This window comes from Stegodyphus dumicola, chromosome 1 (genome assembly GCF_044657685.1).
Source record: "Stegodyphus dumicola isolate Sdum_Otavi_A_Nest chromosome 1, ASM4465768v1".
Taxonomy (NCBI): domain Eukaryota; kingdom Metazoa; phylum Arthropoda; class Arachnida; order Araneae; family Eresidae; genus Stegodyphus; species Stegodyphus dumicola.
In genome coordinates, this window is record NC_140768.1 from 278,287,253 (window position 1) to 278,426,283 (window position 139,031).

At 32.7% G+C, this 139,031-nt stretch overlaps 3 protein-coding genes across 8 annotated transcripts in view; all 3 read left to right on the forward strand.

Annotated features, from left to right (window-relative positions):
• Positions 1-4,277: 4,277 nt before the first annotated feature.
• LOC118198216 (uncharacterized) lies at positions 4,278-61,598 on the forward strand. 6 transcript variants are annotated; one of them, XM_035369848.2, is made up of 6 exons: positions 4,289-4,616; positions 25,816-25,950; positions 37,278-37,513; positions 43,987-46,696; positions 55,821-56,240; positions 60,654-60,829. In XM_035369848.2, exons 1-6 carry the CDS (start codon positions 4,586-4,588, stop codon positions 60,680-60,682), a joined length of 3,561 nt encoding a protein of 1,186 aa, XP_035225739.1. In that variant the 5' UTR covers positions 4,289-4,585; the 3' UTR covers positions 60,683-60,829. The 6 variants fall into 6 exon arrangements, with proteins under 6 accessions (XP_085663581.1, XP_085663580.1, XP_085663575.1 ...); XM_035369841.2 differs by having other exon boundaries at positions 4,294-4,616; positions 55,821-56,404; positions 60,654-61,598; XM_085807455.1 differs by lacking the exon at positions 55,821-56,240 and having other exon boundaries at positions 4,278-4,616; positions 43,987-46,752; positions 60,654-60,790.
• Positions 61,599-93,260: 31,662 nt separating this feature from the next.
• LOC118198207 (tubulin alpha chain, testis-specific-like) lies at positions 93,261-103,239 on the forward strand. Its single transcript, XM_035369832.2, has 4 exons — positions 93,261-93,416; positions 98,879-99,428; positions 101,883-102,410; positions 102,845-103,239. Exons 2-4 carry the CDS (start codon positions 98,901-98,903, stop codon positions 103,142-103,144), a joined length of 1,356 nt encoding a protein of 451 aa, XP_035225723.1. The 5' UTR covers positions 93,261-93,416; positions 98,879-98,900; the 3' UTR covers positions 103,145-103,239.
• An 18,573-nt stretch (positions 103,240-121,812) lies between these two features.
• Positions 121,813-139,031, forward strand: part of ND-MLRQ (NADH dehydrogenase (ubiquinone) MLRQ subunit) — a 17,344-nt gene continuing 125 nt past the window's right edge. The window contains exons 1-4 of the mRNA XM_085807469.1: positions 121,813-121,971; positions 130,402-130,490; positions 134,433-134,490; positions 138,966-139,031. The exon at positions 138,966-139,031 is cut by the window's right edge and continues 125 nt beyond it. Of these exons, the coding sequence (XP_085663595.1) occupies positions 121,927-121,971; positions 130,402-130,490; positions 134,433-134,490; positions 138,966-139,028 (255 nt within the window). The 5' untranslated portion in view covers positions 121,813-121,926 and the 3' untranslated portion in view covers positions 139,029-139,031. The remainder of the gene's footprint in view (positions 121,972-130,401; positions 130,491-134,432; positions 134,491-138,965) is intronic.

Genomic DNA, 139,031 nt, shown 5'->3' on the forward strand with positions numbered 1-139,031 from the left:
ATTTCGTAGTTTACCCTACTATGAGTTACAGCCGAAAACATCGCGGACGGAAACTTCGCGGAGAAAACAACGCAAAGCGAAAACGTTATGGTACAAAATATCGTGGGAGAAAATAAAGCAAAGAGAAAACATCGCAGTTCTAAGACATCATGGTACAAAATATCGTGGTCGAAAATAAAGCGGTTAAAAAATTTCGCAGTTTAAAAATATCTTCGTCGAAAATATCGAGGTAAAAATTAAAGTACTTACAAATGATCGCATGACGATAGTATCGTACACATGCGTTTTTCAAATCCCATACTGACATATAGCGTAACAGACTTTCATCTTAACTAGACATCCACAAAATTGATTGCCCGCCATACGTGAAAATGTTAACGACACTTAAAGAATAAATGGACACAAAGATATAATCTTCACTAAAACAGTATTAGATTAACAAATGTAAAAGAAAATAATTTCATAATTAACTAAGCAATTTTTATAGAGGAAACCTTATGCAGTTATTTACTTTCCTTGTACTAAGCATTTTTAGACTGCATTTTTCATGAAAATTATCAAAACAACTTTATAAAGAAAGGTTAATTTTTTATTGACTTTGTTAATTAACTATGCAAATTTCATATTCTATTAAGTTCTATAATTTGCGTTAATTTTCTATTTTTAAATGCTTAAGTTTATCTTATTTTTCCGCAGTAATTGATTAGTTCATACAAAAATATGAAATATGGAAGTAAAAGAATCGCTCTTTCCTTCTCGAGCTCCCAAATCATTAAGCGAACATGCATTTACAACTTTTAAAACTTGAAAACGCATGTGTGCGATGTTATCATCATGCGATGATTTGTAGATACTTTTTTTTTTTACTGTGATATTTTCAACGACGATGTTTTTAAACTGCGATGTTTTTGAACCGCTTTATTTTCGACCACGATAAATACACTGCGGGGGGGGGGGGAAGAAATAGTTTCCGCTTTCCGACTGGGCCGATTGACGAAATTCAACTTGCGGTTTTCGTGTCTCGAAAGCGCAACGTAGAATATTTATTAGATTTATATATAGCATTGTTCTAATATAGGGATTCTGATACAAAATCGGGCTGTCTAAAATAACATATCCTTTTTTTTCTATATTTCGATTCTACGACTCGAATTACACCAAAGTACCAAGTTTTGTAAAAATCGCATGAGTAGTTTTTAAAATACTAGTTCTAAAACATTTAGCTCCTTAATGTTAATTGATTTTGGCATATATTTATTAATCTCTTTTTTTTTTTTATGAAACTTATTTGATCCTTCCTTTCACACTCGAAATTAAGGTTCATTCCAAATAGAATTCATACATTTTTATGATTTATTTTTAAAATTTGTAATTTTTAAATATATTTTATAATTTTTTAAAAAACATTTTTAATTACAATCTATAAAATTTTTACTATCATCTTAAAGTAGACGTATTTCTAAGCATATCTGAAAAAATTACAGTTTTTTAATCAAAATTTCCTAAGATCTACGTGAATTTATATACTGGCGCGTTTTAAAATTTGGCATATTTGTTGAAAGCGATAAAACATCAAATGTGGTTTGGACACTTTGCTAAATCTATTTGGAAGTAGAAACGCTGTTATTTTTTTCCGCTCATGCACAATGTAAAAAGGTAGAAACGAGGTGCCTTTTTTTAGGCTCCTGTATAATGGAAGGGAAAGGAAAATTGGTTGCCACATGTTAAGAAGTTCGCCAAGTGCATTATTCTTGGCTCAAACTGAAAAAATTCCGCCAAAATAAATTTTTGAATTTCTCCGTAAATCTGGCTCCAAATTTTACAAAATTTAATATGTAAGCATAATTTGAGTTGTAGAATCGAATACGAAAAAAAATTGGTATGGTTTTTAAAAAACGTCCGATTTTGTGTCAAAATACCTATGTTAGAACAATGCTATCTATAAATGTAATATATATCTAAGTCGTGCTTTAGAGACATGAAAAACGCAATATGAATTTTGTCAATCAGCCCAGTAGAAAGGGAGATATAGAACTGTCCCCCCTTTTTTTTCGCAGTGTACCACGTACCACGGACTAAGATGTTTTAGAGCTGCGATGTTTTCTCTTTGCTTTCTCTTCTCCCACGATGTTTTGTATGACGACGTTTTCGCCTTGTGTTGTTTTCCCTGCGACGTTTTCGTCCGCGATGTTTTCGGCAGATACTCCCTATATGTCAGGATAGATAAATATCTCAGAAAAAGTAAGCATTGATGTAGGAAGCAACCTCTTTTAGTGTGTTTGGCTACTCCAGAAATGAGATCCTGCAACCTGTACAAATTTCACGATCATCTCTTCAGCTTTAATATTAAACTCATACTTGTTTAATAATTTGTACTTTCAGTTGTCGTTCCTGTTAAAGCAACTGACACATTTTTTGTGTGTGTACTTCTAATCAGATCTCACACGGTTTCTCAAGATCATAAAGAAATGATAGGATTCTCTCACTAAGTTGAGCTGTTCAGCAAGATTCAAAACATAAAATCATGTATTAAAATGAGCTGTTTAAAAAAGCGATAACAAAATTGCTATGATATATGTAAATTATTATCACTATTTTTTTTTCTTCTTATGTAATTGCTTGCGCATAAAGCTGGAAAAAAAACCCACCTTATAGGAACAATTGACACTTTGCCAGGAAATGAAATTCATGTAATAAAAACATGCTATTAAAGCCACAGTTGAAGAAAGATTTAAGGTGAACAAACTCAATTTTATTAGTAGCAATTTAAGTTAGTTATAAAACCTTTTTCTGCTATCCGAAAATCTGATATAGCTTGCTAATCATAAACCGAGAAAATTACAGGGTGTTTATAAAGTCCCGGACCCATTTTGATGTTTAATAACTCATAAAATAATAAAGATAGATTAAAATTAATAACATAAATGGTTAGATAGACTCAAAACGTTTCATGCCCTTTGTCAATGAACTTCCACGTGTGCCCCTTTCGTCGCACGGAAAATATCAAGTCGATATTCAATTTCACGCCAGATACCGGCAAGCATGTCGGCATCCAATTAATCTGATTGGAAATTCTTGTTTTAGTGATTGCGGGCTACGTGATTTGTTAGAATTTTAATTGCCGTTAACTGACCTTTGATTTTCGTTAGCTGTTGATTCTAATTAATCATTGTCCCGTCCTTTACAGAAAGAAATATGTTTGGTAAGATAAATACTCGTCCTCCCCCCCTGATTTAGAGCGAAAGGGTAACTGACTGGTGCATAAATGAAGATTTAATTAGTTGTCGCTATGAATGTTTAAGTCTGTACGAAAGATATGCATCTGGTCAAGCTTAGGGATTAATTGAACGGCTACGAGAGAGTTTGTCACGAGAAAGGCACTCAAAACTGGCGCTCATACCAATACCATTGAGGTATTGGTCGCCAATACCGGGGTCAGGAGAAGGAGGATCAGTTCCGGGATTACATGATTTGCATATAATGTATGCGCAGCAATCATCCGAAGCTGACGGTCAGAAGTAGCCAAGAACACACGAGGTTAGTACTTTTGATCGCCAAAAATATCAAGGGGCACCCTATTGTAAACTTTAACCCCATCGTTAGCGGTAACATCAGAATCTATTATTCAGTAAGACGAAGTGAAAAAATTGGAGAAGAAGAAAGAAGGGGAAATAGCAAAAATGTGTGTGGAGTGGATGTACTCAACTAATTAAGAAGTTTATGCTTACAAGGAATGTTTTCGAAAATGAGAGTAATTAAAATAATCTGAGAGAGATCATCGGATAGTCAAAAAAATTTAATTCTTTCTGAGCAATCGGCAAGAGTTAACATCAGTATTAACACATCACAAAAATTATCTGAGACAGATCCCTGGGGATTGCAAACAAGGGTTGAACGTTGGACAGGATACAAGTACGTTGATTAGTCGTTTTGTTTTGAAGCATTACTTGATTCTTTAGAGATCGGGAAATTACTAGTTTAGTATAACGTTGTAAATATGATTGAAATACGCTTTTTCTTGCGATCGACTAAACACAATAAAGTTTTTTTTCACCTAAAATTTTAAAAATATGAACTGTATGTACATGCTGTTATTCCCGTTTACATCGGATATCAAAACAGTAAAACGTCTCAAAAGGACTTCATTAAAATACAATACATGATCTCACTTCGAGCGAACGTAGATCATCAGCCTAGAGATAAATGTATTTATGATTACGTGATTTCAACACTTTTAAAAGATAACGCTTCGTTTTTAGTTTGATTATCGGAAGCTTCTCTCCCCTCCCCCCATCCATACAACTAGCATTTCCCGTTCTTCTTAGCGGAAACAGAGGAGAGATTGAATGTGAAACTATCTGATCCAACGTAATTACCTGATATTCAAAGTGAGAAACAATAAATACGAGAAGTTAGTTTGCGTTAATTCAGTGAATAAGTTGCTACTATTCTAACATGTTTTATAAGATTATCAAATGGCTAATACATTAATGCTGCTATTCTTGAATACTATCCTCCTTTGGCATTCTATTCGTCTGTAAAAGCACATCAAATACTGAAAAGGAATTTGTTTCGGTCATGAAGTATGGCATCCAGTAAGAAACCGACTTATAAAGGTAAATAACAGTTTATTAATATGAAATATCTTGCATATATCATTTTCCATATAATAAAATAAAGTTAAATCAAATTGCAAGAGAAAAGTGTAAAAAACTTAACGATGTAAACGAAAATGATGTATATCAAACTTAACTTCATTAATTCAAATTAGAATATCAATATTATAACTTCAAGTGATTTAACAGTTAATTTTCTACCAAGAGGGGAAAAAACAGTTTTGTAGCTGTGATGTTAAAAAGCATTAAATATCCAAATTAATGAATGAATTAATTATCTAGGAAGGAGTTATCAAAAATCTGTTGTTTATTCAACGAGAAGATAAGTGCTGATTAGTATTTATCACTACGTAAAGTATTAAGAGAAATAGACTTTATTTTATTAGTGAATGTATATTTTTAATACATTCACTAATAAAATAAAGTTCATGTATAAAATGCAGGAAGATAAAAACACAGTAGCTGAAAGGTAGTAAGAAATATTTCCCATCCAAATAAAACTTCAGTAATAGATGAAGAATTTTAAACGTAATTGCCGGAATATTTTCATAATATTTTTTATCTTTGAAATAATTGAGAAAAATATGAATACTGCCTTTAAGATCTGAAAGATGTTACGTTTCATGTGATAAGATATAAAATGATATTATTGATTTTCATTACTAACAAAATTTCATATCGACATAGCATATGAAATTCTTTCTTTAACTTGAAGTTATGGATAAAAGTTAAAACAAATTGCTGTAAAATCATAACATATGTACTGATCTCTCTTCCATTCAGAAAAAAATAATTTTTTTTATTTTGTAAACCCAGTAAAATTTTACTGTAAATGTACGTTCTCGTTCGAAAGTATTTTATGATATGTTTATTGCTAAGACAATTTTAAGAATTTGTATACATATAGACCAAGTATTGTTTTTTCCCTACAGATGTATATCGAAAAAAATAAAAAAACAAAAATTATTAAAAATTAAATATCGCAATATTTGTATTTCTTATTAGATTTGCTTCATGTTGCCTTAGCAACGCAGACGATTTTTGAAAAGACAGCTGCTTTGGAAGGTTAAAAATAGAACAGCGCGTGCATTTAATACCTAATAAATAAATATCTCGTAATTGCTGTTGCCATCCACAAAAATCCAGATATTTATAGATGTTTCCAGTATATTCGAGAAATTAATTATAAAGCTTATAAAAGCCGAGAACAAACAACTCATCTCAGTAGTAGCTGTAGTTCTAGCGAACTGTTTGTTTACTTAATGCTGTGATTGATTTGTAGCGATTTCGCTGTGAGATAGAATTAGTTTCTCTGTTTTTAATTGATTTTTGCGAAACGTTTGACATTTTGTGATATTGTTGGAATATTTTTGAAGAAATATTTCAGCATTTTGATATATCTCTTGTGGAAAGAATAAATTTTTGTTAACTTTTTAACGTTAACCGTGTTTATTTCAGCCCTTTGTATTCAGTATGTCTATATCAAAACCAAGTGGTAGTAAAATTAAACGAAAAATCGCTGACGAACATAGAATATTCCAAGTAAAATGGGAATTAGAATATTTTTACTGTGAAATAAAAGATAAAATAATCTGCTTGATATGTAATAATACTATTAATGTACCAAAGTTATATAATCTTAAACGTCATTACGAACAACACAAATCGAAATATAACAATTACGAAGGATTAATGAGAGAAGAAAAGTTGAAAGAGCTCAAGTTAGGAGTGAAAAAGCAACAGTCCATGTTTAGTAAAGTATTGCAAGAAAGTGAAGCGGCGGTACATGCAAGCTACGTCTTGTCCGAGTTGATAGCTAAACATTCGAAGCCTTTTACTGACGGTGATTTCATCAAGGAATGCCTAATGAAAGTTGGAGAAATTGTTTGTCCTGGAAATGTGAAGGCTTTTCAATCAATTTCATTGTCTCGAAATACAGTTGCGGAAAGAGTTACTGATTTAGTCGCGAATTTAAGTGATCAGATCAAAGCAAAATCATCTACGTAGTTTCGAAAGTTTCTCCATTGCCCTGTGACGAGAGCACGGACATTAGTGGTAAAGCTCAATTAGCAGTGTTTCTTCGTTCTTGTGACAAGAATTTTAACATTTTTGAGGAATTACTGGAACTAATACCGATGCCTGGTACTACCACAGGAGAAGATATATTTACTTGTGTTTTTGGACTTCTGCAGAAATGCAATCCACCTTTGGCAAAATTAAATTCTGTAGCTACAGATGGCGCTCCATCAATGATCGGGAAAAACAAGGGCTTCGTAGCATTACTAAGAAAAAAACTTAGTGAAATTCAACGGTTCCAAACATTCATCATATGCATTGTATTATACATCAAGAAGTTCTATGCACGAAAGTAATAAATATGGAGAATGTTTTGTCATATATAAAAAAAAGTTATAAATTTTATAAGATCTCGAGGTTTAAATCAGCGTCAATTCACTGCTTTCTTAAGTGAGTTAGTGAATATTCGGGTTTGTCCTACTATACCGAGGTACGTTGGTTATCTTGCTCCAAGATTCTTAAACAATTCTAGGATTCGAAAGAAGAACTATGTCAGTTTTTAAGAACGAAAAATCAAGACGTAAGTTTGTTTTACGATCCAATATGAATACAAGATTTATCTTTCTTGATTGATATAACCAAACACTTAACCGATTTAAATTTATCGTTACAAGGAAAAGATCATATCCTTACGAACATGTTTGACATAATTAAAGCATTCAAATGTCAACTAGTTCTTTGGGAAAAACAACTTAAAAATGAAGATTTGACGCACTTCCCGACGTGCAGCATGAGAAAATCAAGTTTAGATGATACTTGTTCGTATCAAAAATACGCAGAAAAAATTGCAAATTTAACAACTGAATTTGAAACGAGGTTTAATGATTTTAGTTCCCTCGAAGACAATTTTTTTTTTCCTTCGATTTTCTCAATATGTATTGACTCAGTACCCAGCCATATGCAAATGGAGGTCATCGAGATTCAATGCAACTCAAATTTGAAAGCAAAATTCATTGAAGTGGGCGTGCCTGAATTTTACAAATATTTACCAGCCAGATTTGAAAATACTCGAAAATTATTTCCATGTTTGGTAGCACTTATCGGTGCGAGCAGTTATTTTCAGTCATGAAAGGTAATAAGTCTCCTATTAGAAACCGTATTAATGATGCTCACCTTGGGTCAGCGTTGAAAGTTATCACTGCAAACAAAATTTCTCCCGAAATAGGAAAGATAATAGCAGAGAAGAGATGTCAAGTATCAGGACGTAAACATTAAATTTTTCTTGTTCTTTTCTATATAAATATATATATATATGTTTGTTATTGTATTATTCGACATAAATCTACGTTTCTATAAATATTGATTTTTTTTTTTTTTTTTTTTTTTTTTCGGCCCGCCTAAAGTTAAACCTTGTTTGTTTGGCCCAAGTGTACCTATGAGTTTGACATCCCTGCTCAGTTTGACATACTTTTTAAAGTTTTACATTTCTAAGTATCAAACATTTTAAAAATAATCCTTAGAAAGAAACAAATGAACACAACATTATTAAAGAATACTCACCATAGCCAGAACATTTCAAAACGCAAAACTTTCATTATTAATGGACTCTATAATCATTTATAAGTAAATAACAGCAATGTTGCCAATACTAAAAACTAAATTATAAACTATTACCGTCAAGTTCCCATATAAACTTATTTAGTATATGGAAACTGTAACCACAAACTGTAAATTTTCTGTTGTAATTTGTATTTCTTCATAAAAGTGTAATAGGTGCTTATTTAGCTGGAGAAATTTTTTATCAGTTTTTATTTATAAAAAACAGAAGATTTTATAACTAAATTTGTGAATGTGATATTTAAATATATAGACAATCTGCCTCTAGAATGAAATTATGTAAAACGTTATGGTTGTTTCTTATTAGACAGGAAACGAACTAAATAGTGTATAAGAACAAACAATGTAGGAGGCTGTTACTTACCTAAAAGTGTAAAGATTTAAAGTTATGTCTTTCTACGTTAGGAGTTTACTTTATAACTTTTCTTGTAAATTATTTTCAAAAAATAAATTCCATAGAGAATAAAAGTTTGAAAATCTGTGGCCAAGAAAGTAGAAAACTGTCAACCAGACGTTTCTTTTATGGCAACTAGAAAACAAAAATTTACTTTGCATTAAAAAAAAAGTATTACTCCTTCTTGGTGTAACTAAGCAATTTTGTACCAGTGAGGTAATATATGGCGTCAGAATTATCTTTCAGTAGTAGCAAAGCTGCATATGTTCACAAAAATTAATAGATGGTTTGCGTTGCAAATTAGATGTCTACTTGATATATTTTCAAAGAAATAAACGAAAGATTGGCATTATTAAAAAAGTCTTTATCCCTTTTAAATTACTTAGCTTATTAAAAAGTTACAGACATTAAATTAGAAAGGTAACATAAAGGTATTACTTTTTGGCTAGTGATAACACTCTGAAAACTGTTAATACTAGTAGAAGGAAAACGTTTTATGTTTCGCTCTAACACTTGCGGATACATAACGTAATTCAAATATACGTAACGTAGTGCATATGTCCGTAAATACGGGAAAGACGCTGCTCAAGGCATGTTTAACGTCAAAAAATGATTCTGTTCCGAAAACCTGGCATGTAACGTTAGAAAATACCTTCTTAATTAATTAATTAATTAATTAATAATTAATTCTTCTTAAATAGTACTTCATATGTTTATAATTATCAAAGACATGTATTCATGGCCAAGGCTCTCGAAATATACAATAACTCACCAACACTTAGCAAAACTTAAAAAAATCAATATATAATATATGATATAAACCGTTGAAAGAATATCAAATGAATGAATCATGTAAACGAATTTTCAAACTGTTATACTTGGAAGGATGTATTTATTAAATGATGAAATTATGTTTCATAATTAGAACAGAACTTTTAGAAATACTTCTTGATACCGAAATGCCATTTGCTATTGCTAGTCGGAATCCATTTTATTTATAAATGGTTTGACACACTTGTTTGTCCCTGGTAAGATTTGACTTTGCTCCTGTCTTCGGATAAGGAATAGTTTAATCCAAATAACAAATCTGAAATAAGTTCTATTATTATTCTCAAATTCCTCACAAAAAAATAAATATACATAGCCTTTTTCTCATCCTTATTGCTAACTGGCCAAAACTCAGTGTTCAATAATTAATAGCATCGCTATTAATTAATTAGCTCATAAAGTTTTTCTAGATTAATAAGTGTTAATATTTTAAACATTTGGTAATGTAGACTCAAGTAAATTTTCTTTCAAATTCTCAAAATGTTGGTACTAGAATTTGGCGTAACAGATATATTAAAAATCAAATTTATTTTTAATTGCATGAATTAAATTCGTGATGATTAAAAAATAAAATAAGCTTTTGCTAATTGTCAGTGCTTGTCGAATCAAGTGGAGGATAAATGCTTGTTATGTAACATAATGCAAAGTTTTTGGAAGATTACGTTAAGGAAGTTAACTCCACAAATTTGACAACGCTCTAAATATCACTCAATTTCACATATGTTCGTAATATTTTTTTCTAGTTTCATAATAATCTGTAACTCAGATTTCGATCATTAATCTCATGAGAGTCAAATATATGAGAGTCGAGAATAATCTTTATATTTTATTAGATATAATCTTTATATTAATTTAATATTTATCTCATGAGAGTCGAGAATAATCTTTATAGACTAAATTTTCGAGTAAATTTTTAATTTTACGATTGCAAACGAGTATAGTTATGCAACTTCTATTGCATACTTGGTTTAAAACTTGGGCAATTATTTTATTGATGAACTTTTACCTGATGCTTAAACAATTGTCATTTATTGAGTCATTTCAAGATCTTATCTAGACATTATTCATCTGACGTCGAAATCTATAGCTTGAAAATATTGCCTAACATTTTATTGCGTATGTGGAGTTTCATATGTTAGTCTAGTATTTCTTTGACAGAAAGTTAAGGTTGATGAACAAAATATTTTATGATCACCTAATGCTCGCTGATGTGTATGGTTTTGCTTTCAATCTCCTATGATTACATTTTACAAAATTATTTGTTATTGTTTTCTATCCCTCTTAAAATTTATTCTGTTAGTTCTGAAACGCTTGTATATGTATTTAAGTAAATGCAATTGACTTTCGTTAATTTAATTAGAGACTAACAAAATTCTTCGTCGTCGTTAACAAAATTCTTCCAGCCCTTCGAATTAAAAAGTATGTGGTAAAATCAGTTTCAGTGAGAGGCTGAAAAATAATTCCATTAGATTTGCTAGTTCATTTGCTTTATTTACGAATAAAGGTTCCCTTATCAGCAATTTTCTTGTTTTTGCCTTCTTTTTGTGTTATTAAACTTGCTTTGAATCCTCGAGCACTGATATTCTCATAAGTAGTCGTTCTTTGGCAACGTTTCCTTCAATCTGCGATTCTAGTATAGAAACGAGGTTTTCAGATATGTAAGCAAAACATCTTGCTTTATTTCATATTTAAAAGGTATTCTGACGTTGGATCGGTCTCGTAAATTACACTTTGAGTCTGATGAGATGATTCTGGATGGTATGATGGCTCACACTGCATTGTTCTCCAGTATCGAACTTGCCAGTGATCTACTGAACTACGGCTTGAATTAAGACACAATAACACGCCGAATAAATACTAATTCAGAAGTCAAACAACAAAAATCAGCGTTATGCTTACAAAATTTTCACGGGACTAGTTTCGATGGTTTTACCGAACCACCATCCTCAGCTTCAAAACCGCAAATGAACAAGATAGGAAATAATGATTAGATAAGATAAGAAAGGCCTGGACAAGAATAAGCAAGTGGCGCCATCTGTTGGTGAAACCAAAACTAAAACATAATTTCTTTAAAGGCCGAAGGCAAATTTGGATTGGAATTAGGATCGTTAACTAGAACAGAAAGGTTTTTATGAATGTGAAATGCCTCTAGAAAATCCAGTTCACCAATGGAAGATGTTTTTTGAATAATTTTGGCAGCAGAAAAATTGAAAGTGTGATTTTCGGACCAACAATGTTGAGCAACAGAAGACTTCTGTGTTTCCTTTTTTCTAACATATGCCTCATGTTCTTTGACGCGAAATTTTAAGGCTCTCTTAGTTTGGCCAATGTAAATTAAACCGCACTGGCAAGGAATCCTATAAATACCCCAGAAATTCATATCCGGAATGGGGTCCTTGAGTATAGAAGTTGGAATTTTATTGATGGGAGAGTAAACAACCCGAAAGTTAAATTTCTGCAAAATATGTGCAACTTTATAGCTAATTGATGGAAAGAAGGGAATGACAACAAAATTTTTATAATCTCCTAAAATAAGAGTGTGGCTTTTAGTGTGTTGAGATGAGAATTTTTTAACTGCTTGATTAATAATGTTGGGTGAAAAGCCCCTGTCAATAGCTATTGCTTTTAAATAATTTAGTTCTTCATCAAGGGCTAGTTTGGAGGAGCAAACTTGAAGAGCACGGAAAACATAGGAATAAAATGAAGCTAACTTTTGTTTAGTCGGATGACATGATTTAAAGTGTGGTGGAAGGCAAACCGATGAAGGTTTACGGTAAACTGTAGTACTGAAGTTGGATGTGTTACGTGTGACCAGAATGTCGAGAAACGGAAGAGAATTGCAAGTCTCAAGTTCAAAAGTGAACTGAATAGCAGGATCAATAGAATTCATTGTTGAAAGAACTTTATTTAAATCATCTTTATTACCTTCAAACAGGGTAAAAGTATCGTCTACGTAGCGGAACCATGCCGGGAAGTTTAAAGTTTCAAACAATTTTGATTCATAATAATGCATGTAGATATCAGCCAGGATGGGACTGAGGGGGCTTCCCATGGCTACCATGGCTACCATGAATAAAATTAGAAATTTCATGGAAGTTATTATTTTACTAAGCAAAATAAAACATAATTTTTTTAATTGAAATTTCATGATTAAATTCTAAAATTTTAGCTATTTGAATGAACAATATGAGTAAAAGAAATGAAGTCAAACTATAATAATTTTAATTTTAATAGCTAGAAGATTTGGTATAACATTCAGTTTTATTAATTACCTTGATGTGTCCAAGATTATAATGTAAAATTACATATGAAATTAAACACGCCTAGAAAGCTTTAATTAAAGCAGTAGTAGTTGTGGTAGTAATGAATTTATTGGTTCATAATCTGAAACGTTATACGCGCCAAACACAAATTTGTCATTTGTAACATAGCATATATCTGTTAGACCGGGTAGCTTTGAAACTGTTAATGTACTAATATCGGGATTATATCCTATGATGTATTCAGAGGCACTATCAATTTTATAGCATGAAATTATGTCCTAAAATGCAGTTTTCAGGGAGAAATCCTTTGATACTTTTATTAACATTTATTTATTTTCAAAACATAAACTTTCAATATTTTTTAATGCATTAAACAAACCAAGGCACAATAAGAAGTTTGCAGTTTCATTTCCTTGCACATGTGTACAAGTTCAAAACCGGAAGGAAATACAATTTTATTTATTTATTTTCTCGTTATTAAAAACAAAGTCATTTTCACTTTCACCATGTGTATTAAAATCTAACTAGCAAACCTCTTTTTTTAAAGAGATCTATTCAACTATTGCATTATAATACAATATTATCAAAATTCAAAATTCCTTCACAATTTATATTTGTATTATCTTAAAGCAACTGATTAAAAAAAAGTTGAATACTTTTAAAAGGCCACCAACGTCATAGTTGTCAGCACATAAAATACCATAGCCGATGTCATAAGAAGTTTCTTAAAGGAAATGAATGTTTCCGAAGCATTTAAGAACTGCAAGATGCGCACTTTTTTCAAAGGCTTTGTTATCTACATTATGGCATTTAAAATATTTAGACATAGCAACTTCATTTGAGGATTTGCATTCCTCGTACCCCTGTTTTACAGCATGGAGTAATTTAACTTGAATGCCTGACTTTAATCAGTAAGTTGTAAATATAATGCCTCATTGGCTAGAAAAGAAATTTCTTACATTGGGCAGGAGATAGGAAGTGAGGCTAATTAATTGCTGTTTACACCCAACATACAATCATGTCTATTTACAAGCTTCACCCATTCCTTACCTGTCATTCAATCTTTGCTACAGGCATACCAAATCAAGAGAAATCGACTTCTCTCATTGCAGTACAGGCAAATAAAACGGTTACTCTCTTCTTCAAAAACTTTTTTTTGCTGTCCTTACTATTAATTATCACCAAAATTTTTCTGGGATTGAATCAATCCAATTCTGATATGAAACTCGTTAAACCTTTGTTAAAAGTGTCTCCTCTTTCGACATGACAACATTTTATTCATTTACCATTCCAAGATTTCTGTAGAATATTGATTTGTTTGAATAAGATTTGACAATTTTATTTGAATATTTATTTGTTTGAGAAACATCGAACAAGATTTCTCTTTAAACATTTTGAAAGATTTGAAGGCCTTTATTTTTCTAATAGTTATTTTTAATTTGGAACAAATTAAAAATAATTAAATTTGTTCCAAATTAAACAACCTCTAGTTTCGTACCAAGTTTACCTGAACCCTCTAGTTTCGTACCACGTTTACCTGCCAGAATGAGTTTTCAGGATTATGAGTTATGCAAATAAGGTAAAAACGAGTATTTAAGGTGTATTCTCTTCAGTTAGAAGAGCGTGTTCTGCCTGTCAACCAAATTGTTGCTATTAGTTTAAGCTTGCTGTTCTACGGCCGAACCTAATACGTGCCTGTTAGTATACGCCGGTGATTCTTAAAGGCCAACTATGCGAATTGATTCTGTACAGCTTCGGCTGATTAATTTTATTCAGTGTTAGTTAGTTTTATATTTTTTTATTTTTAGTTAAAGCCCAAGTGGAGGTTCCTTGGTACGCTCCAGAAGGGCTACCTGTTAATTGTTAATTCATCTTGAGTTGGTAATTTAATCTATCTCCGGAGTTTTTACTTACACTATCAACCGCTACATAGTTCTTCAGTAATCTAGATTTCAAGGAACTCTAGTGAAGTTAGGATATTACAGATTAAAGCCGTCTATTTAGAACTATTACATCCTCTACTTTTCATTAGCTGAGATTATGTTGATTCTTGTAGCACCTAAAACCAGGGCCCGCTTAAGATAATCTTGGAACTTAGCCACTGAGTCGTTTCAGATGCTCTCAGGAACCATTTCTTGGTTTTTATGATAGAAAATTAGGTTATCTGAAGTTATTGATGACTCAGAAATAACTCAAAATCTATATCCATTGTCCGAGACCTTGTAGGCCCAGGCGGTGCCTAAAATGCATATCTGTAATACCTGCTTACATTTAAAACATTCAAATGTAGCTTGGTTTGCATCAAAATTATTTGTCCTGTATTTTATTTTCATTTTCGTTCTTTGTTGATCTGCAAACTTTCAGTTGCTAATATTATTTTTATTTGTTATAAAGTTTTCTATCGCTAACTTACGTTTTCAAAACTTCAATACTAACAATTAATGTCGTTTTTCAAAAACAGTTTTTGATAGTTTAGATGACCAAGCTTTCATTGTTTAAACAGAAGGAAATTTAATTTTAACATGCAACAGCTTTAAATAAGGTGTCAGGGCTATTGTTCCCTCTAATTGACTTGGGAATCAGTGCAATCCTGTGTGGGAACAGGAAGCTTACCCAAGCTATGTTCGTGTGTGCGTGGAATAAACAAAAAAGTTAAGAAGGGTTAACTTGACCCTTTATTTCGCACAGCGTACAGCCGCTTCTGCACTTCGGGATACAGAGACCAACACTTTTGGTCTAAGCGTAAATAATAAGAAATGTTCACTTCACAATTAACTAAATAAGAATTAAACTTAAATGCTTCACAGAGACCAAAACCTCGAAGATTGGCATTTTAACACTGCGTATGTATAGTGAGCTGGAAGCAAATACTACAATATGCCTATTATGTCAGCAAGGAACTAAGTTCTGGCCTTAAAAGCAGACACGAACCGACTGAAAAGCATGCGCGTAGCAGGACAGCATAAAGACTGTCTCTCTCGCTTGGCTAGAAGCCACTTCTTAGTAAATAACTTTTATAGTTTGCAAAACTCATTAGAATAAAAATCCTACTCGCGCTTATTCTGGCCAGAAGTGGAAAATAAGAGAGGATAACAAAGTTTAAAATAAAATAAACGTTAGTAAAAACTTAAAATCCTTATAAAGGAAGCTGTAAGAACTATTATTTAAATTAACTAGTTATTTAGAATTTCAACCTTTACCATAACATTTCCTTACCGTTTCACCACCAGAATGTAAACTGAGTTAAAGAATATTTAAGCTGAGTTTTCTGGATTGTAAGAAGGAGCATGTTTCTGCCTCTCATAGGCAAGTTACGTAGTTCCTGCCGGCTCGGATAAATTTGTAATAATTCGGCTTTAGGTTATTGCTTCCGGTATTTGAATTTCTTTAGACATTAGAGTTTTTGAGCTAGCTTAGATTTAAATTTAATTGTATACTCTTTGATTATCTGCGTTTTAGATTTGAATTTGACTGTTACTTTAGTTACATCGCCACAAGTGGTGGTTGATTCTGTAAGCACAAGAAGTGCAGTTATGATCAAAGTTCTTTTTTAATAAAATTTTTGTGGGATTCCAACCTTTATCTAGCAGCTAAGTATATAGGAACCTCTTGAAAAGGTAAGCGAATATTCGCTTTAGTTCAGGAACAGGTACGTAAACTCAAGAAGGGTTAATTACCCTTTATTTCTCAGAATAAAAGTTTAACAGTCGTCTCCTTTCTCAGAACGTATACAAAAAGCCTCCACTTGGACTTAAGCTCAAATAAAAAGAAATAAAACTTAAAAAATACTTACTACAAAGGTATAGCCAAAGCTATCAAAATTCTAAGTAGTTGGGCCCTAAATATTACCTAGCCTGGCGGAAGCTATCAAGGGCCTGAAATACGGCCGAGCCTAGTAATAGAGTGTAGAGAGTGTAGCGAAAAGGCAAACGCCCGCTAGTCAGTATCTCTGAGCTCTCTAATGAAGTCAGTGGAACTTCAACCTATATACCGCTCGTCCGCCAAAATCATTCGGAATTGTAGAAGGTCTTCTTTAAGCTCTTTCATTGTAATTCAGTTTCGGAAAGCGTTTATTCTGAGAAATAAAGGATAATTAACCCTTCTTGAGTTTACGTATCTGTTCCTGAACTAAAGCGAATATTCGCTTACCTGTTCATGAGGTTCCTATACACTGTTTGCTCTTCATCATTGTGTTTGAAATTTCGAATCTCTCATCCAAAACATGTTAGTTTCCTTAAGAAAAGTGACAGGGGATCATTCACTGACAAATACCATTCCTATCTGAATAGCATTAATTGTTTAGATTCAAAAGAAGGCATTTTAAAACTTCAGAGGAAGATTCAGATGACGGTAACAGAAAAATTGCAAAAAGACGGAGAAAAAAAGCATTTTTATTATATTCACAGAATTGAAATAACGTAATGTTAATGTAGTAAATTAATATCCACTTAGCACCAATAGGCAAATGACCACTTCAGTGAGAATTTTTCTATTCATTTCTTACGGGCTATAATAAGACTTCTAAAATATAGCCATTGTACGTAATTTTCCTGTGTTTCACTGTATGTGTGAATGTGACAGACATTAATAAATGTTTTTGGCAGTTCACTATATAAAAAATTTATTTCACGTGATCGGGCATTGAGAAAAATGTAACATTGTGTAAAGTGAAAGCTAGCTGCACTTAGTATCTTAGATGTGTTTGTTCACTTGATGACATTTGGTTTTGGAAGTTCCATGAAATTTCGGATAAAAGCCAAATGTATGTTGTAGTTCTGTTCATGCTAAATGGCTCTCGCACATTATGAATTAACAGCAAAAAAGGCCTTCAAGTAGTTATGCTATCAGTCCTTATGATACTAAAAGTATTAATTAGTCTTAATTCAGATTCTGCAAGATTCTCTATTTTTTTTTATTCTGTAAATTTCCGATTTTTATGTATAATGAAATCTCCAAGACACGGCAATCATTATTCCAGATGAGTTTGGTGTTCTGTTGACCTGGTAACCTTAAAGAGATATAGTTCGACCGTCTCAAACGCAACCTTGGCTGGCATTCTGCCAAAACACATAGACTCGTCCAAAAGGGGCGTTATTACTTGCTGCGAAGTGAAAGGTCACGTGAACACTCCGGAAAGAGAGAATCTATATGCTCAAGTGAAAGAAAGTCCACAGTCTTCCACCCTATTTTCAAAATAACTCGGCCCGAATGGCGCATGCATGTTTGCGCTCATGGTCGCGGATGAGGCGGTCGAACTATAGTGGTCAATGCCAAAATTTATTTATAGTCTTCAAGAAATACTTTTTAATTATGATGATATTTTTAATATCAAATAAACAAGATTTTTCAAACTCTAATTTTTTTCAGTCTCTGACATTGAATCCTTCCTCCCCTTCTTTTGTCCTTCCCTCCGTAATTCATACATCTAAAATTTTTGCTGCTGATTATTTGAAAGTACGTGAAAGAAACTGAACGGTTCTAGGTAACATATACTATTAAAGTTTTCCCTGCTACTCTGCAGCCCTATCTAATGCCGCGTGGTTAAGACAGCTGAATATGGTCGTTCGATCCCGGTTCAAATCTGGGCGAGTAGACTGCCTGCATGGTTAGCATTTCCCAAATGGTTAGCAAGTGTACGTAAATGCTAACCAGTGTTTTCTAGAAAGTCCTCTGAGAAGACATTCCTCTCTTTAGGTAGACAGCTCTCACGTGATTTGTTACATTTAGATAACACAAGGGTAATGTTATCTAAATTTTGCATCATCAAAATTCATTTCCGAAAGCTCTTTAAAGTGAATGGAGAAATGTCACTTTGTATAACCCTCTGTAAATATGACCATGATATTTTATCTGTCCATGAAATTAGAAGTACAAACTTCTTTATTCGAGAATATTTGGTATCTAAATTCCCGAAAAATAAATAAATTTATTTATTAGTTAATTAATTTTAAACTTAATTAATCATTGCATAAGTTGTATTTAATGAAAACTATTGCTCTTCATGAAATTTTACTTCCTTGTAAGAAGTAAAGGAAGTGTTGTTATCACGAAAAATTTCGGCTATCACATTTCAACGAATATATCCCTTTTGACCGTTCTCGAAACTATTTGAATGAGCTTTTTGTGTCACATCTGTACGTACGGACAGAGTAGGACCTTTTTTTTTCCCAAACGGATTGTAAAATGGATTTAAAATGGATTCAGAAGAGATTTTTTTTCGTGACGTCTGTACGTACATACGTATGTATCTAGCATAACTATAAGCGAGTAAACGTAGAACATTGAAATTTTGCAAATGGAAAAGCTATTACACGTAGTTGTGCACTTTTTTATTTTAATCGGCCGCATCAAACGTGTATATATATATATATATATATATACGTTTGATGATATATATATATATATATATATATATATGCACTCTCCCCCTTCTCTCTCTCTCTATATATATATACTATACACCCACTCTGTTACCCGGCTTCGGGAGTTCAGTTTTTATTCTTATATGTTGATAAAGTGTGCATTTTTTGCTTTAAAAATTATCAAAGTATGTTGTTCTTATGTTTCGGTTAAGGGTTTTCTGCCTTTAATTAATCTGCATGCGACAGAATTATTAACAACTGGTGCACCAACGTCAATGTCTTTTTGTCCAGTGGGACCAAAAATTAACTTTCAATTTTCTACACCGATTTTTTTTTTTCTTCCTGCCCTTTGGTCGAATTGCTTGTTTTGAAGTAGAAACTCTAATTTTAATTATAAAAAAAAAATGTTAGGTCTTTTTAACTGCATTTGGTGTTAGGTTTTTCGTACTTTAATTCGGTATTTTCGGTAATTTTTTAATGAAGATGTTTTGAGTTTTTATGTATTATAAGGTACCAGAAGTGGGATGCAGCCTGATCCACCTAACCAAACAAATTAGCCTTATTGTCTTAACAGGCCACGCCCAATTCAACAAAGGAAAATAAGTAAAACATGAAGTAACTAAATGAAAATAATCATGTGTTAACAATAATTAAAAACATAAAAGTGAAAGAAAAGAACAAATACAAACATTTAGACAAAAGGAAACACCAAAGACAAAAAAAGCGAACAACAAACGCAAACAATGGTTACAAAAAATTAGTAAAAATAAATAGACCAAATAGTGATGGCGATAAAAAGCAAAAATCATCTACTGATTCTCGCTCACCGTTAATGTATTACAAGGTATTTTCTCCCTCTTTACAGGTCCGTGCTCGAGTTTGGCGAGGACATTCATTTTATAAGCCTTCTGCTCCAAAAAAAAACCCTAATATCTCTTCAGTGGCGCCCGAACTAAAAACGGTGGTGAACAGTTATTCATCACCACCAGGATCTGCTTCAAAATAATCTAATGACTCAACAGCGTTATTGTATGTTTTGAAATATATCTCTAATGAAATTTGGGGGAATAAGTTTAATAAAGTTGAGTAAAATAAAAATTTAACAGGCCATACAAGAAAGTCGTGCGATGATATTTTACATAGGCTTACACGTATTTAAAGCTGCAACAAAATGGAAAAAGAAATATTTTCAATTGCGAATTACTTTGAAAGTGTTAATTAAAATTCAGATTTTGACCTAATGTTATAAGGCATTTCTTCGGCCTTCTTAGCATGCCTTCGTGGTGTAGTGGTCAGTACGCTCGACGCGTAATCGAGCAGACAGTGGTTCGAGTCCCGGCGAGGGCACTGCTCATTTTTCATGTCTCCAGCTTTAAAATACCTAAATAAAATACTTTAAATACCTACAATGTTAAATACCGGAAAACATAATTGCTGTATAAATAAAAAAGTAACCCTTTGGGATCTTCCTAAAATTTAACAAAGGATTTAGCAAATAATTTTAAAGTACATTAAATAACGGTAGAATTTGAATGACGCAGTAAACAAAAGGATTACAAGAAGTCAAATTCCAGAAGTTTATGTTCAGTGATAGGATCAATCCATAACAATAAGAATTTTAATAATAGACAGGGGCCATGCATTCCATTAAAAGATGAGCACTTATCTTTCTCACGTCAAGAATTATGATAACCTTTCAACGTGTATCACTTATTTGCTGATAAGTTATCAAAACTGAAGTATCACATGAATTGGTAGCTTGTTATCACTTCCTTGTTGTGACCTCGTTGTTTGAAAACATATTTTTTTATTGATCAAATATAGACTAGTAGCAAAAGCTTTATCGGCTACGATAAATTCAAGTTTGAAATTTGGAGGAAGGAAACAATTAACATTTTAAATTTTTTCTTAGATTTAGCATGGAATACGAATACATGAATATTTATCCACATTTTCAGTAAAGGCTTTGGAACCAATGCTATGTACAGCAAAACAAATATCAATGATGAAGATTGAATACGTTTTGCCGATCCCGATTAGAATACAATCCAGTCATTATTTGCATATGCTGAAACGCTTTTTTTTCTCCCTCTTACTCTGAGTAAATATTCTGTAATGAATTATCTTTAAGAATTACATTCTTTGTATTAATGTGTGTTATTTATTGCTTTCCCTGAATTTTCATGTTAATTTTTGCCCTAACTATGCCTGTTGATTGTAGCTTGCGAAACAGCGAAAGTATTACATTATAGGGTTCCAACCTAGAATTTATAGCTATGTGTGTGGTACCTTGAGAACTAGTAAGCGAATAATCGCTTTAGCTCAGGAACGTAAACTCAAGAAGGATTAATTACCCTTTATTGCTCAAAATAAGGATTAACAGATGGCCCTTTTCTCAGGACGTTCAGAAAGCCTCCACTTGGGCTTGAACTCAAAAGTGCTAAGATTCAATCAAACTTAAACAATGCTTAACTAAAATGATATAGCCGAAGCTATCAAAATTCTACAGGAGTTGGCGCCTAAATGCTAACTAAACGGCGAAGCTATCAACGGTTTGAAATACAGCCGAGCGTAGCCAAAAAGCAAACGCTCGCTAGTCAGAATCTCTGTGGAACTTCGACTTGAGTACTGCTCTTCCTTCATTTGCATTTATCGTGATTCTAAAAGCACACTCTGGCAGGAAATTTGTAAGCTGAAATTAGAAGGGACAGGAAAGTAGCTTTAACTAAAGATAACTGTTAAAAACGTAGGATAAACCTTACAACATTGATAGCTTAAAAAGCCATTTTAAAGAAAAGAATATCAGGAATGTAATATTTGATATCATTGGTTTAATTATTGTTTTAACATATAGCTTGTTATACTCTAAAACATATAAGAGGCTATTGTTTCTATATATGATGGAACTAACAATTTAGTACAGTTGTCTTCAAACTGTATTTCAATTCCAGGATTCCAGAAATCAAACCCACAGATTCGCGAGTCAAATTAAAAATTCGATATACGATACATTTCAAACAGATTGAAGTTCCATGCTTTGCAAAGCTAAACAGTTTTCTAATGGAAAATGAATTGCATTTATACAACAGTATTAAAAATTATACAATGGATCACCTATTTCATTTATAGAAAACTACAAAAGAATATTTTCCAGAAAAGAAGAGAAAACTAAGTAATACGACTGATAAAACTTTGTTTGTTCAAGTACTTCGTTCGTACGTTAAATCAAAAGGCTTGCCAATGAAGGAAACGGGGAATGATTTAGCGACATAATGAACAGATTTGAAGTTCAAATCGAAATTTAAGTAAGACAAGCTCCTAAATTTTTGGTTCAAGATTTATGCAGAAGACCCAAATATTTCTCACACAGCTAAAAACATTTTCATGTCATTGGGGGAACTTATTTAAGGTAAAAAATCTGTCTCAATGTATTGCCTGTCTCAACAGAAATAAAGTATAGAATTAAGTACAGAAACAATGATTGGGATGATTAGTTAAATCATTAATATAAAACATTCATTATCCAGAATGAATTGTTTAAGCTTTATTATTCAAAATATGCTGGAAAAATAAAGTTTTAAGGTGCTCACTGAGTATTAAAATTCGTTTCTTGAATGCATGGTTAAATTGTTCCTAGAAAACTCTAAATATAGGAAGTGATAAAAAGCATGAATGTTTCCGTCAAAGAAAAAAAGGTCAGCGGAAGACTAATATTTGACAGGACTTTGCTCTTGCATGGAGCGTCGTGAAATCCGGATGTAGACTACAAATGTTTTTCTATTAAAATTTGGAGATCGGCTTATATACGAGTTCAAAATAATTTGTAAATAACTTCCTCACAAAAATGATATTAAGGTTAATTAATTTTAAAAATATTATTCTTATTTCATTTGACCCTAACACTCAATAATCACATTTCTTAATACAGTTTCCTCTCCTCTATTATCCCTGAAGGTATACGAATAATACGCCGAATAATACCCTGAATAACACGCCTAACAAATACTAATTCAGAAGTCAAACATCAAAAATCAGCGTTATATTTCAAATTTTCACAGGACTAGTTTCGATGGTTTTACCGAACCACGATCCTCAGATGCAAAAGCGCAATTGCGCTTGAATTAAAACTTAAGATGCTATTAAATGTAAAGAATCTTATTTTACATATTCTTTATTTTACATACATCTATATATATAAAGAAGAAGGTCTGTTTATTTGTCCTCTAATAACTCAGTCACTACTATAGCTATCGTCGTCAAACTTTCTACGATTCTTTTCTAGGGCCTGAAAAAAGGTCGACGTCCACTTAAAAAAAAAAAAAAAAAAAAAAAAAAAAATATTAGATGTATTAATTAAAAACTCGGGAAAACGATAAGTTTTTCCCTCATTTTTCCGAGTGGCAACAGTTTCTCAAGCTGGAGATGAAAATCTGCTTTATTTCGAAAGTTGTTGCCACTGCTCGCTTTCAAATCCTAATGTTTGTTAATAAAAAATTTCTAAGTTTTAGATGATATAAAAATAGCATTCCCAAACATTAAATATATTATACCCGATTCCGAAAATTCGTGGGAAGCCATTTCGACTGCGTACGACTTTATTCAGCCAAGATATTAATTAAAAACTCCGAAAACATTAATTTCCGCACTCATTTTTCCGAATGGCAACAGTCTCGCACGTTTGAGATAAAAATGTTGCTACTACTATAAAAAAACTACTACTATTATAGCTTTCACATCCTTAGACTTTGCTAATTAAAAATTTGTTAAGTTCAAAATCTATAGATATATATATATACATACATTGAACTGCGGTGCTTAACCACCAGGGTGCCTGGGCGCATAGCCCTACCCCTCATCGAATAACATGATAAAAGTTTCGAATTATAAGAAATATAACTGAATGTGCTAAATAATTAAATAAATACATATTTTTTCCCTAAGTACCTAATTACTAATCCATACATAATTAACTATTTTTTAACAACTATTTCACAGAAGAATACATGTACACACAAGAGAAACAAAATACGAAGTGCGACGCCTTAGTGCCACTAGTAAAAATAAAATGCAATCAGTAGGAAAAAAGAACAATATACAATAAAGAATCCGAGCAACAATTTGCATAAGACATATACAAAATTACATATTACTAACATTTAGGATCGCCCTTGGGCGTTTACTGAAATTGGGGTCCCTAGTATCATAACAATAGTTAACAACCACAGGATTGTCCAGAAGTTCCTGTTTATTATAAAATGCCCTAGATAGGCGGCAATAAAAATCACAAAGATCCTCTATTCTTAACTCTTTACGAATTTGGCTATTCCGAATGTACCAGGGGGCATTACATATCATACGCAATACCCCGTTTTGGGCAGCTTGTATAGATATATATAAGGACGAATGTCTGTTTATGTGTTTGTTAGCGTTATTCATTTCTGATGAATTATGATAAATTTTTTGCCTCATTTAATCGACTAAAATTGAACATAAGTGAAATATTAGATGGAACTTGAATTTTTACCACAATTTGATTAGAAAGACGAAATTAAAAATTGCATGCCATTGTTACTTATATAATGAAAGAGAAATAGTTTATTTTTCTATCGAATTTTTTTATGTGGGTTTTATATCGCATCAAACTGAAAAATGTATGACTATGAAACGTATTTTTTGCATCGTGATTACAGATGGATTACAGCTGTATCGTTCTCTTTGTTGTTAGATGCATTACTCTCAATCTAACTTTAACTGCCATTGGATACTTCTGCTAGCAAATAATAAAAATAAAAAAATAAATAAAATAAATAAATAAATAAAATTTAAATCTGAAATGTTTCAGATTTTAAACTACGTCCAAAGAGGCGTTTTTTTAACGTTTTGTGTGTTATCTTTATTTATTAAATATCATGTTCTTTGCACTTAAACCATAAAATTTAGTTCAATAGCAATGTCGCAAAATAATTTTAAAATGAGCCTATCTTTAGAATTTCCGATACACAGTTCGACGCGCTAGAAATAAAAAGGTTCCCGCCCCCGTAAAATGTTACCATTGATCGCTTTTAAATCGTTGAGTTTGTTACTCAAAAATTCGTTGAAGTTTTACAAAATATAAAATGGATAATAAAACAAATTCCAAATTTGGGATTTCAGATGCCTATATTCGCAGTAGGATTACGTCATTCAAAATTGAATGGCTCTAGATACCGTTATTTTATCACAATACGAGAAATATACATACATTTATGCAGATTTTTCATTATATAATTTCTTCAAGTATTATGCAGGACTCTAACATTTTGTGGCAACAGTTTGAAAAGTGAACCGACATTTATAGGAGTCCGACGCAAAATGCCAAAACAAAAGTAATAGGCCTTCGAGACTCAAATCCCTTTGAACTAAAAACATACGCATACTCAAATAAAAATAACAATAATAAATCAAATTTAAAAACAAAACAAAAAACAAAACAAATTTTTCAATCAAAAGATAGATTTCGAAATTCTTAGTTTCAAGATGTCGCGCTTTCGTATTATTTATTTGTTGAAAGCCTCTTTGGTAAAACTCTTCGGTGTAAAACGTTGACGAATTTTATTTTTATTGAGAATGAATTCAAAGTACTACAGCTACAGTAACCGAAGAAAAACTCTAGCAATTGGTAATTGTGATGCAATCAGCTCATTGAGTCTTACAATTTTTCTTTCGATTTTCTTCTGCAGTCGAAACGAAGCCTGCGTTGGAAAGGAAACGACGAAAATCGGACTTGGTTATAATGTGGCTATCCTTTTGGGATGTGACAGTGAACATCTTCCAAGAAATATATTTTACTTTCCTGCGATTATGGGAGATAACAAGTAAGTAAATTGTCCTTATTTCATATATAATGAAAAATAGTACTTGTTCTGTGCACTTTCGGGCTTTACGAACGGTATCTCAAACACGTATGATGAAAGAATTGAATTTGCTTCTAAACTGATAATACGCAGTTATGTCTATTAGACTCTAATACACTTAAAGTTTATCAAAAATGTTTTGGGTAAAATAATGAAATAGGAAATACATATGGAAAAGTGTCCGAAAATTTTGATGAAACCTTTTGTTTTTCAGTGTCTTATTTATTTCAGTACGTGATTTTTCGCTAAAGTTGCTTTTTAAGAAAAACTGAGTGGTTGAACATATAATTATTCAAAGCTTTAGAAAATAAAATATAGGAGTGAAACAGAGGGTATTTTTTGTTTCCACTTCAGGTAATCAGTTATGATGAATTATGTAACTTAATAATAAAAAAAATTAAGAACCATGTAATAGTTGTTTTTGGTGCAGCGATATTAAAATAACATAAATACATAGAAAAATTAATTTTTAATGAATTAATTATTTGAATAATTAATTTTATAAAATTTTATTTTTCATTAAAAGGGAAGTTTTTAGGATTCGTAGCAGGATAAAAATGTAGATTCTCTTTGTGTTTTCCAAGAAGGCTTATCGAAAATTGAACTTACATTAGATAAACTTAAATAGATTAACTTCTTTACCCTATGTCATAATTTTCTGAATTAATATTTAAGAAAAGCATATTATTATACTTTGTGAATGACAAAATTAGTTGAAAACCGGCTGAATGTATAAATTACAGAAAAATTTATTAGCAAAATATCACCGAAAAGTCTACGGATAATGATTTTCGCTGAGATATTTTTGACAGAATATTGACCAACGATATGATTACGAAGGTTGCTATTTATATTTCTGGCCTTGGCAGCAGTAAGCTTTGGTAGGCGACCGCAGACGATTCCAATCGAAAGTCTGAAATTTTTAACCATACCTTCTTCAGAACGTTTAGCCATTTTAGCGTGATTTGTGTTGTTTACAATAAATTGAAAAATTAATCTCAGACAAAAAATAGATTTGACTCGTGAACATTTTCGCGCGGTTATTTTTCGTAACTTTCGAAGTAGATTATCAAGACAAAAGTGCTTCGGTGACCTTCATTCTTTATAAAAAAAAAAAAGCGATAAAGCACCTTTCTACAGCATTGTAAAAAACTGGTATACCGAATTCAATCATGGTCGACGTTCGCTTCTCGAATTCCGTGAAGGTCCTCCAAAATCGGTTGTTGTGCCAGAAAATATCGTTGCTGTGCGTGAACTGATGAAGTAAGATCACCATGTGACACACCGCCAGATTGAGGCATCTTTGGACATTAGTATGATAAGCATCAATAAGATATTACATGAATATTTGTCCGTAAAAAATATTTGTTTGCGTTGGATTCCGCATAATCTGACAAACGCTCAAAAGAATCCTCGTGTCGATTGGCGCAAGGAAATATTGGAAAAAAACGTTCATGGTGCATCAAAGGCTGTGTATAACATCTAAATATGTGACGAATCATCGATCTATGCACATAAGTCCTAAACAAAACAACTGTCGGCTATATGAGTCTTCCAAGACAAGCCCAATCCAACAAAAGTTGTTTGCGGAAGAAGCCCATCGAAGCAAATGGTTGCCAGAAAAAGAACCGAATCATTTCTTCATCATGACAATGCAAGCTCTCACACATCGTCTCAAACAAAAGAATTTTTGACGGTTCAAAACATAGAACTGGTGGGTCATCCACCGTTCATCCCTGATTTGGCACCCAATGACTCTTTTTATTATTATTATTCCTGCACGTCAAAAATAAATTACGTGGTCAACGATTCGCTACACTCGAAGAAGCGATTGATGCATATTCAAAACGCATGTTTTGGAGTTACCTCAATCGGTGTGAAAAAGGTGCTTCGAAAATTGGTTCAAACACATTCAAAAATATATTTATTCTTCCTGGAGAATATTTTTAAAAATAAATAAAACTTATTTCGATCATTAACATTTATTTTTTCATTATTCGGCAAGAAATATAAATAGCAACCGTAGTAGATATATAAAGATGTGTGAAATAAACATTATTCGTTGACATTGTATAATCTAAATAATGCATCCATCATTCAACTTCTTTTTTTTCATTACATTAATTCCACTTATTGATGGAGTAGCTTTATACGTTCTTCCACAATACACCAAAAGTGAACATGTGGTCAACCACCCAGCAAAAATAAATTGCATTTTTGCAAGGAAAAAAAAGTATTAGAATAATACATTTATAGTTGTTTTTGTTTCATTCTTTTTAATGTATTTTATGATGATATAATTGCTGAAATCAACGCAAAACTGCTAAATTATTAATATACTAAGAAAAGAGTCAGGATTATAAAACTTGCGTTTTTAATTGATTATTTTTTCCTGTTTGCATGTAGATATTATAGTTATTTTACATGTAATTTCGTATATTATAGATATTTCATTTATTTAACAGGAAAATTACATTTATTCTTTCATAAAAAAAACTGATAATATTTATTTTTAGTAGATTTCACTTTTTAAATGTTTAATCTGCAGAAAAGAAGTTAGATTAGTGCTTAACGTCTGGGATCAACTAATGGAATTGAATGCTTTATCAAAATTACCTATTAATTTGAAGACGTCGTTAAAAACACAATATAGGTGGACAAATACAGATGTTGTTCGCACACTTTTTAGACGATTTTCATTTACTTACAGAAATATTTTATTTCAAATTTTTCTATTTTAAATGTTTTGCTTGATAATCCTTCACTATCTTTATTCACCGTAATTTCCAAGGCAATAAAGCCTTTTGTAGCATCGGAAAAAGCATTCTATCCCATTCCTCTTGAACAGCTTTCCAAAATCTAAGAAAGTTTAAGTTGAAATTTGGACAACCCGCTTTTTAAAAGTCCAAATGCGCAAAAATACATTGGTGATAGATCAGGAGATTTCTAAGGGATGTGATTGACGGGTATGGTTTTCATACCCGTTTCTTTTTCTAATTGTTTTAGGAAATTAACAGTAGATTTTTGACGTGTCTTTGCTTTCTTTATCTTGATGCAATTCTACTGATTAATCACACTGTTGTAAAGAGAAGGTATTTCATATTTGAAAATTGGGTATAAAATATGTTTCTGATAATACGTGCAGTTGATCTTGACATTTTTCCACACTCTTTTTATTTTAATTTGGCGTTATATGAAAAACCAACAACAATCATAAATCCCAAAGAAAAACTTTCGTTAGATTCCTTGAACCATATTTTAAGATTTTTTTCTCCTTTTGATAAGTCAATCTCTTTTTATTGAAGTCATTTAAATACACTCAAAATTCGTCTATGTGTATGTGACAACAATTTTCCATTTTGTCCGGATAAATGTTTCTCATAAAGAATTCTGCAGCGAGGCGATATGTCGTAGACAACGATGCACGTTTTGTTTTTTCGCCCTTTTAAGATTCAAATCAACATTAATGGCTTTGTTTACAATTGATACTGAGCATTTTAAGGATTTTGCAACTATCCTTTGAATTGGCGGATTTTCTTTTAATATTAAAGACCTTACTTTTGCAACATTTGAAACATTCCGTTTTTACCTTGGATACATATTTGGAACAATTTTTCCACTTGAAGCTAAATTTTGACGCCTTTTTTTTCCTTTGTTGTTGATAACATTATCTATTGTAGTTTTAGATATCGAAAACCATGGCTTTCACAACGTTTTTAATAACTAGAGATGAATAATTTTCTTCGGAAAGAATTCAAACATGGCCTTGCATCGATTGCTTCTAAAAGAGACATTTTTCGTGAAAACAAAACTGTCAAGGTGCAGACGATAATTTATACTTATGAAAAATATAACTGCAGTTAAAAAAAAGTTCCAAGCAGAAGATTTTTTTACAACAAAGCAAAATTGTCTAAAAAAGTGTGTGAACAGCCTCTTTATTTCATCTTATAGTGTTTTAATGTCTTCTGAAATTTCATTCTCATCTGAAGGCATTTGAAAAAAACTTCCATTCTCGTAACAGAATGCATATTTTCTATTTCTAAAAAATTGAAAGATGTTTGCTGAAGCTATATTTTCAATTAGTGTTATTTATAACAAGTTAAATTTCATAAATTATTTCACAATATTATTTTTCCTTTTATTTCTTATAAATGAAATTAAAAACCGAAGCGATTTTAACCAAATGTAGTATCTAAATTTAGATTTACTACTTAGGTTATTTTATTTATTGTTGCTACTCGGAAAGAACAAAATATTAGATGTGATGGTAAATGTGCTAAAACCATAAAAATTTATAAAAAGTATGAAATATTATACGAAAGTAATACTATCCAAGCTCATCTTACAGATGGATGATAATTAAATTAAAAATAATTTTCAAGTTGCATTAATTAATTTCGCCCCATAATTTTCATTGTCGAAAATGTTAAATATGAAGTTGAATACGAAAGCAAAAATGATACAGATTTTCGTTGATACTGGAATAGATAAATCTCACAAACAAATCTAAAATTGTGGCATTGAACTATCCAAAAATTCTAATTTTGATGGGAAAAAAATAAAATAAAGTTATTATTATAATATGTTAATGGAATTCTGTTTGTCATGATAATGGAATCATTCTGTTCCTCTGGTTTACATGGTAATGCAATCATTCTTTCCCTCTGGTTTACATGGTAATGCAATCATTCTGCTATGGCAAAAATAAATTACTAAGCGTATATGGTAATGGAATCAATCTGTATTAGCAAATAGAAAAAAAATGAAATAATTGCTAAGCATACATGGTAATGGAATCATTCTTCTTATCATGTTTTACATAGTAATGGAATCATTCTGTATTGGTAAATGAAAAACATAAAATAATTACTAAGCATACATGGTAATGGAATTATTCTGTATTGGTAAATGGAAAAAACAAAATAATAACTAAGTATGCATGGTAATGGAATCATTATGTATTGGTGGATGAGAAAATTAAAATAATTAGTAAGCATACAAGGTAATGGAATCATTCTGTTCACCATGGTATTGTAATATCTGAAAAAAAAATTAATCTAATTGTTAAGCATACATGGTAATGGGATCATTCTGTATTGATGAATGGGAAAAAGAAACTAATTACTAAGCATACATAGTAATGGAATTGTTCAATTTATTGTTAAGTAGCGAGAAGCGTTGTTCCTGACATTGACAGTTTGACACAGCCTATCTTTAAAAACGTTAGTTAATGTTTTAGTGATTAATACACAAAATATTTTTAGGTAAATTCTTTCTGAATGGCATAAAATGTATATTTTACATTGGAAAATTCATAAATACCTCTTTGTGGCAAATACATGCCAACTGACCGTTCTAAATTTAACCTAAAAAAGAGGTATTAGGTATTGCTTAGATGCTATAGTGTTTCAGTTCCAAATGCAAACTATATTTTGGTACAAAAGGAGCTAAAGATCTGCATTTTAATAATGCGGAATTTTTTATTATATTACAGGAAGTTAATATTATTATGAAAAATAAAGTAAAACGAACTCTTTGAATATCTGAAATTGCTTTTATTTCGAGTTTTCATTTGAAAATTTAATATCTCGTCATTTTTATGATTACGTAAAAGATTCATTTTTAACTTCATTAGTACAAATTGCAATAACTTACCTCTGTTTTCTAATTCAGGATCAATAATAATAACTTTGAAGAAATTTTCATACTCTCAGCACTTTTTTTATTTCTCATTAAAAAAATTTTAAAATGCGAAAATTCTGAGAAAACGGGATTCTGGGTGCCCTTCTGCTTTTTGTAATATCCAACGTTTTTCGAATACTAAAAGCAGAGTAAAATTTCTGCAGTTATGAAAGTTATAAACTTCTCTATTACTAAAAGTAAAATAAAATCTTTACTTTTAATAATGCATAAATTTTATTACTGAAGAAGAAATTTTAGTATTGTAGAAGCAATTTGAAGAAACTTCTTGAATAACCGCAGTAATTTAGGAAATAGAAATCATTCAAAATATATTGGCCTTAATTTCAATTTTTAAATTTGCAGTTAACTCCAACTCAAAGGAAGATTTACAGTTGACTCTTTATTTAATCAGCAGCCTGAAGGTATTACGCAATTTGTATAATAATAAAAACAAAACTCTGCAGCTTGCGGGAGAACAGAACAAATGTGAAAGTAAAATTTAAATACCTAATTTACACAGGAAAGGCACGCCTATAAACTTTGATTCAGACTTTCAGCTTTTGCGAACAGTTACGGCTAGCAAAGCTACAGCTGATTCGATTCAGTTGTTGGCAGAAGCAATAACGAAATTGCAAACGATAACTGCCAGAAGCTTTTTCTCAAACTCAAAAACTTTGCATCTTAAATACATTAACTAATCTGTGTTCTTTTGGAAGCCGACGAAAGCGGAACTGAAAGCAAAGCCCTCCACTGTTTCAGAGAGCAAGTATTTAAAACCCGAACAAAATTCAATCATAAATCAAAGTTAATTTTGATGAAAAAAGTGTTTTATGTATTTCATAAGAGTCGGACACAAGTCTTTCAGGAATTAAATTATTATGTGCTGTTGCCAAAATTTCAAGACTTAAATAAGCAGAAAAAATCAACATAAACAAATAATTAACGTAATAATTGTAGCTTCATATATTGCGTAAAACAAAGAGAAGAAAAAGCGTAGAACAAAATTTCTAAAATTTATAAATATTAAACAATTTCGTTGCATAGAACTGTAATTAAAATTTAATTGTAGCTGATAAATTTTTATGAATGAATAAATCTTCAAGCAAATCTTATTCTTAACGGAGAAAGTTTTTTTTTTTTTTTTTTGGAGGGGTGAATTTAGCAGAAAAATATTTGAAAAAGTAGTTGCACGACAAACAGTGACTAAATATAAAAACAAATTATGAATTTATCACTTTATTGAATTTTAAAGTTATGTGGTCGCAGCAATTTATTGAGGGCAGCTTTAAAAAGTAAATTAAAAATCATTAGTATAATAAATAACTGCATTGTACATTCAATTCAAAAATTAATTTTACTTCAAAATTACACTGTATATAAAAAAGTGGAAAAAACTGATTAATGGTATTTTATGTTTACTATTAAAATGTAAATAATTTGAAACGAAATAGGTTGCAGTAATGTAATCAAACTGAAACCTCTCACTCTGAAGTGATTTACTCAACGTATAATTTTTAACGATTGTTTCATTTTTAGTGGATTGCTTATATGTGTGTGAGTGAGGAAACAGAGATTTTGTTCGAAGTTCTTATTTCTTTCTAAATTTTGAGAAACGTGATTTGCTATACTATAATGTGCAAATTAATTAGGACAAAGAAATATTTTGATAACTTAGCTGCATACTTTTATATATAGAGATAGTAATAAAATTAATAGGAAACATAGCCTCTTATTCCCCAAATGACCTCTTTAATGCGCGCTTAGACATTGACTGATACATGTATTACATCTTTATCATGGAATCGTACTTTATAGCATTCTTAATCATGCGCTGTTTATCGTAAAATTTACTCTGAAGAAAGTTCCTTGAGAATGTGCTACAAGGTTTCGATCAGATTTAAGTCTGGTGAATTTCCAGACCAATCTAGCACAGCAATTTTATTTTCCAGCGTTAATCTTCTGACAGATTTTCAATTGTGGCCTGGAGCCAAGTCGTATTGAAATGTCCTTGCAAAGGATTTTGAGAATGGCACAATCCTATGTTTTAAAACTTTTATTTACTTCAATGAATTCATCATTCCGTCAATATGAAGTACATTTCCAATGCCTTCTGTAGTGAGGAAATCCCAAAATATTTGTTTTTGAGAGTATTTCATGGTTCGTCGGCTATGTTGAGGTCTTATTGATTCACCCTTCCTTCATCTAAGGACATTACATATGCACCCATGAACAAATAAATGAGCCTCATCGCTGAAAATGGCCTTTTTCCAGCCATTTGTGATCCAAGATCTGTAGTTTTTTTACTACAATAACCGCTTTGCTTCATTTTATGTGCCAAAAGTTATTGTTTAATAGGCTTTCTCGCCTTCCAGTCAGCAGTGAGAAATTTACGCTGCACGTTTGAAGGACCAATAGCTAATATATCTCTTTTAAGATCTTTGCTAGTTTTTATTGGATGAATAATGCCATTTCGAAACAGGAATCGATCAGATTTTGGAGTTGTTTCCCTTTTCCTTCCACATTTGGTCTTCCATTCTGGAGAAAATGATCCAGTTTCATTGTGTCTCCTCAGAATTCGAAAAATGCTCGATTTTCCAGTACGGACAACGGAAGCAATGTTTGTTACATTCAAGGATGTATGATTATTAAGTGAAATAATCTTTAGTCTTTTTCTAGATATTATATCCATTTTTATTTCACTAAAATGAACGAATGCAAAATGTACTTAAAAAGCAAGCTGAAGTAATTTCCTCTTCTCCCAGGAACAGGCTTAAAATAGCGCAATAATCCTAATTTATCGTCTAAACTAGTTCTACGCAGTTAAAATTGCTTTGAGAGACCTCTGGCAACCACGAAAAATCGCTTTGTCCCAATTAATTTGGACATTATATTATCATCATTTTGGCGTAATAAAGGTCTGGTGAAATTTACTATGTTTTTCTACGAATGTCAAGTTTACGTAGAATTTACAGATCAGGATGAGAATATGTAATTTAAAAAATTATAAACGCTGCAAAACGAACATTCTAAAAATTACATTAGCATTTTTTCGACTTATAATCATGTAATTAAGGCGGTCTATAAAAAGCTGAGAAATTCTTGGTTTAACCGATTGCGAGAATTCATATTAACTTATCAGTCAGTCTTGTGATTTTTCTTACAAGAAACACAATTCTACAGCGAATTTCACAAATTCGGAAACTGGTTACTTTCGTGTTTTCTTAAAAAATGTATTCTTTTAACTTTTTAACAAGTATGAGATGCTTGCATTACATGACTTTTCCCTAAATTATATATTACATCGGTTCTCAGCCGGTGGCACGCAAGAGAAAAATACGTGGTATGCAAAGAAGCAAGATAGTTTTAACTATTAAATTCAAAAATTAAAACCCCAACATCCTGATTGAGCTTTTTTCTCTAATACTCGTAAATTCATGCGATCTGAGCTTTGTTCAAGAGTGGTGGTAGTAGTAGTACTTTGTAGAGGTGGTATTAAAGGTTTCCAATTTTTGTTTATATGGAACGCGTTAGTCAAAAGGTTGAAAACCGCTGTTATATGACATTATTTTTTAAAATATGTATGGTAGCTATTTTTAATTTTTACGAAAAATATGTTTGCCACTTTAAATCAGAATACCGATGCATTTAAACATCTGAGTCAAAAATTAAGATTTCATTGAAGCACTTTATTCGTCAAAATCTATCAAGTTTAAATGGTAATTTGATTTTAAATTTCAAACTAACCTTTCAAAATTATTCAAACATTTTGTCACAGATTTCCCTTCCTCTTTTCTTCAACTTTTATTCAACACAAGCGATGATGGCATATTAAAAAACAATAATAATAAAATATATTATGACTGAAATGCCTTTTTGTTTAAATCAAAAAGATACTTTATTAGAAGGTTAAAAATATTTTTGAGAATTAAGTTTATTGCTTTTAAATCGCTTAGTTTGTTACTCAGTAACAGATATATTAAATTTGAAAAGTAAATTTAAGCGTACAAGGACTAGCGCATGTTCGAAATTTGTGACTTTAGGTTCTACCGTTTTTCCACAGTGCAACGCACCAACATAAATTTACTAATAGAGATTAGATACGTTGTTTACTAATCGAGACTAATAGATGCATTATTTACTTATAAAGATTTGTATTAGATTGACTGAATACTGATTAATTGATTGAATATCTACTAATTGAAAATGTCTATGAAATAATTTCTATTCAAAGCGCTGTGGAAGTTACTTCAACAAAAGTTAAACTATGGACAGGCTAATAAATTTCATTTATTTTAATTTAAAATCGTAAGCTAATGGAACCTTGGATGTATATTGTTATGTTCTCATTTAACTGTTAGTTTTAGCTTATGATTCTTTTAAGACTGTGGTTTTTATTACGGCATGATATTTTTCACTACCATGTACAAAATACTGGATAAAAAACCTATCATTATATAGTTCAATGCAGCAAATTTAAAAAAAAGCACTTTCAGTATCCTTAAGTAATTCTAATTTAAAGCAAACTTTTCTTTTCTGAATAATCTCATTCTATCGAGAAAAAGTATTATATTTAAAGTTACAATCTAATTTTATTAATCTGAACACACGGACAGTTTTTTAGACATCCAGACTATTCTTGTCTCGTCTTTAACATAGAATCTAATAATACAAAAATACAACAAGCGTAAAAATAACAGTACTTATTTGCACTTTGCTTTGAAGTTGCAAAATTTTAAATGCTTAACAGAAAACTTAACATTGGCTTCTATATTAATGCAATAATATTTCATTAATTTACGAAACAATATCAAATTAGAGACCTGGCTGCTATGCTAATTGTCTTTTAATGCAATTAAATTCAAATTCAGAAACCAAAACCCGACAATCAGCACAGATCTAAAGCAGGTAAAATCTCAGAGTTCATGCGCTTTTGGTAGAAGTTGCCAACATTTTCTCACTTAAATTAAATTTCTCATGTAGGAAAGATTTAACATAAAAATGATCTGTTAATAAACCTTGTATATGTAATATATTCAGGAACAGGAATTTTGATGGCGTAGAAGTGTTAATTCATAATGACCAGGAAATTGGAGGCAAAGGCAGATTAAATCTTCAGTTTTATTTTCAGCAACACGTTGCGGCTACACACAAGTCGGCACATTAAATGTGCCTGTTCCAAAGGGCTTACATTTTTGATAGATTTGCAACAAAAGAGAAGAAGCAGACAGACTGCAGTCCAGCTAAGGCAAAGCGTAGAGAGAAAGTGCGTAATGTTTAGGATAAAATCCCAAGTCAAACTGAGTTAGTTTTGGTTCTCAAAGCATTTTGATTGGATAGTTAATATTGCTGTAAAATTATTATTGGCTGCTTGAGTTTTAGTTATTGTATATTTACACCTTAAAATGCACAAAATAGTTCATTTCCACTAAACGGCAGAAGGAATGTATTCATTGATATTTCAATCCGAATCACAGATGTCCGTACATTTCAGCAGTGCCTAACCAACGTACATAGTTAAAACTTCAGATTTCATCAGCATTTCTTACTACATTTATAATTAAATTCTTACTGTAATATCATGCATATATATCTTATTTTGCTTTCAGAACTTTGGTTCAGTTCAAGCGAAAGCTTACAAGTGCAGACTTGGCTCGAACTATACCTACCTCGAATACCACAAGACTTTTCCGAAAGCTGGCGAGATGGAGTTGTACTCTGTACTTTGCTGAATAAATTAAAACCTGGCTGTTTTCCAGACGCGCAGAATTTGGATATTAATTATGGGCTGCGCAATGTTTATCGTGCCTTTGACGTACTAGAGCGTCATTTCGGCATTGTACCGGTAAGTCTCCCTTTGAATTATATGATAAAAGTTGTTAAAATAGTGCAAAGCTTGCAAAATTATTAACTTAAAGAATTTTCTGCTATTAAACGCAAAAATAATTATAAAAGTGGCGCTAATTCAGCAAAGACGAATTAAAATTTCACTGAGGAAAGCTATCGGATATCCGCATAAGAATCGAACTTTCAGAGGTGATTAAGCATGTGAGTTTAATGATAAGTGCAAAGCATGGCAGTTTCGCAGTCGCCCCTAATTCCCAGAATGTAGTGCAAAAGTAGTACGTGAGCCCGCAATACTTGCAGGCATAGATTGGCACACGTAATGTGTCTGTGAGACTTGAGGCATTCTATCATTTGCAGCAATCACTTATTCATTCCACGATGTGATAATGTGGAGAGAGAAGGCAGGGCTGAAAGCAGAGTTAATGCTTTCACAGCAATTATGTAGGCAATCATAGTACTAAACTCAGAGATAGAACTGTTACACATGTCTTTACAGTAACTTTAGTCCGGAACGGAAGAAGCGTTTGATATGCATAAGGAAATATTTACTGGATTTCACTTACCAGTAAATGGCGAGTCCTATGTCAAACACTTCGGAACACGATGCACAGATGCTGGCTGATTCATACCACTTGTATTCTAGTGTACCTCCCGCTTCAAGAGCTCTGATATTTTCCTCAGTGTTGTCGTGCGTTTGGGGGCAACTGATACTGAATACTCCTGTTGCTTCAAACAACTACAGCTCTTGTTCAGTGTATGTTGGATTTTTTTTTTCCTTTTTCCGTTTTTTTTTCCCCCGTGTGTACTGGTTCGTAACAAACTAAATGCACACAGATCCGATGATAGGTTAATAAAAATTTATTTTATAAAAATAAACACTTCCAAGTTTTAAAATTTTCCACAGAAATACTCATATGGGCAATTTCAATATCACAGAGTAGAATCAGAAGTTACGCATCAATCTACTAAGAACGTTAAACACAACGTAATGCAAAGTGCATCTAAAGAGAAAGCTAACTCGGATATCTCAGTTCACGAGGAGCTAACCATTTGCAACAATAACTAAGCAACTGATACCAGATGCTTTCTCTTCGGCCTTAAATAGTTTTCAACAGGCCTAGATATTTCTAATACTTTCTGCTCGAAATTACTGGAAAGCAATATGAAGGTAGAATTACGGTTACACCTAACATAGCGTTACATTTATTAGCGTAACATAGGTCAGTTACATTTATTCAATTTCAATACATATTATGGTGATACATTAACCGGACCAAAATGTCGCCAAGTTTGGCGACTTTTGACAATTTCTTGCAAATTTGGCAATAAAATAAATCGCCAAAACCGTTGGCGATATCTCTCCAAATTATCGAGATACCCATTTACTCAATGTTAAATGCACTTGCCCCTGTACTTTTACTTTTCCAGCATAGCATTCTCTTAAAATTTGTTTCGCGTTACATTACACGGAAAAATATAATTTCACATATAACTGCACTTAAACCACCTATCTATGTACAAAATTCGTAACAATATCATCTGTTGAGTAATTCTGAGCCACGTTCGTGAATGATATTTGTTTGAGGATGACAAGCTATTTTGCTAATCATGCAACATTTTTATTGTTTCACAACAGTATTCGTTAGCAATCGACATGCCTGTTTCTTATGCCACATTAGTTAAGCACTAGTCATCAATGCCATCTGCCAGGAATGCTCCTTATTACACAGTAACTTGTAATAATGGTTAGGTATGTTATATTCATTGCCTTCTTCTGGAAACTGAGGGCAAGTGCCAGGGGCTTAGCTAGAGGGGGCATCTGTCTCCGGGCGCAGAATACAAGGGGATCAAAACTGATGTTACGACATTTTAGAATTAAATGTTTTCCATCCTTGGCAAGCAGTAGGGGGCGCGAAATCTTCAGTTGTCCCTGGGCGCTGAAAACCCTAGCTACGACTCTGGCAAGTGCGGAATGCTATACATTGCACCTATTGCTTTTTTATATACTTGAACAACCTTGAAAATTTCATCGCAATTCTCACCTAAAACCCCATAGCATTTCTTATGAGTGTAATTATTTACGGTAATTACATACTAGTAAATATAAAAATCTACTGTTGTTTAGGTATTTACAAAAAAAAAAAAAAAAAGGCAAATTTAGGCGAATTAAAAAGACGAAAATTTAGAGAAAGGCGAGCGAAGCATAAATGGAAAAGCCTAAGTATCTAGGTGAAAGCGAAAGAATCATAAAATGAAAAATCTAGATATCGAAAACGCTCAACTTTATCGTTCTACTCTGGTGAATGAATACCTTCAGAACAAAACTTGTGTTAAATGATTTAGCCATTATACTCACCTGGTCTCAGTTCCATTGAACACGCATAGAATGTCCTAAGCCTGCACTCTAACGCGCAACAGTTTTCCTTTTCGAAAATTTCTTCGGAAAATCAGATCTGTCCTCTAAGCAGAATGGTGTTTGATTCCACAGGCTTCAATTAACAATTTTATTTATCATATGAAAAAATTTGAGAAGTGTACATATTCGCAAGAGTAAATCCCACACCCACTTGAATACTTGAATAATTATATCTTCAAAACGAAGATAATGCAATGCTCTAATTTTTAAATTTTGTGCATATTTGCGCAGCAATATTTTAGCATTACTCGACTTATAAAGAAAAAAGGTAATAATACGTCTTTTTTAAACATTTGTGTTCAATTTCTACATATCCTTTTGTCCTACAACAAATGATTGGAATGACTTTTAAAATCATTCCCTGTGATACGTTAATTTTGATAGTGCATAACAGGAGATACAACACTGATAGTCTAAGTTCATCGAAATTATCTTCTTTCTCCGCACATATTTTACTTTGACAATGGGTATATTTAAAAGTTTACTTTGACGATGGGCATATTTAAAAGTTTACTTTTTTTCTATTTTGATGACTTATGCCTTTTTCTAAAAGTACCTTTTTCTTATACCTTTTTCTAGTTTTAAAAGCACATTACAGACTATTTCCCCAAATCTAGAGATTTAGAAATTTCTCAATTATTAATTACCGTATAATTAATTCCGAATATATGCCGATCAAAGCATAAGCTGACAAATGAGATTTTACTGCAAAAATTCAGCTAAAGCTAAAAATCCATATATAAGACGAATTAAAAATTTCCTTGCGAATATAACGGTATATATCGCGATATAATACTGGTCATCTAATTTAGCTATGCCTACCAGAATGGCACTGACTTTTTTCCCGATATTTGAGTTTACGAGTAAAATGCAATCTTTTATTTCTGATATATATTTGAAAGTGTTTAGCATTCTTTTGTAACTGATAACGGGCAAGCAGATTTTGTACGTGTTTTGAAACACTGTAGGTAGCAGTACTTAACTATGACCAATAACTCTATTTCGCGCATACCTGCAGACTTTTGCACATGCTATAACAGTTACGCGGTCCTTGCTCTGCTTAAAACCTTTTGGATAGTTTTCCGAAGCACAGATTAAATACCCGAAATATCTTTACTCGTAAATTCCTTACTTTTCTTTAAATCGGCTGAAGTATCTAACGGAAAATTCACATTCGGTTTGCCTGTTTATTCTGCTCTGTAATTCCTTTGCTTTTTTTTACAGCATTCGTCCAGATATACAAGCTGCTTCTAATCTTTTGAAGGCAAACACCATCTAAATTTTCATATCGTGATTATAGCTTTGAATTTCTTCCATTAATTAATGCTGTATCCTCTCTCCATTTTCTCTCGCAATCCTAGTTTTAACTTAAAAGTGAGAACACTTCTGCTTTGCGAGGATAGCCATAGCAGCACCGCGTGGCCTAGAGTACATATTCCAATGCACCTTGATGATAGCACGAGTTCCGGGTTTCGTCTGTGCGACTTACGAAGCAAGCCACGTTATCTCCCTTAGCCAATGAGCCGGTAGGGAATACTAGAAGAGGGGGAGATACATTCTAAAGTCGCATGGGCATGAGCCATGGCTTGACAATGTTGACAGATTGTTATCTCATTACATTTTTTTTTTAATCTCATAGCCCAGAAGTATCCTTATTTTGATAGCCCCGTTTAATTAAATGCCTGTTACGAGAAATTTTACTAAGAATTTCACTAATAGCAGTATACTACTAAGGTACTTATGAGTGCTATGTTAGCTGATAAGAAAAAATGTAGCAAGAGAATGATGCATTATTGCGTATGGAACTCAAAGTCTAATAATACCTACATGGCCGTCCTTTCACTGTTGCCATAGTCTAAGCTTTCTTTGGTTTGTACACTGCTGGCCACCGTAAATGCAACACCCTGAAGGAAGCATGCAAATAACATGAAATTTACAACATGCATTAGCGGAGGTGAGCTATGCAAATGATTAGAATTTCAGCGCAAACGCACATCACGCGCGCCTGTGGCGACACTTCAAAGCCCTATTTAAGGCTTGGAGTTTCCGACGATTTTAAGTTCAGCAATTGTGTTTTTCTTGTGGTTTTTTTTCAAAAACACGAACAAAAAAATGCCTCGTAGTAAACAGCGAACATTGTTTGATCAAATATCCGAGTTCAACAGTGGAAGGATAGTGGCCTACCGAGAGTGTGGATTATCTTTCAGGGAAATCGGTAGTCGTGTTGGACGAAACCAAACAGCAATGCGGATATGTGACCGTTGCATGCAGGAGAGTACGACGGACCGACGTGTTCGATCGCATCCAACTCAGTGCACCACTTCACGTGATGACAGGAACATTGTGCGCATGGCAGTGACGGATCGCTCAGTCACATCACGAACCATAGCACAGCACATTCAGTCTGTAACGCATCATCCAGTGTCTGCGCGTACCATTCGACGCCGTTTAAAGCAGAGTGGTCTGTCCATAAGACGTCCATTGCTTCATCTACTCTTGACTCAGAGCCGCAGACGTCTCCCCCGCCAATGGTGCGATGAAAGAAGGGTGTGGACGGCAGAATGGAATGAAATTGTCTTTACTGACGAGTCACGCTTCTGTCTGTAATACCACGATGGTCCTATTCGAGTCTGGAGACACCGTGGAGAGAGGATGCTGAACAGCTGCGCTATGCACCGCCACACTAGTCCTGCACTGAGTATTATGATATGGGGCGGTATTGGATATCACTCTCGCACTCCTCTAGTACGCATTGCCGGTACTTTAAACAACCAGAGCTACATCTCCGAGGTGTTGGAGCCAGTTGTCTTTCCTTACCTTCACGGCTTGCTCACAGCCATATTTCAACAGGATAATGCACGACCACAGGTGGCACGCATTGTCCAAGGGTTCTTCGTCAATTGCCAGATTGAATATCTTACCTGGCCGGCTCGCTTTCCGGATCTTTCGCCGATAGAAAACATGTGGTCCATGGTTGCTGAACGATTGACGCAGATTGCATCCCAAGCTGTCACACGAGACCAACTTTGGTAACGTGTGGAAGCTGCCTTGTCTGCTGTACCCCAAGAACACCTCCAAAGTCTCTTTGAATCATTGCCGAGGCGTGTGGCAGCGGTGATCTCCAACAATGGGGCGGCTACTCTGGCTACAGATTCTGGAAGGAACTACACTTCACAGAAGTCTATAAATTTAATCATTTGATACTCGGCAACATGTTATCTACTAAATAAATTTTGTTGTGATATCTCTTGTCTTTCTTAGTGTTTCAATTTGGGTGGCCAGCAATGTATTAAACAGAATGTATGATCTACGATTTCTTGTCGGCTAGCGTATTAAACATCATTTTCCGTTGCCACGGATGAACTTTAGAATCTTATCGAATGTATATAGACTGACATAATCTAAACTCATAAGAAGTTTTCCTAGTTTCACCAGCTGACCGTGCAGCATTATTTATTGTCGCCTGTAACGGTTACAGGAAATATTGATTATTTTGAAATTGGCAAGTCTAACGGAATTTTCTTTTGAGCTTGCTTCATGCTTTATGCACATCAACATACGGTAAGTATGTTCAATAAATGCGGCTTTCATAGTTTTCGTCCTTTCTATTGCACGTTTGATGATAATCAATGTATTTTCTTTAAACGGATCGATACCTTTGGATTACAGATAATTTATGGGAGTAATCTTTCATGATAAGATTTTTTTTTCAATTTTTTTAATTCTGTACTTGAGTACTTTTTGAGTAATATATTTATATACGTTTGTCCTTTTTTAGCCTTGCTTTTGAAAGACAATCAACTTTGTTATTTTCTGTTGGTAAATCAACTATCAGGAAAACAAAGTAATCACTCTTTGAAACCATGGAGGTCTAGTTAATTAAAAAAAAATGTTTTAACGTGTAACATTTGAAACAATAACATCTGAATTCTTGATCTACACTGATAATATTATGAATATGAAAGTACTTATATGTATTTTTTATTATTCTTCATAATCATTCTTTACTGTCTTTTTAATTCACGAATGAACAATAACACTTCTGTTTCTTTCAGAAAATTTCTGTGGAAGAGATAGTAACATGTGTGGAGGGTTCTGACGTGAAACTTTTGGACATCCTTCTTCAATTAAAAGAAGCAACTGATTCGAAATCAACAAGTGAGGAAAATACGTCCGAAACAGATGAAAGTGAAAATGACAATCACGAAACGTCTATGAGTAGCGAAGGTTGCATTGTGAAAGGGACAGGCTTGGTAGTTGCCTTCCTAGGACGACTTGCAAATTTCAAAATATTCTACGGATCTTTATCGGACTTAGATTTTGTCATAGATATCCGTGGTCCAACAAACTCCGTATGCAGTAAAAGAATTACAAAACGTTCTCCTAAAAAGAAGAAAATATCTGAAGCTTCAAATTCTGAAATATCGATTAAACGTTCTTCTTCATATTCTGAATGTGTATATAATGATTCAAAAATAGAATCAGATAAAGAAAAGGAGAAAGAACCAAGCCTCATACCGTTCGAATATGAGATTTGTAAAAATCAGATAAATATAGGCTATATGCCTGTAGAGAAAGGACAGCACAAGATTAGTATTTTATGGAGAGGCCACCATGTCTCAGACAGTCCTTACATATTAATAGTCGAAGATACTTTAGATGTTCATTGTGGTAGCACAGCACGTTTGAAATCAGCATTAAAGTCAGTGTCTAATAACAAAGAATACTCAGTTTGTAGGCGATCATCAGTGAGATTTCAAGATTATGGAAAAAGAAATGAACGTATAGGGAAAGTGATAAATAAACGTGTCCTGAGACATATAGTTAAAATCGAAGGTAAAGATATTGTTGTTAACGCGACTAACATCGAGTCTTTGGCTCCTGCTCTCTTGAAAATGGATTATGATTTCCAAAAAGCTCCATTATACACCAGAAGAAACAGCTGGGGTTTTACAGGAGATGCAGAACGCAAGATAAGTGTTATTCGTCAATTTTGCGTTGAAGTTTCTGATCCAGAAGTTCATAGTAAGACAAGAACTCGATCTCTTAGCATAAGTCCAGCTGGAAAGAATGAAATTTGTGATGAAATGAAACTGAGAAAAATTTCTGCATTAAAAATATCTGAAGGAAAGCATAAGGTGTTAGATCGATCATCGTTTTATGATAAAGATGTAGCTAATTCCCTCGTGGAGATGCATGAAGAACCTGATTCCGCCATAGAGCATTCAGATGCAGAAGATGAGAGTGTGAAGAATTACTATATAGGTTCTCCTGAAGAATTTGAAAATGTCGAAAGTAAACATAACGAAGAACTAGCTGCAACAAAATCTCTTTCTAGTATCATGGGACAAGATCTTGGTCATCAAAGTGACAAAACTCCTGTCTCTGCAATTTCTGAGCAAACGTCAGAAAATGCAGACGATATTTCAAAAGGGAATTTTGAAAAGAATTCTGTCTTGGCTGACTTTTCTGCGAAAAGTCATGCTTCAGATGAGCATCATAAATTCCCCAAAAAAGATGCAGAGTGCCAAGTTTTTGAACTAAATAATTACGAACAAATATATCCTGAAAAGTGCGTAAAGAAATTTAAGGCAGATTACATTTGTAGCAGTTGTGGACAGCGTAGTTCATTCATTGAGAAAAGGGATGCTAAGCAGAGAATTATTAGAAATAAGAGTCTGAATTTAGCATTAAATGTAAAAAAGCACAGAAAGAAACAATCGAAACATGTTCTTCAGTTTCAGCTAGATAATAGAAAAGAAATTCGTGAAAACGCGGTGAACAGCAAAGACCCTAATCTATTGAAAAATAATAATAGTGTTGCAAAATCCGCGGTTAAAAACAAGAAAAGTAATTCTAAAATGAAAAAGACCTTTCGTGATGTATATTCTACATTTTCAGGTCAAGATACTATAGTGCAGTCGAAATTCTGCGATGAGAATTTACTTTCAGAAAAAAATTCTGCTTGTAGTTTAGTTATTTCGAAAAGGTATTCAGGTATTACGTCGTCGAATTCTAGCTCCGTTGCATATAATAAGGAACATTCTGTAACTGATACAAATAATCCTTATTTGCCCACAGAACACCAGAAACAAATATGCCACATGAATATTCCCCCTTCGAATACCAATCTCAAACCTGAGTGCAATGAATGTTCGCCAGATGTAGATGTGGGTAAAACCACTTCTTTCCTTGCAAACAGTAACTATGAAACGGATTTCGAAATTACGAATTCTGCATCTATAAATCAAGGTGGTATTCAGAGTTTAGAAGAGCACTCAATATACAGAACTTGGGCAGATAAAAATGATGCAAAAGAGCAAAAATGTTCTCTTTCGCAGTCGCAGGCTACGCTGACATTTTGTGAGAACAATTCAAAAAAAGAATTATCGAAACAACCACAGCTAAAAACCTATACATTACTACCTCTCAAGCAATTTCATTTCAAACAGTTTGATCCTCTAGAAATCAACAAAGATTCCAGTCCAGTCAAAAGCCGAATCCTACAATGGGAAAATACTCTGTCGACAACGGAGCAAAATGAGCCAAAAAATAGTTTGAGATATTCATCAAGGACAAATCTCGTAGGCATCAAGGACAAAGTGAAATTTTGGGAAAATACCAACATTAATGAAAATTACAATGATTTTCCTGAAAGTCCTTCGAAGCCTGAATTTCCTTGCACTTCAGACTTGACACAAGCACAAAAGTGTAATGATTGTGAAAAGGAGGAACACGATGAAATTGCAGATTCTTACAGCTCAGGTAGCGATTTGCCCAAGACCATTTAGTAATCTCTGATTCTTTTGCTATGTTTATTGGTATGTCTTATATTCTATGTTTATTTGTCATCTTCTCCTCACTGTTTTGTACTATGTGTGACTTTATGTCTTTGCTTGTGATGAATGTTTACAATTTATTCTGGCATTCTTTTTTTAAATATCAAATAATTTAAATAGTACGATTGACAAAACATGCAAAACCAGTATCCAGCTTACGATGAATATATAGTTCAACACAATCAGCATATAGCATTCCAATTTTTTATCTGCAGCTTTTCCTAAAGAATTTTGTAAAATATTTCATTACTCAAACCACGCTTAAACAAGTCAAAAAAACAATATTTCACAGATAGCTGCTGAATTAAACACGCTTCAAAAGGTAAGACCAAGCAAAAAATCTTGCTAATTTATTTGGTTACAAATTATAAATAACTGCAACTTGTGGTTTGTAGAACTCGAGAATAATTGTTCAAAATAACCAACTTTCTCATATTAAATTTGATTAATTGTTTTCTCAAATTATTTTCGAAGTAGCTAATTTTTATTGTACCGAGTTTTAGGCCTTGAATCAAACTTTTTGACTTCAAACATGGTCCTGAACCACGTATGGAACCTTACAAATTTTACTTTATATCGCAACACGTCAAATTCCTCTAGAGTTCCTTATGTTATTAATTTCTTAATAAGCTGTTAGCAAATCAAAAATATACCTACAGTTAAAAATCTGTCTCAGTTTCATAATGATTGTCTTGTGAAGCATAATCATTGCCTTATTCCAGAAGTAAAATGATTTCTTATCTCATAACTATCATATCATTTTAGTCATGAAGTATTTTAATCATAATCAGCCGACTGAAATCTCTTTTTAACCTAAAAATAATATTTAGAATACTCTTATTAAAATTTATAACTTCGATGTCCAGTTTTGGGGTCATATTATTTCTTTTCAAATGATGTTATGAGCACAAAAATTTCAGTGGCTTCATTCGATGACATTGCACATTTTTTAAAAAGTGTACGATCACTTTGTAAGGACTATGTTAATTTTATTAACAGTTAAATTTTGAGTTAAACATCCTTTCCTGTCGATTCTTAATTTCAACTTACCACTTTCGGCCAGAACGTAGTTTTAGAATCACGTCTGAATGCTAATGAGGAAGAGCAGTATTCAACCGCGAAGTTCTACTGTTTTAGGGAGAGAGATACCAGATATTCTGGCTGCACGCGTCCGCCTTTTTAGGCTACTCTCTCGTAAGCTATTATTACGCTCGGCCGTACTTTAGGCCTTTGATAGCTTCGTAGTTAATTAGCGTTAAGGGGCCAACTCTGTTAGAATTTTGATAGCTTCGGCTATATCTCTTTAGTTAAGATTAGTTTAGTTTAATTCTTAGTCTCTTAAGTTCAATCCCAAATGTCGGCTTTATTGTACGTACAACTCCAAGATGGAGTTTTGTTAAACTTTAGTTGGAATAATAAAGGGTTATTTTACCCTTCTATCTTGTTGTTTCCTGTCACACGAAATTAAGCGATTATTCGCTTATTAGTTCTTAAGATTCTTCACTTTCAACGGTAACTTAGAATTAGACAGTGGAGAATCCTACAACTTTGCTATCTTTTATTCTGTCCGTTATTTCAGTTTTTCAAATTACTTCAGATCTAGCTTTGGTGATAAAAAAAACCAGCAACGTAATCGATTTGATCAGAAGTTTATACCTTTTCTGTATAACAGAAAACTGCTTTTTTGCCTCATTTGCGCAGGTTCTGATTATTATAAATTCTTTATGTTCCATTCTAGGCCTAATTGAGATCCACTTCACATGATTTGTATGTTCAGATTCGGAAAGTGAAAGAGATTTCTCAAAAAGTTTCCAGTTACTTATACTTGCAAGTAGCTGCAGGTAGAGAACAGACTAACTTAATTCTAATTCTTTAATTATTCGAAATTCTAAATAATAATCAGAAATTCTAAAATTTTAAAATTAAAAATCTACATTCAGTCATTATTCAAATCAACGTAACACACTAGAAATTAAAAAAAAAAAAAAAAAAAAATCTAATATAAAATGCTTTTTCATTTATATTTTGACTCTTTAAAAGTAAGAATCACGAAAATCTAAAATTTTCCAGATGCAGTTAAACGGTACAAATTAAATTTACTAAGTATTATTCTAGGTAATTCATCAGTGCACCTTTTATAAGTGAATTTCCAAAAATAAAATGCTTCAGACCATCCATTTCTTGAAGAGATGAAAAATATGCTTTTATAATCTCGTCAGTCTCATTTTCCGGATGAAAACGACGGCCACATAAATTTTGCCTAAGATTAAAAAATAGCTAAAAGTCACATATAGCAAGATCAACAGATTAAGGTAAATGTTTTGTCACTTTAAATATGTTTTTATTGAAGAAATTCAAGTGTCAAGTTAGCTGAATGAGAAGATACATTATCATGGTGAAGCATGTGTTCCCTAATTTTCATGTCTCAAAGAATTTCTAGAAGACACTTAGTGATGAACAAGTTAACTTTGATTAACTTATCTTCCTCTAACTTGATTGATTTGATCACTCCTGTACTTTTGACCGTGGAAAAAGAAAAAAGGGGGGTGAGTATATTACTTTTTTTTATTGCTTGTTGTCTTTTCACCATTGTTGATTTCAGGTCATCTTCCAAAACCCATATTTTACATTTTTGTGGTGTTGGAGAGTCAAAACAAAAACGGTATATACGTTTCAAAACCAGTTACGATTTTAGAAATGTGGTGTCTACCATCATTAGGTTGTTTTAGGGTTTCGTTGCTGATTCTGAAGTACTTCGGTGTTTTGTTAATTTACGAGGGACCCAAAGCCAATGTAATTTTTTTCATATAGTTTTTCACAAATAATTTTATGTATAGCTGAGGATCCAATGTTAAAATCCTTCCTATCATTTAGTAATACAGCGATTATCATTGATCAATATTTTTCGTATGGGCAACACATTTTATGAGATCTCTGGCAATGGTCTTCCTATGTGTTCTTCATCCAGAAGAGAATTTCGACGTCTGTGAATTTCTATGAACCATCTGAATACAGTGACATGAGATGCAGCTTCATTCCCATATGCTAATTATAGATGTTAATAGCATTCTTCTTGTTTTTTAGCCCCACATTAAAATCATAGAAAATCACAGCGCCATTGTGCTGTCGGTTGAATTCCATTTTCCTTTCAAAATTTATTGTGATGGATAATTTGCAATTGTTGCAAATTATTTTAATTAATTATCGTCTGCGGACATGAAAGATTTTAAATTTACACATGTAATAAATAATTTTCTTAAAGGGAAGCTAACTTATTTTGCAGCTACACAGAGTATTAGACCATTTTTCTAGGTTTTTTGATGAGTCACAACAATCATTTTTATAAGACAAATATTATTATTCACCTTCCTAGTTTAGTAGTCCTTTGTCTGAACTATCAAACACTCCTCGAATTTCATAAAAAAAAAAAGCATTTCTTAAATTTTTACCATGAGAATCTTTGTTCCATTCCTCTTGTGGTGATTTCCATAGCCAATTTTTTTTTTGATCGACATGTGGAAAATGCTGTTGCTAACAGTTTGAAAGCACAATTATGCAGTGACGTCACAACAAGAGACTTCGCTAGAGATCTATTCGTAGATGTTTGACGTGATTCTAAACTTCGTCTTTGCGGCATTCACCTTCTTTTATATTCTGTGTATGAAAAACGAAGGATTATTTTTTTAATATCGCAGTCAAAACATTATTTTAATGATGCTTTTTTATTATTTTATTTCTATGTTTCTTAATTTTGGGTTTTTTGTTTTCTTTTCATTTGCATGGAAAATCAGCAAGTATCATAAAACTTTTCCTGAAACTTTCTTTTAATCCAAATTCTTATCTTACTATAGTAAACCGATCAACTTTTATTATAGTCATTTGAATATAGCTATGCTTTATTATGCTGAAAACTAATTTCCATTTTTCTTGGGAAAAATGATTTTGTAAGGAATTTTATATCTGATATTAAACTCTGCGTCATATATCTCACAAGACAGTACTGCAATTTCTTTTCATATTTTTACTTCCTTATACGAAGTAAAGGAAGTGTTACAATCGCAAAAAATTTCGGGTATCATTTTTCAACCAAAATATCCGTTTTGACCGCTGTTGAATCCATATGAACTATGTATAGACAAAATGAAGGTTTTTTTTTCTTTTTTTTTTTTTCCCAAAACGTGTTTTAAAATGAATTTAAAATGGATTTAGAAGAGACTTTTTCGTGAAGCTGTACATACGTATGTCTGTATCTCTAACTCAAAAACGAGTAGCCGTAGAATATTGAAATTTTTATATGGGACTGCTATTACATCTAGTTGTGTACCTTCCTTTTTCTTTGCAGTTGGCTGTACCAGACATATATAAATGTATATAAATTCCCATTTTGTCACTTCAGTGAGCTCAGAATTTGTATTGTAATATGTTGGTCGATTGTATATATTTTGCTTTTAAGATGATTGAATTATGTTGTTATTATGTTTCGGTTACAGTTTTTATGCCTTTAGTTAATCTGCTTGCAATAGCTGTAGAATTATCAAGACTAAAAGTGGCCCTAGGCCTAACGACGCGGCCATTTGTTTACATTTGACACTCTTTGTAGAATAGTGAATTTAGTCAGTTGGTGCTCTAACTCCAGTGTCTTTTTTTTTTTTTTTTTTTTTTCCCCAGTGGGACAAGCACCAAAAAATCTGCCTTCTTGCCCTTTGTAGGAATTCCTTGTTCTTGCGTAAAAACTCTAATTTTAATTGTAAAAATTTCTTTAACTGATTTTAACTATATTTGGTGTTTTAGTTGTTTCCGTATTTTATAATTTCTAATGGAGATGTTCTGAGCTTTTTTGTATTGCCTTGCTGCGAAGTGAGAACTGAATTCATTGAATGAGAAATATATTTCTGATGAAATTCGAGGAAATGTGTTTAAATGAAATGCAGCAAAAAATGTGTATTAGTTAATAGACCGTACAATGAAGTCATGTGCTGTTCAAATCAGATATTTTAATTTAAATCATCGTTTGTTATTTTACTCGTGGTAGAGGCAAACATTTTAAGAGCTGCTATTACTACCCATTCTGAAGAAGGATCCTCTTTGAGGACCACCGATTTAATTTTTGAAATCCCTTTGAAATACATATTTTTTGGAAAGGAGAGCGATAAACATTTAGCTCTATTTCCTTAAAAAATGCTGACTATGGATTTTTTTCTGTTTATTATGGCCTCAGATATTTTAATTCCAAGATTCCTACATCGTTTTAAAAAATAAGACTATATTTTTTCAGAAATGTAAAATCATAGCCTTCCAGCAAAAATTTATTTATGGAAGCTGTTGTGATTTTGTGCTAACAAAAAACTCTCACTCCAGCGGACAGTAACTTATGACTCATATCGCTTTCTTTTTAATTTCATTCCCTATGCGTACTGTAATTACAAGCCAATTTCCTTCAGAAATTCTTCTTAAAAGGCATCACCTCGCTTAATGTAAATTGCTATCGCTCGCTTTGCTGTATTAAAGCAATCAAACTTTAGTTTCAGTTATTTACTTAATTAAAGTCATTTAAAACGTGTAGGAAGCCTTTGTACACTAAATTTGTAACGCTTAAAAATCCTTAATGCAATTTTACCACTGTTTTCTTTACAAATAGTTCTTATTTTCGATTAGTTAGTCTCCAGTACCTAAAAGCTCCAGCTGACAAATGAATTAAGATCTTTAATCATGCATTTTCTTGCACCTTCTAAAACGCAAACCTTTATTTTATGATTTGATAATTATTTATCATATATGATTGGAAAATAATATTTTCACTGACTAATTGAACGCTTATGTCGAAAAACTTTCATTAACTGCGAAATAAATATTTTATGTTATGTTATTATTATAGTAGTTTTAATGGTGTAGTTGTTATTTTCATTTTTGTTCTGTACCATACAGTAGGGATTATTTCACATAATTTTCTTAACATAAGTAAGAAAAAATTCACTGAGCGATAAAAATAATCTTTGTCTCTTTGCAACAAAAGACCTATTATGTAAATTTACTTTCAGATGACTTTGCTTGTCCTAATTATTCATCAACATAGAATTTTTGTTTTGTTTTGTTTGTTGGTTTGTTTTGTTTTTGGTAAATGCTTATTTTTCTTTTCATTTTTCTGATAATGTTTAGAGGCTGTTCGTACATTTTTTATACGTTTTGCTCCGCTACAAAAAAAAAATAATCATCTTCTTGGAAATTTGTGTTTTTTGAAAATACAATTTTTAGACTGGTACTTCAGAATTTCGCTTCCATGTGAAATGTAGCTCTTAAATAAGCAATAGATGGAATCCTACGTTTATGCTCTTTCCGAAGAAAGTTATTCGTGTCTAGGTATTAAAAATCATTGTGAAAACCATGGTTTCTCGATATATGAAGCTACTATAGATAATATTGTCAATAAGAAAGGAGAAAACGTCAAAGTTTGGCTTCAAGTACAAAATTTGTTCCAGATACGGAAAACATAATGTTTCGAATGCTGCAATCTTTAAGTAAGATAAAGATCTTTATTGTTAAAAGTAAATCCGGCAAGTCAAAGGACAATTGCAAAATCATTAAAATGTTCAGCGCCAACTGTAAACAAACTGATTAATTCTGACTTGAATCTTGAAAAGGCGAAAAAATATATTGTGCGTCGTCTTTCTTCTTGACATATCGCAGAATGAAAAACGCGCTGCAGAATTCTTTATGAGAAATATTGATCCTGACAAAAATGGAAAAAATGTTGTCACAATAAATTAAACTTAGGTGTATTTAAATGACTGCAATAAAAAGAAATGCATTTATTATCATAAAAGAGGATAACAAAAATATTAAAACATGGTTCAAAGAATCTAAAGAAAGTTTTCCAAAAGAATTTTTGATTATTGCTTGTTTTTCATGTAACGGCAAATTAAAAAGAGTGAAGGAAAATATTAAAATCAACTTCACATATTATCAGAAACATATTCAAATATGAAATACCTTCTCTTTATCTACAGTGCTATCAATCAATAGAACTGCATCAAGACAAAGCAGGCAGCCACATGTCAAAATCCGCTGTTCATTTCCTAAAAAAAGTGGAACAAAAATGGATATCAAGGCCATATCTTTCAGTCATATCTCTACTATATCTTCTGTGCTCAATAAGTTTTTGGCTTTTGGACTTTTAAAAAGCGGATTATCCAAATGTCGACACAACTCTCCTTGGACTTGGTATAAGTACTTCTTCCGATACTACAAAAGACTTTATTGTCTTGGAAATTACACTGTCAAACGACAGTGAAGAATAAGAGTTGTCAAACAGAACATTTAAAGCACAAAAAGTATAGGTGAACCATTTCTTTAAATAATATGAAAATCGTCTAAAAAATGTACTAACAGCCTCTGCTTACTTGAAATATTTTTCAGTTATCACATTTATATCATACCCCAGAACATTCTAACGCAATGTATTATATTACAATAATGACACATTTTGTTTCCAAGAAACCTTAAAATAAGCACATACTAAATGGACTGATTAAAACTCAAAATTTTGTGATTAAGTCTGGAACGGAAAATTAGATTCATTAAAATGAATAATAGGTCATACATTACCCGAGGTATTTTGCGCAGTTTAAGTTAATTTCCTTTAAGGACTGAAAGAGCAATATTTAGATGTTTGTGATATACACACAGTGGCCAATGAATTAGAAACCTTTGAGATTTTCACTTGAATGCGTAGCTAGGGATGAAGTATGCAAATTTGTTTTACACGTGGTTAGAATGCTAATATATAAATAAGGTGTATTGCATGTTTACCCTGAGTGCTTTTCACGATGAATGAAGTAAAATTGGAAAAACGACAAATCGTTCTCCATTTGAAAAAGGGCTTTTTGTTGGTGGCCGTTTAGTAAGGGGCCTCTATTTCGAACACAGCAAATCTCACTGGGTTCTAAAAAGCAGCCATATCAAAGGTTTTTAAAAGTTGAAATCACAATGCACAGGCCTTCTCTAGAAGACGTAATTGCGGTTCGACTACAGTTTTCCAAAAGAGTAATCGGCGGCGTATCCGACAAATTGTACGACAGAACAGGAACTCTATTGTGCTTCAACTGGCACAGATCGTCAACCGAGGCTCTCTCCAACTCATTTCAGTTTCAACACATTCCGAACCATGCACAGAGAATTGCAGAGGATAGAAATGCATAGTCGAGTGCCTGTCAGAAAATTACTCATTTCTGCCCGATATGCAAGAATTCATTTGCAGTGGTGTCGAGAAAGAAGACACTGGACATCTGAGGATTCAAACGGGTAAGTAATGTGGTCGGATGAATCACGCTATACCTTATTTTGCACTGAAGGAAGACGTCGAATTTAAAAAGAACCCCATGAAGCCATTAATCCATCTTGCCTTATTCGCACTGTGCAAAGGTCTGGTGGGAATACCATGATATGGGGCATGTTCTTCTGGCATGGAAATGCTCTGGTGTTCCTCGAGGGTAAACAAACAGCCATGTGATACCTAGATATACTGGCAGATTAAGTGCACCTTGCAATGCTACATCTTTACTCTGATGGCGATGGATACTTCATGGACAATAACGTTCTTATACATCGTACCAGAAGTGCTCAAAATTGGTTCGCTGAACATTAGTCAGGTTCCCAACACCTTCCTAGCCACCGCATAGCTCGGATCTTAACCCCATAGAAAATGTGTGGGATATGTTGGAAAGACGCATCCGACAGCATGCTCATCTTCTATCTAATTCACAGATCTAAGAAGCTGCATAACCAATGCATGGTATTCTCTGTACATAAATGCACTCGATGCCCAAAAGAGTCAGAGCAGTTATCCGTTCAAAACGTGGCCCAATAAAATATTGATCTTTAGTTTCTAATTCTTTGCCCAGTGTGTGTGATAAGCAATATTATCTTTTAAAATATTTTTATGTAATTATTGAGCATAGGTTTTAGATAACACCTTGCTCTCTTTAGAATTTTTTGGCGTTTTAAAATTCATTTTGTTTTCAAAAATAATGAAAGTTTCAATATTATGTTTACAGGAATGCAATGCCTGGATCAATCATTACCTGCTGAGCCAGTTTTGCATACCCCTGCAAAAAGCAGTTCTTCAGACAACGAAGACAGAATTTCAAGCAAAAAATACATGGATGAAAAATTTTCCATGTCTCAAGACATTTCACCCAGTACTCGAAGGAAAAGCTTCAGCGATCCGGGAATTGTTGGAGTCTCAAATGAAGATACAAATGGTTTTAATGAAGAGTATCTAAATCAAAGTCTTTTTTGGAATTCGAGCAAAGAAGGTATTTCACCTTCAAATGAGACTAACACTGCAGAATACTTCACGGATGATGAGGATTCCTCCACAGACCACTTCAAATCATCCACAGAAGACGAATACATTGATGACGAAATTTCAGAAAATCCGTCCACCTTCTGGGGAGATATGAGTCTTGTCAAAGGTTTGACGCTCATTAGCAGTTTGACTCAAAATGACGAATTTTCGGCCTTTGGCTCGGAATTTTTTAAATCCCAGTTCAAAAATTTTGAATCATATCCTTCAGAGTGCAAAGTTTTTGGAATTGCCACCTATTACGGGCATGTAGCTGTAAAAAATAAGTTTCAGGTACAGGCTTTCATGCGGTAAATTTTACAATTCTTTTATCATTTATTGCCGTGTAGAAAGGTTCTGTTGACGATATAAGATATTCTAAGACATTTGTTTGGAATTCTTAAATATAAAGTCAAGAAATGGATCACAGATATCAGTTGCTTAGAATGTCAAAAAGCACAGTTAAGATTTATCGTTTAATTCCTTCAATTCTCAGAAAAGACTTTGTAGATGAAATACTTGAAATTCAAAAAATTCATGTAAGAAGACCTATTACATTATTTGTAATTTATTATGTATGATAGGCTGAGGAAAAAAAATTGAGATGGGTTTTTGTAATTTTGGTACATCGAAAAGCGGTTCTAAATACGAGTAGAATATTCATTGCTTTTGCTCTCAGAAGACCATTAATTAATTTTCTAGTAATGTAATCCATTTAAAACAAATATGCATAATATAAGTAATTAATTTAAGAAGGGCAATATTTGCTGGGGGTGGGGGAATACTGCGCTTATATCCTTTCCGTACAAATAATTAATTCCTGAAAACAGGATGGTTATATTAAGGTTCCACATTTAGGTGGTCATAAAAGGAAAACTACTGGACCAAATGTTATCAAACTTGGTAATCGTGTAAACAAGGTCATGGGAATTTATTTCCCGCGGAAAAAAGAGTTCAAAATCTCACCACCAGAGAGGAAATAGCACTGTATGCAATATTGCTAAACGAAATAAGGGTCGCAATCTAACTTAACCTTTTGTTACGCGGGTTTAACATGTTGTATATCCTTAAGAAACACTGACCTAAACAAAATTACCATTTAAAGGTGATAAAAGTCGAGTGCGCCATTCGTCTAACGAAGAAATTCATCCGTGGAAACCACATATTAGCGATTAGAAAATGTGAGATCGCAAATTACTCGCAAAAGTGTGCGCATTCTGGAATCGTTTTCTTACAGATCACTAATTTGTGATTTTTGATGCCTGAAATTGGGCCCTAAGAATTAAGATATCTGTTTAAAACGTTTTTAATCGTTTCTAAAACGAAACTGTTTGTGGGGTGAGACAAAACCGCAATGGCTTGTAATTGGCTTACGGCAGGATTATTCGCAAATTATTTATGCAAATAATCTAAACAATTTGGCGTAACTGAAAAATGTGATACACCGACATGTCCGTGACATTCCTCTTGATATACTAAGACCTGCTGTTGAGAATACAAGTAATACGATTTAACTTGCTTTCGGCAAATGGTGGACGCCACATTGAACATACCTTGTAGCACGTTTCAGAAACGATTAAACACATTTTTAACTGATGACTTGTCTTATTTCGTTTAACAATATTTCATACAGCGCCATTCCCCCCTGGTGGTGAGTTTTTGAACTTTTTTTCGGCAAACAAATTCTCATGACCTCCTTTACAAGATTACCAAGTTTGATCAAATTTAGTCCAGTAGTTTTCCTTTTATTACCATTCCAAAGAGGAACTTTAACTATAACCATCCTGTATATTAAATGGAATGAAAGAGATAATTATATTTATGGCAATTATTATTGAAAGAAACTCAAGTTGTGAACTATGCTATCAAAAGGAAATTATTAACAATATTTTCATTCTGTACAGAGTTTCACTTGTAGGAAGCCCTGAATTATGATGAATTATAATTTGCTACAAGCATGACATATAAGATTTGAAAATATAATTGTGAAAATGCACACCTTAAAACATTTCCGATGAATCCCTTCACAAACGAATCTAGTATTCCATGTTTCTGAACATCTTAATGACTTAGTTTATCAGTTGTAACAGTTTTGTTCTTTTTCAACTGAAGAACTATCATGGTTTTGAGATCTGGAGCCCTTGGTGTTAATAATCTGTCACAGCTATCATTGACCTTTCACAAATCAGATAGGTCGGTTCTTATGCTGTAAGCAACCACAGTGTAACTCAGCATCATCCTATTGATTACAAAATGAGTCGATAATGTCGTAAGGATACACAGCATCTAATAAGGACACACAGCAGTCTAAATTCTTCATTTAGACTGAAATTCAAAATTAAGAGAATTTTCACATTTGGTCGATTACCTTCAGAACTTATGAACAGATTTTAATGGAATTAAATGTGGATATAGGTTGATATAATACAAAAGAATATATCATGCACCAATTATGACATACACTCGTGGTAGTGCGTTAGGCTCATCGGCACAGAAATGTTCAAACCAGAAGTTGCAAAACCGAACAGAAAAGAAGGCTAATAAGTGGTATGGTCTGGTCCTCTGTAACAAGTATATAGCTCTCACAACGTCATTTCATAGTGAAATGAGGCATTTGACTCCCTGTCGTCATTAGTCCCATTCCTGTAGCAACGTTTTTCTCGGGCCTTGAAAAATTTTACTGTAGGCTAGATGAGTTGCAGTTTCTCTCCTAAGTGCTTTCCAGATGGTTCTGTAGGGCTCAAGACGGAAAATCTGGCTGCCCAAGCCATCCGGTTAGTATCCTTACTTTCCAGAAAATCTTTTACGCTATATTAGCCCAATGTGTACGAGCATTATCTTCTGTGAAAATTAACTGATGGCCAGCTGAAGAGTACATAACGCCATACGATATTTTTCCTATACCTTGCAGCTGTCACAGAGCCTCTGCCAAAGACAGGAAGGTCTTGACGCCCATCCAACATAATGCCTGCCAAGGCCACCAAATCTCTGCTACCATTGTGGTCCCTTTCTCGGGTGCAATAGCAGGTCTCTTGATATCTTCAGATAATGTACATCGAGAATAAGTGGTTAAACTGAATACGAATTCATCTATGGAAAGAATGATTCCTCACTAATTGCTTGCTCCAATGTTGATGTTCTCTGCATTGTGCTAAGCGCACTCCTTTGTGCTCAGAATTCAATGGGGCGAAACCAGTAGATCATGTTGTAAGTATACTAGATTAAGCGCCCTGTGTTCGCTTTTTCAAAGATACAGTTTGGACTCATTTCATTTTGAAGAATGCTTGTCTACAAAGGAGTAGTTTGCTAAATGATTTTCTGGAAAATGATGATATAATGTGGACTATCCAATCAGATTTCTAGACCTAAACACTGAAGAACAATACTGGGATTCTCTTGCGAAGGCAACTATAACTCGCCTTCAGGACTTAAAAATAGCGTTATTGCAAGAATGAGGCCAACTTCCACAGAAACTTATAAACTACTTCATTTCCAGTATGACGTTACGTTGCGAGAGCTATATTTCTATTAGAAGGGACCATGCCCACTGTTAGCCTCCTCTTTTGTTCGATGCTGCAATCTCCGTATTAGATCTTCCTGCGCCGATGAACCTTACGAATGATATGCGTGTATACTATGACTGTTGCATAAAATATTTCTATTTATTGGAGATAATTGACTAAACGTGAAAATTCTCTTGATTTTGAACACCAATCTATATCTCGTCAGCTATAACCAGTTTCTTCGGAAAAGTTTAAGCATCAATGTCCTAGTTTGTAGTTTCACAAGACAAAATAGAAAAAAATTCCCAGGATGTGGGATCCGGAAAGTAAGAAAGGGGAATAGAACTTTTGTCCCATGGTTCGTTAACTTAGATTGTACTACACAGAGGGGTAATCTGTACAGAGGGGTAATCTTTATCGTGAAGACAGCTTTGGTTCTTATTGTTCTGTGCATTTTTATCAGTTGCATGGTACACGCTGTTATCCTTCCCTAACATTTATCTTATCTGAATGATATCGGATCACCTGCAGGTATATCATTTTCCATATATCCGCTGTCCGTAGTAACACTTGCTATCACATAAAGACACTGGCAAAACTCCCAGCTGCATCATCATGGAAGAACCTATTTTTTGACAAATTTAATGTTTGTATCCTTCTTCGCCTCCCACATGGATTTTTCAGGCTTGCATATCAGCATATCACACAACCACGCGCTGTGTACGAGATACTCTATGATGGCCCTTTGTGGTTATGACATCCCTTCTGTAAAGTTCCGCGCAGTGCAAATATTCTATATTAGTTCTTGTTTTATAGTTATCTGATATTTGAATGATGCGAAATAAATCTTATTTTAACTACTTATTTTTGAAAAGAATGCGTTACGAATAAATTAAAAATAAACAAAAACGAAGCAGTGCGCAGCTTAAAAAAAGTTTGTCTTTCTCGGAATTAAAATGATTTTGAAATAATTCTGCAAACTATTTCTCTTCCAATTCTGTACAGATAATCCCTTTATATTTTTTTATTTATACTTCCAGGTTTTGACCAAAGCAGCTGGTCATGGTAATTTATCAGCAAGCATTCAAGGATTCGGCGTTCATGACGTCACTTCAATCAGCGTTGTGTACACGTATAAGGACATCTATGACGTCACCTACCAAGTATCAAATCCAGGTTATTACTTAATTTCCGTACGCTGGAGGGAACATCAAATTCCTGGAAGCCCATTTCTGTGTAAAATCACCTTTTAAACGATGACATCCACATCAAAAGAAACACAGAAAAAGTGAAACACACAAGTTCTCCAAAGGATTTTCTGTCGCAAGCATAACGGGCACGCCAAACAAAAAGCAATTCATAGCTTATAGCCCGATACGGCTCGATACGGCTCTCGCAGGCAATTTGTGCGGCTCATGCATATAAAATATATGTATGAAATATGGTAAGCTAAAACTTACCATATTTCCAAAAGGAAGTAATTAATTAGTTTAGACTCTTTTTACAAAGTTATCAGGGATTTCTTTCTATTTAAATCCTCCTCTACTACTTCTATAATGATGTAAATATGAACTTGTGGCTTTTAGAAAATCTAGATGCGGCTCTCGAACATTCTTGAATTCAAATGTACGGCTCTTACCGACATGACGTTTGGCCAACCCTGGCTTACAGCATTCTTGCAATGATTATAATCATTTGGCTTATGTGCATAATATATATTTAATGATAAAATGGATAATGATTTTACCTAAAGAATCAAACTGCAGTGTGTTTGAGTGTATGATCAAGCTATTAGAAGAACTGAGAAGTATCAGTGAAAATTACATGACATGATAAAATGCTTTGCATCGTGTATTTAACATGTATAAGTATGTTATATATTTTCTATTGGTTACTAGATTTTAATGTATGTATGTAATATATGACACATTTTAAACTACATTATACTGATTAAAGTGTGCGATATGGATCAGAAATGGAAAATTTTCAAGAGTTTTTACAATAATTTATACTTTAGTTAAAATAAGTTTTCTTTACATTTTTTCGAATTTTCAAACGTTTAAAATGAATTTTTGAATAAAATTTTTAACACAAGAGATAGAAGATCAAAGTTTAGGTAATAATTTCAATGAAGGCACGTAAATTACACGGTCTTTTCAGAATCTTCTCTAAATTTACGCATTGAAACATAACTCCAAATTTAGAGATAGAAAAATAAAAATAAATGAACAAAATCCAGTATTGATTCAAAGAAGACAAATGATAACTGGCGTGTATTTTATTTTAGCAGAAGAGCTTTGAATAACTCAACACTATCACTGTGACTGTGATTCTGCGCCGGTTATCGATGGCTTTATTTACAGTCAACTTTATTTGGCAAGTCATTCTTTTCCATTTTTTACATAAATACTTTTACATTTAAGTGGTTCACTTATTTTCTTGACTCTAAACTTTCCTACAGCCATGTCAACCTTTACAAGTACTGAATCAACTCTTGAAACTCTTTCAGAAAGTTGATTTCGTTCAGGTTTCCACCAAACATAACATTATCCATCAACTCCAAAAATATTGAACTTGACGTCAATCGCTAAAGATTAGCCCATCCCAGATGACCAGGAGTTCATCGGTGCTCAAGCGGTAAAGTGGTTGAACACTGGTAGTTCGGTGCGGGTTTTGAATCCCGGCGAACGGACTGGCTGCATGGGCGTTTTCTCTCGCATGTGTAAAGTTTATACGAACCAGTTTCCCTTAGAGAGTGCTCCACAAAGGCCTCCTTTCCCTTAGGCGAGGTAGCCCTCGTGTGCTTTGCAGTAATCAAATATACCACACCAACCTAAAGGGCAGAAACTTCAAAATACTATTTTTAATAAATCATAGCCTTTGATTTATTTTGTTATTCAAATTATTTCCTTTAGCTAAGTGTTCTTTTAAACGCCAAAGTTTCTTAGAAATCCTGAAATATTTTCAACAGGACAAGCGTTAGTATTTCTGTAAGAGTGAATGTATCACGTTTTGGAACACTCGCTTTAATACTTCTCTTTTCAGTGGTTTTTCTCGTAGCTCTAAAAGGGAAGATCTTTTTCTATATTCTTTCGGATTAATTAGCAATAAGTTCTTATTTTTTACAGTTTGAAGATTTAAGTCCATCCACGGTTATTCTTTAATTATTCTTAGTTTTATATAAAAATTTACCTTCAAGAAACATTTGGAATAATGGTTTTCCGATTTAAGAGCTGTCTTCTTTCAAGCATTCCTTCTACTTTCAGGAATGATATTCTTGAACGCAGAAAATTCGAGAGCTGAATCAAAAATAATTAACGTGATAATAAAGAAATGAAGTAGGTTAAGTAATTCAGACATGAATGTGATAAAAATATGAGCAATTCATTCACTGTGAGTACGTCAAGTGAATAATTTGAATTTTACTCAAAAAAGTTAACTTCAAATGGCAGTATATCAGATTTATCGGGGCCTTTAAACAAATAGTACTTCAAATGCGTAATTACTTTTGAGGAGAACTAGCATGGAAGTAGTGCAAATACAAGAAGATTATATTCAAGTTCATACTTCAAAAAAGTCTGAAATAATACTTCCGTGGTCAAGATGGTCTAAAATTTTGTAAAAAATTTGGGGAGTAACAAAGTTGCATTAAGTAAACAGAAATTATGTTCACAAAAAGGAGAAGAATATTTCAAAATTTGACGCTTCGAGAATAATTGGGGGTTTATCGTAGTGGAAAACTATACAAAGGTAACAGACATTCGCGAATGACATAGCAAATAGTCATTATTAAAGCTACAAAGGTGCATTGGAAAACTACATCTATAACCATCTTCTGGTAAGCACATTGCTACATTTTTTACTATTTAGCCGTCGACTGGTTCCCATCCCCTGCCAAGTTTGATGTCGACAGATTCTTCAAAATTTAAAATCATTTTACGCAAGCCATTTGCAGACATTGGACAAGAATTTAACTTCTTCAATATGTTATTCAAAGCGCATCTCAAAGAGCAACCTAACTACACCTGAGAAAAGAGAAAGTTCCGTTCCACTTTTGAAGGTTTCGTTTAGTTTGTATGATGACGCAAAGCACGTCAAGGCTTATCTGCCTTCGTGGAGAACTTCCTGACCTGTATCCGCGTTACACATGGGGAAAACCACGAAAATGTCCATGCAATCAACTCGTCCATCGGGATTTGAAGCTAGGTCGAACTACCATGGTCAGCAAATTTATCTCTCAGCCGCTGTTGAGCTCCCACTTTTTGAAGCAGAATTATTTCCTCCTCTCCTACCACTAACTTTTCATGAGACTATTTCAGTGTTTCCTAACTTTATTGCGTACTGACATCAGAAGCTTCTAGGCACAGAATTATGGATTAGAAAATGTAATTTCAGTTCATGTAGAGATTAATTAATTCTACACTAAAATCAAGTGCACTACAGCTCAGAATATTAAAATTACTTTTGGAAGATAAAGACTATAATTTCTTGGGCCTTTCTTCATATATTGAAGTGTGATAACTGAGTTAAAGTGCCAAAGCAATGGGTCGTTCTTTTAACGAGACGTAAAAGAATTTATACTACCCACAAGACGAATTTTATAATCAGTTAAAAAAATCTGATGTGTACACCACATGATTTCCTTGTAAGGAATATTAAATTATACGCATTTTTTTCTTGAATTTCATTTAATTTTATTGGATTAAATTAAATCTACTTCGTCGACAGCGCATAAACCACAATAGAATAAATGCACTCTTTAAAATTCACTATATTTGTTTACCATAGTGACACTCTGGTGCTAGGTTCACTTAACAGCGTTATATTTCGTTCATATTTTAAGTGATATTGCACAAAATTTATATCATTTGAAGAATTATCTAATCGTTGCCACATGTTCTATTCAAATACTATAATAAAGCTAGAACGATGTATAAAAGAAATTAAGCAAATAATAATAAAAAAAAGAAACAGTTTTTCACAGACGATTTAGTATTTCTCAATTAAGTAATTCAGTTCTCACTTCGCGACAAGGCAAAAATACATAAAAGCTCAAAATATATATATTAAAAATTACGAAGTAAATCTTAAACACTTTTTTTCCTCGAAAAAATTCCAGAAAGGATAAAGCATGATTTAATTCGCAATAATAAATGAAGGCGTTATCTTTGTTGTTGCGAAGGTCTCTCTAGATTGGCAACAAATCTACTATTCTGCTGTTTCAAATGTAAACAAACATTTCCGCCATGTTATTTAAAAATTAGGCTTAACCACACCTAAACAGCTTTTAAATTGTTGATTAATTGTACAAATATTGCTTGCAGATTTACTAAAGACATAAAAACCTTAACCAGAAGATAAGAACAACATAATTCAATCATTTTTAAAGCAAAAAATGCACAATTTACAAACATATAAGAGTAAAGAAACTGAGATCACTGAGCCAGGTAAGAGAGTGGATATATATATAAATATATTTAACGTTTGGTGTTGCCGATTGCAACCAAAATACGAGGTGCACATCTACATGTTATAGCAGTCCTATATACAAAATTTCAACGTTCTGAGGCTACTTGTTTTTGAGTTATGCGAGATACATACGTACGTGTGTACGTACGTACGTACGTACAGCCACCACGAAAAATTCTCTTCAGAATTCATTTTAAAGCAGTTTTATAATTTTTTGGAGGAAACGAGGCTTTTATTCTGTCCTTACGTACAGATGTCACGCAAAAACATCGTTAAATTGCATTCGATAGCGGTCAAAATGGATATTTTTGTTAAAATATGATGCCGGAAACTTTTCGCGATTACAATACTTTCTTTTCACTTCGTACAAGGAAGTAAAAAGGGTTGGTTAATCGGTCTCAGATGTTTAGCTGATACAACGGCAAATTAAATCTCAAACTGTAGAGGAAGGCTATCACGTCGCTAATATAATGAGTGAAGTAAATGCATTCGTATCGCATAATATTTCGTTAACTTTACTGAAATCTCATTTAATGAAAAATTCATTATCACATTTTCTAATGTAAAACAAATGGAACTTTTACTCAGGAAAATGAAACTTCTATTATCGTATATAAAAGTTATCTATTAATATTATAAAAGTTTTCTTCCAGATGTGTTGATTCAGTGGAATTAAAACCTTTTGTATTTTTTTTTCATAAATTCTTTCAGTAGTTCTGAAGATAACGTGCCTGCTATAATTTCTTAATATTTTCTACTTAATAACACCAACAGCCTAGAACTGGAACTAATAATCTTGCAAAATTATCTTATTTTGAAAGTGAATAATAATACTTTGAAACTTAGCTGATAAAATTATGTAGTTGCCTAATTTTGAGACAATCTGCCCTAAAGATATAATCGTATTTTATTCAACTACTTAAAAGTGTGAATGTTTAGTTTCAATTATGATACATTTGAAATCAAAATATTCAGACTTACAAATGTCTATTAGAACAGCTTAAGAGCGGTAATTCCAATTATATCCTCTATTCTACTAAATTAACATAAGGCTTAAATTTGGCATTAAATTTATGAAAATTGTAATTAGTTTTAGTTTAGTTTGACTCTGTGTTATTTTTTAATTACGTACTTTTGAGTTTTCACATACATGCATAATCTTTACTATCTATAAGCATGCATATTTCAAAACATAATTATTTTGTTTATTTATTATTTCAAAATTGTGATTAGTAAATTAAATTAGTAATTCAATTAGTTTTTCAAAAATTAAACCATACGCTTCTGGTACCATACGCTTCATATTTAAAACAATGGCGCACTTTTAGTAGCAAAAATCTTGCCAACCTTCTTTTTAAAATATTCTGCAATAAGAGTTTTGACTTTAATCACCCTGTATTCGGGCATTTGCTATTTACTTATTTCTGAAAGCCTGAGTCAATTTCTGTAAAATGCCAAGAAGGGAAAGATATTTCAGCGCGAGCAGCTGGCGTAAGGAATGATGGAAATTTTACTTGCAGCTGTTAAGTAGTAAATGATACAGCTTGCTTTCCTAAATAGAAACCATTAATAATAACTCCCTTTTCTCCATATGCCTTGCAGTCTTCTTTTAAAAATCGGGGCAGAAAAATGCCCAGACCCTCTGTCTCTGGGATAGGCTTAAATTAGCCTCTTGTTTGAGTGAAAAGCTCCCCTTCTTCCCAAGCTTTTCTTTTACCTTAAAATAAGAAGGGATAGAATTACACTTATAAAAATCCATCTTGCAGTTAAAATATGAAACAGTTACTGCTGATCTTTTGCGCATTCAATAACCAATAATATTCCACAAAAAGTTGTTCATTCTGTTTTTCGGAAAATTTTCTTAATATGTAAAAGTTTACTGACGTTTTTTAAACTACACATTTTTGTTTCGAGGTGAAAAAATAAATCTAAATATAAAGTCAATGAAAACTTCATTTTAGCGACATTTAAAAAAAATTAACACTTAATCACAAAAAAAGAAAAAAATAAAAAAAAACTCTGAAAGGTTTCCGATTTAAAATTACGTCCAAACGAGTGTTTTTTTAACGTTTTGTGCGTTACATTTATTTATTAAATATCATGTTCTACGTACTCAAACCATAGGAGTGTTTTTTTAACGTTTTTTGCGTTACATTTATTTATTAAATATCATGTTCTACGTACTCAAACCATAAAATTCAGTTCAACAGCAATATCGCAAAATAATTTTAAAATGAGCATATAATTAAAATTTCCGATACAGAGTCTCTTTGAGCTGGAAGTTTTTTTTCCCCCGTATAGTTTTGTCACTGCTCGCTTTGAAATCGTTTAGTTTGTTAATAAAAAATTAGTTGAAGTGTTACAAAATAGGAAATCGATAATAAAACAAATCTCAAATTCAAATTAATGCTTCCACATGCCCATACTCTGTGGAAGATAACGTTATTCAAATTCTGATAGCTCTAAGTACCGTTGTTTTATCACAATGCGAGAAACGTACATACCTTTATGCACATTCTTCATTATTTAATTTCTTTAAATATAATGAAGGGCTCTAATATTTGGTGGCAACAATTTGAAAAGTGATTCGCCGTTTATAGTTTTCAGCGCAAAATGACAAAACGAAATTAATAGCCCTTCTGGGCAAATAGCTCCTTTGGTCTAATAAAATACTTATACTTTAAAAAGAATATTCCGTGAAAGAATACCATAATCTATGTTTGATATTAATTTTCAAGATCTATTTTAAAACTGAATTATAACAATAATACTAATAAAGTTTGTTGAGTGGGAAAACACAGCTGTAGAAATTGTCATTGAACATTACTTTTATTTTTTCATGAAACTTTGGATTACAAAATACGGATGTTGATTTTTAAATTAAAATTTAAAACCATAAACGTCCAAAATATTTTATGCCAAAACCATTATCACTCAAAAAAATTTAGGGCAACACGCGAAGACAGTACACATCTTACGCAATGGAACAATTAGCATCTTATTGATGCGTCAGCGTTTTCGCATTATAATAATGCATATGTAAATAATTAAGATTTTCCTTTCTGTTAAGATATATTGATCAGTACTTCGAGTCGATAAATCAAATATTTCAGCTTCTACATTAAGCAAGAACACGGTAACATTTTCAACGATTCCTCGTTCTCGAACTCATCTTTTCTTCATATCTAGTGCCCAAACTACAAAGCAAATTGAGGAATTAAATTCCTTTTGACAACATATTTTACATAAAACACTGTGCTAAAAAATACTTATGTACAATAATTTCTTTCGACTCGTAGAAAAAAATTAATTTTTTTCTAAAGACTGAAAAATGTGTTCTTCATATTATTCTAAAATTTCATATTGTCTGAAAAATCCTGCCAAATGCTAAATGCTATCTATTGCGCAGGGCTCGCATTGCATCATTCACTATAAACGACTGTATCATTTTTGAGATTCTTGCCACCAAATTTTACAGCCTGTATTATTTTTAAAGAAATTAAATAATGAAGAATATGCATCTATGCATGTATGTTCCTCGGATTGTCAAAAAAGCACGGTACCTAGAACCATTAAATTTGAATTGAATTTTATATGCGAAGACTATGATATTTAATCAATAAACTTAACACGCAAAACGTTAATAATAAATGGAAAATAAAAAAATTTTGCAAGCCAGCAAGCCATCTCACTAAGAAAACTAAACGTTGATATGATTTGAGAAACGACAGAAACAAAAGCAGAAAAATGTATGTCAACACTTAACACTGCATCAGGAATTTTTGTGATTTTGCTGTTGAACTGTATATGGCGTAAGTGCGAAGAAAATTATGCTTAATAATAAAGCTAAAAAGACAAAAGGAAATGGGTTGGCAAGAGTGAGTACATGAGTGTAACAGCAGACTTTCGTGCTCGGCAAAATCGTAAAAAAGTTAACAAACCTTTTGGATTACCATTAAAATCTGAACCCTTTCAGTCCCCCTTTTATTGAAGAAACATGTTAATTGCTGACACTCCCCGTCGAAATTGATAAATTTATAGGTCGCATTCCATGTTTGAATCAATGGCAAAAGGTAGAGGGAATGACTCCAGTAAAGAACAGGGTAAATCTCCTGATGAATTCATAATTATCAAAACAGTAGCAAACCATCGCTTGTAAAAGGTAATTTGACAATGGTGTCTGATTGAAAAATTCCCGAAGATAGGCGCGCCACAGTCATTGTTTTCCATGTACTTTCGAAGAATATCAAGAACTCTTTTGTACCAATTATCAAAAATCGGTTGAACTACCGAAAATGGTTCAAAATCATCATATGACACCGCTCTCAACTTTCACACTCGACATCCTTTGGCGAGGAATTTTTCAGAATTTTAGACAAAATACGGATATCTTATTCAACTTCAGAACTGAAATATTAATCCATGGAATGCAGGTACTCCGGATCACTTCAAATCAAATATTTCAAAAAATGGTTACAACTGGAAAGTTCATGTATGCGGTATTTTGGAACAAACTATTGGTTATGGTGTATTAATTATGGCAAAGCACACTGGGGCTATCTGCCTAAGGGCAGGGATGCCTTCGTGGAGGACTTTCTAAGGGAAACTGGCTCGTATACACGTTACACATGGGGAAAACCACGAAAACACCCATGCAGCCAGCCCGTTCGTGGGATTCGAACCTCGGACCGAACTACCAGTGTTCAGCGACTTTACCGCTCGGCCGCTGGTGGGCTCTATTGGTTATGGAATCTTTTTTGTTTCGAGGCAAAACGTTATACATTCAGAAGTCAACATTTAAGACTTAAAAAAAACTGCACCGGAGAAATTCAGAATAAAGAATACAAAATGTCCGCCGAAAATATGTTGCTCTTTGATGACAGTGCTCGGCCGCGTACAGACCAGTCAAGCTCAACCCCATATTAAATCATTGTCTAACAACCAATTCTTCCTTACAGTCCAGAAAAATTTCAGATCAACTGACTTTTCCCTTTTCTTGCATTTGAAGTTGCACCGTGTAAAACCTAGATTTGAAGAAAAGAATGTAAAATAAAAAGTGAGGACTGGCTTAATAGAAGATGGCATTATGAGTGAATGTACTTTCAAAAATTAGTCTTGCATTTCAATAACTATTTCAGTAATAGAGAGATAAGGTAAAAACATAACAGTTTAAAGAGGGAAGAAAGTAATGGTAATACATAGCTTCAAAAGCATTTCTGGTTTATTTTCTCGTAGCTAAATAGAACTTACATTCAGAATGTTTCACGTAAAATGGTGGATGATAACTCTTCTTCCAGACTTGAATTGGTCAGCTAGGAGTCATCCTACCTCTCTCCAATTCATTTTCAGTGGTACACCCTTTAAAATAAAAGTCTGTAAGACAATTTAAAAAATTCATGGAAATCGACAATAGTTTACTAGAGCTCGATGTATTCTTTCCCACAGCGGCCTTTGTTATTGGTAAAACTTAAAATTTAAAACTTTATGCTGTGTGAAATGATAACTGTTTATAGCAGCGTTTCTCAGTTTGTGGTCCCTCCAGATTTCCAAAAAAGAGAAAAACTAAAACTTGAATTAACAGCTTAAAATCTTGGAGTTTGAAACTGCATGTGACAACCGTCTTCCATGTTTTTTCTCAGTGTGTGTCTATAGCATTTTACGAAGTATATGACCAATTGCCCTATTTACGAACTTATTTCCCACTCTAGTCTTGTAACAAAAGAGGGATTTATAGCAGAATTTGGTGCGTCTTACGAACATACATCCAAACATGAAACATATATGTGGAACATAGAACGAGCCGGCAGACTCCCTCATCTCGTTAATGAGAATACGAATATTTATTTAATTAATTTATTACTTTTAATTTGTGTCTTTGCCGATTCAGACACAGGCTGTTTTCTTTATTTACTTCTTTCGTCGCACAACCCTCCTGATGACGATGCAGCAAAAGATGTATTTTTCATTTGCATTTTTAGTTTTGGCATATTTTCCCCTTATTTCTTGATATCTGCCACTGTGCTTCTTTTCTTCGGTTTTCGCACGTGGTGTTTTTTCCGAACTCAATATGGGACGAATTTCAAACGCATTTTTTATTTTTATTTCCGATTTTTACCATTACTTGCTACTTACTATCAGGGTGCAATTGGATTAAGTTTTGAACTGTTTCTTACCTTTTACTTATTCATTTTTATTTTACTTCATTTCGCAATAAAGATTATCCAAATTTTTAAATGGCTTTGAGTTATTAAAACAAGTATAAATTTTCTCCTAATAACTTAATTCCATATATGAAGTTAAATTAATTTTAATTAATTGTATTTTAAAAATACAAGTACACTGGTAGCAACATATGATAAAAAAATGTTTTCGAAAGCCTAGGTGATCTGCAGATTATTTTAATTTATAAAAGTTGTCTCCGCTTTAGAAAAGTTTGAGAAGCGCTCGTTTATAGAACTAGAAAAAAGTAGATTTTTACAAAAAAATTGTCGATAATATGCTTTACTTACATAGTGTTTCTTTACACATTTACGTTTTACAAAACAAAGCAAGTAAACGTTATTAAAATAAACCAGTTGTGTTTTTTTTTTTTTTTTTTTTTTTTTTTTTTTTTTTTTTTTTTGACGCCAACTGCTTCATCGCTTTGTATGCAGTAATGCAAAAACCGCATTATGCCCCATGAAGAATTACCTCCATATTCTAAAAGTGTGCATTAGTAAAAAAAATTACAATTAAGGTCAGCTAAATTTAATATTTTTTATTTCCAAATGTACTGAAATAATTCAGAATATGTCCACATTTGGTCTTATTTTGCCTAATCTTATCGAATATTCTGATACTGATTCTATGCATTACAGTTTTAAGTAAATTCTCGAAATTATAACAAGTGCATTCATAGACAGTAATTATCATTTCAAAATCCACACATAGTTCGAAAACTCAAATCTAATACAAGTGAGATCAAATGTTTAAGGTTAATTAAGAAAAGAACTCATATAATTAAAAACAGTTTGAAATATGATTGAATGAATTATATGCTAGAAGTCTTCTCTTCTGCGTATTATCGTGAATTCACTTTGTTGACTTACTTGTTTTGATACTTTAGAAAATTAACTGCAATATTTGTACACGAATAATAAATAAAAATATTTTTTCAGAATACATTTTATGGTACATCGAAACATGATTACGTACCGTTCAACATTCTCGATCTTCAACTAGCAAGATAACAGCACTACAGTGCCATCTATTGGTGACACAGAACATGTCACGTTACATTCTCGACGTATTTATTTATCTCATCAACATTTAATGAAGCTCATGTGTAAATGTAAACCGATAAAAATAATTAAATGAGACTGAAAAAAGTCTAAAACATGCAATATTTTAAATTCTGAAAATTTCGTAACATGACAAAGTTGTTAGTTTTAGTACTGTTGAATTTATGTTTCTGGTGATATATTACATGCAAGCTAGATATATTACATGCAAGCGTTTTATAAAACTTGAAGAGCATGAGAACCTCTTTCATACGATATGCATTTTCCCGGACTAGTCATTAATTTGCATAGAAATTTTATTATATTTTTCGCAATAAAATTAAATAACAAATCATATTTTATTTTAATATGTCACTCAAGGATTCCTGACTATTAAATCATCGATCTCTAGCAGGCGAGAATGCAGTTTAAGATATACAGGATGTCCCATCAAGACCGCCCAAACTCTGCACAGCCAGATTGCTCGCTTGGTATACATAAAAAAATGTCCAAAGAAGTCTACCTCTACGACCCTTAGTTTTTGAAAATGCGAAAAAAAAAAATATGACAGTATAATCCGGTGCAGGAAAACAAAACTTTATTGGAAACATGAACATATTTATTTGCATATATTTAGATAAGATGTTCCGCGGAATGAAGCAGTCATTTGAATCCTATTTAAAAGGCTACGTCTATTAACTACCGGTCATCTTCGCATGGTGATAATGTTCTGTACGTGATTGGCTGGATGCAGAATCCCCAAATCGCTGAATTGAACGTGGAAGGTCTGGTTTATGGTCGCCATGATCACCAGATCTGACACCTTTCGATTTCTTCCTAGGAGGCCATCTGAAGAAACTAGTCTATCGAGACTTAGTTACTACAGAGAGTGACCTGGTTGCTCGCCTTCATGTTGCATGTACTTTTGGTGGACACCACGCTGCTGTAACTTGTGCAGTCAGCCAATCCACGGCGCGCGCATGCATGCCTCGATATGCGGAATGGATTTTTGAGCATTTCCTATGTGATCATATGCAAATATCGATGTTCATGTTTCCAATAAAGTTTTTTTTTTTTTTTTTTTTTCCCTCTCTTCTACTGGATATGACGTCCTACTTTTCTTTCGCATTTATCTCGAAAACTGCGTGTCGTACAATTGGGCATATTTTGTGTATTCCAAGCAAAGAATCTGGCTGTGCAGAATCTGAGGTGTCTTGATGGGCCGCCTTGTATAATAATCAGAAAAAATAACTGTTATTAACATAAACACATTTTTATATTTCCGATATTATCTGTTTATTTATTTACTTATCACTTTTGCTGTATATTTCGATTTTAGTATATATATATTTGCCATATTATATTTTTCTTCATTGATTTAAGATGTTCACTTGAAATTTAAAATACGGGTCTTGACAAAAATTTCAGTTTCTATGGTGCTAACTTTAAAAATAGGAACTTTAAAGATAGGAAGTGTTGAACAGTATGCTAAACATGATACCATTGCTCATATTTATTTTCGGACCTCCACCCTCCCTTTTTTTTTTAAATATCAGTTACTAAGTATTAGCAAAATGACAGTTTTTATCACATATGCTATTTATTATCTATTTTGAAATCTACTTGTTTTGAAAAAAATTACTTAAAACGCTTTTGGTAAAAATAACAATTTATTCACAAAGTTCTGAAAATGAACTTACATAAGTGCTTCGAATGCTTTGAACAACAGCTTACATTTAATAAAACAATGAAAATTACGGATCATTCAATATTTCGTTGGACATTATTTCGTCCTTTAATAAAATTACAATTTTCATCGTTTTTGGCATGAGTTCAACTAATTCGTTCATATAAGAATGTTATTCTATTTATTCCATTACTATGTCAGAATAACTTTTAGCAGATTTTCTAAAATGTCATGTTTCGGCATTACACCATACCACTAAGACTGTGGTTGAGTAGAATGTCCAAGCACATTCTGGCAAAAAAGGCCTGGTGCTCACAATATATCATTATATCTATTAACCTGACATTTAATTATGAAAACTAAAAAAAATGTATATAAACATTAAATATTTGCTTAACAAAATAGTTAACTCATATTAAGTAAATATTCTTAAAAGAATACAGTAAAATGTCGTTAATTCGGACACCCATAATCCGGAATGATCTATAATCCGGACCTCAAAGCTACAAACTTTCTGCGCATGCGTCGCGTTCACGCATGCGCACAGGCGTTTACGAGAGCGCATAAGACTCTTACAGCTGCGAATATGTTTGTGCGCATGCGCGTTTAATGTGTAACGGAGTTATACGCTAAGCTAAAGTTATCTAATTCAGTTAATGTTGCAGATTGCGTTGTTCCTTAATCTTCGAATTGGATCCGGCTTATTATTTTTTGCAGACTGTTAGAGCAATTTTATAAAAGTAAGCTTGAACTTTCGATTATGTCAAATAGAATTTCCGATATATATTTACTACAAAGCGAAAATATGTTTTGAAATCCGAAATCTGTTTATCAATTTCACGCTGCTCTGCGGCAGAGGGGTGGGGGCAGAAACGTCATTATTAGATTATGATAGATTAGAAAGATTATGTCAAATAGAATTTCCGATATATATTTACTAATATGTAATTTGTATCTACAAAGCGAAAGTATGTTTTGAAATCCGAAATCTGTTTATCAATTTCACGGTGCGGATTGGAAGTTGATCTGTCAGCACTATCCTTATCTTCAGAGCAGATGTTTTTATTTTATTTGGTTTATAATTCCGTACTAAGTGTAGTATTTCATCTCGATATACTCCGTCTTTGATATGATTTAAATCAAGTTCCTCGTCATTATAATTCGCTTCCGATAGTGAAGAAAGTGACCCAGAGGTTATTGAAAACGAAAACATTTCGATTGACAAATTAGTCGGTATTCTCAACACAGCAATTATAGGACTTGAACAGCGGAACTTTGTAACTAAACAAGAAATTATGTCTGTTTAATAGAAGAAGAGAAAGTATATATAATAAGAGAAAATAATAAGAGAAAAATATTATCACATGAAACGAAGCAACTTACATTGAAGGAAATGTTTAATAAAGTAAACAAATAAATATTAAGCTTTTTCTTTTTGTAAATTTTGATACCCTTTAGATCATAATTGTTCTTTATTTCATAAATTACGGTTTTATATATTTTTAATTTTGTAATTTCTGCATGCCATCTTACCAGATTTAAACTGATGATCTATAATCCGGAAAAATCGATAATCCGGAATCGCCGAAGTCCCGACGAGTCCGGATTAACGACTTTTGACTGTACTCTAAAAAACAATAATAAATAAAAAGAATGAAAAGGTTAAGAATATTACTTATAAACTACCTATTTTCTGTAAACTACCTATTTTTATATAGACATTTCAGAGGAACTGAAAGCTATAGCGAAAGTTTCAGACATCAGAGAGGGAAGTTATGAAGATTCATCTTTAGAATATGTGTAAACTGACAACAATATTAAGAAAACGTGTGTAAAATTTTGTAATACAGTAAGTTAAAAAAATTGCAGAAACTGACAGTAAAATGTTTACAAAAGAAAATGACATGCCAGTGTCAATCAAATATAGAAAATTACTGAAAATTCTAAGGAAAACTCTTGAACTGAAAATTGCTGATGAAAAATGCTACCAAAAGGTTTACGAAATGGAAATACAATTGAAACATTGTTAATGAACTCTTCGAAACAAAAATGGGCATAACAAATACTTGTCAAAGTTAAAAATTTATGAAAAACCTACTTATAAAAGTATTTTTATAAAATATTAAAAAAGAAATTTTAAAATTGAGTAAATAGTTTCATTTTAGTATTAATTTTTAATTATTATTTTAGGATAAATTAAAGAATTAATTGTTAGTTATTATTTACTTGAAAGGTTTAAAACTGATATCACTGTTTGCAATACACAAATCACCGTCCATTAAATTCAGCCGCTTAATAAACTCAAATCATTTGGAACAAAAGTGATTTTAATGAGCGGTGGGTACTGCATTTAAGAAATGGAGTAACAAGCTGTATTATTACTTCGCCGTCAGTACAACTGTAAAAGATACTTTTTAAACCGTATATTAAGTATTACTACAGATAGTTCTCCCCCCCCCCCCATAGGATACTTATACGTTACCGTATACATCTAAAATATAAAGAATAATAACGAAAAAAACGATAGCGATTGCAAATTTTTTTAATTTGAAATTATCTGCATCTGAAATATTTATGTGATTTCCTACACTCTGTGATTCAGAAAAGTTTGGTTTTTAGAAATTAAAATCTTAAAAATTCCTATTTAGTTTATATAACATTTGTGCATAAAAAATAAATAAATTTTAATTCTAAAAAATACATTTGCATATCTTAAATATATACAAGTAAACATCTGCCTTTGTTTTAAAATTTTTTTAAGGACTGTGTATTTTTAAATGACATTTTTAAGGATTTGTGTATTTTGCGCCAGTTTTTGATACTTTAAGAAGTTAAACAGAAATCTGAGGAATGTTATTGCATTTTTTTAAAAACCTGTACATGAAGCTGTAAATTACATAAAATAAAATAACGATGAAACTTTTGAATAATAAACGACCGTAAAAGGAATTGCAGTACCAAAACCGCGAATATCACGCAGTCACGCGATGGCATAATTTCCGCTTTCAAACGTCATCGTGATGTCGTCATCGGGTTTAAGAATAGAAACCTTTCTCTACAATTTCCGAATAAAAAAAAAAAAAAAAGTTTCTAAACAAGAATTAAAATGAGTTTCCACGTTTCTAGTTTCACGTTTGTGCATAATGAGCAACGAAATTCTAGAGAGAAATACATTTGATTTCTCAGACAACTCCCAGAATTTTCCGAAACGAGCCGGATCGATGGAATTACGTTCGTTGACCTTCAGTTGAGTCAACTCTGTTCTTGGGTTGGAGAGTACCGGTGCGTTGCCGCGCCGGCTAGTCTGGATCGAATAATTTCTTTTCTCTTCGTTTTTCACTTCAAGAATGTTGGAAATAATATCACTCAATGATGAACTCTGAAACTTTTAAGAAAGGGTTAGCCACTTTATCCCGTAAATAAAAAAATTCCAATTAAATGCTTTAAAAGTAATTATACCATATCCTATGTCTCTGGATAACAATAACAAATGTCAAAAATCGCTTTTGATTGTAGCGTTTCAAGTCAAGTATGATTATGACACACAAGACATTCGTTTTTCTGTACAATTTAACTGTTTACTCTAAAACTGTTCACTGATATCACCTATATCAGTGTTTCTTAAACTGTGGGTCGTGACCCCCGTCGTGGGAACTGCAGCAGGGTGCCGCCAAAAATTTTAGCAGTTTTGATATTTCTTTAACTTATTATAATATTTTTACAATTACCAAATATTTTTACACAATGTATCTGAAAATAGATAAAGGTAAGAAAATACAAATAAAGAAAAAAACAAAAACATTTCAACGCTTTCTCTTTATACTATAAACGTTCATTTCCTTGCTTTGCACCTGACGCTATCATTTCGTCTGTTACTTATTTAAAATTTTCACATTGTTCTATGTCTTAAAAAAAATTAGAAATTAACTGCAGTAGTATATTATTACAGTACAAGTGAAAAAATTGACAGTTTCACTCACGCGTGTGTCGGATTTGCGCAATGCTTATGGGGTCCCACAAACATCTTGTAAATATTATGAAGTACTGGGGTTGCGAAAAATCCTCAGTGATGAAAGGGGGCCGCGATTGAAAAACGTTTAAGAAACCCTGACCTATATTATAAATGAGGAATTCAAAATTTCTGCAATTTATCGGAAATTCAGTTTGCACACTTAAGCTGTGAAAGGCTTATAAAATATGCAAAATTTTACAGATGCTAAAATTAGAAACGTTAAGAATGAAGAATAAAAAATGCGGAGTAAAATGGGCACACACACAAAAAAGTGCCCAAACCAAAGGCGGGCAAATACTTTTAACCACAGGCTTATAAAAGCAGCATGCTGGCAGGGCCTTCGTAAGGTGTGATGATGCTTGTGTAACAATCGTTTGCGGTACTCCTATTGTTTATCAATATGCGATGACAGAAAAGAGAAACAGCCCACTCCAGTAAAAAAAAATTTTTTAAATGAAAGTTACAGTTTAAAATTGCATTTTATGCGCTTATTTTTATACTTTTTACTTTAAAATAAGCCTCAGGCGGTAAACACGGAGCCACGACGGCCTCGCTTTCCATTCTTTAGGTCGGGAATAACTGATTACTTTGTTTTTTTAATGAGCGAGGGATACAAACAATTCGAATTTTCATCAAATATGCCAAAAACGAAATCCGTTCCGGTCATCAAATGACTGACATGTATACTGTTTCATTTTTAAGTAAAAATTAGGAGTGAAATGTTCTTTCCCTAAGCTTCCTTTTCCTGATCAGTCTTTTGATCTCAGCATTTGGTATCTACATATTAACGCAACCACCATAGCCATTTTCTTTTGCTGTACACCAACTTTTTTTTTTAATAAATCGCGATATTTTTTTTGCCTTAAGTTTATGTGAGCTTATATAGAATATGAACTTGCGGAATTTGCCAGCAATGGAAGAAACTGCAGTGAAAATTCTGCAAAAATCAGCAGCAATACAGAATTTTGCTGAAAATTTTCTGAAGGAAACGACGAGTAAATGCGTTTCTTGGAGAGCCGCTGTTGCCGAAGTTTGCGCGAAGCCGAGTCTTCGCAATTCTTTAATGTTTTTAAACGAAAACAGATCGCTGTATATTTCGGGAAAAGAATAGCTCAAAAAAATTACAGAAAGATTTGAATAAGAATGTAAGCGTTTAATTTTTTTTAATGTATTATATTAAAAATATTATTTAACCTTATTCAACCCTTTGGCTACATTTGACGTATCAGTAAGTCATGCATTTCTTTGGGCAAAGACGAACATGGCGTTCTTATACATCATTGAAACTGAGACGAATTTGGCTAGTTCATTCTGGTTTATTTCAAAGTAATGTGTATCTGTTGCAGCAGAACAAATAATTTCAGTAGTTTGGTGAATCTTGTTTGAGATACACAACCCCATAATGACAGAAATGGAGAATATATTTTATCAAAGTGATAACGGCAGGTTTAATGAAAGTGATCTTGAACCTGAGAATTTTATAATGATCTTTTAAGCAATAAAGAGGATTTTCAAAATGAAAATGATGAAGAATATATCGAACTAGAAAGTGATAATGATAGTAAAATTATTCTAAGACGTAAAAGGCGTACAAAGACGCTTATCAAGCAGTGATAGTGAATCATTTCGGGAAAAATTAGATGAATGGATTTGGAAAGAAAAAGAAAATTTGCCTGATGTAAAGCGGTTTTTCTGAAGTACCTGGAATCAATACTTTCATTAAAACTGTCGTTATCACTTTGATAAAATATATTTTCTATTTCTGTCATTATGGGGTTGGGTATCCCAAACAAGGTACACCAAACTACTGAAATTATTTGCTCTCTTGCAATAGATATAGTAATTACCTTGATATAAACCAGAATGAAGTTCCTAAATCTAGTCTCAATTTCTATGACGTATTAGAACGACATGTGCTGCTTTGCCCAAACAAATACATGACGTACTGATACGTCAAATGTAGCCAAAGGATTAAATATGCTCAAGTGCAAAACAATTTTCAAATAAATGTGTATCCAAATGGTTAATAATTAATATATATATTTTACGCTGCTAAAATATGTATTCTTTTCATATGTTTACCAACCTATTATAAATATCGACAGGTGAGCGTCTTTCTAAAAAAAAAGCTCAAAAGCCACAAACTTGCAGCCGGATAGTAATGTCTATCGCTTCATCTGTAAAAAATCGCCAAATCATGCCAAGCTATTTCTGTTAATACGTAAGTACTCATCAGTTTTCACAATTAATTGCTTAATTTCTAAATTAAAGCTCTTAAAGATTGAACTATATTCTTTGACGGACCTACTTTCTAACATACATTCGGTTCTAAGCTTAAGTTGACCACTAGTATATTCATGCATATGTATGCACACATGCACGCTGGTACTGCTGATTTCGGTAGTTTGAACGCAAAATCTGATAGGAAAGTGGTAAAATGCCATTGCACAGAATTCCATAACCGGATGGATTAAGGAATTAACAGAATCGCATTCAGTCTTTAGGCCGGCGTTTCCCCACCTTCAATCTAATATACGTCATCTGTATGTTCGAAGCGTAAATTTTCTTAGATAAATTAGTCTTTTCGATTTAAATTCTTAATTCTTAATTCACTGTCTCGCTAGTTCTAAGTAAAAATGTATATATATATTTTAAGTTTAAAGGGGCTTTGTCCCTGAAGGACTATTGTTTTCGTTTTGCGATTTTGCGTCGATTTACTACAAACGGAGAATCACTTTTCAAACTGTTGCCACAAAGTATTATCGCCCTGTGTTATATTTAAAGAAATTAAATAATGAAAACTCTGTATAAATGTATGCAGACTTCTCGCATTGTGATAAAACAACGGTACATAGAGCCATCGAATTTTGAATGACGTAATCCTCTTACGAATATGGGCATGTGGAAGACCAAATTTGAAATTCGGAATCTGTTTTATTATCGATTTTCTATCTTGTAAAACTTTAACGAATTTTTGATTAACACACTCAAAGCAACGTTGTGCAGAAAAAAAAAGTTTTGTCTCCAGCGCGTGAGTCTCTGTATCGGAAATTCTAAAAATATGCTCATTTTAAAACTATTTTGCAATATTGCTGTTGACCTGAATTTTATAGTTAGAGTACGTAGAACATGGTATTTAATAAATGAAGGTAACACGCAAAACGTTAAAAAAATCCCCTTTGGACGTAATTTAAAATTTGAAACCTTTCGGATTTTTTTTGGGGGGGGGGGTGTATGATGTTGTGTCTATTTTTAAATCATTTACTAAATTTAAAACTGATGTAAATGTTACCAATTCAACCATGGTTTTAACCATTTCAACAACTTTTCTACAGAAATCGCTTTTTCTAGATGCAAATTAAAAATAAATTTACATTTTCAATTTAACCTCAGACAACAGAAGTATTGCTTAACACATAAAACATACGTAAAACACTAAACAGAGTTAAATGTTTTACGAGCCGGTAGAATTGCGTGTTTTTCGCTCAACTTCGTGTTATCGTTATGATGAAATAATGTAGTTGAGAAAATATTAAACATAATTCATTGAAAAGACAAAGAAAACAGTGATTCATATTTCACTTCCTTTCTCGGTTAAAAGAAGAATAGTATCGGCCGAATGTTAAAAAAAATTTCGATGCATGATTACCAGCTTTGCGCTTGATAAATGCAATGAAAATTCATTATAATACGTTTCTTTGATCTAACTTCAGATCAAAAACTTTCTATCTCTTCCCACATTTCATTCTGAATTCGCCATACTTTGATAAGCCTAAACAATTCTGTGCAATAGTTTCAGAACAATACAAACAAGTTGCTTTAGATTATTTATCGTCTGATTGCACTTTTCTTTCAGGTTGTTCAAGCGAATGGGCTTCAGTAGAGCGTAAAGCGTGAAGAACGATGAGAATAGTATGTGATTTTATCGCAATGTATATTTTAAGAAATCGTTAAAATCTTGATGTGGTCATGTGTAACTAGATCATTTTATTGGAAATGTTGAACTGCGAAGTACATTTTAGTAAAATAAACGCTTTAAAAATTTAGTACGATGTACAACAAAAAGTCATACGTGTAAGAAATAACTAATACCACCTACGGAAATTCTAATTGTAATAATTCTACATCTACAGAATGTATTTGCAACAGAAATTTCTTTTGGAAGGTTCATTTTTTGCAAAAGAAATATTTTAACTTAGGTAGGAAGGATTTTGCTATGGACTTGTCTGAGAAAAAACATAACATAGGTCTAAAATTATTAGTCCAAAGGGATTTGAATCCCGAAGGACTATTAGTTTCGATTTGGCATTTTGCGTCGGACTCATAAATGTCGGTTCACTTTTCAAACTGTTGCCACAAAATGTTAGAGTCCTGCATTATATTTGAAGAAATTAAATAATGAAAAATCTGCATAAATGTATGTATATTTCTCGTATTGTGATAAAACAACGGTACATAGAGTCATCGAATTTTGAATAACGTAATCCTCCAACGAATATGAGCATGTGGAAGACCAAATTTGAAATTTGAAATTTGTTTTATGATCGATTTCCTATTTTTAAAACTTTGACGAATTTTTGATTAACAAACTCAAGGATTTCAAAGCGAGCAATGGCAACGTTGTGCAGAAAATACATTTTTATCTCCAGCGCGTGAGTCTCTGTATCGGAAATTCTAAAGATATGCTCGTTTTAAAACTATTTTGCGATATTGCTGTTGCACTGGATCTTATGGTTTAAGTGCGAGGAACATGATATTTAATAAAGAAAGGTAACACACAAAATGTTAAAAAACGCCCCTTTGGACGTAATTTAAAATCTGAAACATTTCAGATTTTTTTTTTTTTTTATTTAAATTACTTCTGAAATTATTCATATTTTTCCTTACCTATTTTTCCTTAGGTATTAGTCAAATGTTGAATATGAGAGCAATAATTAAATACTATTTCGAAATGGTAGTCATTGAATCAAAACATTAATCACACTAAACTATTGAAGTGTTTAACAAATTTTATATTTTATTCACATAAAAGATAAAAAGCAGAAGTATAAACAAAATGACGATTGTTTAAGATTAATGCATAAATCTTGAAAAAAAATGAAAGAAGAAATTACTTTTTAGCTGACTCGTAATAAGCTTAATATAGATTTTGATTTTAACTAAGTAAGGTGCTGCCAGTCTATGATGAAATGTATTGTTGCGTTCGTACGGGTTCGTGGATTTGAAGAAATGTATTGTTGCATTCGTACGGGTTCGTGGAGTGATTGATAACAACACTTGATGAAGAATGAAAACACCATTTATTAGCCAGTATTTTTCAGGACAGCTCCAAAAACACGTTTATAATCGCCGAAAAACTACTACAAGCACACTGAAACAATCAGTGACACAGCCTTCAAGGTATGGGGCTATAACGGTGAAGAAAGCTTCACAGCGAAAGTTCCTGACTCGGTTCGGTCATTCTCGAAACTCTCGAGACTCTCCACGCTATAACTCGCGATGCACTCGGCGAGACATTCATGATAGACTCGACGATGCACTAACTTGTGATACACTAAGAGACTTTCTCGATGCACTCCACGACCAACTCGACACTAGACTGAGAATCAACTCTATTACGAGAGACACTTCTCGTAAAAGCATGGTTTATATAGCTTTTGTCCTGCTTTCGAGAACATTCTGGCCAAACCAGTAAGAGTTCGTTCCAGAAGGTTCTCCATCCGTCTATGGCATATCGCCAATTTTGTCGCCTGATGGGCGATTTAGCGCCAAATCTGGCACCCCTGCCTCTCCTTGCCATTTTCTGGAAACCCTAAACCCGTCTTGCGGGGAAGCTGTCTTACCGCGGCTGGGCATTTCTTAGCAATATTTTATCTTTTATCCTGTAAATCATTACTAATGTGACTAATCATTACAAAGCAAACCATTTAAAAAAGTAAGAATTTCTTAATAACACTTTGGAAAATTATGTTCGCATTTTTAATAGTTATATATTTTGGTATAATTATGCTACAAGTATGCTCCATGGGGTTGACTAAGAACCCGAGAGGTAATATCTATGTCAAGTCAGGCTACTTAGAACTAAAATTTGAAACTGCGATTTCGAGTATCGCATAAATTCTTCAGCATGCAATAACTGTTTTTGTTATTTTCTGTTTTTAATGCTGTTTAAATTGAATAACCAGCTATAAAGATAGACTCGGGTTGTCTTGGATTTGTAACCGCGCCTGGGACTGCATCCTGACAGGAAAGATTTCTCAGGTTTTAAATTGAGTGGTTAAAAAAGACTGAGAAATAAAATATCAATTTATGGAAAAATCTTGAAGGGTGTATTTAAAACTTCAATAATGCTTTTCTTGAAATGCAGATATTTTGGATAAAGTTAGTAAATTTTTGGGATCTTGATAAATAATTTCATTACGCGTCTTTCATCCTCTACATCTTTAGAACAAATTCGCTGCAGAACATAGGGCAACGTAGCTTTCTATATTATGTTGGTGAATGAAATTTCCTTGCATTATTATTTCACTTCGTTTTTTCACACCAAATTTTGTTTGTCATGCAGGAAGAATACAAGAGTGTACAGACCACGATTACAGATGAGGACAGAATTACACATTTTTATACCATAGCGGCTCAAGAGTCACTGCCTAATTGTCTTTTTGTTTTCCGCCAACAGCTGTAGAATCGAAGTTCAAAACTTAGGGGCAGGAAAGCTCTGCCCGACCAGTCCAGCCACAAAATAAGGACAGAAATATTTGTGATTTGTTACAGTTTGATGAGCAGTGTACTTAACTACTATTCATCGAGTTTGTGACCTTAGTTCTCTCTTTATTACAAGCTAAAGGGAACATCACATGTCGAATGCCCATATTAGGGCCACTTTTGGCAACATGGGAGGGAATTTGCTCCTATAATAATGAATTGACAAGTAACTTTAAAATATTTACTTTGGAAGCAAAATATGAAACATTTACTAAGAATACTACTACAGTTGGAAATAGATAATGCACCTTTATGCCAAGACGGCTTCAGAATCACTGCGTAGTTGTTGTTTTTAGATTTCTTTAAGGTGCACAATGTCATGGACGTGATTTAGCCCTGCTAGTCTCTGGGGATGAGCAACAACATTTTTTTTTCTCTCCTTGCCATTGGCGGCAAATTCAAAATTCAAAATCGGGGGGAAGGGGGAGTGGTACTAAGTTTCTAAGACTAGTCCAGTCTCAAAAGGAGGGTATAAAGTTACATCGTTCATGGTTTGTTACATATATTTTACACATTTAAATATTTTTCATTAAGTATGTGGAAAAATCTCGATATGGCGTTCTTAATGCTAAAAGCTAGTTTTAATATCAATCACCCCTTTCTACGTTTAGACATTTTAATTGTCTGGTATCAATAATATTTAAATACGTATTTACCTAGTTTAATTCCATTTTATTAAATCTTACTGAGTAACTACGTTTTAGTTTTTCATAGAATAATATCATAACAATTCCATCCCCTTCCCTTAGCGTTTTGCATTGCTTTATAGAAATGCAATCTGAAATATATGATTTTTATATTCTGTAGCTTGAATTTGTGGAGGCCAATTCTTAAACTATTAGTTCTAACGTAACTCTTCACCTAGAAACTTTCAACCGTTAAAATGGAATCTGAACATGTAAATGAAATTGTAGTTTTACATATCACATATTAGTGTGAATTTCAATACTGCTGAAAAAATTATAAATGAATTCTATTATAAATCACATGAACTTGTTGCATTATAAATTACAACAGTTAGAAATATTATTAGCGTGATTTAGCGACCATCTTTATTAACAAATAATTTCAAATAATTAATTTTACAAATAATTCAGCCTGAAACTAGGTTAGAAAATAAGCTGCATGCTGAAGATTAAGCTTTACCAAGGTGTTAGAAATATCTTCTCTTAACTAGAGTTATGATGCAAGAATTTGTAAAAACTATCATTTAAATATAAATTGGCATAAATACAATACAAAATATATAAATTCCACATACAATGAAAACTTGAATACAGTGCAACAATATATGAAAAAGGAATGGATAAAAAGGGAACTCAAAATCCCAAGCTATGAATATAAGGGAATTCGAAATTTTTTGTTAATTATGAAAATTCTGCAGACGCTCATAATTATCAATTGATTAATTAAATGTGTATTAGAAATTAAATGTATGCCAAAGTACATCAGGTAGAGTAACTGGAAAACAGAATAAATATTTAAACGTTCCTAATATTAAAATATGAACTTTGTAAGAAAGTTAAATAACCTTAAAATAACTTATAATGACTAAAAATGGAAAGCTTAATACGACAATATATTGCAATAATATTAATGTGAATTTAGAACCACTTAAAAAATCCAATTTTTAGATTTAATAAAGAGAATTGTTTAAATTAAATTAGAACTGTTTACCTAAAATGGTAAATTTGAAAGTTAAAACTAATCTGCTATCTAAGAAGATTTGTTAATATTTATCTCTAGACAAGAAACTTATTTAAGGTGCGCTACAAATCCGATATTTGATAGGTTGATTATGTATCAGTTTTGTGTATAGCTATAATCTATCAATTTTATTATTTAAAACTGATATATATACATCATCGACTAAAATTTACAATTTGGAAAGTTTTTAATTCTTACAGAGAACAAAAAAGATCTGGCTCATCATTCTTTTAAGCATCATAAAACTTTAAAATGAGTGCAAAAGAAATTCCTTTTTACTTTAGCACACGCCAGACTTTAATTTAATATTTGTTTTGTATGCTCAATTTTTTTACAATATTGATAAAGGAAAATAGAGGCTTGCAGTCTCAATAAAATGCTCCATTAATGGCGATAAAAATGACTTTTTTGTAGCACCCAATCTTCTCGGGAATTCAAACCCGCCACAAGTCAACATTTCTCATGTCTCTTCACAAGTCTTTATTCTCATTTCTCATAAAAGCAGACTAGACTGCCCCTAATGATATGCATGTGCGAATAATTATTTTTCATTATTGAGAGGAAAGAAGGAAATGAATTCGTTGTTTACGTTTTGATAGACTCTTTGGGTTCGCATTGCAATGGTAAATCACATCACTTTTCACATGCTAAGCAGGTAACAGAAAAATCAGATTGCAAAATTATTTTGAATATTTTTCGTATTTCTGAATTAGGTCTTATGTTAATTTAAAGCATTTACTTGCCATTTTATTCCCTTTTTTTCTATTACTTAGGGAATATTTTATTTTAACCTAAAGGAACATAAAAAATATTAAATATTATTATTGCAGAAATTATTAATGAAATTCTGTTTTGAAACTTGGCGTTAAGCTGATAAATAAACACGTCAAAACGCAAAAATATTAATTTAAATAAATATTAATTTTTTTTCCTTTTTTTCAGAGATATTTCAGTAACATCTGTGGCTGAGAGTTTAGTTTCCTACGCCGCACGTAACCATAGCAACCGCCGAGTTAGGGAATGTTTGCTCTAACGTAATTGTAATGAGTAATAAGAAAAGGCGGTGACTCCAGTTTTCGGAAAGTCTAAAGCCTGCTGGGAATGTAAATTATCGGAGATTATACACATTTTTTGCTGCAACAATAAACTGTTATTAGTATTGGTAGATATTTTTTGTTGGACTAAACTGCATATATAACCTGTTATTATATGAGATTTCAATATTTAACAAAAAAAATTTTTTTTTTAATTTGACTTTGCCAAAACATGAATATTTTCGACATTTAAAATATTTCTGTAATTGAAAGTATATAACTACGACCAATGATTGCGAAAATAAAGGCCGGGTAAGAGTAATTATTATATACGTTTGGTATTGCCAACTGCAATAAAAACGTAAGTGCATAACTAGATGTTATAGCAGTCCCATATACAAAATTTCAACTTTCTACGTTAATCGTTTTTTTAGTTATGCGAGATGCATGCATACGTACGTACGTACAGACGTCATGACAAAAGGCCATTTTAAATAATTTTGCAATTCGTTTTTGAGAAAAAGAGTCCTTTATTCTGTCCGTACATACAAGAATCACCCAAAAAAATCATCCAAATAGATTCGGAAATGTTGAAAATAGATATTCCTGTTGAAATATAGTACCCGAAATTTTCGAGATTATATATTTCCTTTACTTTGTACAAGGACGTTAAAAAAATCGAAAGGGTTCAGATTTTAACGGATAGCCCCCAAAAGAGCTCTTTTAAAATTTAATATGGTTTATCAGCATGATAGAGATGGCCCACGTGGAATAGCGAAACATTTTATGGGATATTAGACGAATATGCATTTAAAATAACATGAGAACGTTATACATGTTCTGTATATTTAAAAGTATGAAACGTAATTCTATTAAAATATTTAATGCTTTAACTAGCTTTATCATGAATTAAGTCCATTTAATTTAAATCAATAACATTCAAACAAACAAACAAACAAAAAAAAAAAACTTAAAGGTTTTAGTTTTTAAATTACATCTAAAGAGGGCGTTTTTTACATTTGGGTGTTACCTTTATTTATTAAATATCGTGTTCTTCGCACTTAAACCATAAAATTGAGTTCAAGATCAATCTTGGAAAATAATTTTAAATTCAGCATATCCTTAGAATTTCTGATACAGAGTCTCGCGCGCTGGAGATAATTTCCCCCCCCCCTTACAGTGTTGCCATTGTTCGCTTTGAAATCGTTTAGTTTTTTTTAATCAGAAATTCGTGTAAGTGTTACAAAATATGAAATCGATAATAAAACAAATTTCAAATTCAAATTAGGTCTTCCACATGCCCATATTCTATGGAAGAGTACGTTATTCAAATTTTGATGGCTGCAGGTACTGTTGTTTTATCACAATGCGAGAAACATACATACATTCATGCAGATTCTTCATTATTTAATTTCTTTAAATATAAGACAGGACGATAATATATGGTGGCAACGATTTGAAAAGTGATACAGTCTTTCCCTTTTTAAAGTTTTCGACACAAAATGGCAAAATGAAATTAATAGTCCTTCAGGGCAAATCTCCCCTTTGCACTAATAATATTTTTACGATATGCATTGATTGGTTTCAATTAGTTTAGTTTTTTAATTAGTAACAGACAGATTAAACATGAAAGAATAATATCTAACAGCTTTTTCGTGTGGCAACAGACTTGAATGAAAAATAAAACAACGGAAATTCGTTTTTCAAGACTAATAGCTTTTTTTGGGTCGAAAAAGAAAACGAATTAACTGAATAAAATTATTTGAACCGGCATTTCTCAATCGGAGTTTTCCGCAACCTAGTATATTCCATGAAAAATCCCTTGGGAGTCCAAAAACACTTGCAGTGAAAATGTCAATCACATATAAAATATCATATGAATCTATTTTAGGTAAAGGCCCTCAGATATGTTCAAGGATTCCGCAGTGATATTGTTTCAAGGATTCCGCAGTTATAAAAATAACTCGTCTAAACAAAGATGATATAATGTTAATACAAAATAGCACTTTATTATTAAGATATGACACTTCTTTACAGTTATTATTAAGTCTAAATGTAACTATCGTGTGCAGTTATGTATATTTAATCGGAATGGATTATTTGATTATGGTAAAGTACATTATATCTATTTGCCTATAGAGAAGGGTGCCATTGTAAAGGATATTTTAACAGAAGTTGGATCATGTTTAAGTTACACATGAGAAAAATGATGAATGTAGTTCAATCACCAGAAACAGAATCTTGATCGAATTCCTAGTGTTTATAGCTTTTGATCATTCGAATATTGGCCTACCCATTTTATAGAATAATTTCAAGAAACATACATGAAAATAAATAATTTTCAGATAACCCTCTCTAAAACGACCACCCAATGTTCGAAGTAATTTTGGTCATCTGAAGATAATGTTTTTTTAGAGAGGTAATGTTTGTTTTTATTCTCACATTTCTGATAATTTTCTAGGCGATTGGTTCTGTTATGGAGGTGGTCACCAGAAACGACTTCTCTGTATATGCTTTCTGAAATTAGTGTCCGTTGAGTTTTATAATTCAAACGAGTTGAAGAAAACCAGCAAATAAACTTGTAGCCTAGATAAAGCCATATAAATATGTACCAAATAACGATTAAAAGGCACAGTTCATTTGTTAATGTATTTATTTAACTGCGATAACTGGAAGTTATTTCCTGGAACACATGTCCTCCAGCGGCCGAGCGATAAAATAGTTGAACACTGGTAGTTCCGACGTGGATTTGATTCCAGGTGAATAGGCTGCCTGTATGCCCGTTTTCATGGTTTCTCCATGTGTAAGATGTATACAAGCCAGTTTCTCTGAGAAAGTTCTCCGCGAAGGCATCCCTTTCCCTAGGTAGATAGTCTTGGTGTGCTTTGTCATAATCAACTAAACCAAACTAAACCTGGAACACACAGCTTTCAAAATTTAATAAGTTTTGAAAATTACAGTTAAATAAAAGTGCTATTTCCTTCACAGAAGTTGTTAAAACATTGTTGTGGATGTTTATATTCACAGAAACGAAAAATTCGCAAATGTAGAATAGTAATGAACTGAAGAAAGCCGCAGACGACACAGGTGCTCAAATTATTACATAGAGAATGGCTTAAAATACGGAAAAAAAAAGCCCTTTAAAAAAACTGAAAACCATATAGTAGCGCTATTTATATTCATAAACTAAAATTAAATACTTAAAAGGTAAATAAAAGGCTGATCACATAAGGTGATCCCCCTTGACACTATAAAATCACCCCTGGTTTGGAACTCCTAGTGTATTACTACTAAACTGATCAAAATATGCCACAAATGTTTTGTTCATCGACAGAGCAGTTGTAGGTGTGTAGTTCGTGTACGCAGGCATCAAGATCGCCTTGACCCCCCAATGCCGCAGCCAAATTCATGCAGCCGTCAATACAGCTCTTTAAACCAGGGCTTCTTAAACTTTTTTCAGTCGCGACCCGTTTTAATCACTGAGATTTTTTTCACGACCCCCAGGACCCCATAATATTTACGAAAATTTTGTGGGACCCCATAATCCGACACACGCGTGAATGAAACTGTCAATTTTTCCACTTGTATTGCAATACACTATTGCAGATTTAGGTCATTAACTTTAATTTCTAATTTTAAGACATAGAACAATGTGAAAATTTTAAATAAGTAACAGACGAAATGACAGCGTCACGTGCGAAGCAAGTAAAATGAACGTTTATATTTCAAAAAGAATGCGTCGAAACGTTTTCATTTTTTCTTTGTCTGTATTGTCTTATCTTTATCTATTTTCAGATACATTGTGTAAAAATATTTGGTAAATGTAAAATTATTACAATAATTTAAAGAAGTATCAAAACTGCTAAAAATTTTGGCGACCCCCTGCTACAGGTCCCGCGACCCCCATGGGGGTACACAATTAAAGTGTACAAGGGTATGTGGAAAATATTAAAGAATCTAAGTTTCGAGCAGCCACCAAAGGACTCCTTTAAATTAATTTCCAGTTTTTTTTTTTTTTTTTTTTTTTTTTTTTTTTGTGTGTGTGTGTGTGTGTGTGTGTCAATCTGGCTAAGAGACGTTTTTGTATTTTATATCAAATCTATGTACATTGCGAGGGGAAGAAAAAAAAAAAAAGGCTAGTTCTATTCACAAAAGTTCCGATTGAAGAAATTCAAATTCCGTTTTTCGTGTCTCGAAAGTGCGTCTTAGGATTTATACATATAGCACTGTTTTTAGCACTGTTTTTAGCACTGTGCACATAGGTATTTTGACACAAAATCGGACTTTTTCTGAAATAACATACCAATTTTTTTCCATATTTCTTTTCTAAGACCCTAATTATGGCTAAATATTAAATTTTCTAAAATTTGGTGCGAAATTTTAGGAGAAATTAAAAAATTTAACTTGGCGCATTTTTTTTCATTTTGCTCTAAGAATATTTCACTTGGCGAACTTGTTAATATATGGCAACCTATTTTCCTTTCCCTTCCATTGTGCAGAAGCGGAAAATTCCTATTTTTAAATAATTTTACCAAAGTCCCTAAACCACATTTAATGTTATTATCGCTTTCAACAAATATGCCAAATTTCAAAACGCGCCAGTATATAAATTTATGTATATCTTCGAAAATTTTGAATAAAAATTTCTAATTTTTTGCAAGTATGCTTAGAAATACATCTATTTTAAGATGATAGTAAAATTTGTATAGGTTATAAATTAAAAATTTTTTTCGAAAAATTTATAGAAATTATTTAAAAATACGAATTAAAAAAAATAAAATCATAAAAAATGGGTGAATTTTATTTGGAATGAATTTAAATTTTGAATTTAAAAGAATCAAATAAATTTAATAAAAAAACAGATATTTATAAATATATACCAAACTCAATTAACAATGAGGAGCTAAAATTTTTAGGGCTAATTTTTTAAAAACTACTCGTACGATTTTTACAAAACTTGTTAGTTTGGCATAATTTCAATCGTAGAACCGAAATGTGGAAAAAATTCATTCATATCAGAAAAAGTCCGATTTTGTGTCAAAATACCTATATTTCAATAATGCTATATATAAATCTAATGCATATCATAAGTCGCGCTAAGCGTGAAACACGCAAGTAGAATTTTGTCAGTCGGCCCAGTAGAAAGGGAGATATAGAATTGTCCTCCCTTGTCCAAGAACATGATATTTTATAAATAAAGGTAACACACAAAACGTTAAAAAAACGCTCTTTGGACTTAATTTAAAATCTGAAACCTTTCAGAATTTTTTTTCCCCGCAATGTACCTCTCTTGTGCACAAAAGTTAAAATATGAGAATGAGTGGATGGAATACGTTACGCCAAACGTACAAGTGATCTGTATCAGAGATTAAAAAAGATTACAGCAGTTACTTTATATAAATATGATTATTAACGAACTAAGTGATAAAATATAAGAGCGTAGTTTTCTTTCAATTTAACATTGATTTCAGTAGTAAAATTAAAGATATTTTAGTTATTTTAAAATGATTATTATACAACGGTTAGGGAACATTAACTTCTAAAATTAGTGCAATAAAAATTTTATATCAATTAAAAAAAATTACTTGATTATTATTACTAATATTATAAAACAGTATTTGTCAGATACTGATATTTTTCTGTTGCTCTAAATTTGAATTTCCTGCCATGTAAGGGATATTAACGGATGCAAATTTGAAATTGTAAAGGTGGCGCATTTTGAGTTGCAACGAATTGAAATCCTATTGGCCGGAAAATTTGACAAAACCTTTCTGCTCAACCGATCGCGCCACTTTGGTTTGCGGAACGAGAAGCGTAGCATTTCTCGTGTGAAACCTGCATATTTAAATACCATTTTTTTACCGTTGAAGGTGAGTTTTTCATCAAGTACATTTTCATGCTGTGATGTTATGTATCATTTTGTAACAACTGTAATATAAGTTGAATTATTAAAATAATATCTTGATTTGTATCGTATCGTACGATTTTAAATGTCGTTGTTTCGCGAGTGATTCATATAGTAGAAACAAGTTCCATAACGATTATGACTTTTATTACGTTATTCTATTTAAAAATTATAATAATTTGATAGACCTTTTTTAGTAAATTATCAGCAAGGCGGAATATTTTACGGCTGAATAAATATAAATTCTATTTAGATGTAAAAAAAAAAAAAAAAATTATATATTTCGATTAGTGTTTGTAACTGTCATATCGGATCTGATGTGTTTGCTTTATTTGGAATAGTAAGTATGATAAAAGAAGTATGTTTTAATTGGAATAGTAAGTCTGATAAAAGAAGTAGTAGGGCGGTGTCTTCTGGATTCGTTAGAAATGGCGTCAAATATGGCGGTCGCAACGGCCATGCCAACCAAGCAAGGGCGTTGGCTACGATACGTTATGATCTGACAGTTTTTAAATATAGAAGTATAGCTAAATCATTAAAAATAAATTTATTAGCATTTGTCTTCAGAGATTCTAACGTTTATTGTACTGTTCGGATGTTAAGTCGAATATCGTTTCGGATAAAGTTTCCTAACGTGCTATTGTAAATCTTAAACTAGCTGATACTATTTTTAATTAAAGTTCGGCCCAAATTGACTTATTTGCGAGTTCATGTATATTACAAAGTAACATAAGTTGCATGATTTATTTCTTAAGCAACTTTCTGAAGCGCGAGGAATTAGTATGCTATCTTTAATCACGTTGATGTATAAACGCGTGAGAAGAAATCTTTTTTATACGGGAATAAGGATTTAAATGTCACGAAGGCTTGTAGAAGATGAAGTCAGAGCATTGATCCTCTTGGCATGCTCGGAATATCAAGGCTCTTAAAACAAAACGAAATTAAAGTGACTGATGCCATCCTTTTAAATGTACACTTTGTTTGTATCAGTGTCAAAACTACAGGGGAAAACACTAATGGTCAGCTTGCTAGAACTAAGCTTAAATGTGGCTGAGATGGCAAATGTCACAGCGACATTCATATTTGTGTAAAATCATAAACACCTAATGTATAGAATTGACTTTCTGATTATAATTTTCCTGAGGTATTCAGAATGAAATATTTTCTGAATGTATTTTGCAAAATTCATGTCTCGAGGGATTTTTATTTTATAATCACCACGTGTAGTGTTACTGTCGGCTTTCTTGTTCAAAAGACGTGTTGATTATTTGTAAATATTTTGTTCGACAGTATTTGAGAGAAGGTCTGTGCATTTTTCAAATGGTCCTTATAGTTCCAGTTCAGTGTATTTAAACATTTTGCTGTTATTTCTAAAAATGAAGTCTTAATTACTTCTACATCTCATGATACTCTAACCTGAGAATATGTTGTAACAACCTTTTCACTCTGTCCTTCAAGTTATCCGTGTGCACCACAGATTCCTGCAATTCTCTGCATATTTCAGTTAACATTTTTTATTCCATGAAACTGCATTTGAATCTGATAGTTATTTCTAGAATAAGTAACCTGCATATGTTTCATTTTTCAATATTTGCATTGTTAACATTTAAAAATTGGATCATTACTTAAAATAAAAGGACTAATGATGTCTTGGTTGCAGCTATGGTGAATTTGTTTTCCCAAACTGTTCACATAGCTAAAATTTGGAAGTTATTTTCTCCTAATTTTTAATTAATCGAGTTACTTTGAAATCAGTAAACCAAAGCAAAACTTAATTTTTATTTTCCAAAGCTGTTAAATCGTATTTTTATTTCTCTGTTTATAAACTTTAGGTTGTTTAAAAGATTGAACTGCTTTATATAGCTGGCATTATAAAGTTTATATTCCGTATTTGTGGCGACACAACGGAATCCCACATAAATTATCTTAAAACGTGGTAGGTAAGATCTCCCTCCCTCCACAATCTCATCTTATTATTGCTTAAAATGAAATTTCAAATAGCAGTCTGCCTGAGACAAGTTACCATTAAGAGTTTTTAATATTAGAAAAATGTGAACTTTTGCAAAGTTATTTAAAATTACAAAGCATTAAATGTTTACGAGAGCTGTTAGTAAATTCATTATAAATCGGGTGCATATCAGCTAACATGATAAATTACTCCATAGATTTAAAATGTGTGTGTAGTGCTTTTAAATTATAGATACCAAATAACTCATTTTTAATCACAAGTTGACCAATTCAAAAATGGTGGATCTGAGCAGAACATTTGATTTGATATTGTAGCAATGCATCTCATTGATATAAATTGCAATGTCAACTGTCTTTACTGTTTAACATGGCCATATAGCATTTGACTTTTGTCTGTAGGGAAAGCAGTTTACATAATTGCAAAATGTATTTGTATTAAAGCTTAAGTTTAAAGTGTATTTTTAAATATAGCTTGGTTTTGAATAAAGAAATTTGCAAGGTGGGGTTTATAACAAAAAAAAAATGGTGGTAAAATTCTACAAATGAAAAGTGCTAAGTAGCAATTTGTGTATAATTGTGTTCCTTCTAGCTGTAAGAGTATGTTGTCAACTTCTGCCAGTCATACTGTGCTGCAGGTGGCAGAGCTTAAAACTTGCATGAGGTATGTTAAAAATGTTATCTTTGAGTTGTAAAGCAAACGTCATCATTCAATATTAAAATTTTGAACACTGATGTTTGTGCAGAAATATTTTCTACAAGAGGCCGTTATGTTGGATCCGTAATGCATATATCAACATCAAGGTTTCAGCTGTGTTGAATTTGCTTTTTGAAAGTCATGATGATACTTGAAATAGTCTTTGAAGAGAATGGAAAAAATGCTATTGTCATTTTTTTCCTTGCTGTGTCATGTAACATACATACCTGCCAACTTTTATGAATTTTTACGAAAATGCGTTTGTCTTTACAATTTTATGATCATAATCCATTTTTTACAATTTTTTTCCTTTTTCAAGTGTTTTTAGTGATTTTTCTCGAAATTTTAGAATATTCGCCAATTGCATCGTGTTTTACCGCCAACTGCAGACTACTTCGAATCCAGTAACCTGCGGTTTCTCACAACTCGCTGCTTAACCAGCCAATCCAATGCACTGAACTTTTTTCTTTGTGGGTGCCGGATTATTTTTTTTGCGTTCGCTTCAGCAGCAAGGGAATTACTCAGTGAGCGTGGATTGTCGCATTGTTTTTTTGGGGGGGCACGTGCTATGAATTTTCTTAATACGTCGTTGTTACGAAATGAGTTAAAAAAAACCGCATTCTCAATATTTTCGGCCTGCCTACAAAGCCGAATTTCCAACAATTAAAGAATCCTTCAAAGGAAATAACTATGCATTTTGCAACATGTGCGACTTCATAATAAGTCACGATGGAAGAAACGAATTGTGAAGCATGTTGAGTCTAAAAGCATGAAGTTAATGCTTTGGCTTTGACAACGTCAAAGAAAGTGATGTTTTTTTTTTTTTTTTCTCCTTCAAATTCGGCTATGAATTCTGATGCCGATGTCATTTTGGCAGAGTGTTTACTGCATTCCTTATCGAACACAACGTGCCGCTAAGTGCTGCCGATCACGCCGGTCAACTTTTCAGACGGATGTTTCCCGACTCCAAGATTACTCAGAAATGTGCTTGTGCTCGCACGAAAACATCTTCTATTGTGAACGAAATTGCTTGCGATGCACAAAGTAAAACGATAGCTGCATTCCAGAATTCAGCATTTTCGGTGTCAATCGATGGCAGCAACGACAGCGATTGGAAGCTTTACCCCATCGTTGTCACATATTTCTGCGATGTTTCTAATGAAATGAAAACTCGTCTTTTGCGTCTTCCATTGTTAAATGGAGACGCTAGGGGGGGGGAATATTGCCTCCTTGGTAATTGAGTTGAAACAACTTAACATCCCAATATCAAACTGCATTTCATTTGGTACAGATAATGCTCATGTCATGGTGGGTGACAAAAAGGGTGTAGCCTATTTCCTCAAAAAAGAACAAAATGAATTAATTGTGATTGATGATGATGAACGACAGAACCAATTTTCTGCTGCACAGTTTGAAGACTTTGCCAGTTCTGGAGAAGATAGACTTGATGTCCTCGTTGGTACCTTAAAAAGAATAAAAAGAGCTGATAGACTAGCAAGAGTTTTATGTGCTATTCTCGTAATTCCACACAGTAAGGCTGAGTGCGAGAGAGTCGTCAGTGTTTTGAAGAAAAACAAAACCATGTTTCGTTCTTCAATTTCACCAAAAACTAGAAAACATTTTAATTGCTAAATGTTATGAGGAAACTAATTGTTATGACAGGAAATTTTTCAAAGAATTATTGGCTAAAGCCAAAAAATGCACTCTTAAATTCATTGTAATAATTTTTTTGTATAACATTAAGTTCTTGTTTTATGTTTCCTAATAAATTTTTTAGTTACTACTTAATTGAGATTTACTAATGTAAGTACAATTTTCTTTTTTCTATTTGTATAAATTTTTATTTTTTTATATCAAAGCATGATATTAATTCTTCGTGTTCTTCTGAATTTTTATCTTTAGAGGTAGGCAGGTATGAACATAATCTGAGAATATGATAATTTTCCAGAATCATGAAACAGTTGTATTTTGGGGGGCAGCATACTGTTCTGAATCAATTCAATCTTAAGTAAAATTTCTTGGTGTACGGAAGCAAATAACCTTGGGATATTTTTTCAAAAGTAAATGTCAGTGGCTTACAGCTGGCAAGAATTAGATATAATGCTTTGTTATTTCTGTCATAGTCTTTAGTGGCAAACTCGTTTAATATGGAACTGCTAATGCTGTAATCTAAAGAGGAAAAAAAAATAATCTGAAAGCTTTTAAATTTTGCATTATGCCCAAAGGGGGATACTTTATCCTTTCCATTTACATATAAATTTAAAAAGCATAAATACCTCTTTATTTATTTATTTTTTTTTTTAAGAATATCCAATAGACAGTTTCGTGTGCTAGAGATAAAAATACTTTTCTTTATAGTCTTGCCATTGCTCACTAATAAATTGGTTTCTTAATCACAAATTCTTTAAGGTTTAAAAATGTGAATAAAATGATGTAAAATACGATAATAAAACAAATTCAAGATTCTGTCTTCCCATAAAGTGAAAATAGATGTGTGCAGTAGTGCCGAGTTTGTGCAATTCTTAAAAATGCACCAAGCAGTGGGTGATTCTGCACTTCCCCCAATAATTGAATTGAATGGTATAACAAAATTAGACCAAATGCTTTATGTATAACTGCTATGCCAGTGAGGTGCTTAAAGAATGACATTAGATTCTTAGAAGACTTTTCTAGTGGGGTAAATGTTATCTAATTGTGAAAAGTAATGAAATTTTTACCTTTAGTTGTTGATCTTTTAACTGAAGGCATATCGTTTTCAATTTTAGGTATTGTTACTCAGATCTCATCATGCGTGAATGTATCAGTGTACACGTTGGCCAGGCTGGTGTCCAGATCGGCAATGCCTGCTGGGAATTGTACTGTTTGGAACATGGTATCCAACCTGATGGTCAGATGCCTAGTGACAAGACAATCGGTGGAGGTGATGACTCATTCAACACATTCTTTAGTGAGACCGGAGCTGGAAAACACGTACCAAGAGCTGTCTATGTTGATCTGGAACCAACAGTAGTAGATGAAGTCCGAACTGGCACATACAGACAGCTTTTTCATCCTGAACAACTTATCACAGGAAAGGAAGATGCTGCAAACAATTATGCTCGAGGTCATTACACAATTGGAAAAGAAATTGTAGATCTTGTCCTAGACCGCATCCGTAAATTAGCTGACCAATGTACAGGGTTACAAGGTTTCCTCATTTTCCACAGCTTTGGAGGTGGCACTGGCTCAGGATTCACATCTCTCTTAATGGAAAGGCTCTCTGTAGATTATGGCAAAAAATCTAAATTAGAATTTGCTATATATCCTGCTCCTCAGGTGAGTTAATATGTAATCAAACTATTTTGTAAATATGAAAGATTAGGAGAGAATTTCCAAATCTTATCTCAGTTTGGAATTATAATTAAATTGCTTATTGAATAGATTAAATTGTTCTATAAAGTTGGTAACTATCTTACAAGATTAAAAATTTTCATATCTGTCGTGCAGCAGCCAAAAAGTGTAAAATGTTTTATCACAGAAATTGTTATAAGCAATAGATGAGCAATAAATAATAAGGAATTCATACTTAAGATAAAACTTAACATTAAATCAAAGCCAAAGAAGAGGGAAAATTAAAATTGAGATTATCTGAATCATGAGCCACATAATAGTAAAAAATTTTAAATATGTAATTATTTGGTTTTATAATAAGTAGTAGAAAACAATGTGTTCACAATATTCTTGCACTTGCGATTTACATTTAAATCGAGGTCTTTTAATAAATTCAGAAAGTTTAAATCTACCATAAAGGTTTTTGTAGCTTAGCATAATTTGAGCTAAGATAAGTTGCGAGATTTTTCCTCACTTAGTGACTGGCCCGTAATCGCGAGTCTAGTCCATTTGGTATTTCCCCTTTCGTATTATAAAGTGACATTACTTTCTATTTAGGGAACTTGGTAAATTTTTAAGGTACTTTTCTGTTTTGCTGGAGCAAGCGATAAAGTCGCCAGTAATGATACAACCGATGCCAAACGAAGTATCCTCGCTGGTAACCTTTTACATTTTCAAAACAAGGCGCAGTCATTTCTTATCAGATTGTTTCTTTCAATACTGCCATTAAATTGCATAATTTTACCAGATAGTTGAATTTTATGCCCTAAGGCCATTCACGGTAGTAATTAAGTCAATTGGGATGCAATCGCACTGCTCACCCGTTGGCGAAAATATAGAAAAGGCAAAGTCAAGGGTTAAATTCAGCCATTGTAATGAGAATGCACTCGCGAAGTAAAGCACTGCGGTTTTAATTTCTGAGTAAGCTATTCGTACGAATTGAAATAATTCTTGCATTTAAACTTGTATTCCAAATTAAAATTTTAACTTGAGATTAATGTAGATGATTACTGAGATAATTAGATTTTTGCAGCGTAGTTTACATGAGATGAGATCATTCCGGGTCACATAATATGAACCGGCGAATTAGGATGTTGTACAATGAAAGCATAGTCAATTCTTAAATTAGTGTCTTTTCACATATTTATTGGCTTTTTTGCAAAATTTTAAAAGACATTAAAATGTTTATAGCTTCAAAATAAAAAATTCTTTGAATTAACATTTGTCAACACTTTTTATGTATATACTGTGTGTTTTCGCCAATAAAGTCTACTTGGCGAGATTTGCGCCGCCGTAACAGAAAAGTATCATTTTTAATTCTGAAACATAAACAAGATGACAAATGCTGTAAAGTTTCTGAAAGAAGTTTTAGCAAAGTTGTTATAAATTGTGCTAATCATTAATTTGTCTTATTTCTTTATGGTAAGGTGAAGAGTATAAAATAGAAGGAAATTGTTCTTCAAAGTTCATATTGTTGAATCATTAACAAGTTAGGAGATAACGTAGAGACTGGTAAGAATCAAGGATTTTTTTTAAATAAGCAATCTTGCGAAAAATGGTAAGCAATTTGATATAATAGTGAAATGGTTTGTTAAAAGATGAAAATTTAGGTGGAGTCGTGTAGATCTAATGATTAAGGCTATTAAAGCTGCAGTTATTTGTAACTGCTCACCTTAGTAGTTTCTTTGCATGCTAAGGCAAGATATTGCCTTTCATTACTGTGGACACTGCATATGACACAAGAAAATTTAAAGTGTTCCTTCCAGTTAGCGAGATTTAAAACAATGGAGCTGTCATTATGGTACTTCAGTTATGTTCATTGTTTCTTCTTTAAAAGTATTTAATTTCCATGTGCCGAAATGTATGTGAACTGCGAAAATGTGAATTTGTAACAATCGGTATCTGCATCTTCTAAGTTGCGCAGCATTCAAAATTTGTGCATTATAGATACGACAATTTGAAATGTGGTGATCTAAGAACCTTTTAGGTGCAGTTTGATTGTTGAGTAGAACTTCAATCTAAATCCTTGACTGCAAGTTTGTAGATGTATAACATTTTCTGTCGTTTTTACTGATGAATACTATCATCCTAGATTATATGTTTAGATATTGAAATGTCAGTATATTGGCTGTGATATTTTAAAGAGCAGGAAAAAAAAAAAAAAAAAAAGTTGCGTCTTTTAAATATTTTCATGCTTAGGTAATAGCAGAATGTAGTAAACAGATGATGGGACTTAAACCCTGGCTGATGAAATTAGCATAATTCAGCATTGTTGATATGTTTTAATATTTTGTTAATATTAATTACCTTAAAGCTGTTTGCTGTGTAAATGTTGGTTCATCTTTAAATTTTAATAAATACAAGTTATGTCCAGTTGTATAACTAACTACTATTTTTTAGGTATCAACTGCTGTTGTTGAGCCATATAATTCTATTCTTACAACTCATACTACTTTGGAGCATTCTGATTGTGCATTTATGGTTGACAATGAAGCTATTTATGACATATGCCGCCGGAATCTTGATATTGAACGTCCTACTTACACCAACTTGAACAGATTGATCGGCCAGATTGTATCATCAATTACTGCTTCTCTGAGATTTGATGGTGCTTTGAATGTAGATCTAACAGAGTTCCAGACCAATCTTGTACCGTACCCTCGAATTCATTTCCCTCTGGTTACCTATGCTCCAGTTATATCTGCTGAAAAGGCATATCACGAGCAACTCACAGTCGCCGAAATCACAAATGCATGTTTCGAACCTGCAAATCAAATGGTAAAATGTGATCCCAGACATGGAAAATATATGGCTTGCTGTCTGCTCTACAGAGGAGATGTTGTTCCAAAAGATGTCAATGCTGCTATTGCTGCCATCAAGACAAAGCGTACCATTCAGTTTGTTGATTGGTGTCCAACTGGATTCAAAGTAAATATTCTTGCTGAATTTTTATTTTATAAACTAATTTTGCTTTTATTCATATGTCTCATAAACAGAGTTGTTTATATAATTCTTTGTAAATCAAATCTGTATTTTTTAATTAAATCAGATTACAATTTTTATGTAGAATTCTACTAGCTTTACACTGCAAGAACAAAATTGTAGAATTTTTCTTGCAAAGGTTAGGATGCATTTCTTTTTATTCAAATGTGTTTAATGTGCATCCCAAAAGTATTAAACATTTGCTATCTCCATAAAGTCCTCCATGAAGGCATGCCTCTTCTTGGGAGGATAGCCAGCAAGTGCTTTGTCATAATCAGATCAACCTTGTTAAGATCAGTTGCTAAATTTTTTCATAAATGTTAACTATAACCTTTTATTTTTCCTTTTCTTAAAAATAAATTAAAATATTTATCTTGTAGGTTGGCATCAATTATCAACCACCTACTGTTGTACCTGGTGGAGATTTAGCAAAGGTTCAGAGAGCTGTCTGTATGCTTTCAAATACCACTGCTATTGCTGAGGCCTGGGCTCGTCTGGATCACAAGTTTGATTTGATGTATGCCAAAAGAGCTTTTGTCCATTGGTATGTAGGTGAAGGTATGGAGGAAGGTGAATTTTCAGAAGCCCGAGAAGATTTAGCTGCTCTGGAGAAAGATTATGAAGAAGTTGGAATTGATTCAACTGAAGGTGCTGAGGATGAAGGAGATGAGGAGTTCTAGATCTGCTGATTTCTGAACTACTGCAGGACCAATACTTATACATTCTAATTTGTATACATGAGCACATAAGATCATTAAAGCATAATTTGCAACGATTTTGTCCTCTTTTTTTTTTTTATTTATTTATTTTTTTAATTATTCAGTAGTTTTGGTTACATTTAGTGATTGCTTATTTAATGTTCATGAATATTTAATTAGTTGAAAGATTTGTTTTCTCAAACACAATGGTTAACGAAATGTGCATTCCTAAAAAATTGAATCTTGCCCGACACATCTATTTACCAGCAATATTTCTTGGTGGAAAATGGCAGAATACTATGGTCGTGTTTCGTCGTAGCCAGCTGGATAACACTGCATGGTTAGCTGCAAAGTCTTCTGAGCCTTTCTTTGCTTCAGATTTGAATGCAGGGGTTTCATTTTTAACTATCTGGTATCTTTGTTTTTAATAATGCGTAAGAGTTAAGTTCCCAGAGACTTCCAGAGAAAAACGTGTGTAAATGTCTTATTCATTTGCAATTAAGATTGTTTAATAAATATTTTAAAGAATTATTTACAAAAGTTTCTATGCAATTTTTAACATTGTATTGTGTAGTAATTTTTCAGGATATGCTATTAACATAAATGAGTCTTTTTAGTTTTATTTCTTCAATGAAATACTAAAGTAGAATTCTTTAACATCATTAAAAATATATTTATAAAATTACTGTTTCGTTTCATCAATTCTAAATTTTGCAGATTTAATTAAGCAAATGTAAAGAATAATAATAAAAAAATTGTATAGGTAATCCACTGAACAAAAATGCATTAATTAGCAAATTAAAAGACCGATTTTTTATTACAATATTTTTATTTTTAAGAATTTCAGCAATTGGTACTACATTGAATTCTTTAAACCTCTTAATATTTCAGAGTTTTCAAATAGTATGCAAATGTATTTTTAATTCATTTAAATGATTTAATGAAATAAGCTGCATGAGAAATAAAACTAAATTACGGTTTGACTGAAACATTACAGCATGCAGATTTTCACATATTTATGTTATCAGTATCTGTTATTTATATACATACATAATAAACAGGATAATGCCAAATGAAAACTTCGACACACCTATGCATAGTTGAAAATTGCCATTTACTGTCTTAATAAGTAGGTAGGTACATGAAAAGTGCCTGAAGCAATAACCAATCACAATTTAATTTGAAAATCCATGGGGTACATGAAATACAGATTGGTGTTGAAATTTGGAGTTTAAAAGATACATTCTTGAAAATGTCTGTATATTTAAAATAGTGGGGTTTTTTTTTTTCCAAATTTAAAAAATTTGCATTTAATGAGCCACTCGTTTCATCAAGTAATCTTTAGAGTCTAAATCCATAATTGTGTAACTTTATATTCATTATAATCCCAGCATTTCTTTATTTTTAAAATGATCCTAAATCTTCAGAGTTGTTTAAAGAATACTGATTAGCCCCTGTCTGTAAAGTTATAGAAGTACTTTATGAAAATATTCAAAGCAAGTTGAATATTTTTCCTTTCAGTTTTGAGGGATGTGATATTTTGAAATTTAATCTAGATTCATATTTTATGAATATTTTCTGTAAGAGTGCTAAGTTTCTGGAACATATTTCGATTTATCCGGTTATTAGTTATAGAGCACAAAATGGTAAAATCTGCATCTTCTAATCAGTTGTAGCTCTTAACTTTGTAATCCAAGGCAGAGATCTTCAGTTACTTAATTACTATATTCAAATTTTTTAACTGTCGAGAAGGATTTGACCACAATTTAAATTCTGGTCCAAAGTCTCTCAACCACTTGCATCAGTCTAGTAAGAAGTAACGACATATCTCTTTTGCAGGATTTGTACGGTCCTTAGTTTTGGGCAAAATCAGCTGAAGGTCCTTAATTTTAATCATCTGAAATTTCTGTTTTTACGACTCCCATTTTGGAGGAATATTTTTGGGGATTCACTGATGTATATGAATGAATCTTGGATGTAATTTGGAATGGTTTTGAATGGAATCATGGATTGTAATTTGTTTCTATTTCTAATATAAATGATAAGATACTCAAGGTTTTAAGCAAGAAGTGAAATGTAAGCATAGCGAAATTCATTTTTTCTATTAAAGTGCTCTTAAATAACTTTGTTTTTGGCCGTGCAAATTCTTTTATTAAACGTTCTAAATTTGGTGACTTATCAACATTTTGCCAATTTTAAGATCAGTTCCTATAGGAAATTTTTAATTCAGACATTCAGCATTTTTCAACGATTTTTTTAAAAACGTTGGAACATTGATAAATTTCATTAAAATAATGGTAATATATTGAAATTATATTTAAAATAAAACTTTTATTTTTCACTCTCATATTATAAAGTTTCATTTTGGCAACTTATACAATATTTTGAATCTGAAGAATAAATATTATGTTATAAATTGCAATTTACAAAACAGCTTTTGGGAAAAGCAAAATTAGCTATGTAATTTTTTCACGGTAAGAGTTTTTCCCATGTAATTGTTGTCTCGGAGTATTTGAGAATTCTTAGAATATGCATCAGTTTTCTCTGTAAAATTAATTTTACACTTTTTTCAAACTTTTGCTGTTACAGAATTGGTAGGGATAATTTTTGTTGAGGATTTTAGACATTGTAGCTTTGAAGGCAAGATTTATAGAGCAACGATTGGGGAAATATGTGACAAAATGAAAAATGTCTTCATGGTATCAACACAATGGATGTATTTTACAGAAAGTTTGCAATTAATTTCTTACTTTTTGAAGAACAATAAAAACAAATGTTTTACTTCTAATACTAGAATCTTAATATGTTTATCTTCCCTCTATTTTCTCTTTTTATTAGACAAGCATGGAATATATCAAAAATGCTTCTAATCTTATCACATGGAAGGGGATTTTTTTTATTAATAAAGAGATCGAAAACTTACAATATAAAAGATTAATCTAATATGTCTTAATGCACCATACACATAGCTGGCACAAGATGTGTGCAGATTATTATATAAATGACCCAATTGTTTATCATTTCAGCCTTTACTATAATTTCCAGTTTCTCGTATGATAGTTACTGAGCCAGATTAAATTTAAATTGTATAATCTTTGATCACTAATCCACATTTTTAGTTTGAATTTGATTCTTGTTTAATTATGCCACTATCACAGCTGTAATTGATTTTGTTAGCATCAGAACATGCCTTTATGTTTTAAGTTCTTTTTTAAATAAGAGGCTTAATTAAACCTTTGTCTGATATTGTAGTTACTTTCAGACAGCGATAATATGCTTCACATCTGTCTGGGATTTTGGACTATTTAACTTTTACCAGATTGAGTAAACCTCATAGGTAGGTAGGTACATTATAGAGAGGAGAGGTTGACAAGTTAGGAGATAAAAGTATGCAGAAACTAGCAAGAACATTGGTTTGCATATTGAGACAAATCTCTAATTGTCAGAAAAGATGTTTAAAGAGAAGGAAATTTATATGAACTAGCCAAAATGTTTGGTAAGGCTTAAAATAAATATTTTGTTGAGTGTTGTAAGAAAACAAATGTTTTTTCTAGTCTTTAGTGTGTTCTAATATCTTTTAAGAATCTGTCATAAATTATGTGTATTTTTAACTGAAATTTTATTAGATTTTGATTTTAATAGGGCTTTGTTAAAAAATAAAATTTAATAGTGGACACGTAAATCCATAATGACTGAAGTTATCTAATTACCTAATTTATAACTGTTTATCTTTAAAAATTATGTCTACATATTAAAGTGAGTTATTGTCTTTCATTAATATTCATTTGTGGTCACAAGATAAAATATAAAAATGTAAAAATTCAAGTAAAACTTATTCTTTGCATCTAGTGAGGCTTCATCATCACTGGTGATTTCATGGCTTATTGAAACCTTAAAGTATATTAACTGGGTTACGACACCAACTGCATCAAAAAGAGCCTCATTTTCAACTGTGCCTACACCAGGCCTTTCAGGTTTGTTCGAATCAGCAGGTCTTTCTCTAGACAAGCAGCAGCGGTGACAACATTCAGTCTTTTGGGTTATGAATTATGCTGATTATGACCATAACTTTTTATTTTAACTTATGCTGTTTGACACAAATTCTGCCTGCTATTTACTAAATCTCTAGACTAAAGTGACCACATTTTAATTGAGACAAAGTGGGACAAATGAAATGGGAATTATGATTGAGTTATGAAAGCAGACTAATAATTCAAAAATATATTTTATTATATACGGTCAAAAGTCAATCCGGACCTCAAAGCTAAAAACTTTCTGCGCATGCGCGTAAGACCTTTTACCACTGCGCATATGCGTGTGCGTTTTATGTATAACGGACGGTATAATCTAAAATTATCTATTTCAGTTAATGTTGATGATTGCATTGTTCCTTAATCTTCGAATTGGATCCGGCTTGTTATTTTTTGAAGACTGTAAGAGCAATTTTGTTAAAGTAAACTTGAACTTTCGATTATGTCAAATAGCATTTCCGATTCTGGAGCTCCCAAAGGATCGTAGTATGTTTCGATGCCCATCAAACAAAAAGTGGAATTGCTGCAAAAAATGGATAAAGACATGAAGAATGTGACAGAGAGGTTAGTGAAAATGAAAAAATTTCGATTGACAAGTTAGTCGGTATTCTCGGCGCAACAATTAATGGGACTTGAACAGCGGAACTTTGTAACTGAACAAGAAATTCTGTCTGTTTATAGAATTAAAGAGAAAGTATTATCACATAAAACGAAGCATTTTAAAAGAACTTACATTGAAAGAAATGTTTAATAAAGTAAACAAACAAATATTAAGCTTTTTTTTTTGTAAATTTTGATACCCTTTAGATTATAATTGTTCTTTATTTCATAAATTAAGGTTTCATATTTTAATTTTAGAATTTCTGCATGCCATCTTACGAGATTTAAACTGGTGATCTATATTCCGGAATCGCCAAAGTCCCAAAGAGTCCAGATTAACGACTTTTGACTGTACTTGTCTATAAATATGCAAAAATATATTAACTATTGGTAACTAAAAATATTTGTAAAAAATAATTTGAATATTTGTTTTTAATTTAATATTTTATTTAAAAAAAGTTATGATTTTCTTTCACGGTTATATTTTTTATCCGAGTGAATACTTTGCAATAGATTTGGAACATTTATTAAAATGTTGTGAAATTACCTACATGAATTGGTCAAATTATATTTTAGGCTTAATACAGATTTTAATGTTCAACTGCGTTTTTTTCAGTTGTCCATATTTTATTGATACTAGCAAAAACACCTGTTGCTGCATTCGTTCCTGGAAGGGAGAGCGTGTGTTCTACAATTTTCATAAGGAATATTATTTTGTTTAAAATGAAGGAATAACTCCGTCCATTTTTTGTCTGTGTCCACATTTGTAGACAACCAACATTTAATTTTTTCATCAGTAACGTATCTTTATACCAATGACACCTCATCAAAAAGAAAATTTTTGGAATATGGTTACTAATATATTAAGATTTTTCCATAAAATCTCCTTTTTTAATGTAACCCAATGAAAGTTTTTAATATTCTTGAATTGAACTATCCGTTCCAAGATATTCCAAGCAGTTACTATAAGAATTTCAGAAAATCAGGTCGTTTAATATGGCACCTTGTTCTTCCAACTTAATGATGTCCTTTCTGGCGTTACGCATCTGAACATTTTACTTTTCAATTCTAGACAGCTGACCTACATACATTGTTACGGAATTAACCATTCCTCACCTCAAAGAAGCGGTATCACCAGAATGTACCTCTCACCCCAACCCAACCAAACAAGGTGACCTTCTTACAAGCATTGTCTGCCCGGACTGACCTACATACAAGATGATTCACATGGTTTGGTACCATTGACACCTGAAATGTTTATTCATGGATGCAGCAATAGTGAGACTCCGGATCTTGACAACGTAGACCGATCTTCCTTGATAAAACGCATGAAGTAGGCAAACATTTAGAAATGAGTATCTTGATGTTTTAAGCATTGGGGATATTGTTCCTAATTGGGGATGATCATGTTCGACGCATCGACTGGCCCCTTGTAATAATTTTAGAAATTTCTTCTGGAAAACACGGTGTTGCGAGAGTAAGAAACTACAAGGGTGAGAGGATACGTCCTTTTCCAAGATTATCCATTAGAAATGTCAGCAAAAACTGATGTTGATATCTTGAAGGCTTCTAGAAAAAGTGACATATCTGTCAGAACATTCCCAACTTTTCCATTGAGAACACTGAAAGTGTTAAAGTGAGACACCCTCCCAAAAGTAGATCAGGAAGAACCATAAGAATTCCTCATCGATGTTAGCATTTTCCAGCCCGTTACAAATATCACATTTCTTTCTTCTGTTGAATACTTCTAATCTTTCTGACCTTCCATCTTCTTTAACGTCAGACATATTCTTCACGAAAGAGTGAAGAACGGAAAACTTTTCTACGGTTTACTGCTTGATTACTATGCACTTCAACCAGACTGAAAAATTCTGTTGGAATTTTTCTATGTAAAGTACCAGTTTTGAAGCACCGTGTTTGATTTTCTACAGTCATGGCATTCAAGAGAAATGCAAACGAACTCTCATATCAAGAAACCTCAACTGAATACTTGCTTTTGTTTAAAATCTTCAACTATGATTTTCAAATGTATGCATGCTCCTTAACAGGTACCCGGAATTGATATAAGATTTATTGTAGGATGTATTGAAGTACATCTGTCAATTTGTGGCGACACCAAATCTAAAACTCAGCTGGCCAAACATCAAAAAAGTTTACCCTGATCGATGTGGCATTCGTTATGTACAATCGATAAAATTCTTCAAACAGTATTAACATTCCTCTATTTATAATCGACTTCCTTTTTCCTTTTTTTGGTAGCACTAAATTTTTTATTGGATCGTTAGCTGATAATCCTTTGCGGAGAGAATTCCAGAATAATATTGGCAGTATCGCCTTCCGATCTGTAACACCGACATATACAATATTTGATATTAAATCTTCCATAATATATTGGAAAATGTCTGTCATTAGTAAAAGCACATTTCAGATATCCATCTGACATACACCATCTGTAAGAAATTTTGGCCGAAGTATTTGTGTGAATCTGCTAGCTGTCATGATTTGTCCTAATCGGCGTTTTCATAATGAAATCCATACTTAGGGGAAGGGATGATTTGATTTGTTAGTGCCTTTCGCTTCTATTTTTTTTAATGAACCTACATTATGGTGATATATCTCAAAGCCTTCAGAGAAAATAATAGGAGTATGTGTATATTTTTTAAATTTGATTGCAAAAAGCTAAAGATAAAAGGAATCTCGAATTTCTTGAAATTTGTATCCGAAACTTCGATATCAAATCGATATTCATCAGATTTTCGAATATCAAATCTCTTGAATTCTTCAGATAAAAATAAGAGTAAATAAATAAACTTTTACTCAATGTTAAAAATTTTTAAATAAAGCATGAAATCTGCTTTTTATGAAAAACTGTTATAATAATACATTTTTTAAAAATTCTCTTCATATGAATTTAATGAAAAAGGAATTCTACTCAAAGTCATAATAAAAAGGAATTAAGTAAATGAAATATGTAATTGAAGTCTTGTGTCTTAATGTTCAATTTTCTGAATATAATTTGGAAAACATTTGAGTAAGAGCTCGAGTTTCAATTAACAGTTCAAAATCCAGTAACCGTATTTTTATCTGAAGACAAAGAGAATTACGTTCGCGTCGCAGCATTTATATACTAAGCCGTAAGTTCTTACATTCAAAAGCTATTTAGGATATTTTATTTTCGTCTAAAATTATCAAGAATATTCCAGAAACAGCAGCACACCAATTATTTAAGAGAGAATTCTGGCAGATTTTGTTGAATGCCATGCGGAAACAGTGTGGCACACAAGACAGTCAAAGGTTAACTATAGTGATTCAGAGACGAGTAAAATTATAAAAATTGCATTCCTTCTTTAGTGAATCAATAAAGCTAACCTTTCCTCCAACGTTTTGAGTTATAAATGTTCGACGATTTCATAGGTTAGAGATTCTAAAAGTTCAAATAATAATAATAATAAATAGCTCTAAAATTTGAGTTTTGAACATTCAACCCTTTTTCAAAGAGTAGCGGAATCTTAGGATATGAATGTCGCATTCTTAAGAAAAAATAAAATGTAACCGATAATTCGCATCTAAAGAATTAAGTCAATTTTTTTTTAAGCCTAGATTTTGATTTTAGTATGTGGGCCGTTGTCTTAATTGTATGGGAAAAAATAAATTATTATTTTTATGCAGAATTAGGAAAAATCTTATTTTCAAACAATATTCCTTTTTTGAAGAACATATATATGAGCCAATTTTCCTTTGAAAGTCCTTCACGAAGGCATTCCTTTCATTCAGCAGACAGGTCCCATGTGCTGTAAAATATTCAAACGGGAATAGTGATTAGCTACGTTGACTGCCGATCGAAGCGCCAGGGCTCGAATCCAGGAGAAGTATGGATGTTTGTAAATTTATAGTATCTGTACGGCATAGGAACACTTTAAATATGTGGTGAGGTGAAAGTCCTCTTGAGAGGTTGTTGGTAGAGGAAGAGGGTGGGAGACCCTCGGATGCTCTCCATCAAAATTCGAGGAAGAACTCGGGAAAATCTTAGTGTCACTTGTATGGTGCTCAAGGTTGTTACCAACAAAGATGCACTCCTTGCTAGAGGAATTTCTTAAATTTGTTCTAATGTTACTAGCATTCTATGTGAAAAAAAAAAAAAAAATATTTCGTTGCATCGTATAATAGTTTCAAATTTATATATTGTAGAACAAATTTTCCTTAATCCCGAAGTTAAGGAGAGGATTCAGTAGGAGAAATGAAAATTCTTATTTATACGTATATGTACGTAGCCACATTAATTACCCATTAAAAAAAGTGGAATTCTCATTAATTTACTTCAAACGCTTCTTTTCACAAAAATCTGTTTCATTACTTTTAAAACGATGTAAATAAAGAATTCTGACTCTTAGAAAATCTTGCTTGCGGCTTTCGAAAATTCCTGAATCCTAGCATACACTTCCTACTGTACTAAGGTTTTGGTCACCCTGTTATATGCCTTTATAGTGAGAAATTCGTAATTTGATATTAAATATTCTTATTTTAACATGCTGTTTAATATTCTTTCTCTAAAATATAAACTCATGTTAGTGTTTTAATTTTAAATTAGGCAAGATTTTCAAAATTATTTAATTTTGGCCAGTAGATCAAAAACACCGTCGTCCGACTTCGTATGTTGCAATTTCTACAGATGGCATAACAAAGCAATTTAGTGAAAAGTCAAGGGATACCTCATAATATTGTGTCGGACCTCTTTTTGCCCGGCGAAGTGCAGCAACTTGACGTGGCATGGACTCAACAAGTCGTTGGAAGTCTCTTGCAGAAATATTAAGCCATATTGCCTTTATAGACATCCATTATTGTGAAAGTGTTGCCAATGCAGGTTTTTGTGCACGAACTGATCTCTCCATTATGTTCCATAAATGTTCGATGGGATTTATGTCGAGCGATCTAGGTGGCCAAATCATTCGTTGGAATTGTCCAGAATGTTCTTTAAACCAATCGCAAACAGTTGTGCCTCGGGAACACGGCGTGTTGTCATTCATGAAAATTCCATTGTTGTGTGGGTACATGAAGCCCATGAATGGCTGCAAGTGGTCTCCAGGTAGGTGAACATAACCATTTCCAGTCAATGATTGATTCAGCTAGACAACAGGACCCAGGCCATGCCATGAAAAAACAGTCCACACCTTTATGGAACCTACACCAGGTTTCACCAACGACTTCATATAACAGGTAGACGGCTCACCCACAGAGAATTCGTCTGCTATGGTGTCTCCAACATATACCACGTGACTAATGCTCTTGGCGCTCTTGGGGAGTGATAGCTTAGGCTGTTCATCGCCAGTTTGGCCCGCTTTTGATATGGCAGGTAGTGCTTTTTATTTCCGTCTGCTAGCAGTCAGCAGACAACGGCCTCGAATTAGGTTGTTCGATTTTTTACAGTTATATTTAGATATAACTTAACTCCCTTTTTCCTGAATATTTTATCTATATTTTTAACAATCGCTTTAAATTATTTGCACCATTGTTTAAGATGTTTAGGTTAAATAATTTTAGGAAGAAAATCTAAAATAAATAATAAAAAATTGAGATGGAAACTTTAATTTTGAATAACGTTAAAAAATTAATTGCACTACTGTTATAATATTTGAGAAGGTAAAAAAATCTCGTTTAATTTTAATGCATTGCATCCTAAAGAGAAAAAGAAAATCACATTGTATTATATGTATTTATGCCATTGATTGCCTCTCTTTTCTTGAGATTATATTACTGGAACAAAATAATGCACTCTCTTTTCTTGAGATTATATTACTGGAACAAAATAGTGTAATCTTAATTACTGATTTCCACACTCATATGTATGTCATGGCGGGGATCAATACTTATTAACTATAACAAATATTTTATATTGAATATGTATCAAACGGTAACAAACTTCAACTCAGTATTTATTATTAGGATCAAAACGATATTACAGTTAAAAATTCTCTCACTCTCCTTTTTTTTTTAAATACTATTTAAAATATGGTAAGTTTTTCACATCACATTTTTTCAATTACAATAAATTTCTAACCGCATCGTAGATTAATGCATGAAGAATTATAATCCAGGTTATTTTTATTTTAATTGATTTTATAGAAAATAATGATAAAGCATTGAGCTTTATAAAAGTAATCTGTTTTTTTTTTAAATAATGCTGTTTAACTGTTTATGTTCAATGTTGCATGAATCAAGATCTTCAGCTTTTTTTTAACAAAGTAAACATATCGCACAATCTTTTCTCAATAATTTAATGCTAATAATAGCATTTTTCTTTTTTTATCGCAGGCAGTAATTGTTTATGAAATCAAAACGCGTACGACTTGGCGAAAAAAAGTTAACGCCAATTGGCGCAGCTTTCTATTTCAACGGAATACACGGAAAAAACATATAAAATTCAATTATTTGTAAAGGGTGATTCCAGTAAATAGTGTCACAGTATTTAATACATTTTGATGCTAATAATACATGCTGAAAATGTCATATACGGCGGCAATTTTCTTATACAATATGGCTGAAACTTTCCAACCAATTCAACAGAGATAGTAAAATGACAAAAGTACTGAAAATAAAATAATAAATCATTCAGTTTTAACTTACCTATGAAAGGTTACAAGTCCTCCTTTCACGAAACTTTCTTTACATCCGTAGGCGCTGCAGCGAATAACCATTTTTACTTAAATTTTATGTGACCAAGCAGAGCAGCAGTCTTTCGTCCCATAGAAAGCAATGTAAAGTATTTCCGGACTTTCGGAATTCGCGCAGCAGTCACGTGACACTAATGTTGGAACCGGTTGAAGGTTGCAATACGCTCTCTACCAGTATACTATCTCGTTGGGTTTTACGATGCCTTATTGATAACTTGGGTCCATCGCTTCGGGGGAGGGTCTGCGTCACACTCGAACTCTAATTTCGTCTAGAGTCCACAAGAGCCGCTGCAGGTGATCTCATTCTGTTAGTAAAGGCTCTCGACTCGGTGTTCTGATGCCATAGTCCATTAAAGACACATTTTACTGCACTGTTCTACAAGACGTCCCATATTGATTTCTGCGGTTATTTGACGCAGTGCTGCTTGTCTGTTAACACTGACGTTCTACGCACACATCGTTGGTCTCGATCATTAAGAGTAGGCGGTCGGCCACTTCCTTGTCCATGATGGGAGATTATGCCTGAAATCAGGTTTTCTCGGCACACTGTAGATCTTGGAATGTTGAATTAATCTGAAATAGAATGTCCCATGCTTCTAGCTCAAACTACCATTCCGCGTTCAAAATCAGTTCATTCCCGTCGTGCGGCCATGATCATGTTAGAAACCTTTTCACATGAATAACTTGAATACAAGTGAAAGCCCTGTCAATGCACTGCCCATTTATACATTTTGCACGCAAAACTACTGCCATCTGTATGTTTGCATACTGCTATCCTATGACTTTTGACACTTCAGTGTAAGTTGTAAAAATACAAATTCGGTTATCTAAAGTCGGCGTGGTGCTGTTGTTACCGGTTCTATTGTACTTGCAGTTTAGTCATATATTGGATTGCTGCAACAGAATTGTAATTGAAGCTTCCCCTCCATTTTTTAATACTGTTGTTGAACTTGTTAGTATATAAGTAAGGATTTAAGAGTCTGGAAAAATTTTTAAGCTAAATTTGTTAAGTTAAACTGAGTCTTCCCACCGGTATACCGGTTAGCGTCTCTGTCTGGCATGCCGAAGGGCCCGGGCCCTTTTCTTAAATGGTCCGTTACTGAAGATAAGACGTGGATATTATAGAACAATATTACAAGAAAAAAATTATGAAATAAGCTACTCCTTTACTAATATGGAGAGAGAGTTGCACCCCCCCAAAAAATAATGCTTTGTGTATGGTAGGACTATAAAGAAATTGTTGCCCCCAAATCAGATAAATCCGGGGGGGGGGAATTTCTCCAAATGGTAGTTTTAAAGGCAGAGATAGAAGCAGGATGCCCAGAATTATCCAGTCTTCGAGGTATTGTTTTCCACCATGACAGTGTTTGGATCTACATTTTTCTACATTCGAAGTCAGATTAAAAACTAATTGAGTATAGCTGAGATGTTTAGTGTTGCCCTACTATATTTATTAGATCATGTGCCCTCTCCGATTTTCAACTCTTCAGGTTACTTCAAAATTCTTTGAATGGCCTGGAGTTTATTTCTTTGGAAACTAATTATTTAACCACTTTGTATACACTATAAGATAATTACAATGATGGAAACAAATTAAATGTTATACAGTCAAAAGTCGTTAATTCGGACACCCATAATCCGGAATGATCTATAATCCGGACCTCAAAGCTAAAATCTTTCCGCGCATGCACATAGACGTTTACGCATGCGCGCAAGACCTTTAAGACTGCGCATATGCGTCTGCGCAAGCGCCGAATACGTTTTCGCGTGCGCGTTTAATGTATAACGGATGTTATAAGCTAAAATTATCTAATTATCTATTTCAGTTAATGTTGATGATTGCGTTGTTCCTTAATCTTCGAATTGGATCCGGCTTATTATTTTTTGCAGACTGTAAGAGCAATTTTATAAAAGTAAGCTTGAACTTTCGATTATGTCAAATAGAATTTCCGATGCTGGAGCTCCCAAAGGATCTAGAAAACGAAAGTATGTTTCGATGTCCATCAAACAAAAAACGAATTGCTACAAAAAATGGATAAAGGCATATCCTTTGTTAATCTAACCGTTCCGAAATCTGTTTATCAATTTCACGCTGCTCTGCGCGTGGGGGGGGACGTCGCGGCGCGCAATGAACTGGAAGTTGATCTGTCAGCACTATCGTTATCTTCAGGGCAGACGTTTTTATTTTATTCGGCTTATAATTCCTTACTAAATGTAGTATTTAATCTCGATGTACTCCGTCTTTGATATGATTTAAATCAAATTCCTCGTTATTATAAATATCACAAATACAAATCAAATAGTTTTCTGGTTGCAATTTTCTAATTTCGGCTATGCTTAAGGTATGCTTTACGCATGCGTGCGTTGAAAGAAATGTTTAATAAAGTAAACAAATAAATATTAAGCTTCTTTTTTTGTAAATTTTGATACCCTTTAGATCATAATTGCTCATTATTTTATAAATTACGGTTTCATATTTTTAATTTTATAATTTCTGCATGCCATCTTACCAGATTTAAACTGATGATCTATAATCCGGAAAAATCGATAATCCGGAATCCCCGAAGTCCCGACGAGTCCGGATTAAAGACTTTTGACTGTAATCCTAAACCATCTGTTGTTAAGGCATATGTAATTTCAATCGGAAGTACAAAAAGAGAAAAAGAAAGAGTACTTGTCACTATTGCAGGACATCACTTGCCAGAACATGTAAAAGTATGGCTGACAAGACATAGGATTACAAGGTTCTATGATAATCCAAGTCAATGTCCTCAATGTCTGAGGTTTGGTCACGAGATTAAAAGCTATAGAGGAATAGTAAGATGTAGCAATTGTAGCGAAAATCATACCAGGGCACAGTGCCAGAGTGTGCAGATCAAGTGCGCGTTGTGCAGTAACTCACATGAAGCACCCTTGAAGAATTGCCCCAAATACATCGAAGAGGGCAGCATTCTCAAATATAGTGCTGACCATCATGTTCCCGTGGTAGAAGCAAGGCAGGCTGTAGCAAGGCAGACTTACATGGGTAGGCTTCCCAGTGTTTAAAATGCAAAGGTTGTTGTTGTTACACCACTCCAAAAGCACTCTACTCCCTGCTGACAGCCTGCTTGACCCCCAAGCCGGGTTGTGACAATTAAAGTCTCCTATGATAATAAACTTGCTGGGCATAATAATAATTGCTGCTTTGCAAGGATCTTTTGAAATGCTTTAAAACAGCAGGCTGATTCTTTCGAAAGATTCTTAGCAGGGTTGGATCAAAAGTATGAAAGCATGTTTAACAAGTTGCAAGAGGAGCTCGATACAAAGTTGAGTGATATATCAGAATGCACTAGGGATTCTGATATCTCACTTTTACCAATGCATATTGGTAAAAGAGCGCTTGAACTCGACAGTGATCCGGAACGGAAATAGAACTAACTAGTAAGAAGCAAGGGCAAGAAGCCCCATTCTAAGTCCGAGTCTATAACAAGGGAGGCTTGTATTCAAAGCAATGCTTGCTTTGGTTTTGACAAATGACTTGTCAAAAGCAAAAAAATCTGGCCAAGGTTAGAAACTGTGACTTTATTCATAATATGAGTTTTTTTCCCTTCCTGCTTCTCTCTTCGCTTTCTTTTCTCATCTAGTTCGATGGGACTTACGTTTTCTTCATGGCATGCAAGGTGCATCTCTAAAAAAAGAAACTTTATCATTAGCAGGAAAGAATTTTTCTGTGATGTTTTAATTATGCAGGAGACCTTAGACGATTTTTACTTACCTGATAAAGTTATTTTTTGCAAAGATAGATTAAGCTCTTACTAAGGCGGGGTGCTAATGATTGCCAATCAAGAAACAATGGGCAAGCTTATTTGTACAATATAGCAGTTATGATATAGCGAAAGGAGAAATTATGAGAGTTGATCTTCGAGCAAATAGTTCTGATATTTCAGTGATCAACGTCTACCTTCCTAATGGCCAGTTCAGTGTGAAAGAGTGGGATAAAGTTCTGGCTACGTTGCCCAGCAAGTTTATTATCATAGGAGACTTTAACTGTCACAACCCGGCTTGGGGGTCAAGCAGGCTGTCAGCAGGCAATAGAGTGCTTTTGGAGTGGTGTAACAACAACCTTTGCATTTTAAACACTGGGAAGCCCACCCATGTAAGTTCCGGAGAAATCGAATCCTGCATTGACATCGCTTTGTGCTCAGCCGAGCGTTATGGTCAATTGAAATGGCAAGTTTCTCCTAATCCCTTTAGCAGAGACCAATACCCTATAAAAATTAGGCTCATAAGTGATAACAACTCCCCTGCTGCTGGCAAAGAGAATAATTGCTCACTGTGACTGGAAGAAGTTCGCTACAGAAAGCAATTACAGAATCAGGGCTCTGCACCCAGAAGAAAAAAAACCTGGAAAATATCAACCGCATCTTGAGCGCCACGAAAAAAGAGAAACTTAAAAAAAATTGCGATTCAACGCAAAAATAGTCCGTGGTGGGACACAGAACGTAACTTCATTCTTGGCCAGAAAGGGCCTAGAAAGTCTAAGGCCAAGATAAAATATTCTTGGCCTTAGACTCGCTAAAGCTCATCTTTTAAGAGGTTACTGGATCTCTTACAAGAAATGGAACGCTTACCTTAAGAGGGTCATTAAAATCAAGAGAAGGCTGTATTGGGAAAAAATTTGTAGTCATAACAGAAAGGATGGCAATTTATTTAGGATAGTTAAAAATATCCAAAATAAAAAAAGTCAGATCCATTTCTCGAACAATATCTTAAAGCACCAGGACGGCCACACCTGGTCTGCAGAAGAGCAGAGCGTAGTGTTTGCTAAGTATTATTCAAGATTCACTATTCAAAAATTCACCCCCCTGGATTTTAGTGACGAAGAGAGTAGCCGTATTAATAACCCCTTCTGAAGTTCAAAACTCCATAAACTATCAGGAGTCTCAGAAACTCTGCTCCGGGACAAGATGACTTAACAAGATATGCTGTTACAGTTTTATCTGAAGATTGCAAGCAAGCGCTCCTTGAGGCCTGCAACAATTCATGGAATTCGGGTCTGATTCCTGATAATTGGAAAGAAGTTATTGTTATTCCTTTTTTGAAACCTGGGGGCGACAGTGCGCTGGTTTCCAGTTACAGACCAATTTCGTTAATGCAAATTCTTGCCAAAGTGATGGAAAGGATGATTCTCAATAGATTACTTCCGAGGATTCAGCGAAGGCGCTCCATTATGGCTTTATTCCGAATAGAAGTTGCCTGGTCCTGCTTAATAAATTGTTCAGTAGCATCCTGCACCACAGGAAGCAAAGGAAAATTGTTTAGCTGGTTGCCCTTAATCTCAAAGCTGCATTTGATTCAGTTTGGCATGATGGCCTGCTCTATAAAATTATGCAATTCGGTGTTAAAGGGAATAGTGTCCTCCAGATTGCTAATTTCTTGAACCAGAGAGCAATCAGAGTAAAGTGGAGAGGAGTCCTTTCAAGAAGCTATAAGCTTATCAGCGGTGTCACTTATGGCTGCATTTTGTTTCCAATTTTCTTCATAATCTTCATGCACGATATCTATAAAATTATCCATGTTGATGTCGACTGCTACGTGTATGCGGACGACATATTCCCCTACAGTGCATGTATCTCGTTCCTCAGGTTAGTGAGTAATTTGCAGCGCGCGCTGTTTAAAGTGCACAGATGGGCTAAAGAGTGGAACTTATGCATTTCCCCAGAGAAAAGTAAATCGATCGTTTTCGGTGGGACAAAGAGTAGTGAAGAGAATCTACTGTAGCTTGATGGTGTTAGCATCACCACGGAAGGTCATGTTAAAATTTTGGGAATGTGGTTTGATAGTAAACTGAGTTGGAACGTCCATGTAAATAAAATAGTACAGAAACTGGAAAGAATGCTGAATGCATTTAAATTCATCGCCAGCCCCGGGTGAAGTGCCAGAAAAGTAGATCTCGTTAATATTGCAAATGCTACAATAAGAGGAAGAATAAAATATGGCAGCTGTCTCCTCATGTCTACCTCTCAACAAAATAAGAAAAAGATTGAAATTGTTTATAATCACGCCTTAAGACTGGCTTTTAGGGCGCCTATGAGCACCCCTCTCTCGTTGTTATATGTTGAAGCAGGCGTTTTCACCTTAGATACGAGAAGATGCATCACCGCAATTAAGTTTCTAATAAAGAATATTGCTCTGTCAGCAGCCTTTCCCATTGCGGATAGTTTGAAAACTTGTTTGCAAAGATGCAAGTGGGGTAAAATACGTAAGCACATTAGCCAGTGTGTTAAAAACAAGCTATGTAATCTCGATTTAGATTTCAGCAAGTGAAGGTAAGTAAGCGATTCAGCAAGAGATTACCTTTAACAATGAGCAAGATTTTTCTGATGAAGTAAAGAGTCGTTTTAAAATAAATGAGTATGAGTTCCAGAATAAAAATCTCTCAGATGTGGAGATACAGCAATTTTCCCGCTGCATTATTAATGATTACGTGAATCAAGGTTTTAAGATTTACGCTACAGACGCTTCCAAGTCTGATACAGGAGTTAGTATTGCGGACGTAGATCGAACCGCGGTGATTGTCAGCCAGTGCATAGACAGCAGAAGCTCCATCTTTTCAGCTGAGGCTTTGGCCCTTTGTAAGTTTCTTGAGAAACTGAATCCAAGCGAAAAGGTTGCTATCTTTACAGATAGCAAGTCAGTAGTTAGCGTGTTGAGCTGTGTTCATAGGAGATTCAACTCTCTCATCCTTAAACTCTTCGAGCGGATTATGGCTTTTCATCACCTCACTGTCATCTGGGTTCCTGGCCATAAGAGTATAGGCTTCAATGAAAGAGCGGACAAAGTTGCGAAAAGATTCTCGGGGGATTTTTCAGCAGAGGATGCGTGTAGTTTCATCGAGAATGCTATTAAGGCAGAGCAAGTCGACTGCTGGCGGACTTCTCACACGGGCCGCAGATTCAGCTACTGTAATGTTCATTGCGAGCGGAGTAAAGGATTAAACATCTATAAGAAAATGAAATTAGTAATTAGTAAAATAAGATTACATCTGTTGGACACGAACCAACTGTTGCACAGGTATCGTAGAGCGAATTCGCCATTTGTGACTCCACTGCAGAAAGTACGACAGTGCCAGAAACATTATGCTCAAGAAGATGAAGATGAAAATTAGCAATATTGACCTCTTAGCTGATCTTTTAAATCATTGTAATAAGAAACCTTGGAGATATTATTTTCTAGGCAAATTTGTTATCAAATACATCCTAAAGGACTCATAAGTATTAGTATTAAGTATTAAATATTAAGGTTTGATTTTCGGACCGACGTTCACCCCTGAATTGGAGGGAGAGTTAGTTCCAAAGGGAAGCCAAGCTTCAAGAAAGAGAAGAAGAAGAAGACTTTGTCTGTCTGTCTGTCGAATTTGTAGCAGAGAAGATTATAGTGTTATTCGAAATTTGTTGAGTATCGTAATATTTTAAAGGCCTTCAAAATGATGAAAGGACTTACAATAGCGAGCTTAAAGAAGCATTATTCAGTGAGTATTATATACTGAGCATTTAATAATCATAGCATGTAACGAACAAGGTCTTTGAAGGTCAGTATCACATTAATGCGTAAGCTGTTTTTCAGTATCTTGCGTAGTTTTCAGTATCATGGGGAAAATAAAGAATTCTAATTTATATCATGATAAATAATTAAATATAATTTATCATGGCAAAATTTTGTATAACTGTACAAATTCAAAACTTTTGTTCTGATAATTTCATTGGATTCCGCCTTTCAAATAAAACGAAAAGAGGCCCCCAACGAGCAATATTTATGCTTATAAAGTTTTGTTGAGAATGTTGTACTATTTTTGTAAAAATTCAAAACTTCTTCCATTTTCTCAGTAGTTTATGAATCGTAAGAAATCATGACTAAATTAAAAAAATTTTTTTTTAGTGTTAAAAGTATTACTAAATTAAAATGTGTTAGTTATTAGCCGTTTAGCTTCAGAAACAATGTAATATCAGATTCTGCTTACTACGTGAGTTGATATGTTTTCTTTGTATATATTTGCTTTTCAGAATTTTCTGTGGCAGACACATGAAGACCTTATATAAATTTCTTTGCCATCAGGTTCTGAATTTATATTATATTTAATTACATTTCTATGTTTAAACTATTTCACTTTATGTGCCTAAAATATTGCTTTATGTAATGTATATTTTGCACTAATTCTTTTTCAAAATCTTAAATGAAAACTATATTTTATGATATGATACTGAACATTGTTTTCAGTCAGGGATAGGTATTTTTCAGAGCGTCATATTAAAAGAAATGCTTATTGTGTCATTGATATATGGTGCTTTTATCTATTCAAGCATGTAAACCAGTAGTGTAGCTAAGCTATACATGTCAAGAGTAGGCAATGCCTAAACGCCCACACTTTTCCAATATTTGAAAATTGTTGCAGAGTCCATCTTTGATATTTTATATGCACAAATTTAATTTTAAATTTTGCAAATAAATTACATTAATTATAAAAGAGTTTCATATCTTGATTTTAAATAATGTAAAAAATTAGTAATAAAACTGAATGCCATGGCAGCCTAATTCAGTGCTGTGTAATGAATTCTTTTGTTTTCATGTATTGGCCCATCTGCAGTATAGTAGTATTACCATCAAATGATGGAGTGTAATCTAACCAATCTGCCTGTTTTGTTCATGTTATCCAGCCATATGGGTATCGGGACAAGTCCGAAGAGCATAACAAGGTATTAAAGCATAGTGAAAAATTGCTTTCATAAACCAAATAGACTAGTTTAGGTAGATTTTGCAGAGCATTTCAGAAAAGAGGAACAAGAACGCTGTTTTTCTCGCTTTAGTGAAAAATGACCAACACTGTCTTCTTTTGCATCAGAAGGTACAGTCGAGATACTAGGTCTAGCTTTTGTTCTTATCGCAGTTTTTTTTAGATAAACTGTTGTTACAACTCTTCGGAACTCCTTCAAGTTTAGGGCTTCAGTTTTGTGAATTATCCAGGCATTTACCTTAGCCATATCCAGTGAACATATAAAAAGTGGGCAGTACCACTTTTTTCCACGAATTTTAATGGAATAAAGTCCAGCCAACAAGTCATGGTGGTCCACACAGCTCGTATGTTTGTTGTAAGAATTAATCAAATTTGGCATCTTCACGTTAACTTTATTTTTGTGTCCTCGTACTCGCCTCTTCACATCAAAGAATGGTTCAATCAAGAAATCACATCAAGAAATTTGGAGCAACAGTGACAGTACTATTATCATTCTATCGCACCAGGAAAATCTTGGATTTCTCGTCAAATGCAAAATCAGACATGCCTCTTTTTTTTCTTTTGCATAGACTTGGATTTGTCTAAAGGACACTCGTGGTTTATCCGATTTTCTCGTATGTTTCCTGTAGTTCAAAAACCCTGTTCACCAAGACTTTTCAAAAGATCAATGCTAGTCAAAAAGTTATCAAAATATAAAGTGTAGCTTGAAGGATTCACAATATTCTCTGTTAGTTTCATCACAACCTGAGTACCAAAAGGAGTATCATTTCTTGCATCAGATTCTTAACTGCAATAGAGAGAAAAATTGTAACAATATCCCTCGCTTCCACAGAGAGTCCAAAGTTTATCTATAAAATGGATTAACTTGCCTCAGGTAAACTATTTCAGACTATTCGTACCGTAATACCTGACGATCATTTCATCGATTCTTAGATTTGCGGAGAAGTGGCCAAATTTCATAAAATTATTATTGAATACGTCAAACAAAGGTTTTACTTCGAAGGATCGATCCTGGGCATGCTGACTGACAGTTCCATTGTCCACAAAGTGTAAATACGATTTCAACTTTTGAAAGCGATTTCATGACGGCATTTTTTACCAGGGTTAATGCCAAGGTCTTCAGCATCTGACCAGTAGTCACATTCACAGGTTTTTGAATAATAACCAGTTAGAAGCAAAATTCCGATAAAAACATGTATTTCGTTAGCAGTGGTCAAGAAATTGTGTTCGTTTTTTTACATCTGTTGCATATCGAACATTTTCTTTTACAATGAGATTGTAGACTTTAACAAAACTGCTGAAAAAGCTCTGATCTTTCAATGCAGTTTTCATCTGCTTGAGCAAGTCACTTGCAATTGATTCATCCTGTGTTTTCCATTTTGTATATTGCGGCGATTTATTCTTTATCCAAGATGACTGATATCTTTTAGCCTTTTTTCTATTCTTTGTTTTGGAAACACTAGAGCTTGTGGACCGTTCAGGCTGGAAACTATCTCCAGTTATAACCTCCAGAGACCCAGTAACATCGTTTATAATAATCTCACCAGTATTTACTTCATTTTCATCCCCTTCATCTTCGTCAGTTAGTTCACTGGTAGTAACACAGCAATTTCAGCATCACTCTCAACTGAATCTAAACTATTTAATAGTTCTAATGCTTCCTCTAACTTCAGAAACCTTTGCACTGACATAACTCAGCAGGGGTGAAACACTAGATTTTTTGGCTGATCTTTAGAATATGGTAACTGGTAGTTTGGCAACATTTTGGAGGCGATAAAGGTTACTACCTGGGACTTTGGTAATAATTTGAGCAGTAAGTACTCAGTTCCGATTACGCATTATTTTGTGTGAGGGAAATGAGAGATCGTGGGATATGTCATGTGATATTAATGGACGAATTACGGTTCTTTAATCGGAAAAGGGGGGAAATTGGGAAAAATTTTGGAAATTTTGTATTTGGCTTTATTCTGTGTTGTGTGAAACAGTGTTCATTAATTTTTGGATCCCATGGCCCTAACTAAAATGAATTCGAAATGGGTATTTAGTGGGATTGAAAGGAGTAGTAATAAGCGTTTCTTTAAGGTTGTGCGAGATAGAAGTAAAGATGTTTTATTAAGTTATTTATTTTACCTGGTACCTTGCTGTGAACTATAAGTACGATTTTAAAGATCCTGAAACAGGCGCACATACGCTTGCTTTTTATTTAGCGGATGAAATAAGAAAAGTTTATCGGACACGTAATCAAGATTCTGAAGAAGATTAGGTAAGTTAGTATTTTTAATTATTTGAGGATATTATTTTCATGCATTGTTCTAAATGTAAGGTGGAAGTAAAGTAATTTGGTATTATTGGGAAAATTGTTATTAGCAATGATTTAGTTTAAAGTAATTAGGATTGTAAGCTAATTTTTATTAATTTAATGTATGTGCTTATTTATATTTTAAGTAGTGTTTTTGAATTTAATTATATTTTAATTAAATGATAGTTATTTTGTGAATTTTATATTTGTAGGAATTTGGTATATGTTTTAGTTGAAGTAAACGTGCATGGAAATAATTTAAATATTTGACACTAAGTACTTGTAATGTTTGCGGTATGAATTTGTTGGTGACGTTTATAATATAATAGATAATTTAGAGGTAAAAGTTTTTGGATATTTTATTTATTTTATACGTGGAAATGTTCATATTTGGAAAGGGTATATACTTTTTCGTTATTAGGTAATTTCGGTTGATCTTTACAATATGGTAACTGGTAGTTTCGCGACATTTTGGAGGCGATAAAGGTTACTACCTGGGACTTTGGTAATAATGTGAGCAGTACTCAGTTCCGATTACGCGTTGTGTGAGGGAAATGAGAGATCATGGGATATGTCATGTGATATTAATGGACGAATTACGGTTCTTTAATCAGAAATGGGGGGAAATTGGGAAAAAATCTGGAAATTTTGTATTTGGCTTTATTCTGTGTTGTGTGAAACAGTGTTCGTGAATTTTTGGATCTCATGGCCGTAACTAAAGTGAATTCGAAATGGGTATTTAGTGGTATTGAAAAGGGTAGTAATAAATGTTTCTTTAAGGTTGTGCGAGATAGAAATAAAGATGTTTTATTAAGTTATTTATTTTACCTGGTACCTTGCTGTGAAATAAAAGCATGATTTTAAAGATCCTGAAACAGAAAGAAGAAAAGTTTATCGGACACGTAATCAAGATTCTGAAGAAGATTACGTAAGTTAGCATTTTTAATTATTTGAGGATATTATTTTTATGCATTGTTCTAAATGTAAGGTGGAAGTAAAGGAATTTGGTATTATTGGGAAAATTGTTATTAGCAATGATTTAGTTTAAAGTAATTAGGATTGTAAGGTAATTTGTAATTGTAATTTGGATTGTAATCTAATTTTTATTAATTTAATGTATGTGCTTATTTATATTTTAAGTAGTGTTTTTTAATTTAATTATATTTTAATTTAATGATCGTGATTTTGTGAGTTATATGTTTGTAGTATTTTGGAATACGTTTGAGTAGAATACGTTGAGTATTTTCATGCATTTTCGTGAAATTTTTCTAATTTATGAGAAAAAAGCAGTGTATATGGATATAGTGAAGAGTGTGCGCAATGCCATTTTTGTGCAGTTCTGGGATGTTTTTTTAAGTAAAAATAAGTCGACGAGTACATTGTTTAGTGATATTTTAATTAAATGATAGTTATTTTGTGAATTTTATGTTTGTAGTAATTTGGTATATGTTTCAGTTGAAGTAAACGTGCATGGAAGTAATTTAAATATTTGACACTAAGTATTTGTAATGTTTGCGGTATGAATTCGTTGGTGACGTTTATAATATAATAGATAATTTAGAGGTAAAAGTTTTTGGATATTTTATTTATTTTATACGTGGAAATGTTCATCCTTGGAAAGGGTATATACTTTTTCGTGATTTTCATGAAAATGCATGACAATTTACTGAATCTTTAAACCCGGTAAAAAGAACATATATGAAGTTACCTGATCGCGAAAAAGTATATACCCTTTCCAAATATGAACATTTCCACGTATAAAATAAATAAAATATCCAAAAACTTTTACCTCTACATTGTCTATTATATTACAAACGTCACCAACTAATTCATACCGCAAACATTACAAATGGTTACAAATACTTAGTGTCAAATATTTAAATTATTTCCATGCACATTTACTTCCATTCAAACGTATACCAAATTCCTACAAACATATAATTCACAAAATAACTAATAATTAAATTCAAAAACACTACTTAAAATACAAATAAGCACATACATTAAATTAATAAAAATTAGCTTACAATCCTAATTACTTTAAACTAAATCATTGCTAATAACAATTTTCCAATAATACCATATTACTTTATTTACTCTTTACATTTAGAACAATGCATAAAAATAATTAAAAATACTAACTTACCTAATCGTCTTCAGAATCTTGATTACGTGGCGGATACACTTTTCTTATTTCCTCCGCTAAATAAAAAGCAATCGTATGTGAGCCTATTTCAGGATCTTTAAAATCATACTTATAGTTCACAGGAAGATGTTGAAAACCTTCATCCTCCAAACAGACTTAATAAAACTTAATAAGCAATCTTTACTTCTATCTCGCACAACCTTAAAAAAACACTTCTTACTACCCCTTTCAATCCCACTAAATACCCATTTCGAATTCACTTTAGATACGGCCATGGGTTCCAAAAATTAACCAACACTGTTTCACACAACATAGAATAAAGCTAAATACAAAATTTCCAGATTTTTTCCAGATTTCTCCCCTTTTCTGATTAAAGAACTGTAATTCGTCTATTAATGTCACATGACATATCTCATGATCTCTCATTTCCCTCACGCAAAATAATGCGTAATCGGAACTGAGTACTTCCCACATAATTACCAAAGTCCTAGGTAGTAACCTATCGCCTCCAAAATGTCGCCAAACTACCAGTTACTATATTCCAAAGATCAGCCAATAATGATTCCCCAGTTTGGCATCAGATCAACTACATATGTATGTGGAATGTTTCGGTTTGAGATGTGTGCCAAGCAGATATGCAGCAATGGAGCCAAATTACTGATCCTACAAATTTATGCTAAAATGATTGTTTCTTCAATAAGAATGCACTTTATTTAGTATCGAAGTGAAATTAAGAATCGGGACTCTCCAAATGTTTTATTATGCTCGGAAAGGGGGTTATCAAATGCGCATGCGTAAAGCCTAAAGAAAAACATTGTTGGTGATTTTGAGGTCGGCATTTTAAATCATTCCTGATAATGGACGTTCGGATTTCAGACTTTGTACTGTATATACAAGAATAATTGATTGGTAATCGTAGATTAATATTTAATAATAACATTGTGCATAGAATAAAATTCTGGGGCTCTATAGTTTATGTATGACATCCACTTTTGTGGTCCATGAAATTATATTTGTGTTTGACAGTAAAATGTTCAAAGCCAGCATCTTGACTTGCATGTTTTCCAGTAATCAGTACAAATAATACTTCCTTCTATGATATTTTCTTTTGTGACATTCAATAAAGTTTTTGTCAATTGATTTAGTGCAGCATTACAAAAGATTCATTTGATTCTGTGCACATTCCACTGAAAACTTATTGTCAGTAAAGAATACATCCAGTGTTCTTTCTTTGAGTGAAAAAGTTTTCATATACTTTCATTTTCTCTCTGTGTAGGAACACATGCCTGGAAATGTCAGGGGTAAGTGGTAGCAGAGGTAGAAAATGGGAAAGGAAACAAGAGAGGGATTAATTTGAAACATTTATTGGACGTGAATACAAATGGTGTATGACAGCTTGAATGTTACAACAAATGCTTGAAGTTTGCAACATGCCTGACACCGATGGACCATTGATTGCAGGAGATGTTCAAACACACCGGGAGTTTTTTCTTTGATTGTAGCTGCTGTGCAGGTGAGTCTTGCCACGAATCCAATTCAGACATAACAGGAGGGTGATACACGATACTTTTGATGGCCTCGCAACAAAAAGAAATCTAGGCTTGATAAATCTGGTGAGCGTGGGGGACTGGGAACTGGTCCACCATGTCCAATCCATTGTTGCAGGAGTGATCTGTTCAAATGGCTATGAACATCCAGTCCAAAATGAGCAGGCGCCCACACATTAATTTTGAAGCATTGTTGTGCCACGTGGTGCCACACACCATAGGGGTTTTCTTAAGCCTACAAATGCTGATTGTGGTGATTGAATATGCCATCCCTATCGAATATGGCCTCATCCATGAACAAACATAAGCTGGGAAGTGAACATCGGGGCACTTTCTTGCAGAAACCACTGTATGAAATGCAGGCGTCCAGGATGGTCATCCGGGAGCAGTAACTGAACCCTGAGTCGAAAGGTGTGGAAGGACTCTACGTTCAAGGCACGCTGGACACTGGTATGAGACATTCTTAATTGAGAGGCAGTGGCACATACGCTGGTCCTTGGATTACTCTTCACCGTATCCAACACACTTTCTTCCTTAACGACTGAGCGAGTATCGTGGCCTGCCCTCACTTCTCCTGCAATTTTTTAATGACCAGTAATCACACAAATTTTGATGCAGACATGCAAACAAACTGTGGTGTGGTTGATGTTTGTCGGGGAAACATTCTCAATAAATGCGTGCTGCGGCTCATCCATTACTCTCAGCTATGCTGTACACTAAGTGAATGTATGCAAGCTGCAAGCTCTACATTCATGTAGCGTTCCATGCTTTTCGTATGGTGCCTGCCGGGTCGAATGAGGCAATCCTCGCTTTCCACTAGCACTCCCCTGTACAGCACCCCCTGGCGGTGTACAGTGACGGATCCGGGCATGGGTTCCTGTGCAATTCTTAATCCTTATAAGCTCTACCTCTCCCCGAAGTTTGTCGCAACATTTACGGGACACCCTGTACATACTTAAGTTTTGCCTGAGGGCCGAAAATCTCTGGCTGTGCCCTGATGTAAGCAATCACATTTAAGAGTAGAATATAACTTGCGCTTTATAAATTAATTATACTGAATATCTCGATATTGATGGTTTTTTTATTGTACTTCTGTATTGTTATATAATAATTATTACTTTTTTATGTCTGTATTATCATATAATAGATTGATGGTATTTTAATGCTTTACATTTTAGTTGATACCTTTATTTGTCATTCTTGGTGGAGGTATGGTTTTATCTGTTGCATATTTGGCAAGATTAGCACTTAAGAGTCCAGAAGTTAGGTAAGAATCATTATCATATTTTGAGTTTGTTTCTTAATTTTGAGTTTCTTATGTTGGTTAATGAAATGTTCTAACAAATTAACAAAAACAATAGATGCTTTTCTTTAATGTATCAAAAATTCAATCTTTGTATTTAATCTTTGTATCAAAAATACAAAAAATGCATTGGAATTTGTATATTTACAGAAAATGTACATCTGAGTAATTCAGGTTTTTAGTCTTGACGAGGGCTTAACTTTTAAAATTCGAAGTGCTGGAGCTCTGTGAATGGCAGACATAAAAGAGAACTGGGAAATAAATAAATATATAAAGTTTGACTTGGCTTTGATAGCATAAACTAGTATCAAACTCCTAACAGACATTAAGCAAATTATTGCTGTGTCTGGACAGATTTGCAGAGTCTTTTGAAGGTTTTTAAAACAAACCTTTTTATTAAATCAGAACTTTAAACATAATTTCCGCCCACCAGTGGCCGAGCAGTAAAGATGCTGAACACTGGTAGTTTGGTCCGAGTTTCGAATCCCACGAACAGGCTGGCTGCATGGGCATTTTCATGGTTTTCCCCATCTGTAATGTGTATACGAGCCAGTTTCCCTTAGAAAGTCCTCCACGAACCCATCCCTCCCTTTAGGCAGATAGCCCTCATGTGCTTTGCCATAATTAAATAATCCAATTTAAACATAATTTCATGACATGTGCTTACAAACTTTGCAAGCTGCTTAGATGAGATAACGTAGAATAGTAAATTCAAATTTAAATTATCTACAAGTCCAAGCTTACAAAATTCAAATTAACAAGTTGCCTTAAACATTGATAACTATGTTGCAAGGCTGACTAATACAGTGTTGTCTGAGCTAGCCCAACCTATTAATGTGGCCGTGAGAAGCAGAACATGCTTTGAATAAAACTCTCAAAACCTGCCTTTTAAATACTATCTACCTTATTTGCATTCTGGTTGGGAAACGGAAACAAGAATTATCAGTAAAGATTCTAGAACTAAATAACTGGTTAGTGAAAGGTAATAGTAATAATCCTAGAAATAAAGTAACTATTAAAATAATTAATAATTAAAATAGTAAAATCATTTATAATTATACTATTAAATAATTAATATTCAATAGAATGTAAAGACATAAATAAAAATTTAATAAATTTTAAAATTAATTATGAATAGTTGAATAATAAAAAAAAAATACTGGACTTCATTTTATAAGGGGCTGCAGCTAGAAATACAGTTTCACAAGAACTAAACCTATATTTACAAAGAATTAAAAAGGGTCCTTTGGGGGTCCAATAATCGAAGGTGTGTGTGTATGGGGGTGATTCTTGTTATCATAGGAGGAAGCATGCTTTTTCTATATATTATCTAAAGCATAAAATATAATTTCAAAAATGCAACTGTATTCTGAGTCGCAGTGCTTCAGTTTTTTTTTTTTTTTTTTTTCAGCTGAGTTACATCATTTTGTAACATTATAGTTCAGTTACAGCATGTTGCAGTTTGCGTATGAGTATTATATTTGCTAAATTGTTTCATAAAATAAAAATATTCAATTTAAATCACTTTCAAAAGCTTCACCCGTATTTTATCTAAGTATATTTAGCTGGCTCATATCATCAAACTACTTAAAAATATTAAGATTTTAATTTTCTGGCCAAATTTTTAACTTTAGACTTGCATAACTACAGTCAAAAGTCGTTAATCCGGACTCGTCGGGACTTCGGCGATTCCGGATTATCGATTTTTCTGGATTATAGATCATCAGTTTAAATCTGGTAAGATGGCATGCAGAAATTATAAAATTAAAAATATGAAACCGTAATTTATGAAATAAAGAACAATTATGATCTAAAGGGTATCAAAATTTACAAAAAAAAAAAGCTTAATATTTATTTGTTTACTTTATTAAACATTTCTTTCAATGTAAGTTGTTGTTTAAGTTGCTTCGTTTTATGTGATAATACTTTCTCTTTTTAATTCTATAAACAGACATAATTTCTTCTTCAGTTACAAAGTTCCGCTGTTCAAGAGTCCTATAATTGCTATGTTGAAAATACCGATTAATTTGACAATCGAAATTTCTTCGTTTTCATTAACCTCTGTGTCACTTTCTTCACTATCGGAAGCGAAATATAATGAGGAGGAATTTGATTTAAATCATATCAAAGACAGAGTACATCAAGATGAAATACAGTAGACTCCCGATTATCTGCGCCTGCCGCACAAAGTTTTTTTTTTTTTTTTTTTACAAGCGTAAAACAAAGAAAATAAAAATGTTCACAAAACTGAGTGAAACGTTAAATTTGCTAACATCGTGCTTATTTATTGCAAAAATATCCTAGGCCTTCTCGGAACCTTCCCTTCGGCCTTCTCGGAACCGTCAACTATGATGAGTAAGTGATTTCTTACTCACTCTTGCAGTGCCCGCTCCACTGCCCTCTCTCGTCTTAATCTTACTGACACTTCCACTTCGCCATTGTTAGTTTAAGCCTGATAGTGTTTGCGAACCGGTCGGAGTTAATTTCTTGTCTTTTATTGTGTTCAGTGCTTATGCTTTTTGGTTTTGTGTTTTTCGTTACCGATTTAAAATGTCAAGAAAACGAAAGAAGGTTGTGTTGACAATTGCGCAAAAACTAGAATTAATTTCCAAAGTAGCAAACGGCGCTACAAGGCAGCAGATGGAATTGGATTACGGAATCGCCAGTGCGTGACATTCTAAACAAAAACACAAACTGGTGAACTTCGCATGAATGTTGGACAGTGCTTCCGCAATGAAAATGCAAAAAACTATGAAGGGTTCTACCTTTGATGAGCTAGACACAGCATTGACAGAGTGGTTAGCTCTGTTTGAAAAGAGGGTACTCCTGTAAATGGTCTTATCATTGCGGCGAAGGCAAAAATCTTTTTGAGTTGTTAGGCCTGAAAGGAAATTTTGATGCGTCTTCTGGCTGGTTGACTCGTTTTAAGCAGCGAAATGGAATTCGAGAAATTGGACTTCACGGGGAGAATATATTAAGCGTAATAAGCTAAAATATTAAGCGTTAGTTAAACATTTCCTACTGTTTATTTTACATTTTATTGTACATAAAACAATTTTTCAAAGTTTGAATGACTGTTTTCTTATTTGTTATACCCGTTTTTAGCTTTTTTCGGATTATCCGCATTTTTTGTTATCCGCGGCGGCCGCGTCACCTAATTCCGCAGATAATCAAGAGTGTACTGTACTACATTTAGTAAGGAATTATAAGCCAAATAAAATAAAAACATCTGCCCTGAAGACAAGGATAGCACAATAAATGACATAAACAAGCATAAGTCTAATTTATTTTATAAAATCATGAAAATGCTTTAAATAGGTTGGTAGTTATCAGATGACTTAAAATTTTAGAACATAGCACATGTTTATTGAGTTAAGTAATAGTCATAAAAATATGTAATAATTCGATATAAAAAACTGTTGTTAATGCTGTATTGTGTACACAAAAAAGTAAGAAAACTTCAAGCACAGAACGTCTTAATCCTCAGAAAAGTGTAAAATAGTTTTTGGAACTGGGAGTAAGCAGTAGCTGTCAGAGATATGAACCCTTCACTGGGAGATGTTAGAAATAATTTGGCAGAAAGGGTATCGTGGAGGAGAACCCGGTGATGGGGGAAAGAATTTATTGTAAAAGAGCATGGCAATGAGAAATTTTAACAGAAATGTGTAAGTGAGAAAACAGTATCCAACACCTTCTGACTATGATCTTTGTGTATATAATTCTAGCTATCGAGCAGAATGTAATTCTGCTTTTGAGGTACGTAGTGTAGTGGTAATCATTCATTCTCTATAAATAAAATTGTGTTCATATGGGCATCTGTGATGTATGTGTATTTCACTCTGATAATCTGTATAAAGCTTATTTCAAAAGGAAATAAAAATGTGGTGTTCAAATTTAATTTTTCAGTTGGAGAAGGAAAACTAACCCAGAGCCTTGGCAAGAATATGCTGATAAAAGATACAAGGTATATTTTGTTATCCTTTATTAATTTGATGACATCAAATAACTAATATCTTCTGAATATTATGGAAAAGCTTTGTCAGCTGAATTAGTGTGGATCTGAATTAATTCAAAATGTACAAACATACTAGGAATTAAGGTTACTGAAAATATTCCAGAATTTTTTTTTAAAGATTTTCAGGACTATCTTTTGTTCAAATTAATTAAAATTTTAAATTATCTCATTGACTTAATGAGAAGAGGACACCATTATTTCCTTCGTATGGCCACTAGTATCATTTTGATCGACTCGTTAATTGAGAATTGTCTCATTTCAGTTCTGTTTTGAGTATATAATTTTTCTGTTCAATGCGTGATTTATCTCTATTCGTTCTAAATATTATGTTTATTTAAAAACATTTTTATCAGTAATTGTTACAACTTCATGGAAATTATTTCTCAACTAAGTCTTTAAGTTCCTCAGTTACACATTTGATGTTAATTATTGGTGATCTATATTTCCTTTTCTTGTAACTAACACTTGTGTCTTGTCCTGTAAGTTAATGTAAATGATCATTGCATATAAATTTTAATCTGGCCTTTAAAAGCTGTAAAAGTAAGTGATCAGCACAGTTGTAAAATAATTGGCTGAAGAGAGAATATTCCTTAGTTGTGTATCATTTTCATCCATGAGTAGATATCTCTTATTATATAATTACAATGTAATGAATAATTTTAAAATGTTATATAATTACAATATAATGAATAATTTTAAAATGTTATATAATTACATTATAATGAGTTAATATATCTTGCTCTACTTTACAATTTTTTAATAGATTTAAAATGTTATTATGCCATATTTATTCTGTGTCGTATATGTAGCTCTTTTCATAATAACTAGTGAATGGGGAGTACTTACTTATTTTTCCATTAAATCATGAAGTTGTTAGGGACCTGCCAAACTTGCTTCAATCATTCAGACAGAAGTTTGATTTGAAGAAAGAGATTGATCTTTGTCTAGTTATATAATCAACAGATATATAAGGGAAAAGCATGAAATTGTTTAGTTTTCAATAACTACTTTCTTCAGTATGGATAGCGGTATTTTGTAGATCTAGAAACCATATTACAGATTTTGCCATCCGTTAATTGATTGATAAAAAGGGCATTGTCATTGCAATAAAAAACTTGTGTTAGATCATCAGCATTTATTACAGCTCCTCCACATTTCTTTAAAAAAATCCTTTAATTGAAAAATTTAACCTTTGGTTTGCGATATTCGAAAACCTTCACATTTGGGGCTATCATATTCATCAACTTCATCATGAAATATGCTAGCTGGCCATAAATTATGCCAAGCATTTTTTAAAGGATCTGGATATACATCCTTCCATGATCTAGCGATGCTCCACAAAACAGATTTTATGCTAAAATATTTTTTAAATTCTTGAATAGTGTTGCCATTATTCAAGAAATTGAACATAGATTTTAAAAGTTCTGCTTTATGTTTGCATTTTAATACCCGCACTTTTCCGAAATCTATAGGCTGAATGATTGACGTACAATTTAGAGAAAAGAATAATATGAATACATTATCTTTCACTAAAACTTTTAAGTGAAGTACGAGCCGAACAGTTGTGTACAAATCAAAACAGTTTTTGTGTTATCGGGTAAACCAACCGAATTCTGTCGAGCCTCAGGTATGAAATGATTTTAAACCAACTGTTCATTAAGGCTTGTGTTATATATGCTTTTTTATTTGCATGATATATAATGAGAAACGTTTTACTCCTTTAAATGCTCGAGGTCGTGTATTTTTTCCAAATTACGGACAGTTTACACCTGTGCTTTCCTGCTGCATTTACATATGCTAAAATTGCTAGTCTCACTTTGGAATCTTTCACACACTTTTCACTTTTCTATAGAGGTTGCCAAGATACTTTGCAGTACATATTGTCAGAAAAGACCAGTTTCATCAGCATTGTAAATTTGTTCTGAAGATAACTTTTAACTATTAATGAGTTTATTTAATTCACCTGCAAATAGTTCAGCAGCTTCTGTATCAGCTGAAGCTTTTTTACCTGAAATTTTTAATTATCTTATACCAAGGCGATTTTTAAATCTGTTTAACCAGCCTGTCGAATATGTGTACTCAGTTTTTAAGTTCATTTCTTAGTGAAATATCTTAACTTGTGCCATTAGCATTTGACCTGTCGATGGCAAGCCTTCGCTGCAACGCTGTCTGACCCATTCAGTTATCAGGCGCTAGATATCTTACTGCTTGATGCAGTCTCTGTGGGTCATAAATTCTGCTACCAAGCTATTAAGTTTTAAATTTTTGCCACCCTTAAATTTTGGATCGCAGTGCTTTCCCTAAATTCTAAAAACATTTTCATCCTTTAATTTTGTTGCTCGGTACTTCTCTAAATTCCAAATATCTTGTTGCCCCTAAATTCTGCCGCCCTGTGTGGCCATACAAGTCCTGGTGCAGGTTCTGTGTTTATGTGAAAAATGAATCAGTTATTCTTAATTCAAATAGCATTAAATGTAATTTTTTGGCCTATAAGTATCATTAAAAAAATCTATATTTAGGATATGGAAAGAAATATTTCTTAGGGGAATAGAGGGGGATTTCGTAGATTCAGGGGGAATGCAGTCAGTTTTTTTATTTACTTGTTAAATATTAAGTTTTAGTTTAAGAATATGAAAAACTGCTTTTATTCAAGTTTTGCTATTTATCAAAATTTTTTATGCTTTTCTTGTTCAGTTTATAAGCACATTAAAAAATAATATAAATTTAAAGAAATGGGTATGTATTTTTTGAGTTTTGGAAAGGAGGAGTGGGATGATAGTCTAGCAATAGTGAAAAAGGTGCATGGTTAGTTGGTTGATTGTTGAGAAAAAAAGGTTGAGAACCAATGGTGTCATACGTATGTTTACACATTAAAGGTTACTGTAATATATAATTAAGTACAGAACACAAATAAAGCTGATTTTTTCAATTTTAGTGGTGCAAGTCTTAGCAGCTATATATTTACTGCTGTGAATATCTGATTTGTAGTAGTGAAGCGCATAAATAAATAAATGCATGTGTTGAAAAATAACTTAACTGACCTGAAATATAAAAAACAGTAATATTAAATATAGGTCTATTCAATATCCAATTGCAAATTTGATAAGTTTTCATATAACTGCTCCCTGTAGGAATGATAATTTTAGTATTAAAAAAAAAAGATTGGGGGAATATGCAAGCAAATACGATATTTATAAATATTAAAGTAAATACGTTAAACCAAAAGGTACTATTCCGTTTTGAGGACCGTAAAAAAATTGCAGCGAAAATGTATGCGCCAAATCCAGCAAATGCGCCCATTTAACAGCTCGCCAAATCTAGCTTACGCGCTGATTTCAGATTGCGTAAGTTTATATAGTTCTATATTTTTTAAGACACGATTGAAATACTAGTTTCATTTTTAAATCCATTTTTGATTTTAAATCTTTTTTTTGATATCCTATGGATTTAACAATTTGGGAATTGCCCATGACGAAAAGTCTGCAATAGAATTTAGGGTAAAGTGCAGAATCACCCACTGCTTGACGCGTTTTTAAGAACTGTACATACTCGGTATCCATGTGCACATCGACCTATTTTCGCTTGAAAAAAATCCTAGAATTACACAAAAATTCCTAGAACTGCGCACACCCTTGGCTTTATCTATGTACACATCGACCTATTTTCACTTAAAAAGTAAAAGAAATTGACAAAAATCCAATTGTTTTTACTCTTGTAAAAAGCGGCAAACAAGTGAGTGATTCTGCACTTTACCAAGAATATTTTCAAAGAAAAGGCATCATTCATTATGGAAAATTACGTTTGAACAACCAACGAGAAGAAATTATGCTTTAGCGATAAGTCGGTAGCGAAATAGAGATGCAGGCATCCATTCAGTTTTGTTTAGCAATTTTTATATAAATTATAATAATGATCTGAAATACTAGTTATTTACTCTTATGCTTCCATTCAGTCATGTTTAGCCTTTTTCATATAAATTATAATAATAAAAATGTATATGAAATTAACCTTTCATCTAAATTAAAACATCAATCTTAGATAGTTATTTACTATATACTTCTTTTCTTGCCGCAATTATTTTTGGCAACATTGGCATCAACAATAGTTTGGCGATTTTTTACGGCCCTCGAAACCGAATAGTACCAACCAAAACTGTGGGATTTTTTAAATTTGGAAATTGCGATACAACTGCATTTTTTGTTTTTTGTTTTTGTTTGTTACTTATAGCATCAGATTATTCTGTAATGGTGAATTTTAACTTTTTATATTTACTGCTATTGATTATATATTGAGATATTGTATTATAATTTCACATTTCCCTAAAAAAGTAATGTTTTTGAGTAGTTAATTAGTGACTTTATTATGTGATTTTTACTTTATTTGGTTATATGAACAAGGAATTTAATTATTACTTTTCTTTACAGCTTTACCAAGTTAAGAAGGACATAGATTATTCAAAGTTCAAGGAACAGCGCCCTGAATTTTAAATG

Excerpts from the sequence above, each read along its gene's own strand:
- LOC118198216 (XM_035369841.2), top strand. The coding sequence starts at position 4,586 with ATGGCATCCAGTAAGAAACCGACTTATAAAG. Across the intron at positions 4,617-25,815 it reads TAAGAAACCGACTTATAAAG|TCGAAACGAAGCCTGCGTTG; the intron begins GTAAATAACAGT and ends TTTCTTCTGCAG. Across the intron at positions 56,405-60,653 it reads CTGTAAAAAATAAGTTTCAG|GTTTTGACCAAAGCAGCTGG; the intron begins GTACAGGCTTTC and ends TTATACTTCCAG.
- LOC118198207 (XM_035369832.2), top strand. The coding sequence starts at position 98,901 with ATGCGTGAATGTATCAGTGTACACGTTGGCCAGGCTGGTGTCCAGATC. Across the intron at positions 99,429-101,882 it reads CTATATATCCTGCTCCTCAG|GTATCAACTGCTGTTGTTGA; the intron begins GTGAGTTAATAT and ends ACTATTTTTTAG. Across the intron at positions 102,411-102,844 it reads GGTGTCCAACTGGATTCAAA|GTTGGCATCAATTATCAACC; the intron begins GTAAATATTCTT and ends TTTATCTTGTAG.